Below are 144,179 nucleotides of genomic sequence, written 5' to 3' on the forward strand. Positions count from 1 at the left end.
CAAGACTTATTTGTCCCCTTTGAAAACTAAAAGTATTGTATCTCAAAATGAATTAATGTTTAAGTTATTTATATACTGTGCAATAATTATATATTTCTGTAAATGTGCAAGAATGGGCGAGTCAAAAGGATGTAACCACAGAAGCATTCAGGAACTTAGAGGTTATGTCTAAAGACCAAGTTCTTTATGGAAATGTCCCTACATTTTGGACATCTTACAATAGACCATATGAGGCCGCTTGTTAATCTGCTTGTATGGTAGCAACTTCTCTGACTGCAAAGTAGACAATAGTAGCGATCCTAGATGCCCCTTGAGTTCACTGTGAAAAATTCAATGCTATGAATGGTCTTTAAAAGACAGGGCTATCGAACATATAATGCCGTTAGCCAACTAGCCCATGAAAGGTAAACATTAAGGTATAGCTCGTTGACTTGATACTTGATGATTTCCTATGATCTTCAGGCTATCAAACCACAAACTGCCCATTGGTCTCCATTTGTGCAGTTTAGACTTTATGAACTCCCCTCCATTTAAGAAAATGAAAACACGTTACAATGATTTATTTACACGTTTTGGTAAAATAACAATAAACGGTAACACCTTTACGCATGGTCTTTCCATCTTTTTTATCTATTTTTTCTGTGAAATTTTCTCAGATGTAGGACATTTGACATAGACAAAGAAACATTTCAGATGGTTTTAGCAGACCGTTTAATAAAATGAGACAGTGATTATGAATGTATCATTTTCAGGAATTACAATTTTGTAGGTACGGCCTTGACAAATATATCTTGCAATCTGAGATGGCAAATCTTTTTAACTTCTGCTATGCCTGTCTGAAGTTCCTCATCCTTTTCATTTTGGAACCGAGAGCTTAATTCCTCCATTATTTTATTTCTGTCTGACATTTTTGCACATATGACAAAGGGGAAGCCAAACTTTTCCTTGTACTGGTAGTTCAGAAGAGTCAGTCTTTCTCTGTCTGCTTGGCTCAGGGACGTGAGACCAGCTTGCCTCTGCTCATGTTGTGATTCCGAAGTCAGTGTTCCACTCATCAGCTCCCTTCCAGCTAAATCGGGGTGACATCTCAGAATACCCTCCTTCCCTGTGGGAAAGAAAGCATGAAAAAGGTGTTACTTTTCATTTTCTAGATTAGTTCTTCTCTGGGGGCAACTACAGAAAGATTTGGGGCACTAAAGTCCACCTTGATTCTCAATGATATTTGTAGTCATCATAAAGTCAAATAAATGTAAAAGTAATGACCATCAAAATGTACGGTTAATAAATGGTCTTCTGCTCCCACCCATATTTGTTGTCATACCACTAAGGATCACCTTCAATGGTGGGCCACTGGTTCTCTGCAGTTTACACAATGTTTGGTAATGTATATCCCAAACAGTATTTTACAATGAATTATTTACTAACATTTTAATCCAAATCCCTTGAATTTATTATGGAGTGCAGCCTACTGAGACGCTTCATTTATAAAAGACCTTAGAACTTCATTTATAAAAACATCTTTTGTTCTGGGGATGTGATTGTATGGTAATAAAAATGTTTGGTGATTACGCTGGTTAACCAGGAGAATAATGCAATAACATTGTGGAATTTATGGCTCCCCCCAAGCAGAGACAAGATAAGAACCTAAGGATATCTCCAACCTTTTCAAGCTGAGCTGTTCACAGCCTTTGATGTTTCTCACCCTATAGAGTCAATACATTCTCATTCTGTAGGGTTTGGGGAAAATGAAACTATTGTTAGCTTATATTTCCTAAAGTAACTGCTTCATTGTTACACTCTCATATCCCAAAAGGTCGTTTATGGTGTTATAGTGTTTAACCTTGCCAGATCTACCTAAAAAAAAAAAAATCACATGGAAACCAGATTAGGTCGTTTCTTGGCCCGGTTTTATCTCCATTGTGTAAATATTACGGAATGTTGAGAAAAGCTGCTACATACAATTCATATTTATAACCATTTCTGATAACATTTGTATCGCTGGGAGGTGGAGAGGTGCTACTCTTAGTATTTAATGTCAATCGACCTGTTGGCAATAAGAGCCATAACCTAGTGCTGGAGTGCAAGCAATAGTAAATTGAACTGTTGAATGCAGCTTAGTAATAAATATAGTAATAAATATTGATACTTTATTTTTAGACTTGTTATAAGTGTAAAGGAATATTCATAAGTAGCCGTATAGTGAGTAAGCTTTGCATGTGAGTAGCTAAATACTAACAAAAGAAATATAAATCTACATTTTTGGCTCTGATAGGATAACTGCCACTTTTTAAAGGACAACTTGGGTAGCCTATTACTTTACGTGTCTTTATTTGCAAAATGCAGTGTATAAAACAGTAATTATTGGGCTTCAAGGCCAAATGTTTTTGGGACCTAGTAGTATATGTATGTTGATGAAGAAGCAGGGGACTATAGTGAGGATAGAAATTTAATAAACTGCGAACTATGAAACAAAAGGAGCAACAATGGGAAATGAAATAAGGAGGGGGTTGGATAAAATAAGAGAAGGTAGTGGGGGAGTCAGGAGACACCTATGTTAGTAGCGTTGCACCAGTATATATTCACAAAAAAGCTCATTTAATGTTATCAGTAAAATACAAACATGTCAGATCATTGTGATTACAGGATTAATACAACGGAAAAGGTTTCATTAAGGGATGAACAAGAACGAGTAAAAACAGGGCATCCAAATGCTCTCTGATCTTCATGAACAATTTATAAACAATTTTGGTGTGACTGTTTGGGACTTTCATGATTGCTGCAGTATGTTGAACATGTGTAGGTGGATTATAGGACTTATCATAGGGCCACGTGTCAATTTAACATCCATACATAGATGACACGCTCGCTGTTATAGTTCTGACACTATCATCGGGAGGTGTACCTGCAGTGTCAGACATCTATCCATCCATTGTTAGTTTATCACCAACTACAGAGATCACTAAATTAATAATGTAATAAAACTGATGGGCGTTTTAGACAATTCCGGATGTCCACATCTGGCTGCCGGCCACCAGTTGGACAAGAAACTTCTACATCAGTAGGCACCAACGTGCATGTCCTAGTCTGCGCTGACTGCAGGGCAATCGTGATAAGCAGGATGTCGGGCTCTGAAATGTGCCACAAGCCAAGTCATGCTCCTCTCAGCTTCCCTTTGATATGCACAGATCCTACAGATCACACGCTGAGAAAGCACACATACACTTTCACATTTACAAACAGGTATTTCCCGAACTTAAGTTAGTAAATTTTGGATTATAGGAGTTTCTGTGTCAGTGTCACATAAGAGACACATATATCTGGGGGATCGCACAGCACTGTGTAACAGGAAACTAATCTCCTGCTAATATATAAAGATTTTTTTTTACAGAAAATATACAGACTAAGGCGAATCAATACATTAGGTAAGGCGGGCTCTCCCTGCAAGCTGATGAACAATAATAATACCTATCAGCAATATAAAAACTGTTTTAAAAAAAAATAATACAAAAACATTCACAAAATATCATGTATTAATTTAAAAAATTACCAATTATTTTGTGATTCAGGTCCCGGATTCAAAATTAAAGTGGCTTCTGAATATAACACAAGCCCCCCAACAGTATTAGGGTGGAAAATAAACCCCCTACTTGTGTCAGCAGAACAAAATGCAGCAATGCTTTGCATCTTGAATATTCTCTTGGCAGGAGGGGAATGGTCAGTAGAATTCAGTAAAATCAGTGTAAAATTTAGGAGTGTGCATTGTCATTGTTAAACATGTCAGCTGCCGGGACAGTGGGTTAATTCAGGAGAAGACCTCTCCTACAGGAAGCTGTCTTGAGTCTACTTTCTTTCATCCTTCTCAGTTTCCCTCCTCTTTTGTGTTTAAAAGATACTTTCTCTTTATTCTCCTTCTTCCTCTGTGCTCCTCCTCTTCCTAATCTGTTACTAATTCTTTGGAAAGGAGACCTATTCGGTTGTGCATGCCTAATGTTGGTCTTTGAACCAGTCGCTAACAGTGTGAATCTACGCCTTCCTGTAACTCCATGAATGTGAATAGAAACTTGTGGATTATCATGAGTAATATTGTAGCAGAAGCTAATATCACTCGAGAATTTGAGTGATAATATTTAAATAATTAAAAGGGTTTATCTGCAAATAAGAATACATTTTGCCTGTTTGTTCAACAATTTTGGCACTGTTCTTTTTTGGCGTGATATACTAGACATACAGACAGTTTGTCATCTCTATAAAACCATATATAGGACATTTATAGCTGGCCTTGGTATCGTCAATCAAATTCGCTAATAGAGGGCTATATTTATTAAAGCAAAATTGGCCCGATTTTGGCAAACGCTGCAAATTCAGAGCAATTCACTGGAACATACTCGGCATTTGGTTTCCATGGTGACTGATTCTAATGCAGAACCTTACTCCTAAACTGATCCAATTTTTCGTTGATGAAAATGGTTTACAGAGTGAAAAAGCTCAAGTCAGGTCCTGCACATAAATCAACAAGGAATTGTAGCGTCTCTTGTCTATACCGCAAACGCTAATGAAGTCATCAAACTCTTCCTAAGAAAATATATCCTGGCTACCAATTTCAAGCCACCCACAGGTCAAGGGTCAAGGAGTGCTTCAGGGAGAGTCGCAGCAGAAACATTGGTTTTAGGTACATAACTGATCATCGAGTAGAATCCTAGCTCTTCGCCAGGTGGTCTCTGATGGTCAGCACAAGATCTCATGGTACTGAAATACAATAATAAAATAACAAATAAAATGTGCACTAATTGAGCTTGAAACAAAGTTGTGTCGAAACCGGTAATATGTAGCTCAGAGCACAATACTGTTCCAACGAATTCCTAAAGCACTACTAAAATATAATGTAATAGTCCATGGTAGGTGCCCTCATCTTTTGGAAAATATCAGTGCCCTTACTATTAAGGTCACAGGAAGTGCAGTTAAAAATATGCCTTGTGGTCAAAGGTTTGAAGTAGTTTTGCACTTCATGTTAACTTTGAATAGCGAAGATACATCTTTCTTTGCATAGAGCATATGATTAAAGACATGGCAGTCTAATGTGAACAGCCTAGGACCTTGATGGGAATTGCCTATCACACTGGGTGCAGCTTAAAGTACCATCTAGACCACAGTTTTCTCCACATTTTCCTCCCCTGGAGCGTACACACTGCTGCTCTCCCCAGCCACACACACATCGTGTCCACAGAACAACAAGGAGTCAATGGCAGCCCTCATAATCAAAAAGGTGGAGGTACATATTTCTAATGATCAATTAGCCATTTCAGCTTAAACTTGGGTTAGTTAAAACAATGTGCCATTGGAACATGGACGTGATGATTGCTGGTTGGCCTCTGTACATCTATAAAGATATTCCATTAAAAATCAGCCATTTCCATGACAATAACCGTTTGTCTCCACTGTATATCTGTCAAAAAAAGGATAACCAGGGACAATGTGGCTCCCCTGTGCACCACAGCTCAACCGGCTGGTTAGAGTTCAGAGATCTGTCGCATTCTGACGTTCTGCCCGATGAAGAAAAAGTTAATGTCCTTTACTTCTAATATACCAAACAGACAAATTATGGTAGGGACAGTCCCAAGATTTGTTCTGAATATTTGTGACAACCGGCATCATTTAATGAACATTACACGATTTCTGAAAAATAATTGTGTGTGTTTGGCTGATACTGGCGAGTAGCATTAGTTGAGATCTCATAGGTGCTTTTTTACTATAAAAAAATATTTTGACATGGAGTGCTAACTATTCTAACAAGAAAATTAACTCATACGAGGCTCAAGTATCACCAATCAACGTGACCTTGGGGAAACGCGCGTTTCTGGGTTTCTAGGTATGGACAAGATCCTTGTAAGCATTGTACCAGCAGTCATATGCAGGGACCTGAAGCGTTAAACAAAGCAGAAGATAGCCATTCTTCCTTCCTTTCTTCTCTTTCTTCAGTTTTTTCCCCTCCTGACAAACATTTCAAAGGAACAATGTAATTCAAAATTAAGATGACTTTGCATAGCCACCATTCTGCGGGCTGAAACAGAATCCGTTCCATGCCTGTTTCTTTTAATTAGAAAAACAACAAAAACACAATTACTTATGTTAATAGTAAGTATGTGGCTCATAGGGCCGTGTCAAAATGTTTTTTCTTCAGTATCTATTCATGGCTTAAAGTTCTTCCAGTATAGATCTTTTTCATGCCGTGCATACTAATCCATAAAATTTGAGTGACAGGGTCCTCGTTAAATTACAAAACAGGCATATGAAAAATTAGCAATTTACTTGAGAGCCCCATCATAAACCCACTAAATGGAATGGGAATTTCCAATATGTTGCAACTGGGAAAGTTTGAGATAAAATCAATAATCAGTCATGTTAAGGCATGCTAAATCAACCTTTATTCTATATATATATATATATATATATATATATATATATATATATATACACTGTACATCCATACATTAACATACCCTACTGTTCAAGAGCTCGGGGTCACTTTTTTTGACAGATATACAGTGGAGACAAACGGTTATTGTCATGGAAATGGCTGACTTTTAATGGAATATCTTTATAGATGTACAGAGGCCAACCAGCAATCATCACGTCCATGTTCCAATGGCACATTGTTTTAACTAACCCAAGTTTAAGCTGAAATGGCTAATTGATCATTAGAAATATGTACCTCCACCTTTTTGATTATGAGGGCTGCCATTGACTCCTTGTTGTTCTGTGGACACGATGTGTGTGTGGCTGGGGAGAGCAGCAGTGTGTACGCTCCAGGGGAGGAAAATGTGGAGAAAACTGTGGTCTAGATGGTACTTTAAGCTGCACCCAGTGTGATAGGCAATTCCCATCAAGGTCAGGTTATTTTTAACCTCTGTCAGGTTTTAGACTTCTACATACAGTGGCGAGCCATGGGTTTGTGCCGACTGGGTGTTGTATGTCTTTGGTGACCCCTCTAGCTAAAACACATGAACATGCAAACTAGCCCTTACACCCATTAACACCATACAGGTACACACACAGTACATACACATACTTTTTCCCTCCCTCATTTCAATTGCGCTGCTAACCCAAGACTCACCTCTGAGACTCTAGCATCAGATGCTGACACACACAAGCATGCTTATACCATACACACATGCTGACACCTTTCCCTGAAGTCCAGACACATGCACACACTACCATCATACAGTAACACACACTCAAGCTAATACCATACACTCACACACACGTTAACAACATACACTAATATACACTCACTCTACCACCATTCACTTACACAACACATGCACACTCTCCAACACCATACACTAAATCACACACAATTACAAACTCTAACATACACATACATACATACACACAATCTCTCTCTCTCTCTCATTGGGTTTTGCACATTATAATGCACAACAAAGGGGACGAGTTGAAACTGCATATTTTCTGTATTTTGTGCCAGTAGCAAATGTAATTATATGATATGCAAGTATATAACAATGATTTTTCAACCCCCAAAAAACATTATACAGTTTTTAGAAGTCGGTAGTTAAGCATTCTTCTATATTTGGAACACTTACTTGCAGGTATTTTAGAAATATGGAGCATTATGTTTTTGCCTCATAGGGCATCTGGACCAAAAAGTATGTGGACACCGGATCTTCACACCTATATGAGCTTGTTGGACATCCCTTTTCAAAACCATGGACATTAATGTAGAGTTGTTCCCCACCTCAGCTTTGGAGCTATAATAGCATCCATTCTTCTATGGAGGCTTTGCACAAAATGTTGCATTGTGTCTGTGGGAATTCATGCTTAGTTAACCAGAAGAACATTTATGAGCCACTGTACCAAAGTAGCCAAGCCAAAGCCAGTCTGTCTTCTGCGTGGTCACATTGGGCTTCTTGCAGCACTAGGGAGCCTGTCCATGACATGCACAATGAGGTAGGGAAGACTTAGTGTCAATAATTAAATACAAGTTCTCACTGTTATTTGATGTTCCTGCTCCTGTTTACTGGCAAATCCAACACTCATTATGGAAGCTCCTGCAGTGCTGCAAGAAGCCAGACTTGGCCGCACAGGAGACAACCATGATGCTTCTGAGAGCGTGTCTCCTGTATGTGACACACTGTTGTTAGATGAGAAGACCTGCTCACTCTTGGTGTTACAATTCATCCCAAAGGCGTTCAGTGGAGTTTAGGTCAGGGCTCTGTGCAGAACATATGAGTTCCTCCACACCAAACATTACCCTTCACTAGAACTGTGTGGCTTAGCCCAAACCCTGGAACAGCCCCAGACCATTACCCTTCCTCCACCAAACTTTACCGTAGGCACCATGCATTCTGGTAAGTAGCGCTCTTCTGGCATCCGACAATCTCAGATTTTTTCAGATAGTGAAGCATGATTCCTCCTTCCAGAGAACACATTTACACTGCTCCAAAGTTCAGTTCTTTATACCACTTTGACCGACACTTGCACACAGTGATCTTCGGTTTATGTGGAGCTGTTCAGCCATGGAAACCTTTTTCATGAAGCTCCCAACACGCAGTGCTTGTTCTAATGTTTCTTCCAGAGAAAGTCTGGAACTCTGTAACAGGTGATGCTTCAGAGGGCAGGTGTTTTTTTATGTGCTATATGCTTAAGCACTCAGCAGCCCCACTCTGTGACACTTCTTGTTACTGCTAGACTCTTTTACTTCACAATAACAACGCTTCCAGGGGACCAGAGCAGCTATAGCAAGGAAGAATTATCACATACTGACTTCTGGCAAAGGTGGCATCCATTAACAATGCTGTGTAAAAAGTTACTGAACTTTCTGACCCAAGTCAGTGTTAAGATGAATGCAGTTTCCTGAAGAGGTGATGCTAAGACTATGCTGAGATGTGTATTCCAAGTGACATAGCATAGCTTATTGTAAAAAGTGCAAGTTACTATTACGCTTATTTTGATTTATTGCACAATGGATAAACAGGACAAAAGAACTTCTGCATCACAGATCCATTTTGGACTTCCAGAAACAAAAGGTGAGAATGGGCCTTCAAACAAGCTTACAATCTTGAAGACATCACCTCCATTTGCACTACAGGATTAAACACAAGGAAACAACCCTGTGAAACATAATTCTGGTATAATATTAAGCCACAACATGTCACCTCTCTTGCGCTTTTTAACTTCATGTCTAGAAAAATCTAAACTTGTTACATACACAAAAGTGTTCCTAAATCTTGAACAAATTGCAACAAGTTTCAACAAGCTTGGCATTATCTGAGTATTTGTTCCAAAGTCTAGTGGAGGTATTATCAGAATGTATATTTGTAAAAGACATTTTGAAGACCGGCATTCCCTACCAAGTTGTGCTGTAAAGTTAAGTGAAGCTGCGGGTATAGTAGTGTGCCGAGAGCCCAAATCCAAAACGGAGACAGAATAGTCAGTGACATCAGCAGCCCTCATAGCGTAACCAGAGTCATACATAACATTGAGACGTGTTGATGACACAAAAAAACCGACTGCTCTACTTAGTCTGTCCTTTTTGAATTAATCTTTCCTTTTCTAGAATTAATTCAATGGGTTTGTCTGTAATATTTCCTCTGGGAGTACATTCCAGATATCTACAACCCTTGTAGTGTAATCCTTAAGGTCTAAGCCATTGGAAAATGAGGATGTTGGCCCGTTTTAGAAAACCGTCAATAAAACGGAAACTCTGGGCGATAAGGGTTTAATACCCTTATCTGAGAATATTATAGAATCGGTCACCTTCTACACTACTCCTGGAGCCTCAGCTCGGTAGTGTAAGCGTCCAGTCAATATTTTATTGGTATGCCAGTTAAAACTAAGCTTCATTTTAATATGAAGTAGTTGCAGGCAACAGTGTTAGCTGTAAAAGTTGCTGGCCTTACCGAGAAGGCCTGCTCTAGACACAGAGCCACGCGTGCCATATCACAGATTTAAAGAGGAAGTAGATCATTCTGTTACGTATCTTAAGTTTGTAAGGTGGAGTATGGTAATTATCAAGGCACAATAACCTGGCTGTGTGTGCGTGTGCGTGTATGTACACAATTCAATTATTGCTGTACTCCATATCTCTTTTGCTGGAGTTTTGATATGGAGAAAAATAACATTAATGACATAGCTCGAAAAACAACATAGATGCAGCTGTTATCATTAAGGATTTGCGTTGTTTGGAGATATGGATCTGATTATATTGTAATGCAGCGTGTGTCTTATCTCTTCTTCAGTGTCATTTTCTTTATGTATAGTACATGAGTTAGTATAGCTAAGTGGGACAAAGTTGTCTGACACCTGGTGGGTGGCATCTGCGTGTGTGATAAACAACCAATAACATATACACACCAAACATGTATACACGGTGATCACCATTTAAAGGGGGACTCCTGTTATCATATACTCTTTAATGCAGCTGACAGCTCAGAAATCCCTTAAAATTTCTGACTGGACCTCTTTTTTTTTTTTTTTTTTTATTTCTTTAGATACCATAATTGGATCATGTCATAAAATGTATTTTCTTAAAAAAAAAATATCGTGAAAAAAAATCACCGCCATGGACGAACACGAAGACGGTGCCAGCGCCCAAGACTACTTTTCACCGCAGGGCAGCACTGGATGTTGCGGAGAACACATGGCTCATATAAATAGGACAAGAGCGACATCTAGTGACCAGGATTGGGAGCTACACCATCATGTTCATTTTTAACCCCTTCGAGACCTTTGCCGGTTCAGGACCGTCATAACAAGAAGGTCACTAAATGACCTTTGACGGTCCTGAACCGTCAAAAAATTAAATAAGCTTAGAAAGTGATCAAGGATCACTTTCTTCGCTTAAACGGCCTTGCTGCAATGCCTCGATGTCGAGGCATTCAGCAAGGCCGAGATCGGCATCGGGGGCCATGTCTGGCCCCTCCCCGGGGCGTCAACAGCCGCCATACATTGTATGGCGGCGGACGCCCGTTTTAAAAGCGTTTAGGAGGCGATCAACGATCGCCTCCTAAACTTAAATGGTGTCGCTGGAATGCCTCGATCAGGAGGCATCCAGCGACACCAAACACTTACCTCTGGGTGGGCTGTGACCGCTCCGGAGAGCGGTCACAGCCGCCGCTGCCGGTGATCTTCGCCATCAAGCAAGATGGCGGCGGCCCGGGAAATAAAACAATAAAGACGAAAAAGTTCGCTAGAGGGTCTCCAGACCCTCTAGAGAACTGGCTCCACTTGCTGGTTGAATACAGGTACTGCATTCAACCATGCAAGTCAATGGAGCCCAGCTTTCTAATCACTATGTGATTAGTAAAATATTCAAAAAAAATAAAATAAATAAAAAATGGAAAAAAAAATTTTTAAAAAAATGTGCTAACATTTAAAAATAATTATGCAGTGATGTCACTAGATGAACCATCCAGTACCAGCAAAATGTGTAAAAAAAAAAAATATAAAAAAAAGTATTAAAAAAATAAAATTAAAAAATAAAGTTTATTATTTTGAGCAAGTGCTAAAATTTCTCAAAAATCTCAACAAAGAGTTAAAATAAAAGCACTTCAAATACCCAAGGGGTGTCTAATATATAAAAAAAATGGCTGATGGGGTAAATTGGAGTGGCCTAGCTCAAAGATAGGGCATAGGTACAGACTGACCAAAATGGAGAAAAAAAAGCGCACTTCCCAAATGTGGCATTTTAAATCTGAAACAACCCGACAAACCCATGCATGTCGGGTATCACTGCACTCAGGAGATGTTCCTGAACACACATTGGCGTGTTGTTTGACAGTGGCATATACCAGGACCTGTATATCTATAACTAAAGTACAATTTGTGTGAAAAAAAAATAAAAAAAAAATTACTATTACAAAGTTTGACAAAGTGTAGTTCTATAATTGGTGCATGGAAAGGGTTAAAATAACAGCATTTGGAATACCCTGGGGTGTCTAGTTTTCAAAAATATATGGTTTGAATGGGTTAAATTGAGTTAACCGGCTTCAAAGATGTTCCAAAGAGGAGATGGAGGCAGACTGACCAGATTTGTTAAAAAAGATTTGGAAATCATAAAACGCTGCTTGTACTTATTGCCCTATAACTTACAAAAAACAGCAAAAAAACATAAAAACATTGGGTATTTCTAAACTCAGGACAAGTAGTAGAATCTATTTAGCTAGTTTTTTTACTTGCTTTTTTAGGTGAGTAAAAGATTTTTCAAATAAAAGTCATAAAATGTGTTTTTTTTTCAATTTTGCACCATGTTTTTTTTATTTTTTTTTATAGTAAATAAGATGATACGATCAAAATAATGGTATCTGAAGAAAGCCCATCTTGTCCTGAAAAAAACAATATATAACTTATGTGGGTACACTAAATGGGTGAGGAGAAAATTACAGCTGAACACAAGCACCACAAAAGTGTCAAAACAGCCTCGGTCCCACAGGGTACAAAACGAAAAATGAGCCCGGTCCTTAAGGGGTTAAAAGGATGATTACCTCGTTTCATATAATGCGAGTAGAATACACATCAAATCACCTTTTATTATGTGATAGGATTAACATTTTAATACTGTTCATAGAAAAGCGTTTGGTTTTTTTCCCTCAGAAATCTTGTAGGGCTGGTTATAACTGAGAACATGCACATATCTACCCTTTTTCCAAACTCAAAATCAGTTTATGGGTATTTGGGAATGAAGAATATTTTGAAATAAAATAAGAAAAAAACGAAAACAAAATAGTACCTGGGGCCAGTTTTGAGGCCATCTAAGTATACGGGTGGCTTTTATTGATTTTTTAATAACATAAAAACAACAGAAAAAACGGTTAAGGAACATTTCCAGCTGCTATGGCAACAGCATATCTGTGTGTGCTCACATGACACTTATGTGTTCCCAGAAAACAATATAAAGAAGGCACAATTTTACTTGATTAAAGATTGGTTTGGACATCTAGCAGGACTAGGAATGGTGTTTCTAATGCTGCATTTAGTTAGAAATGTGTTAAGTTAAGCAGCTTTATGGTGTCTGCAGAAGAAGCACTCAGGGTCGATCCTAGACTTGTGTTTATATTACATTGGATTCAGGTAAATTTACTTTATTTATTGAATATAGCTATAGGAGTTGAAGTCCCTGGTGTTCATGATGTCCTATCACCATAGATCATAAAGACTGATAGAATGATGATGATGTCATGGTAATGAGGTAGAACAATGGCTTACACTCTCCACAGTGTTCTGTGACTCTCAAAAACAAGCTCACCGTGCATCTCAGGCATAACTCTCAGCTGTTAGCAGTTGAAACTTCTTGTTGTTTTTGCCAAATACTACATGGCTTCTCAGGAGAAAAAGACAGGGAAACCGCTCAAGAGGCGCTCCTCGGTCAGCACATCAGACCCGCCCTCGAAGAGGTTTCTGGCTCGGTTTTTGAACCAGCAGCCAGAAGACAACGAACCGACCAGCAGCGGCCAGAACACCGCGCCCGATCCCAACAATTTACCATCACAACGGGACCTGGAGCAGGCTGATACCATCGAGCTGCTGCATTGGTTTGGGAGGTTTATCTGCGGCAGGTGTCCTATGATACCATCTCTCAGTCCCATGGACCCTGTGCGCTGGATTGTTAATGTGGACAGAGCCCTCTACCTCCAAGGATGGCAGGCAGAGCCATTCCTAACACCAGCTACCGTCACCTTTCTTTACTTGGTGTGTAGAGAGGCCGTCTCCTGCTGTCTGGTCAGCAAGCAGGAGTTAAAGGCAGCTCTCATGGCCTGCCTGTACGTGTCCTATTCTTACACGGGTGCGAGGACATCATACCCCTTCGGGGTCTTCATTGCAGGCAGTGTGAAGGAGGCTTTTTGGAGTAAATGCCTGGCTGTCGCCATAACAATGAGTGGAGAAATGCTGCGCATCTACAACGACCCAGCATACTTCGCTGAGACCTTCGCGGATCTGAAGGCTGAAGGCGACTGGGAGAGGAGCTAAAGACAGACCGGACTGATGAGGGAAATGACATCTCCTCTGTTATTTATAATGCTGGATACAGCATCGCTTTACTTATAGATTAAAAAAATTATAAAACCCCCAAAAGGAGTCATTTCTATTAATAGCTGAAAAGGGAAAATGGAATCTTTGGTTGAAGATGTGTTATTTAAGCCTAACTAGATAAAGCTACAGAGAGACATGAGCTTCCAGGACCTCAGAGGTCTCTTCTTCACATTAATCTGTGTGTTTCACTTTCCAGCACATCCCATATTTCATTGTATTGTAAGTTACTTTGCGGATTTATTTGAAACTCGCTCAGTGCGGCCGTTTATATCTTATCACCCACGGTCACTGTATACGCTGTCAGCCATTACTGTCACATAATTACCAATGGAATTTATCAGATATCAGCCCCATCGGTGATTTTCACCTCTCCAAATTCACTGCGTGCTATGAACAGCCAGCCCCCGCGGGCTTCTCTTGCAACAAGAGCTGAGCTGGCCCCTCATAATGCTTTGATAAAGCACAGAGACATCTTGAAGGTCGCCTCGCCAGCCCAAGTCTGGTCATCTGGCACATCGGGCAAATACCCAACATATCAGGATGGCACAGTGGCATATTTGGGGTATACAGCATATTTGGGGGGCAGAGTGGCATATCTTGGATTTAAGGCATAGCAGAGGGCAAATACCTGGAGGTTCAGTAAAACAGAGTCCAGAAACATTTGGCTAAGGATAGCAACAATTCCTAAGAGGCACAATCCGTTTTGGACGATACACATTCACAAAGAAAACAGAAAATCCCTAAAAAGAGCCCAGAAAAGACACAGGGTGTCCAAAGCCAGGTAATTCTAGATGCCTTAGTGGATGGATGTGGAGCTGCATGTAAAACACATAAAAAAGGCTTCAGACATTATATTAAATAACTTGAAAATAAACCTGCATTTATTCTGCATAATAATAATAATATTTTATATCAAATTACAGCCGTGTATGGCGAGGGCAGAATAACAGGGCAGATATTCAAATCAAAGTTTTGTGGAAACATTAATTAACCCACTAGTTGCCAAAATCTAAATTGACTATCCTTGCAGCAGCCTTGCCTAAGCGTATGGTGTTCGAGTAAATGGGTGTTAGAGTTTGCATGTTAGTATGCGTGTGTTTTATTTAAGGGGTTAAAATACTGCATAACTATTAGTTAACCCCCGAATGAAACAACTAGGAGTGATAATGTAATGGGGAGGAATAATCATGCACCTCTTGAGAAGAAAGTTAGACGGCTGTTCCAATGGTGCGCTCACAAGAAGTGTATTATATAAAGTAGATGTTACCTGCTTTAAATTTTAAATAGTTACATATGCCAATTTGATGTCAAGATGTGTAAATGTAACGTTTGTTTTAAGTAATTTGGGCAAGGGGCAAGTCCAGCCAGGAGCCCCCAAATAAAGCAGCCCAATGCATGTTTGCACAAAACATATTATAAAGGTGTTTCCGGTACAAAGTCAGGGGAAAAGACAAACAAAATTGAGGTATTGCCAATAATACTGGAATCTAGCAGCCACGCTGAAAAGTAGAGCTGTCAATCAAAAGGTGGCCTTTATAGATGTGATATATGTTTTATCCATTTTAGGATTTACTCTATACATCATAAAATCATCTATTTGTGGAGCATTACTGAAAGTGGAACCTTTCGCTCTGGCCAATGCCCCCACTAAGGGCCATCCTACCCTTGCCTCCAAGCAGTAGTGCCACACCAGGGATTAAACATCATTTCACTTAACTGCTTGGTGCAGGAACATGGATATATCTACTACTATGTTAGTGAATCTGCTATCTCAAGAGATAATGGGGTGTCATAAAATAACTGAAAACACTGATCTTTGTCGTCTTTGTTTCTATTGTTTATGGTTTGGGGATTATATATATATATATATATATATATATATATATATATATATATATATATATATATATATATATATATATATATATATATAATTTTTTTTATTTTTTTTATTTTTTTTCCCCTCTCTTCTTTGTATTTATTATTTTATGGTATTGTGTGTTTTCTGTCTTTATATGATAAAATTAATAAAGAATATAAAATATATATATATATATATAATAACTGAAAACATGGCTACTACGTGGGGACGTACTAAACAGCATATTGGGGATGATGGGATGATTGGCTGCAATGCTCAGCACTATCAATAGGTGTCAGTATACTTTTTACACTCATGGTAAATCAAAGTATGTTCTTTTTGGTAGTTCTTGATACTAAATTGCAACGAATAAATGGCAAAAAGAAGCTGCAAATGTTTAACTGTTTACTTGCTGAAATATATACAGTTTTATAACGGAATCATGGTAAATTATATAGAAATAATAGAAACATTTTAAGTAATCAACATATTGATATAATATGGTACATGTATGTGCAAACACCATATTTTACCTGTTTTGATTGGCACAATATGGGAATATATATTATTATTATTTTTACATGGGGATTATGGGTGGAATATTATAGTTTCACATGCTAAGGATACATATTTGACCCATTTCGGATAAGAATATGGGTATACTCATTTTTTCACATGGGGATTATGGGTGGAATATTATAGTTACACATGCTAAGGAACACATTTGACCTGTTTTTGATAAGAATATGGCTATAATTATTTTTTTACATGGGGAATATGGGTGGAATATTATAGTTACACATGCTAAGGAACATTTTTGACCCATTTCTGATAAGAATATGGGAATATTATTATTTTTACATGGGGATTATGGGTTGAATATCATGGTTACAGATGCCAAGGAACAAATTTGACCTTTTTCTGAAAGGAATATGGGAGTATTTTTTTTATATGGGGATTATGGGTGGAATATTATAGTTTCACATGCCAAGGAACACATTTGACCCATTTCTGATAAAACTATGGGAATATTATTATTTTTACATGGGGATTATGGGTTGAATATCATGGTTACAGATGCCAAGGAACAAATTTGACCTTTTTCTGAAAGGAATATGGGAGTATTATTTTTTTACATGGGGAATATGGGTGGAATATTATAGTTACACATGCCAAGGAACACATTTGACACATTTCTGATAAGAATATGGGTATACTCATTTTTTTACATGGGGATTATGGGTGGAATATTATAGTTTCACATGCCAAGGAACACATTTGACACATTTCTGATAAGAATATGGGAGTATTATTATTTTTATATGGGGATTATGGGTGGAATATTGTAGTTACACATGCTAAGGAACATATTTGACCCATTTCTGATAAGAATATGGGAGTATTATTATTTTTATATGGGATTATGGGTAGAATATTATAGTTTAACATGCCAAGGAACACATTTGACCCATTTCTGATAAGAATATGGGAATATTATTTTTACATGGGGATTATGGGTTGAATATCATGGTTACAGATGCCAAGGAACAAATTTGACCTGTTTCGGATAAGAATATGGGTATACTCATTTTTTTACATGGGGAATATGGGTGGAATATTATAGTTACACATGCTAAGGAACATATTTGACACATTTCTGATAAGAATATGAGTATAATTATTTTTTTACATGGGGATTATGGGTGGAATATTATAGTTACACATGCTAAGGAACACATTTCACCCATTTCTGATAAGAATATGAGTATAATTATTTTTTTACATGGGGATTATGGGTGGAATATTATAGTTACACATGCCAAGGAACATATTTGACCCATTTCAGATAAGAATATGGGAGTATTATTATTTTTATATGGGGATTATGGGTGGAATATTATAGTTACACATGCTAAGGAACATATTTGACCCATTTCTGATAAGAATATGGCTATAAATATTTTTTACATGGGGAATATGGGTGGAATATTATAGTTACACATGCTAAGGAACATATTTGACCCATTTCTGATAAGAATATGGGTATAATTATTTTTTTACATGGGGATTATGGGTGGAATATTATAGTTACACATGCTAAGGAACACATTTCACCTGTTTCGGATAAGAATATGGGTATAATTATTTTTTACGGGGGGGATTATGGGTGGAATATTATAGTTACACATGCTAAGTAACATATTATATATCTATAACTATATTCCTATCAGAAACAGGTCAAATGTGTCCCTTTGATCATTCTATTCCTCCCATAATCCCTATGTAGAAAAAATATACCAACATTCTTATCAGAAATGGGTCGAATATGTTACTATGGGTGTGTAACCATGACATTTCACCCATAATCCCCATGTAGAAAAACATTTATAACCATTTTCTTAACAGAAATAGATCAAATATGTTACATGGCACATGCAATCATATCATAGTATCCATAATATCTATGAAAAAAATTAATCATACCCATTTTCTTACCAGAAACAAGTGAAATACATCACTAGCCATGTGTAACCATAATATTCCACCCATAATCCCAATGTAGAAAAATGATTTTACCCACATTCTTATCAGAAACAGGTCAATTATGTTCCATGGCATGTGCAACCTTGATATTGCACCCAAAAGCCCCATGTAGAAAATAATTATAGCCATATTCTTAACAGAAACTTGTTAAATAAGGTACTAAACATGTGTAACCATACTATTCCATCCATAATCCCCATATATAAAATTATTTATAGCCATATTCTTATCAGAAACAGGTCAAATGTGTTCCTTAGGATGTGTAACTATAATATTCCACCCACAATCCCCATGTAAAAATAATAAAATTCCCATATTCTTATCAGAAGCAGGTCAAATGTGTTCTTTGGCATTTGTAACCATGATATTCCACCCATAATCCCCATGTAAAAAAATATTTATAGCCATATTCTTATCAGAAATGGGTCAAATATGTTCCTTGGCATGTGAAACTATAATATTCCACCCATAATCCCCATGTAAAAAAATATTTATAGCCATATTCTTATCAGAAACAGGTCAAATGTGTTCCTTAGCATGTGTAACTATAATATTCCACCCATTATCCCCATATAAAAATAATAATACTCCCATATTCCTTTCAGAAAAAGGTCAAATTTGTTCCTTGGCATCTGTAACCATGATATTCAACCCATAATCCCCATGTAAAAATAATAATATTCCCATATTCTTATCAGAAATGGGTCAAATGTGTTCCTTGGCATGATAAACTATAATATTCTACCCATAATCCCCATATAAAAAAATAATACTCCCATATTCTTATCAGAAATGGGTGAAATATGTTCCTTAGCATGTGTAACTATAATATTCCACCCATAATCCCCATGTAAAAATAATAATATATATTCCCATATTGTGCCAATCAAAACAGGTAAAATATGGTGTTTGCACATACATGTACCATATTATATCAATATGTTGATTACTTAATATGTTTCTATTATTTCTATAGAATTTACCATGTTTCCGTTATAAAACTGTATATATTTCAGCAAGTAAACAGTTAAACATTTGCAGCTTCTTTTTGCAATGTATTCATTGCAACTTAGTATCAAGAACTACCAAAAAGAACATACTTTGATTTACCATGAGTGTAAAAAGTATACTGACACCTATTGATAGTGCTGAGCATTGCAGCCAATCATCCCATCATCCCCAATATGCTGTTTAGTACGTCCCTACAACGTGGAAAGGTTGGTAATGCCACTTATTCGTATGATTATGCAGCCAGCTCAGTTTTAGGCCTGCACATGTACTTTTATACATCACCCAAAGTGATTAGCAGAGATCACTTTAGCAAATCTGAACAATTATGTAAACTGATTAAAATCTACAATAATTCATGCTTCATTGGTTATCGAGATGTTTGCTCCATAATACATAGCAAAATGCTGAGTCTTCCAACAATAAGGGATTTGACACAAACGGGCACAACATTAAAATACGTCTAGAATTTTGCTCCAAATGCTTACCAGATGGTGGAAGACAATCAATAAATCCATAAACACAATTCTCTAGCTCAGGAAAGCTTGAAAATGGATGTTTGGACCACACGGCTCCTGTGATCAGGGGGCATTTCTCTATAATATTGCCAAAAATGTCCATAAAATCCCCGTAACTCATGGCGTTCACAGTATTTAAATCCATGCTGCTGAAGCCGTAAGGGAAGAATGAGATACCAAATTTTCCATGAAAGGGAGTCTATCCGGTTCAGTTAATAGGTTTAATTTTAACAATTTACTGAACTCCGGTTCATTGACTTTCACCGAGTTTGCAAGTTAAAGTCCAGTTTTGGGGAATCAGTTCAGTTATTGCAGCAGGACGCAATTCTGGAACTGTTGTAATCTGGACAAAAAGAGTAAAAAAAATGAAACTACCATAAAAAGCCCCATCAGAATTTAAATAATGCCGTTATTAAACAATGCAAAATACAATCATGTGTTAATTTAGCCCCAGCATGAACCATGTGGTGTCATACGGGTTTCAGAGGTAACGGTAACTAAGCTGCTGGCATTTCTCTCTCCACTCTCTGGTCCATTCTTCTGCGGGATGAATTATGCTTTTATCCCCGGAATACTTTTTGTAATATATAAGTTACCACAGATACGTAGCACAATTTTAGGCCTCCACTCAGCATTAAGAAGGTTACTTTCCTCACGGATGTCGTATTTCGTATTTTCGGACGTATGAATTTGCAGGAAAAACACTGATGTTCCATAACTGCAACCAACAAAACCCAGATAATCAACGGACTTTCTACAGCTGAGGGGAAGCTAGAAATAGTGACACCGAATATTTACTTCCGTTGAGCATGTTATGGGCTGTGAAAAGGCCCCTCGCTCATTGCACATAATGCTCCATGGCAACATGCACTAACCTTCGAGGGCCCACTGACAGTCATACTGCCGGTTTGGGGCTAGGGCGACCACATGTTCCGGATCGACTGAGGCACTTTAAGTCCCGGGTCCCAGGCAGCATCAATCTGGGATGAGGGGTCTAAATTGAGGAGTCTACATTAAGGAGGTCTCAGCCAATCAGGGGAGACTTCTCAACTCTCCTGATTGCCTGAGAGGTCAGAAGGCTCTCCTGATAGGCTGAGTTCCTCCTTCACACCAACTCAGAGTAAGCTGCAGCCAGCCCCAGGTATGTTTGACTATGTGTGCAACTGTGTTTGTCAGTGTGTGACTGTGTTTGTTTGTGTGACAGTGTTTGTTTGTGTGACAGTGTTTGTTTGTCACTGTGTTTGTTTGTCACTGTGTTTGTCTGTTTGTGTGACTGTGTGCCCTGTCCCCCCACCTACAGCCCCTGTACTCCCCACTACAGCACCTGCCCCCCACTACAGGATGGGAGGGGGGCCCCACTTTTATATTATTTGCCCAGGGCCCACCAGAGCCTTGAATCGGCCCTGGCCACATGGCTCTCCCAGAATCTGTCCCCCTGGCTGGGATCACTTGGTTTGATCAGGAGATTGCCGGGTGAGCGCTGCTTCTCCTGTTCTCCATGTCAAGACCCGAATTCTCCGGGTCGCGGTAGCGGGGTCCGGACACACTCCACTCCCCGCCCATTTTCCCTTTAAATTGGGGTGTTTCCCTCCGCCGTTGACCTCAGCGGGACCTACAGAGTCTCAACAATGTCAGCTGGGAACTACACAATGCTCCTATGATGCTCAGCCAGCCGAAGGGCTTCCATGAGACTGGTTGGGCAAAAGAGAAATGGTAGTCACGGCTCAAACCCGCTAACCATTCATGTTCAAATAATCATATGTTCTCTCTCACCATCATTCTTTTCCACCTAAAAATTTATATCGCCACCATAAACCCACCAATATGAATATATAATAACACCATGTATGATAACCTCACCCTAGCCCCCTCCCTCCACCTACAGTTTGTATCCCCATAAATATTTTACAATATTATTGCCACAGCCCAAGCCTCCCACCTCCACCTTATACTCCACATAAATATGATATTAGAATATACAACTGTCTCAGTCCCCTCGTCCACATCATACCCTCCACATAAATATAATATTACCGTATATAATTGCTTCACCCCCCACACCTCCACCTAGGGCTGCAACTAACGATTATTTTCATAATCGATTAGTTGGCCGATTATTTTTTTGTTTAATCGATTCATTGGATAAAAAATAAATGTACATTTTTCGTTTATTTAAAATAACTGGATGTTAAAAACAAACAGCAGAATAAAAAACTTTGAGAAAAATGCATTTCTTGTTTTTATTTCTCAACCTGCCCCTCAAGTTATGCACATTTGAGCCCAGGTTTGCCACACTGCCTCCCAGATATGCCTTATACCCCCAGATATGCCACTCCCCCCTCTCCAGACACGCCTTATACCCCCAGATATGCCACTCCCCCCTCTCCAGACACGCCTTATACCCCCAGATATGCCACTCCCCCCTCTCCAGACACGCCTTATACCCCCCTAAATGCCATAGTGCCTTCTGATATGCCTTAAACCCCAGATATGCCACTCTGCCCCCCCAGATTTGCCTTATACCCCCTATATGCCATAGTGCCCTCTGCTATGCCTTAAATCCAAGATATGCCACTCTGCCCCCCAAATATGCTGTATACCCCATATATGCCACTGTGCCATCCTGATATGTTGGGTATTTGCCCGATGTGCCAGATGACCAGACTTGGGGTGGCGAGGCGACTATCAAGATGTCTCTGTGCTTTATCAAAGCATTATGAGGGGCCAGCTCAGCTCATAGCACGGTGTTCATAGCACGCAGTGAATTTGGAGAGGTGAAGCTCACCGATGGGGCTGATATCTGATAAATTCCATTGGTAATTATGTGACAGTAATGGCTGACAGCGTATACAGTGACCGTGGGTGATAAGATATAAACGGCCACACTGAGCGAGTTTCAAATAAATGATGCAAGTTTCAAATAAATCCGCAAAGTAAGTTACAATACGATGAAATATGGGATGTGCTGGAAAGTGAAACACACAGATTAATGTGAAGAAGAGACCTCCGAGGTCCTGGAAGCTCGTGTCTCTCTGTAGCTTTATCTAGTTAGGCTTAATAAAAACACAGCTTCAACCAAAGATTCCATTTTCCCTTTTCAGCTATTAATAGAAATGACTCCTTTTGGGGGTTTTATAATTTTTTTAATCTATAAGTAACTCTATAAGTAAAGCGATGCTGTATCCAGCATTATAAATAACAGAGGAGATGTCATTTCCCTCATCAGTCCGGTCTGTCTTTAGCTCCTCTCCCAGTCGCCTTCAGCCTTCAGATCCGCGAAGGTCTCAGCGAAGTATGCTGGGTCGTTGTAGATGCGCAGCATTTCTCCACTCATTGTTATGGCGACAGCCAGGCATTTACTCCAAAAAGCCTCCTTCACACTGCCTGCAATGAAGACCCCGAAGGGGTATGATGTCCTCGCACCCGTGTAAGAATAGGACACGTACAGGCAGGCCATGAGAGCTGCCTTTAACTCCTGCTTGCTGACCAGACAGCAGGAGACGGCCTCTCTACACACCAAGTAAAGAAAGGTGACGGTAGCTGGTGTTAGGAATGGCTCTGCCTGCCATCCTTGGAGGTAGAGGGCTCTGTCCACATTAACAATCCAGCGCACAGGGTCCATGGGACTGAGAGATGGTATCATAGGACACCTGCCGCAGATAAACCTCCCAAACCAATGCAGCAGCTCGATGGTATCAGCCTGCTCCAGGTCCCGTTGTGATGGTAAATTGTTGGGATCGGGCGCGGTGTTCTGGCCGCTGCTGGTCGGTTCGTTGTCTTCTGGCTGCTGGTTCAAAAACCGAGCCAGAAACCTCTTCGAGGGCGGGTCTGATGTGCTGACCGAGGAGCGCCTCTTGAGCGGTTTCCCTGTCTTTTTCTCCTGAGAAGCCATGTAGTATTTGGCAAAAACAACAAGAAGTTTCAACTGCTAACAGCTGAGAGTTATGCCTGAGATGCACCGGTGAGCTTGTTTTTGAGAGTCACAGAACACTGTGGAGAGTGTAAGCCATTGTTCTACCTCATTACCATGACATCATCATCATTCTATCAGTCTTTATGATCTATGGTGATAGGACATCATGAACACCAGGGACTTCAACTCCTATAGCTATATTTAATAAATAAAGTAAATTTACCTGAGTCCAATGTAATATAAACACAAGTCTAGGATCGACCCTGAGTGCTTCTTCTGCAGACACCATAAAGCTGCTTAACTTAACACATTTCTAACTAAATGCAACATTAGAAACACCATTCATAGTCCTGCTAGATGACCAAACCAATCTTTAATCAAGTAAAGTTGTACCCTGTTTATATATATGTTTATATTGTTTTCTGGGAACACATAAGTGTCATGTGAGCACACACAGATGCTGTTGCCATAGCAGCTGGAAATGTTTCTTAACAGTTTTTGTGTTGTTTTTATGTGGTTACAAAATAAATAAAAGCCACCCGTATACTTAGATGGCCTCAAAACCGGACCCAGGTAGTATTTTCTTTGCATTTTTTTCTTATCATTTTAATTCAAAATATTCCTCATTCCCAAATACCCATAAACTTTGGAAAGATGTGTGCATTTTCTGTTCTCCGTTATAACCATCCCTACAATATTTGTGAGGAAAAAAAACATTAACACTTGTCCGTGAACAGTATTAAAATGTTAATCCTATCGCATAATAAAAGGTAATTTGATGTGTATTCTACTCGCATTATATGAAACGAGGTAATCATCCCTTTAAAAATGCACATGATGGCGTAGCTCCCAATCCTGGTCACTAGATGTCGCTCTTGTCCTATTTATATGAGCCATATGTTCTCCGCAACGTCCAGTGCTGCCCTGCGGTGAAAAGTGGCTTCAAACCTCGTTTAAGGGTTCCTCAAAACTGTATATTTTGTGGGAAAATGTACAATTTAACTAGTATTGCTTATTTTATCGCAATTCAGATATTCCTCTATAGGGTTTATTCACTGAAGAGGTAATATACATGCCAGTTTGCTCGAGAGTTGTGTTTACCTTTAAACAAGTTCATTATAAATTGTGATGGGCTGACACTGGCGAGCTTCTCCTCCAAGACCGGATGAGCTGATGATGATTGCGTTATACATTGTTCAGTTAGCAAGGAAATTATTGGCGCTGGTTCTGCATAATGCGTAGTGAAGCTGGTGAGCTAATATTACAATTTCCTTACAAACTCCCGCTTTAGTGAAGAATCCCATTGATATCACAAACAATTTGCTTCATTGAGGGATGAGATTGCAAAGAAACCAGCCATAAACCAGCCATAACCACAAGCCGTCCAGATGCCCCCTTTGGAGGTCATTTGTTGGTACTGATAGGGTTGCCATGTGGGCATTATTTGTGAGACACATATATATTTCTATATATTTCACATATTGCTGACCAGCAGATGTAAAGTGAAACCCTGCAGTGTGTGGGATGTATAACTGAGTAACTTATTATCCCCAGTGAGTGTATACATCCAACATACTGATACTGATCCATTCTGTTGGTATGGGATCATTTGTACAGTGATGGCTGCTCCATGCGCAGGAGAGCGCCACAAATACTCCAGTTGGATGGTTGAAGAAAACTATGGTACAAACATTTAAAAGAGAGAAGGGGACAGAGTGAGAGAGAAAGAGAGAGAGCGACAGATAATCTACCCTGCCTCACGGGCAGTGGCGACTCTAGAAACAATATATAGGGGGGGCACACAAGATACCACAGTCAAACTGGGGGGGCATTAATAATTTCCACCATTAAATCATACCACTGAAAAAACACACACACACACACATATATATATATATATATATTGCCAAAAGTAATGTGCTATGGAATGATACTTTTGTTATTGGACAATACAATACTTGATCATTCAACATGGGAAGCCTGAAGCCACCATTTAGTACGACTAATCCTTGAAATCCTTTAAACAACACAATACCTTAACTTTTCCACTAAATGATTTCAGGGCCTAATATTAGTCCCTGCTGCCGATATATATAAATATTAGATCCTGCTGCCGATATATAGTGTCATTGTTTTGTGTTAGACACATGTAAATCACAGTTTCAAGGAACACATTCCCTCATACCTTACATTACACCCCAGCTCATAAAGTGCACAATGTCTTTAAAATATATATTATGAGAGTGGCGTGATCATTGTCACAGAGCTGCAGAACACGTGGTGCATTTTTAATTAATTAAACAAATGGTGATTTCTTACCTCATTTTTATGTTCAAAATCCCACTCAATTCCAAAGTCAAATGACTCGTACGTATATCGACATCGCATTATAAAAGGATCTCCACTTCTAAGAAAAATTCTTTCAAAAGCACTTAATAAATATTAATTCCTATACTATTATACATAGCCTTTTCATATTCTGCTTCATTAAAAAAGTATTATTTAAAAAAAAAAAAAAAATTCACATCTTTATTACTTTTACATTTTATTACATTTTCATTTAATCTTTAACTATTTTTAAATAGTTTTAATATTTAGCTATTTTGATGTTTCAGCAAGCAAGGCTTGTTTGCCCTGCATTTCTGATCACTGTGCCTGCGTAGTGGGAGTGAAAGAGTCTGCATTCTGCTTTGTAGGTTTTGCTTAATTTTTGTCCATTACTTGTGGGTCAGGCCTCATTTTGGAGATTCCTGAAATTGTCAAATTTCATTACATTTGCAATTCATACAAATCCGATTCCACAAGTCTGATGTCCGCTCGCCAGCAGGGAGTTACAATGAATGAAATGCTCATAAAGTACGTAACGTAGTTTAATTTGCATTCTTCTTTACTGGGGCTCTCAGGGACAAATAACTGTCCCCTAAAGCAATATATTCTATATGAAATATTTCATAAATCGGAAAGTGTCCCTCCTGAGATGAGATTCTCTCTTTTAAATGTTTGTATCATAGTTTTCTACAACCATCCAACTGGAGTATTTGTGGCGCTCTCCTGCGCATGGAGCAGCCATCACTGTACAAATGATCCCATACCAACAGAATCAGGGCCGGCCGAAGACTTAACGCCGCCTGGGGCGAAGTTTAAAATGCCGCCCCCCCGCCGAGGGGGGGGGGGCGGCATTATCTACCACCCCCCACCGGTACTTACCCTTAAACAGTCCTGCGGCGAGTCTCCCTGTGCTGCCACGGTGCCGGCTTGTAATGCTGAGCGCCGGAAATTCACGTCACTTCCGGCGCTCTGCATTACAAGCCGGCACAGAGACCGAACAGGGAAACTCGCCGCAGAGGAGAGAGAGAGGGGCGCCGAGCGGGTAAGCGAAAACCACTCGGTGCCCCTCTCTCTCTCCTCCGCTTCAAAAAAAACAAAAAAAAAACTGCTTGGGGCGGCAAAGTGCCGCCCCTTCTGAAGTGCCGCCTGGGGCCAGTCGGCTCCATTGTAGGGCCGGCCCTGAACAGAATGGATCAGTATCAGCAAATGTAAAGTGCTACCCTGCAGTATGTGGGATGTATACACTCACCGAGGCCAATCAGTTACTCAGTTATACATCCCATACACTGCAGGGTTTCACTTTACATCTGCTGGTCAGCAATATGTGACATATATAGAAATATATATGTGTCTCACAAATAATGCCTACGTGGCAACCCTATCAGTACCAACAAATGTTTGTAAGGAAATTGTAATATTAGCTCTCCAGCTTCACTACGCATTATGAAGAACCAGCGCCAATAATTTCCTTGCTAACTGAACAATGTATAACGCAATCATCATCAGCTCATCTGCTCTTGAAGGAGAAGCTCGCCAGTGTCAGCCCTTCACAATCAGGGCCGGCCCTACAATAGAGCAGAGTGGGGCAATTGCCTCAGGCGGCACTTTTGAAGAGGGGGCACTTTGCCGCCCCAAGCACTTTTTTTTTTTAGCGGAGGAGAGAGAGCAGTGCCGAGGGGTTTTTGCTTACCAAGTTGTGAGTACCCACTCAGCGCCCCTCTCTCCTCTGCGAGCCCTCTAGCTCGGTCTCGGTGCCGGCTTGTAATGCTGAGCGCCGGAAGTGACGTCAATTTCCGGCGCTAAGCATTACAAGCCGGCACCGTGGCAGAGCAGGCAGACTCGCCGCAGGATTGTTTAAAGGTAAGTACAAAGGGGAGGGGGGACAGGGTAGATAATAGGGAGGGTAGATAATAAGGAGGGAGGGTAGATAATGGCGTTGGCGAAGTTTTAAATGCCGCCCCAGGCGGCATTATGTCTTGGGCCGGCCCTGTTCACAATGTATAATGAACTTGTTTAAAGGTAAACACAACTCTCCAGCAAACTGGCACGTATATTACCTCTTCAGTGAATAAACCCTATAAAGGAATATCTGAATTACGATAAAATAAGCAATACTAGTTAAATTGTACATTTTCCCACAAAATGTACAATTTTGAGGACCCCTCATCCAGTACTGGATGTTGCGGAGAACATATGGCTCATATAAATAGGACAAGAGCGACATCTAGTGACCAGGATTGGGATCTACACCATCATGTTCATTTTTAAAGGGAAGATTAACTCGTTTCATATAATTATTATTATTATTATTATTATTATTATTATTATCCTTTATTTATATAGCGCCAACAGTTTACGCAGCGCTTAATACAATACATAAATTCAAGGGATATGACAAGACAAGAATTGACAGACTAAGACAAACCGATACATTTGGTGGAGAGAGCCCTGCTCGCAAGCTTACAATCTTGAGGGAATGGGGTGACAAACATAAGGAACAGAGAAAGGGTGAGAGGTATTGTGGGGGTTGTATCGATGACAAGGAAGTTCTAGCAGCTAAGATGGTATGCTTCTCTGAAGAAGTGGGTTTTTAGATGTTTCTTGAAAGTTGGGAGGGAGGGAGAATGCTGAAGGTTCCTTGGGAGTAGATTCCAGAGATATGGGGCAGCTCGAGTGAAATCTTGTAGACGGGAAAAGGAAGAGGTGATGAGTGAGGAGGAGAGCCTTAGCCCATGGGAGGAACGTAGGGATCGAGTAGGAGAGTATTTGCTAATGAGGTCAGAAATGTACGGAGGAGCAGTATTATGGATGGCCTTATATGTCAGTACCAGGATCTTAAATTTAATTCTAAAGGTAATTGGGAGCCAGTGGAGGGTTTCACAGAGGGGGGAAGCAGAAGAGGAGCGACGTGCAAGGAAGATGAGCCTAGCAGCGGCATTTAGGATAGACTGTAGAGGAGAGAGTCGAGACAGTGGAGTGCCAACCAGAAGAGTGTTGCAGTAGTCAAGACGGGAAATGATAAGGGAATGAACGAGGGTTTTTGTGGATTCTTGGGTGAGGAATGGGCGGATACGAGAGATGTTTTTTAGGTTCAAGCGGCGAGGGACTGAATGTTCTAATGCTAGTAGAATACACATCAAATTACCTTTTATTATGTGATAGGATTAACATTTTAATACTGTTCACGGACAAGTGTTAATGTTTTTTTTCCTCACAAATATTGTAGGGATGGTTATAACGGAGAACAGAAAATGCACACATCTACTCTTTTTCCAAATTCAAAACCAGATTGTTTGGGAATGATGAATATTTTGAAGTAAAATGATAAGAAAAAACAAAACAAAATAATACCTGGGGCCGGTTTTGAGGCCATCTAAGTATACGGGTGGCTTTTATTGATTAAAAAAACAGTTATGTGTTCCCAGAAAACAATATAAACAAGGCAAAATTGTATTTGATTAAAGATTGGTTTAGTCATCTAGCAGGGTTAGGAATGGTGTTTCTAATGCTGCGTTTAGTTAGAAATGTGTTAAGTTAAGCAGCTTTATGGTGTCTGCAGAAGAAGCACTCAGGGTCGATCCTAGACTTGTGTTTATATTACATTGGATTCAGGTAAATTTACTTTATTTATTGAATATAGCTATAGGAGTTGAAGTCCCTGGTGTTCATGATGTCCTATCACCATAGATCATAAAGACTGATAGAATGATGATGATGTCATGGTAATGAGGTAGAACAATGGCTTACACTCTCCACAGTGTTCTGTTACTCTCAAAAACAAGCTCACCGGTGCATCTCAGGCATAACTCTCAGCTGTTAGCAGTCGAAACTTCTTGTTGTTTTTCCCAAATATTACATGGCTTCTCAGGAGAAAAAGACAGGGAAACCGCTCAAGAGGCGCTCCTCGGTCAGCACATCAGACCCGCCCTCGAAGAGGTTTCTGGCTCGGTTTTTGAACCAGCAGCCAGAAGACAACGAACCGACCAGCAGCGGCCAGAACACCGCGCCCGATCCCAACAATTTACCATCACAACGGGACCTGGAGCAGGCTGATACCATCGAGCTGCTGCATTGGTTTGGGAGATTTATCTGCGGCAGGTGTCCTATGATACCATCTCTCAGTCCCATGGACCCTGTGCGCTGGATTGTTAATGTGGACAGAGCCCTCTACCTCCAAGGATGGCAGGCAGAGCCATTCCTAACACCAGCTACCGTCACCTTTCTTTACTTGGTGTGTAGAGAGGCCGTCTCCTGCTGTCTGGTCAGCAAGCAGGAGTTAAAGGCAGCTCTCATGGCCTGCCTGTACGTGTCCTATTCTTACACGGGTGCGAGGACATCATACCCCTTCGGGGTCTTCATTGCAGGCAGTGTGAAGGAGGCTTTTTGGAGTAAATGCCTGGCTGTCGCCATAACAATGAGTGGAGAAATGCTGCGCATCTACAACGACCCAGCATACTTCGCTGAGACCTTCGCGGATCTGAAGGCTGAAGGCGACTGGGAGAGGAGCTAAAGACAGACCGGACTGATGAGGGAAATGACATCTCCTCTGTTATTTATAATGCTGGATACAGCATCGCTTTACTTATAGAGTTACTTATAGATTAAAAAAATTATAAAACCCCCAAAAGGAGTCATTTCTATTAATAGCTGAAAAGGGAAAATAGAATCTTTGGTTGAAGCTGTGTTTTTATTAAGCCTAACTAGATAAAGCTACAGAGAGACATGAGCTTCCAGGACCTCGGAGGTCTCTTCTTCAGAAGGAAGTTTCCATAGGTGATTGAACACATTAACCAACAGAAATTGGGGCGCATGTACATATGGGAAAAGAATAAACAATAATAGTGTGATATTGTAAATAAATACGGAGTGTTGTGTATTATGAAAATCACTCACAAACACCCGTAGTAAGTCAGGCCCATCAAAGAATTTTGCTAAAAATCCCTTTAATTGCTTCTTTGAAATCTATAAAACAAATGGAATCCGAATGGTGCCGTATCCTGATATAGATGATAGTATATAATTAGAAAGCACTTACAGAAAACTGTAGCGTAACGCGAATGTTCTGGAGGTACGCCCGATGGTGAAAAGAGTCCGGAGATGGTACGGATAAAAGTCCAAAGGATGCAGTTTCTCGACGCGTTTCTCCAGTGCTGTTCTGGCTTCTTCAGTCGAATCGGTCAATAGTCCGTGTAGTAGACATAAAATAAAAGCTGCTCTCTGTGTTCTCTTATGGCATCCGATCGATTTTTAAATCTTTACTAATGGGGAACTTCCTGATATTGCGTCCTGACGTACGGCTTGCAGGAGATGGGTTCATTATTTGGGCTTCCCGACATTGCTGCGCGACGTAGATAATACGGAGGGCAGCGTCATGCCGTACAACAGCGTCCATATAGCGGGCGGAGAGCGAACCACGAAGTTAAAGCCCCCCAACCACAGAAGCGCTCTGGGAGCCCCTCCTCTCCGTAATCAGCTGGATTAGCCGTACAAATGAGCTCAAAAACACGTGGAGCGAGTCTTCGTCTCGATCGCCTCATCGGCAGTACGGATTCCCCGTATATCGGACATATGTATGAATGGAAAGGGGGTCACCCGGGAAAAACACAAACAGTCACTAAATAAAATCACAAAAATATAAAATTTACGAAATATGTAAATGAGGTATATACATGGTATCATTTGATACGGGGAAATGGTAGGATTATCTGCAGGGGCGTACCTAGAGTATTTGGCACCCGGGGCGGATCCTGTAAGTGGCAACCCCCCCCCCCCAAATGTAAAGACATCTACAAAATTATGTTGGCAAGAATATTTATTGCACCAATTTGTAAACTGTATGTCAACTGTAACCAACAAGAAATCTGAAAAAATAAATTAATAACTTATAAGTAAAATAAATACGTTTAAATAACATTTACTGAACATATAATAGTGCTTTCTTTAATAACTCCAAAAAAACAGCGTCCACATTGCCCACATAGAACCTGACCAGCACCCAAATTACACACACATAGGACGTGCCATCTTTGCCCCCAAACAGCCCAGCATGAGTCAGCATTGTTCCCAAACAGCCGAGTGTACGCCATCTTTGTCCCATGAACACGCTACCTGTGCCATCTTTGTCCCATAAACACCCTGCCTGTGCCATTTTTGTCCCATAAACACCCTGCTTATACCATCTTTGCCTTTTTGACAAATCAACTATACACCTATGATTAACACAAACACTTTTACAGTCACTCATTAATTCACTTTCATTCACACAATAATTTATTCTTTCACACAAATTATTTACACATATTCATTGATGCATTCTCACAAATTCATTAATTCTCTCACTCATTCAAACAATTCATCCACACATTAATCCATTCATTTTCGCTCTCTCATTCTGACTCTTTATTTCAATATTCTTGCTACCCTCCTTTCTCCCTATCTACCCATTCTCACCCCCTTCTGCCCTATCTACCCTTTTTCACTCCCACCTCCCTATCTACCCCCTATCCCCCCGTCTCACTCCCTTCTCCCTATCTACCCCCTCCTAACTATCTACCCTCTCCCCCCTTTGAAGTTCACTTACCTTTCAGGAGTCCTGCGGTGGGGGTGCAAGGCCTCTGTCTCCCAGCTCTGCCACTGTATGGAACAGCATAGAGTGATGGGAGTTATGATGTACTTTAGAGCATAATTATAAAATGAAAAAGACATTGGAAATGGTACAGCATAACACCCATCACTCTCACACATTTACCAATCCACACTTACCAATCCACACTTACCAATCCACATTTACCATTCCCCAGATTCCACATACCAATCCACACATACCAATCCACAGATTCCACACATACCAATCCACAGATTCCACACTTACCAATCCACATTTACCAATCCACAGATTCCACACATACCAATCTACACTAACCAATCCACATTTACCAATCCACAGATTCCACACATACCAATCCACTCTGTCACTCTCACTGAATGATTTCCTACCCTTCCTCTTTTCTTCCTCTTCGCTCCTCTTCTTCTGTCTTCTTCCGGTTCAGAGGGAACGGACGACGGTGGGCGCGGCTTCAGTGTTGTGCGCCGGGATCTGACAACAAACCCCGGCGCACAGCAGCAGTTGCCGCGCGGATGGCGAGGGAGCGATATCGGAGGTCTTTAACAGACCTCCGGCTCCCTTGAGTGATTTTAAAGACCTCCAATACCGCTCGTTTACGAGGCTTCTCCTCCAGCGGCGGACATTACTGTCCGTCTCTGGAGGGGTGCCGGATGCCAGCAAGTTGACACCACACTGATGAGCGGCACCCGGTGCGGACCGCCGCCCACTAGGTATGCTACTGATTATATGTATACTAATAAAAATTGTACCATACAAATACATAAAATGATAAAGTTGCTTAGTGTCTATTTTTTATATTTGAAGAGGAAACACCTTCTGTACTATGAGAGAGTGATATATATCTTATATATGTATATTGTATATTTCTAATTGTTAAGGAAGGTAGATAACAGAGTAGGGACAGTGTATATGGTGCGTGGAAATAACGCTTCCTCCCAGGGCCGGCCCAAGGCAAAATGCCGCCTGGGGAGAATTTGAAAATGCCGCCCCCCCCCATATCTACCCTTCCTCTCCCTCCGTCCCTGCCTCCCCCCCCCATTATCTACCCTTCCTCTCCCTCCGTCCCTGCCCCCCCCTTGTACTTACCTTTCAGCAGTCCTGCGGCGAGTCTCCCTGTTCGGTCTCGGTGCCGGCTTGTAATGCTGAGCGCCGGAAATCTTCTGGCACTCAGCATTACAAGCCGGCACCAAGACCGAACAGGAAGACTCGCCGCAGAGGAGGGAGAGAGGGGCGCCGAGTGGGTACTGACAGCTTGGTAAGCGAAAACCACTCGGCGCCCCTTTCTCTCTCTTTCGCTTTAAAAAAAAAAAAAAGGGGCTTCAAAAGTGCCGCCCCTTCAAAAGTGCCACCTGGAGCGGTTGCCCCACTCGGCTCCATTGTCGGGCCGGCCCTGCTTCCTCCAGAGAAGTGGAAATAAAAATAAAATTGAAACATATGGACCTGGTTTGAGTTTATTTAAATAAATATCCAAATGTGTACTATGTCATTATTCAGCTTATAAATGCCAAGATACCGAGTTCTGTATTTAGAGCTCCTTTTTTATATGTTTGGAATCTGTAGATCCATTCCGTCTCCCTCTTAGAGAGTTCTTGTTTGATATCTCCACCTCACCAATGTGCTAGTACTAGATCCATTCCCATTATCTGAAAATGAAAAGAGGTTACAGGTGCGACGTATATATATTGAGTTCCACATTTACATTCAAATAGATAAATTAAATTTTTTGACTTACAGTGAATGACATGTCTAATGGTATATTCTTTTCCTGTCATTACATTTAAAGGATGTCATTTTCTTTTTGTTACATGTTGTACATATTTTACATTTCCCGCATCTATGAAAACCTGGAGTTTTTTTTAGATAAAAAGTGGTCATTTGTTATTTTTTCCATGTTAGGTAAGGCGCTTGGGATTTTGTAGATAAGATTATAGATTAGGTGTCTCGGGAAGGTGATATATCCATACATTATCTTGTTGTAGAATAGGCCAGCATTTATTATGTCGAACGCTTTATCGTTAGATTTGGTTAAAAATGAAAACTCAAGTTCTTTGTTTATTTCTGCTCCCTGTTACATAAGAAATCTCCCCTCTTCTTTTTCTCAATTGACCTAAAGCTGTTTACCCAAAGTTCTTTGGGGTAGTTCCTGTCCTCCAACTTTTTTAATAGTCGTTTACACTGGACAGTGTAGTCTCTGTCGTCCGTACAATTTCTGAGGATACGTGCTACTTGTCTCTTTGGTATATTTTATTTTAAATAAAGTGAGATATAGAAAATTAATTTGATTGTTGTTGATACATGATGTGAATTTTAAATTGTGTTGATTGTGATTACCGTAAGTGATGAATTGATGCAAACCCTCTACAGGTCCTTGCCAAATGACCAAGATGTCATCAATGTAGAAAACCAGATTCTCACCAAAAGGGTTGTTGGACCAGATGTAATCGGCTTCCCAATCTGCCACATATAAATTTGCATAACTTGGTGCAAATCTGGTTCCCATAGCGGTGCCACATAACTGCAAATAAAAATGGTGATCAAACCAAAAATAATTGTGTGTGAGAATGAAGTTGATACATTCTATTATAAATTGATTCTGTAATGAATCCATGTGGATATCTTTTTGAAGAACCTTCCTAATGGCTTCTACACCCTGGAATGACCGTATACAGGGATGCAACGTCTATCGTGGCCCAAATGTAATCGGTAGACCATTTGATGTCTTTTAGAATATCGAGAATGTGTTTTGTATCCTGGATATATGATTTTTGCAGAAATCAATGTGTTGAGACTTATTACTAGACTTGTGCATTCGTCTTCGGGCGAACATGAAAACGAACACGAAGAGTGCGTTTTTGTGTTCGTTCCGAGGACACCCCGAAGAGAAGACAGCGTCTACCACTCTCCCCGGTCCCTTCCCCTTCTAACTTACCTTGGCATCGCGGCAGTTCACGGAAGTGGAAATCCGCAGGTTCACCGTCACGGGTTACAGGGCAGTGCGAATGAGCCTATTGGTCGCTTACAGGGACCTCCTCTGGCATCAACCAATTGGTTGATGCCAGAGGAAGACCCTGCAGGTGACCAATAGGCTCACTTTGTAACCCCTGACAGCGAACCTATGGATTTCCATAGGTTAAAGGGCCGTGCAAGCGACCAATAGGCTCACTCGCACAGCCCCTTAACCCCTTAAGGTGCAACAAGTGCACCAGGAGCCTAAAAGTCTTTACGAGCGACCAACAGAGTCGCTCGTACAGACTTTAAAAAGTTAACCCCTAATGAAGCAACTTGTCTGGCAGATCCCACTGGTCTCCCTGTTCTATCATTTATTAACTGATAGAACAGGGAGACCAGTGGGATCTGCAGGGTAAGTTGCAGCAGTAGCGTACCTAGCGGGGGGCGGGGGGGGGCGGTCCGCCCCAGGTGCCGCTGATCAGGGGGGTGCCAACTTGCCGGCACCTGGCACCCCTCCAGAGACGGACAGTAATGTCCGCCGCTGGAGGAGAAGGCTCGCAAGGGAGCGGTATCGGAGGTCTTTAACAGACCTCCGGCTCCCTTGAGTGATTTTAAGCCGGAGGTGTTAAAGACCTCCGATACCGCTCCCTTGCGATCAACGCGGCAACTGCTGCTGTGCGCCGGGGTTTGTTGTCAGATCCCGGCGCACAACACTGAAGCCGCGCCCACCGCCGTCCGTGCCCTCTGACCCGGAAGAAGACAGAAGAAGAGGAGCGAAGAAGACAGAAGAAGAGGAGCGAAGAGGAAGATAAGGAGCTGACTGCTGTAAGAAGAAAAGAGGAAAGGTAGTAAATCATTCAGTGAGAGTGGATTGGAATCTGTGGATTGGTATATGTGGATTGGTAAGTGTGGATTGGTATGTGTGGAATCTGTGGATTGGTAAATGTGGATTGGTAAATGTGGATTGGTATGTGTGGAATGTGTGGATTGGTATGTGTGGAATGTGTGGATTGGTATGTGTGGAATCTGTGGATTGTTATGTGTGGAATCTGTGGATTGGTATGTGTGGAATGTGTGGATTGGTAAATGTGTGAGAGTGATGGGTGTTATGCTGTACCATTTCCAATGTCTTTTTCATTATATAATTATGCTCTAAAGTACATCATAACTCCCATCACTCTATACTGTTCCATACAGTGGCAGAGCTGGGAGACAGAGGCCTTGCACCCCCACCGCAGGACTCCTGAAAGGTAAGTGAACTTCAAAGGGGGGAGAGGGTAGATAGTTAGGGGGGGTAGATAGGGAGAAGGGAGTGAAACGGGGGGATAGGGCAGAAGGGGGTGAGAATGGGTAGATAGGGAGAAAGGAGGGTAGCAAGAATATTGAAATAAAGAGTCAGAATAAGAGAGCAAAAATGAATGGATTAATGTGTGGATGAATTGAGTGAGAGAATTAATGAATTTGTGAGAATGCATCAATGAATATGTGTAAATAATTTGTGTGAAAGAATAAATGATTGTGTGAATGAATTGTGTGAATGAAAGTGAATTAGTGAGTGACTGTAAAAGTGTTTGTGTTAATCATAGGTGTATAGTTGATTTGTCAAAAAGGCAAAGATGATATAAGCAGGGTGTTTATGGGACAAAGATGGCACAGGTAGCGTGTTCATGGGACAAAGATGGCACAGGTAGCGTGTTCATGGGACAAAGATGGCGTACACTCTGTTGTTTGGGAACAATGCTGACTCATGCTGGGCTGTTTGGGGGCAAAGATGGCACGTCCAATGTGTGTAATTTGGGTGCTGGTCAGGTTCTATGTGGGCAATGTGGACACTGTTTTTTTGGAGTTATTAAAGAAAGCACTATTATATGTTCAGTAAATGTTATTTAAACGTATTTATTTTACTTATAAGTTATTAATTTATTTTTTCAGATTTCTTGTTGTTTACAGTTGAAATACAGTTTACAAATTGGTTCAATAAATATTCTTAACATAATTTTGTAGATGTCTTTACATTTGGGGGGGGGGGGTTTGCCACTTACAGGATCCGCCCCGGGTGCCAAATACTCTAGGTACGCCCCTGAGTTGCAGCATTGGGGTTTTAAAAGTCTGTACAAGCGACTCTGTTGGTCGCTCGTACAGACTTTTAAAACCGCAACGCTGCAACTTACCCGGCACATCCCACTGGTCTCCCTGTTCTATCAGTTAAATGTCCGTACGAACGACCAATAAAGTCGCTTGTACGGACATTTAACTGATAGAACAGGGAGACCAGTGGGATGTGCCAGGTAAGTTACAGCACCAGGAGCCTAAAAGTCTGTACGAGCGACCAACAAAGTCGCTCGTACAGACTTTTAAAACCCCAATGCTGCAACTTACCCTGCAGATCCCACTGGTCTCCCTGTTCTATCAGTTAATAAATGATAGAACAGGGAGACCAATGGTGTCTGCTGGACAAGTTACGGCACCAGGAGTTTAACAGTCTGTACGTCACCCCCTGCTGACGACCAATAGAGTTGCTCATAGGGACATTTAAACTCCTGGCGCCAGAGCTGCTGCGGTACACGTTAACCCCGTATTAACCCCTTAACCGGCAAAAACGAAGAAAAACCGAAACACGAAGAATGTCCACGAAAATTCGCCCGAAGAGAAGACAGGAACAGGCGAATATTCACAGAATACGAAGATTTATTTTTTTCCCAAAGACGAGCACGAAGACGAACAGGAAGAGCCCCCTGGTGCCCAAGTCTACTTATTACTGGTAAAGGAAATAAATCCACTTATGATGGGTCGACCTGGGGGAGCGGTCCCAGGAGATAATAAATCTGAAGGAGCATGTCAGTAAAAACTTCTAAATGTTCACTTTTGTCATAGATAAAATCTAGAGCTGGGTTTTAGAGTAACATAGTAACATAGTAACATAGTTCATAAGGTTGAAAAAAGACCAAAGTCCATCAAGTTCAACCTATATACATATTGTGTCCCTACTGTGTTGATCCAGAGGAAGGCAAAAAACCCTTATGAAGCAGATGCCAATTGCCCCATACCAGGGGGAAAATTCCTTCCCGACTCCAAATATCAGAATAAATCCCTGGATCAACGTTCTGTCCCTATTAATCTAATATCCATAACTTGTAATATTATTGCTTTCAAGAAACACGTCCAGGCTCCTTTTGAACTCTTTTATTGAGTTTACCATCACCACTTCCTCTGGCAGAGAGTTCCATAATCTCACCGCTCTTACTGTAAAGAACCCCCGTCTGTGCTGGTGTAGAAACCTTCTTTCCTCCAGCCGTAGAGGATGTCCCCTTGTTATAGATACAGTCCTGGGTATAAATAGGTCCTGGGAGTGATCTCTGTACTGTCCCCTTATATATTTATACATAGTTATTAAGTCCCCCCTAAGCCGTCTTTTTTCCAAACTAAATAACCCCAATTCTGATAATCTTTCTGGGTACTGTAGTCCTCCCATTCCCCTTATTACTCTGGTTGCCCGTCTTTGAACCCTCTCCAGCTCCACTATATCTTTCTTGTACACTGGTGCCCAGTACTGTACACAGTATTCCATGTGTGGTCTGACTAGTGACTTGTACAGGGGTAGAATTATTTCCTTGTCGTGGGCATCTATGCCCCTTTTGATGCACCCCATGATTTTATTTGCCTTAGCAGCAGCTGCCTGACACTGGTCGCTACAGGTAAATTTACTGTTAACTAAAACTCCTAAGTCCTTTTCCATGTCAGTCGTCCCCAGTGTTTTCCCATTTAATACATATTCCCAGCCTGGATTTTTCTTCCCCATGTGCATAACCTTACATTTATCTGTGTTGAACCTCATCTGCCACATCCCAGCCCAAGCCTGCAACCTATGCAGATCCATTTGTAATCGTGCGCTGTCCTCTATTGTGTTAACCACGTTACAGAGCTTAGTATCGTCTGCAAAGATTGATACTTTACTATGCAATCCCTCTACAAGGTCATTAATAAATATATTAAAAAGAATAGGACCCAAAACTGACCCCTGTGGTACCCCACTAGCAACAGTCACCCACTCAGAGTATGTACCATTAATAACCACCCTCTGTTTCCTATCACTGAGCCAGTTACTTACCCACAAACACACATTCTCCCCCAGCCCAAGCATTCTCATTTTATGTACCAGCCTTTTATGTGGCACCGTATCAAATGCTTTGGAAAAATCAAGATATACGACATCCAGCGATTCACCCCGATCCAGTCTTGAGCTCACCTCCTCATAAAAGCTGATCAGGTTAGTTTGACAGGACCGATCCCTTGTAAACCCATGCTGATATGGAGTCATACACTTATTTTCATTGAGATACTCCAAAATAGCATCTCTTGGGAAAAGGCTTCTATTTCTATGTCATCTATTAACATCGTTTGCTTGTTCTTTCTTTAGAAAAAAAACGTTTCACTGTTAGCTTCCTGATAAATTTGTGTCCATAAAAAGGTTAAAGCCATTAGGGCCTCTATTGGGAGAAAATTGTAGACCGTTTTGTAGTGATGACCACTTTTTATCAAACGATGTTGATGTTATGGCTCGTGTCAAGGCATTCAGCAGCACCGAGATCGGCTTCAGGGGCCATATCTGGCCCCTTCCACGGGGCGTCAACATCCGTCAACTCCCGTTTTAAAAGAGTTTAGGAGGCGCGACACCGAACACTCAACCCAGGACGTGATGTGACCGCTCCGGAGAGTGATTTTGCCACTCGCAAATTGGAAAAGTTCGCCAGAGGGTCTCCAGACCCTCTAGAGAATTCTGGCTCCACTTGCAGGTTGAATACAGGTACTGCATTCAACCATGCAAGTCAATGGAGCTCAGCTTTCTAATCACATTTTAAAATGTAAAATATTAAGGAAATAGCAAAAAAATAAAAAATATGGAGAAACCAAAGCTTAAAAAAAAATTGGTAACATTTAAAAATAATTATACATCAGGGGAACCACCCAGTTCAAGCAAAGTGTAAAAAAATGTCCAAAAAGAATAAAATAAATAAAGTTTATTATTATGAGCAAGTGCTAAAATTAGAGCTGTATCTTCCCAAAAATCTTCACATGGAAAGAGTTAAAGTAAATGCATTTCAAATACTGAAGGTAGAAAAAAAATGAATGGTTTGATGGGGTAAATTGGAGTGGCCGGGCTCAAAGATAAGGCGTAGGCACAAACTGACCAAAATGGGGAGGTAAAAAGTGCACTTCCCAAATGTGGCCTTTTAATCCCAAACTCCAGACAAACCCATGCATGGGTGGTATCACTGTACTCGGGTGATGCTGCTGAAGAGGGCCGGACTGTCCCACCGGGATAATTTCAGGAACGCCGGCCTTCACCCGCTGCCCCCCACCAGACACCAGGGAGTCAGAAGCAGTGGTAAGTCGGGGGGGGGGTGTTATATGGGGGCATAAGGCTTTTCTGCAGGCAGAGTGCCCCATGGTATGCCTTTTAACCCCCTTTATGCCACTCTGCCTCCAGAAATCCTTTATACCAGCCTATATGCCACTCTGTCCCATGATAAGCCAGAGTGGCATATAGGGGTATAAGGCATTTCTGTAGGCAGAGTGGCATATAGGGAGTTACGATGCATATCGTGGGGCAGAGTGGCATTTAGGAGGGTATAAGGCATATCAGGAAGGCACAGTGGCATATAGGGGGTAGAAGGCATTTCTGTCAATAGCTTTTATTAAATATGAAAAAGTAGTTTACATGAATTAATAAAGAAATAAAAGTTTCTTACAAGAATATCGTGAAGAATAATTTTTGCAGTAATGTTTTGATTCCATTATTAATTTATTAGGGCCTTTTAACACTTTTGCTTTCTGGTATTTTAATACAAATAATGTGATAAAAAGAATGTTTTATAGTTATTTGTATGGCAAATAGTGTGACTCGGGTATGTATAAGGGGTGCGTGGGGGTACAAGAGCTCGACCGCGAGATAAACTATATGGGGCTGCTCTCCAAATGTTTCCAGGGCTGCTTTTCATTCCCAGTCTGGCTCTGTTGCTGAACACACATTGGGGTGTTGTTTGATGTTGTGACGTTTACCTGGAGCTATAAATTTAGACCTGAAGTGCAATTTTAGTGAAAAAAAAAAACCACCAAAATAAATTACTACCACAAAGTTTCACGAAGGGTGGTAGTAGAATTAGTGCATGGAAAGGGTTTAATATCAGCATTTGAAATACCTTGAGGTGTCTAGTTTTCAAAAATATATGGTTTGATGGGGTAAACTGCATTGGCCGGCTTCAAAGATACATTGGGTATTTCTAAACTCAGGACAAATAGAATCTATTTAGCAAGTTTTTTCATTAGCTTTTTTGAATAAAAAAGTAAAAGATTTTCTGGGTAAAAGTCAGAAAATGTGTTTTTCTTTTTCAATTTTAGATCATATTTATAGGAAATTAGATAATATGATCGAAAAATGGTATCTGAAGAAAGCCCATCTTGTACTAAAAAAAACAATATATAATTTGTGTGGGTACACTGTATGAGTGAGGAGAAAATTACATCTAAACACGAGCACCGCAAAGTTAAAACAGCCTCAGTCCCAAAGTGTACAAAAGGTAAAATACAGCCTGATCCTTAAGGGGTTAAATGAAGTGGTCTGAAGCATTTAGGAGGGATTCGCAACAAAAGTCCCAAACACAGTGTCCCGAAACACTGTAACAACTGTAACCTCTTTTCATTTCCAGATTTTCAGATAATGGGAATGGATCTAGTACTAGCACATTGGCGAGCTGGATCTCTCTAAGAGGGAAACAGAATGGATCTACAGATTCCAAAAAGGAGCTCTAAATACAGAACTCGGTATCTTGGCATTTATAAGCTGAATAATGACATAGTACACATTTGGATATTTATTTAAATAAACTCAAACCAGGTCCATATGTTTCAATTTTATTTCCACTTCTCTGGAGGAAGCGTTATTTTTGCGCACCATACACACTGTCCCTACTCTGTTGTCTGCCATCTCCGGACTCTTTTCACCATCGAGCGTACTTCCATAACGTTCACGTTACGCTACAGTTTTCTGTAAGTGCTTTCTAATTATATACTATCATCTATATCAGGATACGGCAACAAGTCTGGTCATCTGGCACACCGGCCAAATACCCAACCTGGAGGCTCAGAAACAACCAATAACATACACACCAAAGATGGATACACGGTGATCACCATTTAAAGGGGGACTCCTCTTATCATATACTCTTTAATGCAGCTGATAGCATTACTGTTTTTGAGATATCTTTAGATACCATTATTTGGGATGCGATTGTGACGTAGAACGTTGCACGCGTCGCGTCGCGCTATGCGTGCTGGGTAATACGCCTGCGGCTGGTGCCGACCGCTGGAGACGCATGAGGACGCTCGGTTTTCCCGGGTAATGGCGTAGTTGCCGAGATGAAAACCTAGCGGTTTCGAGCCTCAGGAGAGCGGATTGTTCCAGTACAGTGGATCTAATCTGGGGGATCAACTTGGTATTTGGCATCCACTTACCTATACAATTATGCATACTTCTTGCATATCGTTATATGCTTGGACGAAAGAAGCAGGACATATGGCGTTTTACTGCTGAACAGGAAACTTTGATGCAGAGATATATGGATATACTCCTCGACCACGATTATAACTACGACTCTGGTCTGCTCTACACCGTTCGGCTCTCAATGCAAGATAAGTGACGTTTCTAATATAAATATATCATTATTATTTGAGATCCAAAGAAATTTTTGGAAGTATTAACATACTGCTGCACTACGCCATTATCTGGAGACAGATACACCTATAAACATCCGGAGGCTTAAATTTATGAGGTCCCTGGAAATTTCATTGTTCTGTTTTCACTGAACTGCTGCAGTTAAGTAGAGATGCCCTAAACTTTTTATTATTTTGAAATATTTTGAATTTTTTGGACTTAATATGAAATAACGAATTAAAGTGAAACAAATTAAATAAAGGACGAGAGGTACAAATCTTAGGAGATTAAGGAATATACGAGGAGGGCATTAAGAAGTTAAGGAAAGAAAGGAGACAAAAAGGGGAAAAAAAGGAAAAAAAGGGAGAAAGGAAAAAAAGAAAAAAAAACAAAAAGGAAGAAGAAAAGAGAGAGAAAAAAAAATAATAATAATAAGGGGAGAAACACCATATAAGAAATCAACGGCTACAAACGGCTTTAGAGCACTTATATTTAAAACATTAAGATGCCACCAAAAAAAGACAAAGACAGAGAAAGGGATAGAGAAAAGGACAGAAGATTGAGTCATGAAAAATCTAAAGTCCTAACTACATATTACTCTCCCAAAACGATTCTCACTACACCTATATCCAAACATCCCTTAAAAGACTCCTCGGACATATCAGTGGATTCCTCTCTTGACACTTATTCCGAATTGCCACAAACTGAATTAATTAATCCAATCAAGATCAATAATATAAGTGATTTATATGCTAAACTCACTATCGAGATGAAAACTAATACAATCTCTCTGAAACAAGACATTGCATCAATTTCAGAAAAACTTATCTCACAATCAAATTTAATCCAGGCACTGCAGGACGAACTAGAGAACCTTAGAATGGAGAACAGTGATCTCAGATCTAATTATCAAGCTATAGAAATGAAATTAACACTCTTGGAAGACAGATCTAGACGGAAAAACTTGCGGATAAGGGGGATACCTGAAGAAACCAGTAACTTGGAGAAATATTTACAGGATCTTCTATCAACTTTTATTAAAGAAGACAGCTTAGGCCATTTCTTGCTGGAAAACTTTCATAGACTTCCTAAACCAAAAGATCTGATCACCAGCATCCCAAGGGATGTAATAGTCCGTTTTAACAATCTATATATCAAGAATCTTTTTATTACACAGTTTAACAAAAATTCTGCACAAAGCGAGCAATATAAAGTTCTGAAACTTCTTCCTGATTTCTCAATTGCAACACGAAAGTTTAGAAGACAATTTTATGAGGGCACTAAGAAACTCCGCGACCTGAACATTAAATATAAATGGGGATCACCCCTTAAGCTGATTATATATAACGAGGGAGAAACGTTAGTAATTAATAAACCTCCAGAACGTGAAGATTTTATATCAACACTTTCTCATAAGAAAAGTGCTTTGGAGGGACGATGATGGCAAGGCAGCTATTCCATTATGAATTGAACTTTTTATCAATAATTATTTATCTAACTTATTTATTTATTATTCATTTTTATTTTTTTTTATTTTTTTATGGAATTTAGGACGCTTGTCACTTTAAACTAAGAGAACTTCCACATTATCTGCTGATTTGCACATTTTCCTTTATAATTGCACGTATTAGAAACACATTTGGAAAAACCTGAGGTTTTTTATGTTATATTGATTTTTGAGTAGTTAACACATTATGAACTGAACTGTATGTAGATATATTTATTTAAACTATTTATAATATCTATTTTTATAATACTTTTCATTTATTTGGATAGTCTTGCACTTTAACTTTGTGAATATTCACTAACATTTGCAGATTCGAATACACCACATTACAAATATTAACTTTGGTAAAAGGAATATTAATATACATTATAAACATATACATAAATATATAAAAAGAAAAAAAGAAGAAAAAGCGTATTTTTCGTATTTATGACGCTTGCCATTTTAAATTAAATTAAGAGAATTTGCACATTATTTGTAGATTTGCACATTTTTCATTAATGTGAAATTAATTAATTAATTGCACGTATTAGAAATACACCGGGAAAACTTGAAGTTCCTCAAGTTATATTGATTTGGAGTACTCAATACACTATGAACTGAATTTTTTATGTAGATACATCTACTCAACCATTTATAATATTTATTATTTTAATTTTTACAACATTTTTCATTTATTTGGATAGCTACTGCTTCTGCACTTTAAATAATACATTATATTATTTATTTACTTAATTTGTACTCAAATCTGTAATAATTTATTTATTATGACTGATTAATTAATTTTATTAATAATGAATTTATCATATAATAATGAAGTAGCAGAATACTAAATTTATTTTTTTTAGCACTTTATACCTGCTTACTTGCACTTAATTACTATTTATAATAATATTAGCACCTTACACCTGCTTACTTGCATTTAATTACTATTTATAATAATGTATTTATTTGATGAAATAACTCACTGAATAATATTATTAATAATGAAAGTACTATATAATAATTAAATTGCGGCACATTATACGTTTTGAACATTTTATTTTTGCTTATTATACTTAACTATCACTTACAATAATTAATGATCAATTTTATTAATATTGAAAGTATCATATAATAATGAAATGGCGGCACATTAAATGCTTTGAGCACTTTATTTTGTTCATTTGCACTTTATTATCACTTAGAATAATCAAAAAACTAAGCTTGAGGAAATAGTAATGAATTTATCATTTAGCAATGAAGTGGCAGCATACTAAATCTTTTTAGCACTTTATATTTGCCTATTTGCACCAAATTACTACTTATAATAATGTTATTTATCTATTTGATTTATATTTAATTTTGTAATAATTTACTTATTAATAATAATTTACTTATCATTTATCATTTCATTTAATATTATTAATAATGACTTTATTAAATAACAATGTAATAGGTGCACATTTAATTTCTTTAGCACTTTACACCTGCTCATTTGCACTTAATTATTAGTTATAATAATGTATTTATTTGATGAAATAATTTACTTATTGTTACTATTATTGATAAATTAATTTTATGAAAGCATTATATAATAATAAAACTGTGGCACATTAAATACTTTGAGCACTTTATTTTTGCTCATTTGCACCTAATTATCATTTATAATAATTAATGATCAATTTTATCAATAATGAAAGTATTATATAATAATGAAATGGCGGTACATTAAATGCCTTGAGCACTTTATTCTTGCTCATTTGCATTTAATTATCATTTACAACAATTAAAAAATAACCTTGAGGAAATAATAATAAATTTATCATTTAGCAATGAAGTGGCAGCATACTAAATCTTTTTAGCACTTTATATTTGCCTATTTGCACCAAATTACTACTTATAATAATGTTATTTATCTATTTGATTTATATTTAATTTTGTAATAATTTACTTATTAATAATAATTTACTTATCATTTATCATTTCATTTAATATTATTAATAATGACTTTATTAAATAACAATGTAATAGGTGCACATTTAATTTCTTTAGCACTTTACACCTGCTCATTTGCACTTAATTATTAGTTATAATAATGTATTTATTTGATGAAATAATTTACTTATTGTTACTATTATTGATAAATTAATTTTATGAAAGCATTATATAATAATAAAACTGTGGCACATTAAATACTTTGAGCACTTTATTTTTGCTCATTTGCACCTAATTATCATTTATAATAATTAATGATCAATTTTATCAATAATGAAAGTATTATATAATAATGAAATGGCGGTACATTAAATGCCTTGAGCACTTTATTCTTGCTCATTTGCATTTAATTATCATTTACAACAATTAAAAAATAACCTTGAGGAAATAATAATAAATTTATCATTTAGCAACGAAGTGGCAGCATACTAAATTTCTTTAGCACTTTATACTTGTCCATTTTTACATAATTGTTATTTACAATAATGCATTTTTTGGATGAAAAAATGTATTTATTAATATTATTATTGACTAATTAATTTTATTAATAATGAGAGTGCCATTTAATAATGACACTCTAGCATCATTTAGTACCTTGCTTTTGGTTACTCGCACCTAATATTATTTATAATAATGTATTTATTTATTTAACTTATATTTTTATTTTTATTAATTTACTTACTATTATTATTTTTTTATTAAAACCGAATTTATTATATTTTAATGAAAATAGAAGTGCATTAACTAATTAATATACTAAGATATAATTACATTATATTAGTTTATTGCACATAAATATTGCTTAATAAATATTATTTACGAATTTATTTGGTTAAATTTACTCAAGATTTTTACTTATCTTTTATTACCCTATTCATTAATTAATATGGCCAAAAGATTTACTAAATTTAAAGAAGCAGTAGTATATTAATTTATTAATATGATAAACTTAAATTACATTAAGCAAGTCTAATGGTGCTTGGATATTATCTCAAATATACAATTTTTTTGTTTGTTTGTTTGTTTTTTTTTGTTTATTTATCTTAAAGCTCTCCTTAACGTCGGCACCTACGCATGATTTCGCCCAATCTAATTATGGGGCAAAGGACGCATGAAAGATTTTCATGTGTAAACTGTATAAATGTTTTGTTTTTTGTTGTTTGTGTATGTTTTGACGGTAAATCAAAGTTGAGGAGGGAGGAAGAGGGTCTAATATTATTTAATATCTATGACACTTAAACTTGTTTCTATTAATTGCCAAGGTTTAAATTCCCCATACAAAAGAGGTTTCTTATACGATACGTTAATTAGAGAACAAATAGATATATGTTTTGTGCAAGAAACACATTGGAAAAAAGGAGTTTCCCACCATTGGACTTATAAGAAATACCCTGTCATTACCCATGCTAGTTTAAGTGGGGGAAAAAAAAGAGGAGTTGCAATTTTGATAAACAAAAATATTAACTTGGAACAGATATATATGGAATCTGACCATGAAGCTAGATACACAATTCTCCTTTGTAAGTTGAATGATGTGACCTACACCTTAGTTAATATATATGCACCAAATATCTCTACAATTAGATTTTTGGATAAAACTTTTGAAAAAATTCATGCTATTTCAAAAGGCTTCTTAGTAATCGGAGGAGATATGAATTGTATATTAGACGTTAAACTGGATAAGAGTTTTATGCATGGTACATATCCAAATTTAAAGTTGAAATCCTTAGCTAACTCATTTTCTTTGTGTCTTGCTCGTAATAACCTGTTCGATATCTGGAGAACGTATAACCCATCTGTGAAGGAGTTTACGTTTTATTCTGTTAGGCATCACTCGTACTCTAGAATTGATATGTTTCTTTCAGACAATAAATCCTTAGAAATTTACGAGTCACCTATTATAGGAAATTTGACTTGGTCCGATCACGCACCTATCTTTATAAAAATTAAAAACAATGAAGAATTTAAAATAAAATCTAATTGGAGGCTTAATGAATCCCTTTTGCTTTCAAGTGACTTCAAGGAACAACTCAGGAATTTGGCCAAAAATTTTATTGAGACCAATGATAATGGCACAGTCTCGCTTGCTACTCTATGGTGCGCTTTTAAATGCACCATGCGGGGCTATCTTATAAAACAGGGAGCATATATAAAGAAAATGAAAGGCGCAACTTTAACAGATTTATATATTAAGTTGGCACAATTAGAAGCTAGTAATAAAATAAGGCCTTCAAACCTCCTATATACTGATATAAAAGAAATTCAATGTAAGATTAAAGAGAGATTAAAGAGAGATTAATGGAGAACATCAATAAAAATCTTTTATTCCTTAAACAGGATTGGTATCCTAAAAAACGTAAAAATAAACTAGCTAAAAGTAGAATTAATAAGATCGTATATAATGGTAAAACCTACTTATCCCCAAAACTAATAGGAGAAGCTTTCAGAGAATACTATAGCACATTATATAATTTACCTATAGTTAATAAGGATAAAATACAGATAAGTTCATTTCTTAATGATTTAAATTTACCCAAACTATCTAAAGAAAAGTTGGAAAATCTAAATTTACCTATTCAACTCTCTGAGATAAATACCATAATTAGGAACTTACCTAAATCTAAGGCTCCCGGTCCAGATGGATTTTCAGCTCCTTTTTATCAACTATTGGATCCTATAATATCTCCATTATTATTGAAAGTATTTAGAGAAATTCCTTTAGGGAAAGAGTTTCCATCAGAAATGTTACAGACTACAATAACCTTACTCAAATCAAAAGATTTGAGTAAGGTTTCAAACTATCGCCCTATTTCTCTTATAAATCTTGACATTAAAATATTTTCAAAAATTTTAGCTAACAGATTAGCTGCAGTTATGCAAGACTTGATCCACTCAGACCAAACGGGCTTTATACTGGGTAGGAGTGGTGAAGATAATACCCGCAGGATATTAAATCTTATACACGAAATACACTTTAATAATACGCCGGCAGTCTTCTTAGCCTTAGATGCGGAGAAGGCTTTTGACCGGGTAAGTTGGCCCTTTTTGGAAGAAACTTTAAAAATGTTTGGCCTGAATGGACAATTTTTGGATAATATTATGGCATTGTACAAAAATCTGCAAGCTAAGATCTCAGGTTCAAACTTAAATTCGACCATTTTTCCTATCAATAATGGGACAAGACAAGGATGCCCTCTAGCTCCATTATTGTATGCCCTCCTTATCGAACCCCTTGCGACGATAATACGTCGGTCAGAAAAAATTTCTGGAATAACAACAGGTCCATACGAACACAAAATCTCTTTATACGCAGATGATATTCTCCTCACTTTATCTTTACCTGAAATATCACTCTCAGAGACATTGGAAAGTATTAAGGAATATGCAGTATATTCTAATTATAAATTGAATTTAGACAAATCTCAGATCATTGACTTTAATATGAATTGTCATAGATTTGAAGAAATTAAAAGTAATTTTGCCTTTTTATGGGGACAAAACTACATTGATTACCTAGGTATCAAGATATATCAGAACCTTAGAGATACTGTAATTAATAACTATACTATTCTTTTGGAAATCCTTAGAAATCAACTCACACAATGGAAAGGCTTAGAAATATCATGGTTAGGTAGATTAAACACATTAAAGTCGTATGTCCTTCCAAAATTAATTTATTTATTTAGAGTTATTCCTTTATCAGTTCCACGAAGAATTTTAAATCAATTTGAAAAATTATTTTACTCATTCGTATGGCTGGGTAAAAAACCGAGGATTTCACGAATAATACTTACCAAAAGTCTCTCACAGATCGGTCTTAATTTCCCTAATTTACGTACTCTTCATCAAATTTGCCTCTTTGGTCATTTTTTGGCATGGGATACAAAACGAGAACTGAATCTCCCATGGTATAGATACGAGAGGTGGAAATGTCATAATCTAGATCCATATTATCTCTATTGGTTTAATATAAAGGGAATAAATGATTTAGAGATTGTTAATCCTATTGTTTCGAACATTTTGACCAACATGATTAGTTTTAAGAAAAAATTTGGTATAACTGAGTCTTCTTCGTTATTTACTCCTCTAATAGTCTTGCAAAATCTGATAAAAGATATCGAATTAAGATTTTGGTTTTCCCAAGGAGTGGCTACATTAGAGGACATCTGGTCTTCTACGGACCTAGCTCCCTTTAAAGAACTACAAATTAAATATTCTTTCTTAAGTAAAGAATTTTTCCCATATTTAAGGATTAGAAATTTTATTAAACATAATCCGGTCAGACCTTTGACTAATCTAGATAGGTTTTTGAACAGACATCATAAAAGAAATACAACTATGCGAATAACTAAATTGCTTGAACAAGAATCTATTCTAGATAAACCTAATACTATTTTAAAATGGGAAACGGATTTGGGAATTTCTTATCCACCTGATATCTGGGCCGCAGCCTGGATTAATACAAGAAAGGCGATACACTGCATAAATTTGCACGAACAATTTTTTAAACTCCTTCACAGATGGTATTACGTTCCGACATCTATACATAAAATGTATGGTTCCGCCTCTAACAAATGTTGGAGATGTAAATTAGAACTAGGAACCATGCTACATATCTGGTGGGAATGTGATAAACTTTCCAATATGAAACTTAAAGTTGTTGAATTATTTAGGAACTTATTTGGGTTCGATTTAATACTGTACCCTCAAACTTTTTTATTTCATATTGATATATCCTTGCAAAATAAATCAAATAGATATCTGGCCATTAATATTCTGGCCGCGATTAAAATTTGTATTGCAAGAAATTGGAAAACGGAACAAATACCGTCATGGTCTCAAGTAATTACCCAGGTAAATTATCAATATAAAATGGAAAAACAATTTTATAGGATATATAGTAACATCCATAACTATGAGGTAATCTGGCTTCCTTGGCAAAATATGATCTTGGAGACTGATTTAACATAACTGAGACTCCTCCCTTTTTCTCTTTTCCTTTTTTTTTTTTTTTCTTTACCTTGGCAAATTATTATTATTATTATTTTCATTATTAGTAAATTAAAGATACTCTCTCTTCCTCCCTCCCGCAGCTCTGGTTATAACATTAGATTATGATAACTTCAATTTACTGTCATCTGTATGTAAGTTAGATATTTTATTCTGTAAAATTTTACTCTTGAGTCATAGAAATGGAAGATTTTGTCTTGTTATATGTTTGTAATGGTCAAATTTTATATGTAATAAACCCTTTAATAAAAAAAAAAAAAAAAAAAAAAAAGATACCATTATTTGGATCACATCATATAATGTATTTCATAAAAATATGGTGAAGAATTGGAAAAAACAATTACTTAAAAAAACAATTATTTAAAAATATTCAAATATTTGTCCTGCATTTAGAAATAACTAATGTTTTTATGGGTTTTTTGGCTTGTTTTGCCAGTTATACGGCAGTAAGTATTGCTATTTTACAAGGGTGTAAAATGCCCCATACACTTTTTTTATTATTACTTTTGTACTTTGGGTCCAGAATTTTTTTTTTATGTAGATTTGTATGAGGAAGGGCATGAGGTGTTTGGGCATTTATTTTTACATTTTCTATTAATAAATGTATGTACTTGCATCCATCAAGCTCAACTGTTTTCATATTCCTTGCTTACCGCTGTAAAGATCAGATTTCTTCTTGGACCACAAGCACTGAATAAATATTAATTTCAATACTTTATATTCTGCTTCATTAAAAAAGTATTATTTTTATTTTTTAAAATGTTTTCACATTCTTTATTACTTTTACATTTTTTTACATTTTAATTTATTCTTTAACTATTTTGTACATTTTTAATATTTAGCTATTTTTATGTTTCAGTAAGCAAGGCTCCTTTGCTCTTCATTTCTGATCACTGTGCCTGCGTAGTGGGAGTGTAAGAGTCTGCATTCTGATTTGTAGCTTTTTGCTTAATTTTCGTCCGTTATTTGGGGGGTCAGGCATGGTTTTTGGAGATTCCTACGAAAATGTCATTACATTTGCAAATCATACGAATACGAATCCACAAGTCTAATGTCCACTCGCCATCAGGGAGATGCAATGCTCAAAAAGTACATAAAGTAGTTTAATCTGCATTCTTCTTTACTGGGGCTCTCAGGGACAAATAACTGTCCCTTAAAGCAATATATTCTATATAAAATATTTCATTGTTTAACTAATCACTGCCCCAAAGATATATTTGCTAAGATTCTGCTATGGTGATAAATCTAGATGCACAGCTTATTCTGAACATGATGTCACATGGTGCACAAGGCTTTATTAAAAATACGACCATTCGTCCTAAAAATGGGGAAAAGACGTCACCAGATGCTCCGCCGTTTTGACGTAAATTCATGCTGCTTATAATGTGCCTTTATAATTTTAATATTTAGGGACTGACACTTATATTGAGGACTGTTTGCGGGTATGTAATATAATTATTGTGGTAATACAGATATCACAAGGAAAAATATTTTTGATTTTATTGATTAGTTGTTGCAGCCCTAGAATAAACCCTATAGTGGAATATTTGAATTACGATAAAATAAGCAGCACTAATTAGATTGTACATTTCCTCCCAAAATATACAGTTTTGAGGACCCCTTAAACAAGGTTTGAAGCCACTTTTCACCGCAGGGCAACACTGGATGTTGCGGAGAACATATGGCTCATATAAATAGGACAAGAGCGACATCTAGTGACCAGAATTGGGATCTACACCATCATGTTCATTTTTAAAAGGATGATTACCTCGTTTCATATAATGCGAGTAGAATACACATCAAATTACCTTTTATTATGTGATAGGATTAACATTTTAATACTGTTCACGCAAAATTGTTAATGGTTTTTTTCCTCACAAATGTTGTAGGGATGGTTATAACGGAGAACAGAAAATGCACACATCTACTCTTTTTCCAAATTCAAAACCAGATTGTTTGGGAATGATGAATATTTTGTAAAATGATAAGAAAAAACAAAACAAAATAATACCTGGGGCCGGTTTTGAGGCCATCTAAGTATACGGGTGGCTTTTATTGATTAAAAAAACAGTTATGTGTTCCCAGAAAACAATATAAACAAGGCAAAATTGTATTTGATTAAAGATTGGTTTAGTCATCTAGCAGGGTTAGGAATGGTGTTTCTAATGCTGCATTTAGTTAGAAATGTGTTAAGTTAAGCAGCTTTATGGTGTCTGCAGAAGAAGCACTAAGGGTCGATCCTAGACTTGTGTTTATATTACATTGGATTCAGGTAAATTTACTTTATTTATTGAATATAGCTATAGGAGTTGAAGTCCCTGGTGTTCATGATGTCCTATCACCATAGATCATAAAGACTGATAGAATGATGATGATGTCATGGTAATGAGGTAGAACAATGGCTTACACTCTCCAGTGTTCTGTGACTCTCAAAAACAAGCTCACCGGTGCATCTCAGGCATAACTCTCAGCTGTTAGCAGTTGAAACTTCTTGTTGTTTTTGCCAAATACTACATGGCTTCTCAGGAGAAAAAGACAGGGAAACCGCTCAAGAGGCGCTCCTCGGTCAGCACATCAGACCCGCCCTCGAAGAGGTTTCTGGCTCGGTTTTTGAACCAGCAGCCAGAAGACAACGAACCGACCAGCAGCGGCCAGAACACCGCGCCCGATCCCAACAATTTACCATCACAACGGGACCTGGAGCAGGCTGATACCATCGAGCTGCTGCATTGGTTTGGGAGGTTTATCTGCGGCAGGTGTCCTATGATACCATCTCTCAGTCCCATGGACCCTGTGCGCTGGATTGTTAATGTGGACAGAGCCCTCTACCTCCAAGGATGGCAGGCAGAGCCATTCCTAACACCAGCTACCGTCACCTTTCTTTACTTGGTGTGTAGAGAGGCCGTCTCCTGCTGTCTGGTCAGCAAGCAGGAGTTAAAGGCAGCTCTCATGGCCTGCCTGTACGTGTCCTATTCTTACACGGGTGCGAGGACATCATACCCCTTCGGGGTCTTCATTGCAGGCAGTGTGAAGGAGGCTTTTTGGAGTAAATGCCTGGCTGTCGCCATAACAATGAGTGGAGAAATGCTGCGCATCTACAACGACCCAGCATACTTCGCTGAGACCTTCGCGGATCTGAAGGCTGAAGGCGACTGGGAGAGGAGCTAAAGACAGACCGGACTGATGAGGGAAATGACATCTCCTCTGTTATTTATAATGCTGGATACAGCATCGCTTTACTTATAGAGTTACTTATAGATTAAAAAAATTATAAAAACCCCAAAAGGAGTGATTTCTATTAATAGCTGAAAAGGGAAAATTTAATCTTTGGTTGAAGATGTGTTTTTATTAAGCCTAACTAGATAAAGCTACAGAGAGACATGAGCTTCCAGGACCTCGGAGGTCTCTTCTTTAGATGTGATTGAACACATTAACCTGTGTATTTCACTTTCCAACACATCCCATATTTCATTGTATTGTAAGTTACTTTGCGGAATTATTTGAAACTCGCTCAGTGTGGCCGTTTATATCTTATCACCCACAGTCACTGTATACGCTGTCAGCCATTACTGTCACATAATTACCAATGGAATTTATCAGATATCAGCCCCATCGGTGAGCTTCACCTCTCCAAATTCACAGTCTGGTCATCTGGCACATCGGGCAAATACCCAACCTGGAGGTTCAGTAATAAAGAAACATTTGGCTAATGACAGCAACAATTCCTAAGAGGCACAATCCGGTTTTGGACGATACACATTCACAAAGAAAACAGAAAATCCCTAAAAAGAGCCCAGAAAAGACACAGCGTGTCTCAAGCCAGGTAATTCTAGATGCCTTAGTGGCTGGATGTGGAGCTGCATGTAAAACACATAAAAAAAGGCTTCAGACATTATATTACATAACCGCATTATAGTAATCAGGGCTTGTAATCTGGACAAAAAGAGTAAAAAAATGAAACTACCATAAAAAGCCCCATCAGAATTTAAATAATGCCGTTATTAAACAATGCAAAATACAATCATGTGTTAATTTAGCCCCAGCATGAACCATGTAGAGTCATATGGGTTTCAGAGGTAACGGTAACTAAGCTGCTGGCATTTCTCTCTCCACTCTCTGGTCCATTCTTCTGCGGGATGAATTATGCTTTTATCCCCGGAATACTTTTTGTAATATATAATTTACCACAGATAAGTCGCACAATTTTAGGCCTCCACTCAGCATTAAGAAGGTTACTTTCCTCACTTGCTCACGGATGTCGTATTTCGTATTTTCGCACGCATGAATTTGCAGGAAAAACACTGAGGTTCCATAACTGCAACCAACAAAACCCAGATAATCAACCTGTCCCCAACCTGCTGAAAACCAACGGACTTTCTACAGCTGAGGGGAAGCTAGAAATAGTGACAGTTGAGCATGTTATGGGCTGTGAAAAGGACCAGGTGGATTTGCATCCTCAGCTCCACTTTAATCTTACGGGACCAAAGTACCCGATATTCCATGGCCATTTTACTTGTCATATGGGTTATTTGGAGGATTGATAGTAACCATGCTTCCTTTGTTTTAGTATTAAAGTTTGTGGGTTGCGTGCATGGCTATGTATATATATATATATATATATATATATAATTATATGTGGTTTGTATCAAATGTCCATACTTTGCCATGCAACACATTGGGGTCTATTCATATCCTCGAAGGGAGAGCTGGGTAAAGTCCATTTAAATTACATTTAAAGCCGCATTCAGTAAAATGAAGAAATTAAGACTGGATATAAATCATATACAACATACATCAGTTCTTAACATTCTAATGTTTATTTACTGATAAATAAAGGAATAAGTACAAAAATACTACCCTTTTTATCACATAAATTGCAGACATATATGCACAAAAATGATCAAGCACTGCAAAAATAGTATAGAATAACATGAATAATTGCATAACACAGTTTGCTAATCATTGTAAATCTATAAGAGCCATTAAATAGAAACAACGGTATATAGTAAAATTCTGTATTTGCTCGATTATAAGACAAGTTTTTTTTCAGAGCAAATGCCCTCAAAAATACCCCTCGTCTTATAATCGGGGTCGTTTTATAATCAGACCTCAAATAGAGGTCTGACTATGAGACTAAGATCCGGTGCTTCTGAATCCCTAGTGTGTAGTTGGGGCAGCGGGTAGACATCTACACGATTCGCGTAGGCAACTTCCGCTGCAGCCGACAAGGAGGTGTGGTTAGCAGCGGGGGTTTTCTGCGTCCATCGTGCAGACCTTCCCCGGCTGTCAGAGAGGAGAGTTCCCCGCACTGGTGTGGGGAATTCTCTCTGACAGCTGGAGGGTGTATATAGCATCTATCACAATGCCTCTACAAAGTCTTTGTTCTACATCTTGGAGACCTGTTCTATTGCGACCAAGAAGTCTCTTCAAGCCCCCCCCCGTATTATACCCTCACCCCTTCATGAGCCTATTTGTCTTTACAAGGGTAAAGTCAATCCCCCACGCCCATCATAGGTCGATCCTCTTTGCAATTTGGAAATCCATGTATTCTAACATATTAGTGACCGCTCATGTCTCTCCTTTTAAATGTACTTTTTCTACCTTGGCCGATAACATGCAAGTTGTAGAAAACTCAACACAAAATATCAAACACAAGAAAGGTTCTAAAAGACAAAGAACATTCAAAACATTTGAAAAGTAATACATCAGACTTTAATGTTGAACCAAAGTTTTTTGGTTAGTTTTGCTCCGTGGGGGGGGTCAGGCGTTGTTTTTGTAGCTTCTTACAAGTCAGTGAGTTTGCCAAAATTCGGTACATTTGTGATTCGTGATGCACAAGATGAATACTTATGTATTTTTCTGCTATATCTTATTCTTATCTACAAATGAATTAAGTTTGATTAACTCCATGAGTGCTGGGCAGGCAAAAAGGCATGGCTATTAGGTGTCTACCCATATTTCATGACAGCTATACATGGCCCACTAAATGGCGACGAAGGGTAACACCCGCTTTTTTTTTTTTTTTACAAGTATCAGATTAAAAATATGTTTTCAAAAATAATGTGCTGTTTTCTTTTTTAAGAAAAAACTTCTCATTTTTGCATAATGTTTTCAGTCGGCTGTATATTAGCCATTTGTAAGTGTTCTAGCTGGTTTATCATAGCCCAGTCTACTATACACACAGACTGACCTGAAAATGATGATGTTATCATACTGACAATGGCTCACTGCAAATCACGGGGCCATTCTGACTAATGACAGGTTATGGAGGAATGGGCTTCGTGGCTTTGTGGTAAAGAATCAGCTCAATGTGGTGATTGTGCAGGGAAAGCCACGTAAAACATCACATGACTGACAACAATGGCAGCTGTCAGGTTGCAGATTGCTTTGTTCTTCAAATACTTTTATATGTTGTTTAGAGTGCATGGTCTATAGTACTTCACAATTCATTTATTAAGACTATTAGAAGTTATACATTTGTACTTCTTATAATGGGCCAGGATTTACACACACATACACATACATACACGTACACACACACATGTACACACACACACGTACACATACACACTGGAAACAATCAGTGTTGCCTGGATGTGCAAAGTGACCGCTTCCCCTGCAGTAAGCTGAATATTATTCAGATAAAGGAAATTTATTAGACCAAAATAAGATGGAGCCAGGTTGTTGCGAGCGCTGACCAACATTACCGTATACAGCATTTTTATGCTGAAGTTTAAAAAGACTTTTTCCATAAGGAAAGGAGGGGGACCTTAACTGTTTGCAAACAATTATGTTTCACCCCAAATTATAGCCAACATTGTACATCACTGGAGAAAAGTACATTTCATTCATGTCATGTGATGCAAAAACTGGGGTTTGACCCCCCGTACTTCTCGCTCTCTAATGAAGAGTGGCATTTTTCTCAGAAAGAGTGGATTGAGTTTCGACTGAGTTTTTGCTCTGCTCGGACATTTCTTTGCAGTTCTCTAGATTCTGATTAATCTGTTTATGGAAAATTAGAAAATAAATTAAATTAACACACATGATATACAGAAGGTAATTGTGGCTGCCTTAAAATCATGCATAATAGATCATTCTGTTTCATGAAAGTAACCAAATACCATATTACATTTTGTGTAGTATACCTGACATATACACAGCTAGGCCTTCTAGTGCCCCTATGTACAGCTATTCTAGTCTTCACGTAATTATAAAGGATATCATGAGTATAGAGGTCCTTTATCACTCCCATCACTCCTGTGTTCCAACGGCACGCTGTATTCACTAATCCATGTTTATGTTTTAAAGGCTAATTGATCGTTAGAAAACCGTTTTGAACAACTAGACATTTCCTTGTATTCCATGAAAACAGCTAAGTGACCCCAAACTTTTAAACGGTAGTGTGTGTATATATATATATATATATATATATATATATATATATATATATATATAGCCACATAACCACCTTTTTCTTTTAAAAGACGAAAAGAAACATATTTTATAGGGATGATCAATAATATCTACTGGACATCTGAGTGGTCTATCAGTTAACTATGAGGTTTCTTTCTCTTGAAAGGAATATATAACTTTTTTAATTTTGCATTTTACATTAGGAGCTGTAAAACAATTAGAATTAAACATTGGAAAATGGGATAACGTTTCTCTAATTACACTTTTGTTGTTCATTTTTATGAAATCCCACACTTTACGGCTCACGGACATCTCTGCTTAAATAGCTATTTGTGGTTTTACAATGCCAATGTAATGATGACCCTGTTGTAGCTGCCACATTTTCTTAAAAAGTCTTTACATTTCTACATACCAAAGCTTCCGTATTTGAAATCTGATATCCCAAAAAGGAAACGAGCTGTGGGAAAGATGGTCTTTGAGTTAAATCAAAAGCCCAGCATGATTTCATCAGGAAATATCTGTGGGGAAAACAGATCTTAAAATAACGACTATAAGAAGAAACCCCGTTTAGCAGCAAAAGGACTGCATCTGACAGTAAGCATTATCAAGGTTCATTTAGTGCTATTTGCCCCAACTCGTTTATGCCAGCCCGTCAGTAGCAAAGGATCCTTTACGTATCTGTCTCAAATAATATGCTGGCGCATGTTGTACACATTAAATAACACTCGGCAGGTATAGTACTGCACAGGGCTCTTAGGCATAGGATAAGGTTGCCTTCTTTATTTAGATTTTATTTTTTCTTTATTTAGATCTGTTTATTTAAAAATAATCTTTATAGCTCATATAGATTCTAATTAGGTGCCACATAATTCATTAACCCATTTAGAAAGAACATTTATTATTTAATTCCCTTACACACGCTATTTATTATTTACTAGGTAAAAGAGAGGTAGTTCATAAAATAAAATCACATACTGGGGAACGTTATTGGCTAAATCAATTAAAAAGGGTTCCTGGTTGAACAATACTATAGCGCACATCACATCCTATGTCTTGTTTTTCTTCAAAGTTTACCCTTTAGTGTCCCATAATAGAGCCTGATATTTCTCAGTATGGGTCTGCAGCATTACGTTGGCTTGTTCAAAGTATATCCATCAAAATAATACATTATACCCGATATAGATTAATTGATGTATTTCGACTTTATTGAGCAAATATGAAAACACAATCTATGTCATATTACACTCACATTTCATCTGAGGCGTAGTACGGCTGGTCCATTTTAAATCCACTCTGCAGGAGTTTATAAAAGTTGGCATTCACTGGCATCCCGGGGTACGGATTGACTCCTGACCAAAAAAACAACAGATGACATGAATAGCTGTTAATACATCATTTACACATTATGATTGTATTTATAAGGTATGCTTACCGAGGGAAAAGATCTCCCAAAGTAATATTCCATAGGACCACACATCACTTTTAATAGTATAAATTCCTTCAAAGATACTCTCTGGCGCCATCCATTTTACAGGTAACCGTGCCTAAAAAAGCCAGGAAAACCCATAGAAATATATATGCTGTTTGAACTCTTTATTGTAATCACATGTCCAGTCATTGTTAGAATAGAAAAAGCATAAACTATACTTACATTGCCTTTGACCACATAATTGGGGTCATTCACAACATCACGAGCGAGTCCAAAATCACATATTTTGGCTACTTTTCCATGAGTCACAAGAATATTTCTGGCAGCAAGGTCTCTGTGTATGCACTGGATGAAGAGAAGGTCATTTATAATAGTATTAAAGACATGGTTACAATATCTTTGCCCAACCTTTCCCAATATTGTCTCTAGTGGCACCATTAAAAAATTGTCCCACTGCTCCACTACAGTAGACGAAGCACAACACTTTGTGCCAGTAAAGGTGGGTCCTAGAAAGCTCTTTGTGCTTTTACTTATTCTTAGTTTGGTACAAAGAAATAAAGATGTCTTGGGTCCAGTTGTCTTGGTAAAATGGTCATCTGGCAAAAACCAGAGAACTAATATTGTAGAGAACTTGTTATGTCTTACAGGAATTCTCTGAAGCATTGCTTTTGAATCAGAAGGCTAGATTCCCAACAAGAGATTTTATGGAGTTCTATCTCACGGCACCTGTAATGAATCGTGCCACACGTACCATCCGTCCAACCTCACAATAAATCCCCATTTTAAGCCGTTACCGATATTTCTAACACGCCGCAGGGCAACCGAGTTTGACATTTTAAGAGGTGCCAAGCGATCTCGAAGGGAAGAAGACCAATGTGTTTATCTAGCCTTCAATAGAAATAAATGTCTCCCTCCCTAGTAAATATTTAATTTTATGTATGAAATGATAATTAAGGCATATCACTAAGGGACAAAGTAATGTTGTGAGATGACAATAGACTTACCATTCCAAAGAAAAGTTCCTGTAAAGTTCATTTGTTTTAGTAACAAACCCTTAATTGCAATACAACAAGCGATGTCAACTATTTTTAGCTGACTATAAAAAGCATGATGACTAATTTTTACAGGATGGGCTGTTCTCAGAATTATTTACTAGTTCACAAAAGTTCATATTTTTTTACGTTGTTATGAAACTTACCAGTTTGGATTCAAGAAATTCCATTCCTTTCGCAACTTGATATGAAAAACAGAGCAGATCTTCAAATGTGAGAACGTTCAAGGCATCTTCATCGCACCGTATGTTTTTGTAATTCAGTTCTTTATGAGAAAAAAAATGTTTTCAAATTTAGAGCCAGTAAATGGCATATTTATCAAATATAGAGAATTTGCAGAATTCCCATTTTATATAAACTCTTATATCTTGTAACACAATAATGCAAAAGGTAACAAAATTGATCACATCATCTGAAAGGGATAGTATATTCAGGAACTTAGGTCTAGGGTCGCAGGTTTTTCGGGTGGTAGTTGACCCTGCTAGGCACTAGAACACTGGTGTCACCTTTTCTGTGTCTAGACAATAGTCAGGGTGGATTCATATGTGGCCCTCATGTGACCATGCTTACTTATTACTAGACTTGGGCACCAGGGGGCTCTTCGTGTTCGTCTTCGTGCTCGTCTTCGGGGGGGAAAAAACCTTCGTATTCCGCGAATATTCGCCCGTTCCTGTCTTCTCTTCGGGCGAATATTCGCGGACATTCTTCGTGCTCGTTTAATCTTCGTTTCCTTCCCGGTTGCCTTGCAGGGGTTAATACGGGGTTAACAACACATCGGAGCAGCAGCAGCTGCCGTGAAGGAACGTGTGTGCAACTCTATTGGTCGTTTCGGCAGGGGGCTGGTCTGGCATCAACTAGTGAATTGCAGAACGCACTTCATTCGTTGATGGCAGGCCAGCCCCCTGCCGAAACGACCAATAGAGTTGCACACACGTACTGAGGTGTACTGTACACAAAATGACCTAGAGACAAATGCTCCAAGGAACTTGGCCTCCGTTTATCATACACAATCACACATCCATAGATGTTTAATAAAAGAATAGGGATTATTTTACATTTTTAAATTGATTTTGGACCACTTGTAATACATGCCTAACATTTGCTACCTATTTACAATGGCATACTTTGCAACAACCCAACTTTTACTGGACAGGACTGGAAAAAAGCAGGACTGTCCACCAAAATCTTGGGTGTGTTGGCAGGTATGCGGATGGAAAAATGTTGGACAAGAACTAAAAAATAGCTTAGGGTTAATGTACGGTTATGTTTAAGATTAGTAGCAGTGCACTGCTTTGGTTAAAGATGTATTATGTCTAAATAATAATTTAATTTTAATGGGTTTTAAAAAAAAATTAGGGGTTTATTTAAATGTATTTTAAAGTTAGATTTATTATTTAGTACTTTATTATATTTATTTAATGTTTATACTAGTGGTACCTACCGAGCTATAACTACCAACGTGTATTTGCATACCTAGTTTAGCTAAATTAGATGGGACAGGACTGGAAAAAAGCAGGACTGTCCCTGAAAAAGTTGGGTCTGTTGGCAGGTATGTGGATGGAAAAATGTTATAGTATGAAGTGTGAGTTATAGCGTTAATGCTAGTGAGTGTAGAAATGAAGGCCAGGACAAATAACAAGAGGAAAGGTCCTTGTGATTTTTGCATTGTACGTGTATGTGTTATGTGTGTTATGTGTGTTATGTCACTGTGTTATTTGTGTTATTGTGTGTGTTATGTTTGGTTGGTTGTGTATCAGAAGGAAAATAATGAAATGGAAATGGAAAAGGAAATGGGAAAGGCGAATGAGTGGGCAATTGGCGACCCACTCACCTGTTTCACCCCAGAGCAAAGCATCCAAACACTGTCAGTCCTAGACGTTTGGCAGCGGACTTCCAGAGCTCAGACACAAGGCCCTAGCGTAAGCTGGCCACTCCGGCGGAGGTAGCAGGCGTTGCCACACCGCAAACAGACGCAGCCAGGGGGGAGAAACTGCCCTTACCATTAGGGACATTTGAGGCATGACACTAGCCAGGAAGCGAACTGGCATCGAAGAGACGCTGGCATCACCACCAGCAGCAGCAGCAGAATTGGGAAAGGCGAATGAGTGGGCAATTGGCGACCCACTCACCTGTTTCACCCCAGGGCAAAGCACCCAAACACTGTCAGTCCTAGACGTTTGGCAGCGGACTTCCAGAGCTCAGACACAAGGCCCTAGCGTAAGCTGGCCACTCCGGCGGAGGTAGCAGGCGTTGCCACACCGCAGACAGAGGCAGCCAGGGGGGAGAAACTGCCCTTACCATTAGGGACATTTGAGGCATGACACTAGCCAGGAAGCGAACTGGCATCGAAGAGACGCTGGCACCACCACCAGCAGCAGCAGCAGAATTGGGAAAGGCGAATGAGTGGGCAATTGGCGACCCACTCACCTGTTTCACCCCAGGGCAAAGCACCCAAACACTGTCAGTCCTAGACGTTTGGCAGCAGACTTCCAGAGCTCAGACACTAGGCCCTAGCGTAAGCTGGCCACTCCGGCGGAGGTAGCAGGCGTTGCCACACCGCAAACAGACGCAGCCAGGGGGGAGAAACTGCCCTTACCATTAGGGACATTTAAGGCATGACACTAGCCAGGAAGCGAACTGGCAGAGAAGAGACGCTGGCACCACCACCAGCAGCAGCAGCAGCAGCAGAATTGGGTAAGGCGAATGAGTGGGCAATTGGCGACCCGCTCACCTGTTCCACCCCAGAGCAAAGCATCCAAACACTGTCAGTCCTAGACGTTTGGCAGCAGACTTCCAGAGCTCAGACACTAGGCCCTAGCGTAAGCTGGCTACATTGGCGGAGGTAGCAGGCGTTGCCACACCGCAGCAAGTGCAACCAGGGGGGGAGAAACTACCCTCTCCATTAGGGACATTTAAGGCATGACACTAGCCAGGAAGCGAACTGGCAGAGAAGAGACGCTGGCACCACCACCAGCAGCAGCAGCAGCAGCAGCATTGGAAAAGGCGAATGAGTGGGCAATTGACGACCCGCTCACCTGTTTCACCCCAGGGCAAAGCATCCAAAAACTGTCAGTCCTTGGCGTTTGGGAGCAGACTTCCAGAACTCAGACACAACGCCCTAGCGTAAGCTGGCTACATTGGCGGAGGTAGCAGGCGTTGCCACACCGCAGCAAGTGCAACCAGGGGGGAGAAACTACCCTTTCCATTAGGGACATTTAAGGCATGACACTAGCCAGAAAGCGAACTGGCAGAGAAGAGACGCTGGCACCACCAGCAGCAGCAGCAGCAGCATTGGAAAAGGCGAATGAGTGGGCAATTGACGACCCGCTCACCTGTTTCACCCCAGGGCAAAGCATCCAAAGACTGTCAGTCCTTGGCGTTTGGGAGCAGACTTCCAGAACTCAGACACTAGGCCCTAGCGTAAATTGGCTACACCGGCGGAGGTAGCAGGCATTGCCACACCGCAGCAAGTGCAACCAGGGGGAGAAACTACCCTCTCCATTAGGGACATTTGAGGCATGATTTCAGCCAGGAAGCGAACTGGCAAAAGATGCTGGCACCACCACCAGCAGCACCGTTGGAAAAGGAAAAAGGTGAATGAGTGGGCAATTGACGACCCGCTCACCTGTTTCACCCCAGGGCAAAGCATGAAAGTCTGTCAGTCCATGGCGTATGGGAGCGGACTTCCAGAACTCAGACACTAGGCCCTAGCGTAAATTGGCTACACCGGCGGAGGTAGCAGACGTTGCCACACCGCAAACACGTGCAACCAGGGGGAGAAACTACCTTAAACATTACAGATAAAAAAAATTAACTTTCCAAGCTAAGAGCTGGGTAACCCAACTTGGGCAGATTGAATTTAAGGAAGGCAATCTGCTCCATCAGATGAGGTGCCATGCGTGAGCGCTGTGGACTCAGTATGTTTCCAGTCATAGAAAACACGCGCTCACTTTGAACAGTGGTTGGCGGACATGATAGTAGCTGCTGCGCAACCCATGAGAGTGCAGGCCACACACTCTTCTTTTCATCCCAGTAGCTAAGAGGATCAACATTAGGCGCAGAAGGAACTTCACAGAGGTAAAGTTTGACCATTTCAGCAGCACTACTCTCCTTTCTGCTGCTAGCTCTGTCAGATGGTCCAACTATACTCCCAAGTGCCTCTTCTCAAAACGCAGCTGCTCCACTCAGCTGTGTTGTGCTGCTTGTGGCACTGCTGCTGATGCTGCTGCTAGGAGTAGCAGACCACATCATCTCTTCCTCCTCCTGCACCTCTCCCTCCTCGGACAGCATTCCCATTTTACGCTGCCAGTCACGCACCTTGTTGACCAATTGCTCCCGGTAGCTACTGAGAACATTAAATTTCAAAGCTAGCTTTCCCTTAATTCTTGGATCGCAAAGGCACGCTAGCATCATTTCGGGACTCTCTTCCATTCGTTTGCGAAGGTGTACTTTTAGCAGATCCTTCAGCTTCCTGACTATGGCTGCTATGTCAGGATGTAGAGTGCCACCTTGAACAGCCTCACGGTTTCCAAGGAACACATCCATCTTGCTGCCTAGATGGGAGAACACTGGGATTACCTGGGCCAGACTGGCAGTGTTTGAGCTTAAATTTTCTGTGGCATCCCTGAATGGTTTAAGGACTGCCACTAGCTGGGCGATCACTGTCCAATCCTCCCTATTCAATGGAGAGGTAATCCCAATATTGTGCTCTGAGGCAAGATTATGGATTGCCCTCTGCTGCTCCAAAATCCTCTCGAGCATGTCTAACGTGGAGTTCCACCGTGTACTGACATCCTGACGTAGGCAGTGTACGGGAAGACCTGACCTCTCTTGCTCTTCCCTCAAAAGTTGGCTAGCCTTAACACTATGGTGAAAGTGCCCAGCGATCTTTCTGCAGCGGGACAGAACTACTGCTGCCACATTAGTTCCTTCTGACATTGCTGCCTTCACTACAAGATGGATGATGTGGGCTGCACAGCGCACACCAACAATATGACCATCTCGCAGCGCTTTCACCATATTGGCACCTCCGTCAGTTACCACAAAACCAACTTCAACATTGGTGCCCGCCTCTGCTCCCACCCAAAGGCTAAACATTTTCCTCATCGCATGCAGAATGTTTTGGGAAGTGTGCTTTTCATCCATCACTTCTGCATGGAGAAGGAAAGATCGGTAGCCTGCTGCAGCAGCTTCCTTAGACACACCGGGCTGCCACCAGCGTGCTGTCAAAGAAAGAAAGGCATGCTGGCCGCTAGGTGCACTCCACAAATCTGTAGTGTAATGAACAGACTGACCAGCAGCCTTGGAAAGCTCCTCTTTCACTGCTGCAACACAGGACCGATACAATGAGGGGACAATGTTCCTGCTGAAAGTGGAACGTGACGGAACTGTATATTGTGGAGCCACAGCCGCCATCAATTGTTTGAAAGGCTCCCCTTCGATCATAGAGAAGGATGCCCCTCCAACAGCAATGAACTGACCAATCAGTCGCGTTACTTTATTGGCCTGCTGTTTGGGCATTGACCTTTTGGATTGGAATGCCACAAATTGTTCCAGGGTGGGCTGGACATGCAGTGCTCCAACCTGCCTTGGTCTCTGGCTGCCAGCACTAGTTGCTGCTGCTGCTGCTGCTGCTATTGGCTCAGAAGAAGAAGATGTTGGGGTTTTTCCACGGCCACCAGCTATGCTGCCTGCACTAAGTTTTCCCTCTGCATCTTTCCCCAATAGCACAGCGTTGTGTTGAGTGCTGAGGTGATGCTTCATGCTAGCACTGGTAAAATGGCCAGACACTTTCCCTCTGCTTATTAGCTTCCCACAATGTTTGCACTTTCCATAGCGCCCTTCTTCAACATTTTCAAAGTGCTCCCAAATTGGGGCGCGCATAGCCTTGGAGTGTGCCTTGGGTGCTGCTCCTACTGCTCGGGGTGGATGAACAGAGGCAGAACTAGTGGTGGTGGGACTGGTGGTAACAGTACTGGCCATAGTGGGACTGCTAATTGCTTTAGATTTGCTAGGTTTTGCTGCTGCTGCTGGTGGTGGTGGTGGTGGTGATGATCGTAGCGGAGAAGGTGGAGGCTCAGGGGAAAATTGTGCACTAGTCATTTGGACACTGCTCCCTGAGGAATCTGATTCCTGACCACTCATCTCCTCTACTTCCTCTGGCTCATAGTCTAGCTCTTCATTAGCCAGATCGAATGGAATTCCTGCTAGGCTGGAGCTAAGACTGATATCGTCGTGAGACTCGTGACTAGTAGTAGTGCGAGCAGGAAGAATAGACTCTGCACTTGGCCTCTCAGTCTCAGGCTCCTCTGCTACCTCGCTAGGTGGAGTTCCACTATGTGTAGCCCTCTCTCTAACTGTCTTTACAAAAATTTTGTAAGGACTTGGTGGCTTGCTAGAGGTACTAGGAGGACATGGCGTGGCGGTACCAGTGGGAACAGTAGGCGCAGCACTAGTGGTGGTAGAGGCGGTAGAGGTGGGGGTGGTGGTGGTGGTGGTTTTCCCTACAAAGGAATGAGATCGCTTTGGTTTGGGACCCCTCTGAGTCTTGCTGCTAATTTGGCTCTGCTTGGTACCTTGCATGCTGCTGGTGGATGGGGAAGATGCTGCTTGGGGCAAAAGGCACTTCTTTTTAGTCACTGGGCTGGTACTACTTGTGCTACCCTTTAACTTTGAACGTGCTTCTGGTGCTTTAGGCTTTCCGTAAAAAACCATAGAGCTTGTGGGCCTAGCCGCACTACTACTGCCTGCTTTTGGTGCCTTTCCTTTACTTGATGATCCTTCAAGCAATGCTTCCCCAAATGATAAGCGAGAGCTTGGCCTACTTGGCCGACTAGACTGACGCAAAGGCTGCATCTTAGAACTGGTGGTGGTGGTGCTGCTGGTGGTGCTGGTGGTGGCGGTGGTAGATGGAGCTTGTCCCTCCTTAGTCCCAAAAGGAGGATCCATTTCAAATTTTGTGTTGTGTGTGTAGTGTAGTGTAGTGTTTAAAAAACTATAAAAAAAATAAAAAATAATTAAAATAAAAAAAAAGGAAAAACGAATTAAAGACAAAAAATTAGAGGAAGTTCTCTTCAGTGCTACTGCTTAAAAAGTAAAACTATGCACTACTGCACTGTGCTGTGTGCAATCTGCCAAAGTGCTGAAGTTATTTAAATTATTAACTCAAGATTAACTATTTAATAACTAGCAGTATTTTATTTTTAATTTGAATTTACACGGGCCTAAGAGCTTAGCCTACTACTATGCTAGCCTAAAGCTATATTTCCTTACTATAAGTCTACCTCTAGGCAGACGCTCTCAAACCCACTAAGCTAAAGTGAGGTTAAATCAGATTCAGTATATGATTTATTAATTAATATTAAGTTATATAATATTAATAGATTATAAATAATTTACTTATATATTATGTATTATAGATAGAAGAATATTGATTATGAATTAGAATTTAGAATTAGAATTACTTATATTATAGATTATGAATTAGAATTTATATTGTTATATATTATTTATAATATATTATAGATTAAGATTAAAGAAGATTGGAATTATTTTAGTACTACAGCTAGTAGCTTGAAGCTTTGCTTAGTACAGCTCGTCACAGTCAATTTTTCTTGAAAAGAATTAGAAATAAAATAAAATGTCACAGCAAAACAGTTAGCTTCACTGCTGGCTGCACTCACTAGCCCAACAAGTTCACTTCACTGATGGACTGAGGTGAGCAAAACACTAAGGGTACTTTTAATAAAATTGAAATAAAATGTAAAATAAATGAGAAAATCTTTGCAAAACAGTTAACGTCACTGCTTGCTGATCAAAAAAAAACACAGCACTTATGCGGCTGCACTCACTAGCCCAACAAGTTCACTTCACTGATGGACTGAGGTGAGCAAAACAAATGAAATAAAATGAAAGATTAATTAAGAAAAATTGACTTGGTCTCTTGCTGTTGCTAAAACAAAGCACAAACTATAGAGCTGCAGCACCAGTACTAATAAGATTAGCTGAACTATACGCTAGTAGTAATTATTTAATATTATTACTTTTATTTATAGCTAATTTAATTAACTATTAAGACAAGAAAGAATTATAGAATTATTGATATTACTGATTTTAGATTAGACACTAGTAGATGTCTTGAATGTCTACAGTACACTCTACACTAGTATACTATTACTAACTATAACTGACAAATATATATATAATTTTATAATGAATTCAATTATTAATTATATTAATTATTATTTCTGATTTTAAATTAGACACTAGTAGATGAATGTCTACAGTACACTCTACACTAGTATACTATAGAATATATATATATATATATATGACTGACAAATATATATATATATAATAATGAACTATTAAATTATAGATTCTATTAAATTATTATTTATAAATTCTATTTAATTTATTTAAGCAGGACAGGCAATAGGCACTAGTGCCAGCCCAGGGCAAGGGCACCCCAGTGCCACTGAGGCACTGGGTGCACTGTCAACTCAACAGCACTTACACTACAGTTGATGACAAATTAAATAAAAAAATTAAATTAATCAAATTATTATTATTAATTATATTAAGTAGCACTGAAGTGAGGATGAAGTACACTGTGAGAAATGGCAGGCTAAGGCTTACCAGTCTCACACAGAACAGAACAATCTCTCTCTGTAACGCTCGGATGCAGCACAGCAGTGTTGCCAAAGCAGTCACAGCGAAAAATGAATGGATCTCTCAGGCAAGCTCTGGTCTTATAAAGGCGCCTTCAGAATTCAAAAAACAGCAGCACAGGCATTGGACGAGACCCTTAGCGTGACGTCACAAGAGTGAGCTGATTGGACAGACGAGATCAGCTCACTCCTGTTTGAAATTTTGGCGGCTGCGCGGCAAAAACGAAGACGGTTGTGAGTCTTCGTCTTCTCCTACGTTTTGCCGGCACTGTATTCTCTTCGGCGTGTCTTCGGAACGAACAAAAAAACGGCCTCTTCGTGCTCGTTTTCATGTTCGCCCGAAGACGAATGCGCAAGTCTACTTATTACTGACTTTTTGGTGGTCTTAATTCTCTACCTTACAACTTGTGTAACATTTATCTTAATATGTCATTTGTCTGGCCAAGATGGCTTATTGTATAGGTAACCTCCACAAAAGCCACCTCATTAGTGTTAGAAGCCCCAGCCCACCAAAAACCATCCATCAGGGAAGGACGTTGATTGTATAAAATGTTTTAGGTAGTTGGTGGCTCTTTGATGGTGGAATTACTGTTCCGTAAGTAATGATGTTTCAATAAATTGATGCCATTCGCCAGCCTCCTGTTTTAATTATTAATTATTGTTTTATGGCAATACTATCACTTATCTTTGTATTTGTCCTTGTTTACATCGTTGTAGATAATCTAGGTAAGTAAGTAAGTTTATAAAGAATTACAAGAAGGCTAAACCTTCAATATTTCAGGTATTTATGTCTTACCATTTTCATTGTGGTGTTCAAGGTCATCAGGTTCATAACATAATGCAATTTCCGATGATTCTTGATAGTTGATAGACCTGGATACTTTGTCTTTTAATGTGTAGGAATTGTTTCTTATTAAGTTTTCTTTTATTTTGCTATAGGCACAGAGAAACAGATATTTATCAACAATTTCAAGATGAAAACTGAACCCCAAATGGTAACATAACTCATAATTGCCTCTGTCCACTGAGGAAGAGAGGAATTGGAATGTGGGTTTTATTAGATCAATTTCCCAACCGCATGTTGTCTGTGTTTTCCGCACAACCTTAAAAAGGCTGCCTGATTAAATCAACAATTAGCAACTTGTATTATTATTCATTATTCCTCCCTATGCTAACTATTACCAGGACAGTAACAATGTATAAAGTATATTACCTGCATGTATCATCCTGTTTGAAATTATGGTACAGAGTAAAGTTATTGTCCTTGATGACATCTGACCATGTTTTGTGAAATGTTTCTCTGTTGCTCTTTAGATAGTTGAGAAGATCTCCATGGCAGCAGAATTCAAAAATCAGGTAAATAGGTCCTGTAGAATCAGAATAGAAAAAGGTAAGGAACCATTGAGTATACGGTTTGTAAAATAGTAAGTAAAATAAGCCATGTCAAAGCAAGTGTCTTAGAATGCATGGTAGTCACAATCAGGTCAGGACTGGGGATGACCAAGCAGCCCTGGAACTTTAAGGCCAGTGGCCACCAATTTGCATGTGCTGGATACGAGCAGCAACAGGATGGAGAGGTGGATATGGTAAGTATGGGGTGCCATTGGAATCTGACTGTTGTGCCAGATGGCTTGTTCAGGACAGGAACAAGGAAATAAATACCTAGAATTTTATGATTACCTGAAGCTGTACATGCCCCTAACAGATTCACTATGTTTTGATGGTGTCCGATCTGGGTCATCATCTTCAGTTCAGACATCAGGGCTTCTTTTTCAGACACATCAGGGTTTTCTGTAAAAATAATTGTATTATTTATCTATAACCTCTTTTTAGGTAAAAACGTATTAATATGTATACAACCACCTACCTTTCAGCATTTTAACAGCGACGTGCAAGGAGACTCCCGGCTTGGTGATCCCATATGCTGTAGCAGTGACCACCTTTCCAAAGGCACCAGATCCAAGAACCTCACCTAAAAGTCACAAAGCATGAAATGAAGTTCTAGGCAGGACACTTTCAAAATTCAATTGGTTTTATGGTCAGCAGGGCCTCACCAAACTCCAGATTTTCTCTGGGAAACTCCCATTTTAAATCATACTCCAAGGTACTAAAATCGATGTATATGTATTCGTTATCTGAGGGTCCTGTGTACTGTATCATCAGTAGTTGGCTCTCATACTTGTATTGCTTTTAGAAAGAAAAAAAGTATGGAAGCGTTAAAGATAAGATTAAGGGTTGACTTAGTTATTTATGTTAATTTATAAATATATGTTACCTTTTTGTACTTGCTGAAAACCAGGCAAATTAAAGCTACAATGCAAATACTGCAAAACCCAATTACAACAGGAAAAAGAAACTTATTCTGGACATCAAGCAAATGCTTCACCTCTGAAAAAAAGTATAAAACATTTTTAGTCTTTATTTAGTATACATCACATCTGTTAAAACATTATGAATGTAATCCAACCACATTAACTATGGTCAAAGTTGCCCATCTTCCAAGAGGAAGTCTAGAGGGTTGGCCTTTATTTTTATGGTTAATGACAGGAAATGGAATGGGGTTGAAAGCTGTCCCCTGCACTTTAAGGCCAGCAGTCTATAAATGAGGTACCTACACAACCCGCTGGATACACACAATTGCATGCTACACTAAAAGGACCGGACGCACAAACAGCAACAAAAGCATGTGGGGGTGCTTTTAGGCACTGGCCCACTAGGCACTTATTCGGTGTGCCCAATGGCCAATCTTGGTCTGATTATTGGGTTAAAATATTAGATTTTTCACTGAATGAACTCAAACTGCAAACTACTCATACAAGATATGTTAGTATAAAAGAGGCAGTCACTTCTGTTTTGTACCAGTCATGGCAACTTTTGGCAGACAGCACCACCACGTAACAATGAGGCTTATTCCTGGTAGGCAGCCCCATTGAGTCTAATACTCATATGCGTTCTCCCCCACAGGAGGGCTCAGGATGGTGCCCTCTCAGGATACTTCTGTGCCAGTGGTTTCTGTACCATCAGGTGAAAAGTGGAGGGATCAAGCCTGTCTGCAGAGTGTTTCACTTCAATAATTAATATGAATACAAATAGTATAGAGGATCATACCAAGATGATTAAAAAATGTCGCTTCACACGATGATCCAGCAGAGTTCACAGCACAGCAGCAGACAATTAATGTCCTGGTCATGTTTTGGATATCCAAGGTACTGCTGGATGTCCATACGTCAGACGTGTGTACCGGGTCTTCATATGTGACGCCATACAAGATTTCTTCAGTGCAGCTTCCAACAAACGACACAGTTAATATGTGAAATGCCTAGTACGCTCAAAATGTGTTAGTCCCAAGTTCAACATAAGGACTCATAAATAACCAAAAGAGGCCTTTCACTTGGCCCTAAAGGGAAAGTCCTATAATTTACATTTTCTTTTCCCCATCACCGCCATCTTTTTCATATAATGGTGTGGAAGGTGATCATGAAGGAGAGGAAAATATGTAAATATATCTATGACATGAGATTTTACTCTTGGTTTTACATGGGGTTTTTTTAAAGCCTAAAGAAAAATTCTAGTTCTAGCGAGAAATCCTATGATGGGAATGTTTCAATGTTTCACCTATCCATACGCAGAGCGAGACAAGACACGATGACTACTAAAGTTTGCCATACTGTAATGTTTGAGGACATCTGAGAACGTTGGGCAGGTGGTTCCAAAAATCACGCCTTCAATGGCTAATTAAAAGGATTAATGGTGACATATACCCAAAACACAGTTTGCCACAATATGCACTGATATATACAAGTGTACAAAGAGTCAATAACTAGGGATTAAAACTGGCGATGGAGACAGAAATCATTTACCTGTGGACATAGACTTACTTGAGCGAATTATTAAAATCCCTCTTCCATGTCCAAACTGGTGCAGGGTTACCATATGCAACACAAGAAATAAGGTCTTTTGTCATTGTTCGATGCACATCAGGCTTTTCTAAAATAAATGAACAACAATATATAAGCATTTGATGTACGGACATTGACATGTTGCATTTGTGTAAGTAAAGTATAAACAAACCTGAAAATGCTATAAATATAATGCGAAGAATATAATCAATTGGCCAGCTTTGGACTGACCCTGGGACCACCATGGCCTGGCATCCCTACGCATCCCGATAAATAAACTCCCATACCCCTGTTCGCTAACCATAATAAGCTATGCAGATGTAGTAAAGCCCCCACCTAATGTGTATGCTATGGGGGAAATGTATCTTATAATTGCATTAGTTGTTTAGTAGTTGATGGTTGTTGATTAGTTTATACAAGCTTTGTAAATGTTGGTTGGAAGAAGTTAGAGAACCTCAAGTTTCCATGAATTAACATTTAGAATATTTTAAATATCTTTTAAACAATTACAGTGAAACACAAGCTATGGGTAGTTTTTTATTGATGAATTTGGTTATGCTAAATGCTATGATTAACCCTTAGATAGTACAAACCACTTTGATATAATTGTAGATTCAACAGCTCCAAATAAAACGGAAAAATACACAAACTGACATTTGTTGACTCACGTAATATATTTAAGGTGAAGGTTTTGTTGAGATTCAAAGCATCATTTTCTATAAAGAATATATACTCTCCAGGCGTGTATTTATGATCACAGAATTTAGCGGTGCTGTTAAAAAATGTCAAAATATTGTTAGAATGTGTTTTAAAACAGCAGGGTATAACTTTCTAAAGTTCTGAGTGTTACCATTATTTCTATATTATATCTCTTACATTTAAACATTAACACATATCCAAAAGAACAGGAAAAAGTAACACAACAAAAAAGCTGAGATTTACACATTTATTTAATGAATAATTCATTTGTTGATTTTCAATTCTTTTTCTAGAACTAAGTGTGTACCATAACCCCAAACGGAACCTCATAACTTAAAACCGAGGTCTAGTTTGTTTGCAAATATTTCATAAAAGTGATGTCAGCTATTAATATACAAGAGCTAGAAGCACATTGCTGCTGCTAATTACTTGAAGCGGCTTAGAATGAAATGAACCCTGGTGGAATTGCAGGTAATAGTTAATACATTTGTATTACTGTATAATCGTATTACTTCCACTGGCAGTCTAATCCGGTTATCTATCACCCATCCTCTAAAGTAGAAAACTGTTTTTTTGAGTCACTGTTCACTTCATTTAATAGTTTATACAGTATGTCCCCTTCGGCATGGAAACGGGATAAAAAAAAGCATATTCCAAAAATGTATAATTCTTGTTGGAATTGTTTGTGTCCTTGAATTGAATTGTGTCCTAAGGTTATGTAAGAAATCATTTTTATACTTTTATTTTGTTCTGCACATTTTAGGCCTGAATGCAACTTGAGTGCTAGGAACATATGGTATCAATTAAGTGACGTAGTTTAGAGGGTCTTCTGTGGAATGTCGGTGTATCATATGACTGTTCCAATAGGATTCCTTTACGTATACCCTAACCAAATGTAAAGGGGTATAAATTGGCATGACTACAAAGACAAAGTCTCTTTCCTCGCTCTTTCCACACTCTCACCTTCATCTCACCAAGATATTTAGCCTACAGTACCTTTTATCAACATTTGTTCCAGCATCGGTATTGTATGAATTGATAATTTGTTATCGAATAAACCTGATTAATAAGACATAGAAGCTGTGGTCTTGATTGCTGTTTGATCACTGGAGAAGCTTAGATATTCAAGACAAAGAATATTCTAACAAATTGACGAGCCAGCCAGTCTTTAGTCAGTTTTCTACGGCGAGCCTTTACTGCACGTTTGTTTTTTACTTTTCCTCTTCCGACAAAGGGGGGATAGTGTGCAGTTGTCTGAAGAGATCAAAGAGATCCTCTGACTAAAAACAAAAAACCTAGAAGTGTGATCAGAAGAAAGTGTAATGCGACACTACCAGACCATTACCAGACCACGTGGTGAGAAGCAAGAGCATTCCAGAACCGTGTATTGTACTGAGAGCAGATTGAGCAAGCAACTGATCTACGGTAAGTATGGATTTTATTAATACTTTGTCTTCCGCAAGTAAACTTGAATTTACGTTTGTTCCTTATACGGCTAGTGATTCAGCTTTATGGCATGATTTATGGCGTCAATGTGAAGATGCAAATAAGAAGATAGACAAAAAGATATTTTCTGTGAATAAAGAGAAACAAAAGTTGAGGAATGTAATGAAAATGATTAAGATTTTTAATACATTACTTGATGGTGGTGTTAATCTGACTAATAATGATGTTAGTCAAAGTAATTCACAGAGTAGTGACATGGTTAAAAATGAGATGCACAATGTGTGTGCAATAGAAAAGGAATGTCCTAAATGTGATTTATTAACTGAAGAGATTTCTGATTTGTCGGATTGCTTAGAAATTAAGAATTTGTTAATTACAAAACTGCACAAAGACTTGAAACAAGTTTGTGTAATTACAAGGGGAGATAGACAAAGACACAGCTTAATTCCAGAAAATGTAGAGGATGAACCAGAGGTCAGTTCAGAACAGGAACTGCAAAGGAAGAAGCTTAGAAATAAAGCAGCAAAATTAAAATTACAAATACAAAGTGAGTTAATGAAATTACTTAAAGAAATACCACCGTATAGTTCTAATTTGGATGCATTTGGTAATGCAGATGTATTTGAATCCAATACAAACAAACATAACTTGTCTAATAAAGAAAAAAATATTTTGTTTAAGATTTGGTTACCTACATACATGAGTAGAAGATTAGTAGCTCCAATAAGTTCTCCTATAGTGGAGAATGATGAAATAATTCATGGAACAATTAAGTTTACAACTGGAAATACCAATCCAACAATTGATATACTAGAAAATCTGAAACCTACAATTTCAGAGGATCCATTTTCTTTCTTGTTAAGATTTGAGCAGGCTTACAGATTAGTTTTTAACATTTGCTTCCGATATGCAAACACTTGAGGATGCTGCTGCATTTATTGATAAAATCAGGAGAGAATGGAGACATGAAGGGGTTAAAATGAATGTGTCTGTAGTTAACATGGTTAATAGTAGACTTGCGCATTCGTCTTCGGGCGAACATGAAAACGAGCACGAAGAGGCCGTTTTTTTTGTTCGTTCCGAAGACACGCCGAAGAGAATACAGTGCCGGCAAAACGTAGGAGAAGACGAAGACTCCCAACCACGAAGAATCGAAGATTCTTCGTGATCGTCTTCGTTTTTGCCGCGCAGCCGCCAAAATTTCAAAGAGGAGTGAGCTGATCTCGTCTGTCCAATCAGCTCACTCTTGTGACGTCACGCTAAGGGTCTCGTCCAATGCCTGTGCTGCTGTTTTTTGAATTCTGAAGGCGCCTTTATAAGACCAGAGCTTGCCTGAGAGATCAATTCATTTTTCGCTGTGACTGCTTTGGCAACACTCCTGTGCTGCATCCGAGCGTTACAGAGAGATTGTTCTGTTCTGTGTGAGACTGGTAAGCCTTAGCCTGCCATTTCTCACAGTGTACTTCATCCTCACTTCAGTGCTACTTAATATAATTAATAATAATAATTTGATTAATTTAATTTTTTTTTATTTAATTTGTCATCAACTGTAGTGTAAGTGCTGTTGAGTTGACAGTGCACCCAGTGTCTCAGTGGCACTGGGGTGCCCTTGCCCTGGGCTGGCACTAGTGCCTACTGCCTGTCCTGCTTAAATAAATTAAATAGAATTTATAAATAATAATTTAATAGAGTCTATAATTTAATAGTTCATTATAATATTATATATATATATATTTGTCAGTCATATATATATATATACTATAGTATACTAGTGTAGAGTGTACTGTAGACATTCATCTACTAGTGTCTAATTTAAAATCAGTAATATTAATTAATATAATTAATAATTTAATTCATTATAAAATTATATATATATTTGTCAGTTATAGTTAGTAATAGTATACTAGTGTAGAGTGTACTGTAGACATTCAAGACATCTACTAGTGTCTAATCTAAAATCAGTAATATCAATAATTCTATAATTCTTTCTTATCTTAATAGTTAATTAAATTAGCTATAAATAAAAGTAATAATATTAATTAATTACTACTATTGTATAGTTCAGCTAATCTTATTAGTACTGGTGCTGCAGCTCTATAGTTTGTGCTTTGTTTTAGCAACAGCAAGAGACCAAGTCAATTTTTCTTAATTAATAATCTTTCATTTTATTTCATTTGTTTTGCTCACCTCAGTCCATCAGTGAAGTGAACTTGTTGGGCTAGTGAGTGCAGCCGCATAAGTGCTGTGGTTTTTTTTGATCAGCAAGCAGTGACGTTAACTGTTTTGCAAAGATTTTCTCATTTATTTTACATTTTATTTAAATTTTATTAAAAGTACCCTTAGTGTTTTGCTCACCTCAGTCCATCAGTGAAGTGAACTTGTTGGGCTAGTGAGTGCAGCCGCATAAGTGCTGTGTGTTTTTGTTCAGCAAGCAGTGAAGCTAACTGTTTTGCTGTGACATTTTATTTTATTTCTAATTCTTTTCAAGAAAAATTGACTGTGACGAGCTGTACTAAGCAAAGCTTCAAGCTACTAGCTGTAGTACTAAAATAATTCTAATCTTCTTTAATCTTAATCTATAATATATTATAAATAATATATAACAATATAAATTCTAATTCATAATCTATAATATAAGTAATTCTAATTCTAAATTCTAATTCATAATCTATATTCTTCTATCTATAATACATAATATATAAGTAAATTATTTCTAATCTATTAATATTATATAATTTAATATTAATTAATAAATCATACCGAATCTGATTTAACCTCACTTTAGCTTAGTGGGTTTGAGAGCGTCTGCCTAGAGGTAGACTTATAGTAAGGAAATATAGCTTTAGGCTAGCATAGTAGTAGGCTAAGCTCTTAGGCCCGTGTACATTCAAATTAAAAATAAAATACTGCTAGTTATTAAATAGTTAATAATTTAAATAACTTTAGCACTTTGCCAGATTGCACACAACAGCACAGTGCAGTAGTGCATAGTTTTACTTTTTAAGCAGTAGCACTGAAGAGAACTTCCTCTAATTTTTTTGTCTTTAATTCATTTTTCCTTTTTTTTTTTATTTTTTATTTTTTTATAGTTTTTTAAACACTACACTACACTACACACACAACACAAAATTTGAAATGGATCCTCCTTTTGGGACTAAGGAGGGACAAGCTCCATCTACCACCGCCACCACCAGCACCACCAGCAGCACCACCACCACCAGTTCTAAGATGCAGCCTTTGCGTCAGTCTAGTCGGCCAAGTAGGCCAAGCTCTCGCTTATCATTTGGGGAAGCATTGCTTGAAGGATCATCAAGTAAAGGAAAGGCACCAAAAGCAGGCAGTAGTAGTGCGGCTAGGCCCACAAGCTCTATGGTTTTTTACGGAAAGCCTAAAGCACCAGAAGCACGTTCAAAGTTAAAGGGTAGCACAAGTAGTACCAGCCTAGTGACTAAAAAGAAGTGCCTTTTGCCCCAAGCAGCATCTTCCCCATCCACCAGCAGCATGCAAGGTACCAAGCAGAGCCAAATTAGCAGCAAGACTCAGAGGGGTCCCAAACCAAAGCGATCTCATTCCTTTGTAGGGAAAACCACCACCACCACCCCCACCGCCTCTACCACCACTAGTGCTGCACCTACTGTTCCCACTGGTACCGCCACGCCATGTCCTCCTAGTACCTCTAGCAAGCCACCAAGTCCTTACAACATTTTTGTAAAGACAGTTAGAGAGAGGGCTACACATAGTGGGACTCCACCTAGCGAGGTAGCAAAGGAGCCTGAGACTGAGAGGCCAAGTGCAGAGTCTATTCTTCCTGCTCGCACTACTACTAGTCACGAGTCTCACGACGATATCAGTCTTAGCTCCAGCCTAGCAGGAATTCCATTCGATCTGGCTAATGAAGAGCTAGACTATGAGCCAGAGGAAGTAGAGGAGATGAGTGGTCAGGAATCAGATTCCTCAGGGAGCAGTGTCCAAATGACTAGTGCACAATTTTCCCGTGAGCCTCCACCTTCTCCGCTACGATCATCACCATCACCACCACCACCAGCAGCAGCAGCAGCAGCAAAACCTAGCAAATCTAAAGCATTTAGCAGTCCCACTATGGCCAGTACTGTTACCACCAGTCCCACCACCACTAGTTCTGCCTCTGTTCATCCACCCCGAGCAGTAGGAGCAGCACCCAAGGCACACTCCAAGGCTATGCGCGCCCCAATTTGGGAGCACTTTGAAAATGTTGAAGAAGGGCGCTATGGAAAGTGCAAACATTGTGGGAAGCTAATAAGCAGAGGGAAAGTGTCTGGCCATTTTACCAGTGCTAGCATGAAGCATCACCTCAGCACTCAACACAACGCTGTGCTATTGGGGAAAGATGCAGAAGTAAAACTTAGTGCAGGCAGCATAGCTGGTGGCCGTGGAAAAACCCCAACAGCTTCTTCTTCTGAGCCAATAGCAGCAGCAGCAGCAGCAGCAGCAGCAGCTAGTGCTGGCAGCCAGAGACCAAGGCAGGTTGGAGCACTGCATGTCCAGCCCACCCTGGAACAATTTGTGGCATTCCAATCCAAAAGGTCAATGCCCAAACAGCAGGCCAATAAAGTAACGCGACTGATTGGTCAGTTCATTGCTGTTGGAGGGGCATCCTTCTCTATGATCGAAGGGGAGCCTTTCAAACAATTGATGGCGGCTGTGGCTCCACAATATACAGTTCCGTCACGTTCCACTTTCAGCAGGAACATTGTCCCCTCATTGTATCGGTCCTGTGTTGCAGCAGTGAAAGAGGAGCTTTCCAAGGCTGCTGGTCAGTGTGTTCATTTCACTACAGATTTGTGGAGTGCACCTAGCGGCCAGCATGCCTTTCTTTCTTTGACAGCACACTGGTGGCAGCCCGGTGTGTCTAAGGAAGCTGCTGCAGCAGGCTACCGATCTTTCCTTCTCCATGCAGAAGTGATGGATGAAAAGCACACTTCCCAAAATATTCTGCATGCAATGAGGAAAATGTTTAGCCTTTGGGTGGGAGCAGAGGCGGGCACCAATGTTGAAGTTGGTTTTGTGGTAACTGACGGAGGTGCCAATATGGTGAAAGCGCTGCGAGATGGTCATATTGTTGGTGTGCGCTGTGCAGCCCACATCATCCATCTTGTAGTGAAGGCAGCAATGTCAGAAGGAACTAATGTGGCAGCAGTAGTTCTGTCCCGCTGCAGAAAGATCGCTGGGCACTTTCACCATAGTGTTAAGGCTAGCCAACTTTTGAGGGAAGAGCAAGAGAGGTCAGGTCTTCCCGTACACTGCCTACGCCAGGATGTCAGTACACGGTGGAACTCCACGTTAGACATGCTGGAGAGGATTTTGGAGCAGCAGAGGGCAATCCATAATCTTGCCTCAGAGCACAATATTGGGATTACCTCTCCATTGAATAGGGAGGATTGGACAGTGATCGCCCAGCTAGTGGCAGTCCTTAAACCATTCAGGGATGCCACAGAAAATTTAAGCTCAAACACTGCCAGTCTGGCCCAGGTAATCCCAGTGTTCTCCCATCTAGGCAGCAAGATGGATGTGTTCCTTGGAAACCGTGAGGCTGTTCAAGGTGGCACTCTACATCCTGACGTAGCAGCCATAGCCAGGAAGCTGAAGGATCTGCTGAAAGTACACCTTCGCAAACGAATGGAAGAGAGTCCCGAAATGATGCTAGCGTGCCTTTGCGATCCAAGAATTAAGGGAAAGCTAGCTTTGAAATTTAATGTTCTCAGTAGCTACCGGGAGCAATTGGTCAACAAGGTGCGTGACTGGCAGCGTAAAATGGGAATGCTGTCCGAGGAGGGAGAGGTGCAGGAGGAAGAAGAGATGATGTGGTCTGCTACTCCTAGCAGCAGCATCAGCAGCAGTGCCACAAGCAGCACAACACAGCTGAGTGGAGCAGCTGCGTTTTGGGAAGAGGCACTTGGGAGTATAGTTGGACCATCTGACAGAGCTAGCAGCAGAAAGGAGAGTAGTGCTGCTGAAATGGTCAAACTTTACCTCTGTGAAGTTCCTTCTGCGCCTAATGTTGATCCTCTTAGCTACTGGGATGAAAAGAAGAGTGTGTGGCCTGCACTCTCATGGGTTGCGCAGCAGCTACTATCATGTCCGCCAACCACTGTTCAAAGTGAGCGCGTGTTTTCTATGACTGGAAACATACTGAGTCCACAGCGCTCACGCATGGCACCTCATCTGATGGAGCAGATTGCCTTTCTTAAATTCAATCTGCCCAAGCTTGGAAAGTTAATTTTTTTTCTCTGTAATGTTTAAGGTAGTTTCTCCCCCTGGTTGCACGTGTTTGTGGTGTGGCAACGCCTGCTACCTCCGCCGGTGTAGCCAATTTACGCTAGGGCCTAGTGTCTGAGTTCTGGAAGTCCGCTCCCAAACGCCAAGGACTGACAGTCTTCGGATGCTTTGCCCTGGGGTGAAACAGGTGAGCGGGTCGTCAATTGCCCACTCATTCACCTTTTTCCGTTTCCAACGCTGCTGCTGGTGGTGGTGCCAGTATCTTTTGCCAGTTCGCTTCCTGGCTGAAATCATGCCTCAAATGTCCCTAATGGAGAGGGTAGTTTCTCCCCCTGGTTGCACTTGCTGCGGTGTGGCAATGCCTGCTACCTCCGCCGGTGTAGCCAATTTACGCTAGGGCCTAGTGTCTGAGTTCTGGAAGTCTGCTCCCAAACGCCAAGGACTGACAGTCTTTGGATGCTTTGCCCTGGGGTGAAACAGGTGAGCGGGTCGTCAATTGCCCACTCATTCGCCTTTTCCAATGCTGCTGCTGCTGCTGGTGGTGGTGGTGCCAGCGTCTCTTCTCTGCCAGTTCGCTTCCTGGCTAGTGTCATGCCTTAAATGTCCCTAATGGAGAGGGTAGTTTCTCCCCCCTGGCTGCGTCTGTTTGCGGTGTGGCAACGCCTGCTACCTCCGCCGGAGTGGCCAGCTTACGCTAGGGCCTAGTGTCTGAGCTCTGGAAGTCTGCTGCCAAACGTCTAAGACTGACAGTGTTTGGGTGCTTTGCCCTGGGGTGAAACAGGTGAGTGGGTCGCCAATTGCCCACTCATTCGCCTTTCCCATTTTTCAATGCTGCTGCTGGTGGTGGTGGTGGTTGTGGTGGTGCCAGCATCTCTTCTGTGCCAGTTCGCTTCCTGGCTAGAGTCATGCCCAAAATGTCCCTAATGGTAAGGGCAGTTTCTCCCCCCTGGCTGCGTCTGTTTGCGGTGTGGCAACGCCTGCTACCTCCGCCGGAGTGGCCAGCTTACGCTAGGGCCTTGTGTCTGAGCTCTGGAAGTCCGCTGCCAAACGTCTAGGACTGACAGTGTTTGGATGCTTTGCTCTGGGGTGAAACAGGTGAGTGGGTCGCCAATTGCCCACTCATTCGCCTTTTCCATTTCCATTTCATTATTTTCCTTCTGATACACAACCAACCAACCAAACATAACACACACAATAACACAAATAACACAGTGACATAATACATAACACATATAACACACAGTGACAACACACATAACACACATAACACATACACGTACAATGCACAAATCACAAGGACCTTTCCTCTTGTTATTTGTCCTGGCCTTCACTTCTACACTCACTAGCATTAACGCTATAACTCACACTTCATACTATAACATTTTTCCATCCACATACCTGCCAACAGACCCAACTTTTTCAGGGACAGTCCTGCTTTTTTCCAGTCCTGTCCCATCTAATTTAGCTATCTAGGTATGCAAATACACGTTGGTAGTTATAGCTCGGTAGGTAGCACTAGTATAAACATTAAATAAATATAATAAAGTACTAAATAATAAATCTAACTTTAAAATACATTTAAATAAACCCCTTAATTTTTTAAAACCCATTAAAATTAAAATTAAATTATTATTTAGACATAATACATCTTTAACCAAACCAGTGCACTGCTACTAATCTTAAACATAACCGTACATTAACCCTAAGCTATTTTTTAGTTCTTGTCCAACATTTTTCCATCCGCATACCTGCCAACACACCTAAGATTTCGGTGGACAGTCCTGCTTTTTTCCAGTCCTGTCCAGTAAAAGTTGGGTTGTTGCAAAGTATGCCATTGTGAATAGGTAGCAAATGTTAGGCATGTATTACAAGTGGTCCAAAATCAATTTATTCTTTTATTAAACATCTATGGATGTGTGACTGTGTATGATAAACGGAGGCCAAGTTCCTTGGAGCATTTGTCTCTAGGTCATTTTGTGTACAGTACACCTCAGTACGTGTGTGCAACTCTATTGGTCGTTTCGGCAGGGGGCTGGCCTGCCATCAACGAATGAAGTGCGTTCTGCAATTCACTTGTTGATGCCAGACCAGCCCCCTGCCGAAACGACCAATAGAGTTGCACACACGTTCCTTCACGGCAGCTGCTGCTGCTCCGATGTGTTGTTAACCCCGTATTAACCCCTGCTAGGCAACCGGGAAGGAAACGAAGATCAAACGAGCACGAAGAATGTCCGCGAATATTCGCCCGAAGAGAAGACAGGCACGGGCGAATATTCGCGGAATACGAAGGTTTTTTTCCCCCCGAAGACGAGCACGAAGACGAACACGAAGAGCCCCCTGGTGCCCAAGTCTAGTTAATAGCAAGGATATAGGTAGAAAGGAGAGATCACATTTAATTCACCCCCTTTCTCCCCCTCAGGAATTTAAACATACCCAGATGCAGAATCTCAGGGGACACAGGTTTTGGAATAAAGAGTCTTTTCACTGTTTCTATTGCAAGAAACTGGGACATTTTAAAAGACAATGTCGCAAATTTCTCTACAATAAAAAATTAAAAGAGCAAAGAAAATTAAATGGATTTGTTTACAGTTCAGATCCAAATGTATATACTAACAGGGCTGTAACACCTCAAAGAGATTTACTTTACACTCCAATGATTAGGCAAATCAGGGAGATTGAAGTTAATAAAGAAGATTTACCTAATACAGGAACTACACAGGAGTATGTTTGTTGTAAGTGTAGTGAGAGCTATAATACGTAGATCTATGTTGATTCAGTATATAGGGAGCTAGTATAACAATTAACTCTAATTCGTACTGTATCCCTGCACTCTGTCTTCTATGAAGATGTTTTGAATAAGTTAATTTATTTATAAGAAAAACTATATGAACAACATCAGATGTGTTATATGTTAAAGTTTTGTGTTTTGTTTTATTCTGTAAGTTAAGATCCTGTAATGTTATATGTTGTATATGTTAAACTGCAACTACATAGTGTCCATCATTTGCAGAAGTACAAGTTAGGGATATTTCCTTTCTTGCTTCTCAGGTTGATTCAAAACCTTAATTTAGTTCATGAGAACAGGGTTTTGCATCATGACTAAAAAGGATTACTGTGTATTGTATTGTATTGATCAAATATGTTTTTTCCGTAATCAATTGAAGTATTAATTATTTACTATTGTCCATATTCTTAAATTCATCTCATGATCCAAATTCATGTGCTATAATTTGCTATTTGGTTATTTGATAAAATGATGCGGTCTTTAATGTTAATCATTTTAAACAATTTCTTAAGAATCATATTAGAACATTACATCATGTTTTATAGTGAGGTGCTACAATAATAAAGGTTTTGTATCAGCTAAGATTTTGATGCTGCATATCTGTTGAAGAGAGAAATTGATGATTTTAATGGGCATGTGTGTTTTGGTGTAATGAAAGGGTACTTATCAGTATGTAACATTAGAATTAACTTTACTAGACAAAGTAATGTAAGGTTAAATGTTACGATAGGGCCTAAACATTTATTTAGTTGGACTAAAGGGACCTACACACAAGATGATGATAAATTTGGGTCTTGGGATCATATTATAAATAAAGTAGCGTACTTGAGTGTAGTTATACATGGTGATGTGATAGTAAATTGGTCTGGAGATCTAGCACCAATACTCCAGGCTTGACAGTAACTAAAGATGGAGAAACTAAAACAAAGGTATTATACACAGAACAAGTATGGTATAAATTTCTGCAACCAGGAACAATACTACAAAATAACATATTAAATACACCTATAGTATGGAAAATACAAGCATTTAGGGATTCAAAGTTTGTAAATGTGGAAATGGCAATAACTGTAACAGATTTGATTATTCCTAATATAGAAGTATTTCCTAATTCTATAGAGATCCTAGAAGGAAGGGATCAATTAGTGTTAACATGTAGTACTGAGTCGGTGTTATCTCCCGAGTCTTTAATGACATGGACTAAGGGTGATGAGTTCCTGGGAAGTTTTTCCAGTGCAAATCAGAGTATGATACATAGAGGTCTAGTAGGTAGAGTAGAATGGTCTGAGAAGAGATTTACATATCATCTAGACCGGCCTACTCTCAATGACAATGGGAATTATCAGTGTTGTTTAAGATTGAAAAATTCTGAAAGGAAATGTGTAGATGTAAATGTTACTGTCATCTCACCAACAATATCTGTGTGTGAAAACAAAATTTTTAAAGAATCAAGTCCATTTCAGGTAAACTATCTCCATTCCAAACCTCTCCTTTTAGATGGTAAATTTATAACAATAATTTGGAATTTTAATATATCAGAGTGGAAAATTTCATCTAGATTTCCACAATGCAAAAAATATTTATTAAATATGGAAAGAGGTGTTGATGACTGGTTTGGTAGAAATAATACAAATTTGAATAGGAAAAAGAGAGATGTAATACAAGGAATTTTAACAGGTGTAAATACAGTAGAAAGTATACTTAATACTATGGATATTAAGACACTAAAGTCTGATTTGGAAACTGCAGGGTTAATAGGAAGTAAAGAAACACATATTCAACAAGGTTTAAACAAAATCTTGGAGAATATGATAATAAAAACAGCTTTTGTGATAGGACCTGCAGTGCAACATCTCCAGGAAGCAACCATGGCTTTAATGACTAATGCTGATTTATCAGAAGTAGCCAGAGCTTGCTTGGAAATCCAAATTGAATATTCTACTGATTTCAAAATAATGGCACAAGCATTCCAAGGCAAGCATTCCTCTAGGAATTCTACGTAGTTTACCTGAAGAATTTACATTTGCTCGAAATCATACTGATTTATGGGTAAATAAATGGTTAGGATGTAGTAATGATGTGTGTAAAGGTACATCTTTAATACCAATGGCAGGTAAAGAAGAAACATTATTCCCGATGAGAGTACTCAATTATTATTTTATAAATTAGAGTATCCTGATTTTGTTTTTTCCACAGATATGTCAGAACCTGAACAGTTAGACTTGTCTGCATGTTTACATTTTGTGTCCAAAATTATTTGTTTGTCTCATCAAGCTGAAACTATATATCATTCATGTTTTCATAACCAGAGCTCATGTTCAGGTACAATTCAAAGTGTGAAAACATCTAACGATCTTGTAACGCCTATAGAGAAAGGTAGAGTATGTGTACAGGTAATGTCTAATGGGGAATTGATTAAAGCAATGTTTCCTAAATGTACGCATACAGAAATATTATCGAAAGGTCTGTATTGTATTGATGGCGATCCAATAGCAATCTATATATATGGAGCTCAGATTAATGTTTCTCAAATTAATTCTCAAAAATTAAATGTTTTGCCACTACAGTTTAATTTATCACAAGTAAGTGAATTTCCATGGCAAAAGTGGGCAAATGAGATAAGGAAAGATGTAGGATTTTTAAATGTCTTGCAAAAACAATTAAAAGAAGCACAGATTGTATTTCAACATGAGCAAGGTAAACTCAAAAACATAGAACATGAATGGTCAATAGTCTCAGGTACATCTTGGTGGAAAAACTTTGCTAAGTCAACAGAAATTATGGCAAAATCATCTGTTGGCTCCGCTATCACCAATGTTTTGTTACATCCATTTATTATTGTTTTATTTGTGTCTTTTATATGTATTATTTTTCAAATATGCTTATTATGTAGAATAAGAAAATCATATTTAACTATTCGAGAAAAGCAAGGAGCAATGATATTAAGGGAAACTTTAAGACGTAGGATGCATCAGTCTTCCACAGATTCTTTTTTATAATATTATCGTTTACATATCTTCCTGCACTCACTGAATGTGATACGAATGTGATACGAATGTTGTATGAATGGACAGCAAACATTTATTTATGGTACATAACCATAAACAGGGGGAAGTATAAGAAATCATTTTTATACTTTTATTTTGTTCTGCACATTTTAGGCCTGAATGCAACTTGAGTGCTAGGAACATATGGTATCAATTAAGTGACGTAGTTTAGAGGGTCTTCTGTGGAATGTCGGTGTATCATATGACTGTTCCAATAGGATTCCTTTACGTATACCCTAACCAAATGTAAAGGGGTATAAATTGGCATGACTACAAAGACAAAGTCTCTTTCCTCGCTCTTTCCACGCTCTCACCTTCATCTCACCAAGATATTTAGCCTACAGTACCTTTTATCAACATTTGTTCCAGCATCGGTATTGTATGAATTGATAATTTGTTATCGAATAAACCTGATTAATAAGACATAGAAGCTGTGGTCTTGATTGCTGTTTGATCACTGGAGAAGCTTAGATATTCAAGACAAAGAATATTCTAACAGGTTAAATTTCAGTTTGGAGTCTAAAGGTTGAAATACCTTGATTAGAATGTCATCAGGGGCACATCAGACTACAAATGGCTACTGTGTTATGCATATGGCACATAGAAGACTACGGTATACAAATATGTTATGGAATCTTTCGGCTTTGGTGGTTCATGGTACAGACATTTAAAGTGCTAGAACACTATATAGAACACCATCTTACCAGATGTACACGAAGTTCAAACATGTGCAATAAACGTCCTTTAAACTATTAAGAGCTATTGCTTTTTCCCTATTTCCATAATATTGTTGTGTTATTTTTTACCTTTGTCCATTTGCAGTAGTGAAGTCACATGAGAAGATCTCTGAGCCATGATTCCATGCACATCGTGCATCTGGATATGCTTTAAACACCACAACAAAGCAGAACTCGGCTGTCTTGTCAATGCTGTACTCTACCCTAGATGTGTTTAAATCAATAAATCCTTTGTCTATGGGAACAAAATAATAAAATAATATAACAATCAGAAATGTCCACAAAATCCGCCCAATTACAAGCGCATTGGTTGTTTTCAGGGGACCTCATCCTACCTTTACTTTGGAGAAGGATTGAGGTGACGCATGGGATGGGGTCTATGCCTCTCCAAAGGCTTCACGCCACATTAACCGGCACACAGCCAAATTGTCATGGTTTGGGAACGGAGGTTTACCTATTTCCCCCCAGGTATTTTGGGAGCTTTTTAATCAGCTCATGCAATAAATAATACATTTATATATATGTAGGGTTGACCTTTTTATTTTGCAAGTTCCAGGGAAGGACATGGCATGTAAATGTTCATGAAACATGCATGCCCTCAGCATTGGTCATTATTGTCTTTTACGATAATACAGAACAATACAATTTTACCAGTGTCATTGTTTTGTGTTAGACACATGTAAATCACAGTTTCCAATAACGTTACCTAATACAGTAACCACTGTGGACTTGTTAAGATTTGAAGAGACACAAGAGTATTTTCCGCTGCTTCCTTGGTCCGTCCAAGAAAAAGATAGGAAGGATACTCTCACCATTGATGACGTCCCAGAAAGGTATGCACTTTCTTCAAAACAGTTTGTCTGAATGGAATATATACATTATCAGTCAAACATATTTAAAACTAATACCGGTATGTATATATAGGTCCACATATACAGTGTCCCAAAAATTCCCAGGTATGGAGATCAGACAACTCCCCTGTAACTGGCCCATTCAGCAGCGGCCCCCCAAGAGGACGATCTGCAGCTGCTGGCGTATATCAGATATGAACAAATGGTGATTTCTTACCTCATTTTTATGTTCAAAATCCCACTCAATTCCAAAGTCAAATGACTCGTACGTATATCGACATCGCATTATAAAAGGATCTCCAGTTCTAAGAAATATTCCAGGCATAGATCTTTCAAATCCGAGATCTTTAAAGCAAAAATGGCATTCATTAACTGATTATTAATTTATGTTAATTTATTAAAATATGTTTTTGGTTTTTTTTGGTTATGCCATTGTTAATGGCTACTTTGCGCTTGCTCTAATACCTTTTACCCCATGTAAGTACAAACATGCGTTTCATTTAAACGGTATAATGACCCTTAAGTCTGTGCCTGCGCACGAATGCATATCCGCTTTATACTTCTGCTGAAGTCAAGTCAAATAAGTTGAGTCAATCTGCATTTTATTTATATGTTGGACTGGAGTTGTTCTCTTATTTTAATGAATAAAGTATATTCTGCAAATGTTCTGCAGCACAGAAAAGGTTTCACCTGCTATATGGTAGCAGCAAGAACTGTTAGAAAATCTAAATGCACATGAAATATAATTAATTCAATTATTGGTTAGTAATTTATTAAAATAGCCATTCAAATTTGAAATAATAAGTATGATGTATTACCCAAGGTATATAGCTGCGTACATTCCCTGCCAAGGCTATTAGCGGCACAGCACCAGACACGCTCCTCCAGAAGCTTGCGTGCCGGCAGATCATGGGCTGCCCTCGTCACTCCGTAAATGTTTGTGTTGCTGTAATGAACGTCTCCTGTCTTGTTGTCACATCTGTAATAGGAATATTCAGGCAATGAATAGGATGAATCCGTGTTTACTCCACTTATCCCTGCGTTCCGATACAAAGCACAGGTTTTGACTAAGGGCACCTTGTTTTCTCTCCGGATGGCAGGTTTAGCATTGAACTTAACGGAATCTGTTTGTGCCGGCGGCGGCGGCGGCGCGCTACTCTGCTGTAAAGGAGAAAGAAGCAGCAGCCATGCAAAAAAATCAGATGCTGTGCATTTTTTATATAACAGAAAACCCATGTCTACATTAAAACAACCTACACTATATTGGTGTAAGGATAGAGTGGAACGTGATGGCACATATATAGTGGCATCCTAATAATTAAAATACAAATGACCTGAGTTAGCTATTAAAGGAGAAAAAAAGAATTTGGTTTCAACAAGCCATTCCAATGTATATGTTTAATGGGTGTACAGTTTAAATTCATCCGTTTTTTTGTGCCTTGCATCAAATATATTCGGTACATTCATTCTCTGTATTAACATCAATTTCATGGGAATAAAAACTCTCCAGTCTACCATACTGACCTCAATACATCCAATGCACATAACGCTATAATGACATATCACACTATACATTTACTGTTAAAGTACAATTTTCAATAACGTGCTATATCTAATGAACCGTACTGGATTGAGTTTGTATTTGATCCAATACAAACTTTGCCAAGAAATTGATATTTCAAAGAATACAGCTTTATCTTTGACTAAAGTGGGGCTCAAGCAAGGCACAAATGTTCACAACCATGAGCCCCAATTAAGTTACATTTATAAGGGTGAAGATCTCACAGTACCTGCCATGAGGATCATTACAGAATACCCATTGAAGGGAAGGTTTAGGATAGCTTTCCGATACACAGCTCACCATCTTATTAGTCTCCATAAAATATGGCTTTCTTGGTTTACCTGAAACGCAACATAAAACAATATTTCAAATGAATATAATAGATAGCATAAAGTTACAACAAACTTAACTACAAATAATTCCTCTCACTGTTTGGTAACATTTGACCTTTCCATTCTTCCATTCTACTCCCAAACCACCAGAAATGTAGATACGGTTGACACACTCTTATTACCCGGATAAAAATACTTTTAAAGCCACCGGAGTCAGGGAGATTGGATTTCAATGCCCCAGTGAGAATGAGTTCATGAATTATTTATTTTGGAGAATTGGTTACTCAGTCCCCTCTTTTTCATAATGATAGTATCACCCTAAGAAGACACAGAACCATGTCAGTACTATGAAGAGCCAGAAGGGTAGACCTATGCGAAGCTCCTATTGTTACTGGAACCAAGCAGTAGAAAGTCCATCTATTCGAACACGGAGCTGGCCCAATGATTTTCAAACGTATCTCCAGAATTTTATGTAAGTTACATACTTACTTTTTACTCTCACCCCAAAGTGCACGGTGTAGGTGGACATCCCATCATGAATTGAAAGTTGGTATTCACCAGCATGTTTCTCTAATACTCTTATAAGTTCCAGAGAACAAACCCCACTGCAAAAACACAAAACACACATTATTATATTTATTTTACTACGTTCTCAGGGTCGCAATATCACTATACATTTCACGATTGATGCTAATAAAAAAGGAGAATATTCTCTATGGATAAGAAGAGGGTGAACAGCGGAAGCTCATGTCTGACTTGTATAGGGTCCTGCAACCCTTCAAGGATCTACTTAACAAAGAAAGAGTTAACAGCAACGTTTGCAGGACAAGTTGTGGTTTTAACCCCTTGAGTTTTCATTATCTAAGGCCAACCATACTCAGCTTGGATATGCCAGCCCAAACATAATGAAACCTTTATTGTGTGGCACATTTTTGTGAGGTCTCCGACTTTTTTGTGTTTTTTAAATTAATACTCCACCACTACCACCATTATGCCCCCATCAGCACCATTATACCCCGTAACCTCTTGCTAAGATGCTCAGGGTCTTCTTTAAACATAATGGGCCTGGGGAAGCTCCCAAGAAAGGTGGTTCAAAAACAATTGACATGATAACTGTTCACAAGGCAAAAATGACAAGACGTAACTGGCAGATTAAATTATGAGAGCAACTTCAGTCTCAATTAAATATTAGAAATCCCACAAAGCAAGTGATTTTTATTTTCCATTGTTTTTCATATTAATTTCATTGAATGTGACAATTGTATGTAACAATGTGTGGCCCATCACCAGTGCGGGCTTAATCTACAATGTCAAGTTCAGGGATAGTAAGGGAGCCTGCTGCAGGACGGTATATGATCTATTAGGTAATTGATGTGGTGGCAGCCCATGGAACTGTTGTTTCTGAAGAAGGCAAGCTAGGGGAAGAACAGAAAAGTGGCAGCATTAAAGAGTTGGAGGTTGATGATGATTAGTGAAGATCTGAACACACACTAGTTCCATCTCACACAAGAGCCAGGCTCAGCTTGTGGTGGTATTGGTGGTGGAGACACTGATGGGGTGGAAGTAGCATACATTTGGTGTGCATGTATTGTTTGGGCTCTTTCTTTCAAATAAAAACATCCTAGAATTAAAATTTACATTTTCAGTAAACTTTTAATTAGAGAAAATGCTGTACATTAAAAGTGCTTCATTTGGTTTGGCTTGAATGGAACAAGATAGTAGAAGCAAAATGCTAACCTAACCAGAACAAGCAAAACGGTAACCTAACCAGAACAAACAAAATGGTACAGAGAGTTGTGAGTTTATGCTTCAAGTGTAGAAAGGATATTTAGTACAATTTACTTGAGTTTAGAGTAATTTTCTTCCGCTTTATCTTTATATCTACTATGATGGTGGCCACAGGAGGATCCTGGTGCTTGTTCCTGACATCCAGTAGAGCCTCTTAAATACAGCCAAGTATAGAATTCTAATTATTTCTCAGGACTTAAAGGTGATGGGCTTTATAGCTAGAAGCATTAATAGCAGGAAGAAAGGTGGTTCTGCCACTTTACAGATCTCTGGTCAGACCTCACCTAGAGTATTGTGTGCAGTTCTGTTCTAGAGACCCCCAGCTCCAGAAGGACATTGACATTCTGGAGAAAATTAAGAGGCAGGCGACTCAAATACTGAATAGTAATAGTGAACAATAATTGAAGGGTGAAGTTATCAGGAAAGACTAAGGTATCTCAATACGCATATTTTGGAGGAGAGAAGGGAAAGAGCGACACCTAAATATATAACAGGATTTAACAAAGTACAGGAGGGAAGTTTATTTCAAAAGAGGAAGCATGTTAGAACCAGAGATCATAATCTAAAACTAGAGGGTCAGAGATTTAGGTGTAATGTAAGGAAGATTTACTTTACTGTGAGGGTGGTAGATAGTGGAAAAGCCTTCCAGCTGAAGTGCTACAAGCTAATACAGTGAGTTAAACATTTAAACATGCATGGGATAGACATATGTCAAAGTGTAAGATAAGAACTGTGAAGAACCTATGTCTGATCTTCACTGTTATTATTATTATTATATTTATTTGTACCCTGTTTGAATGTGGCTGCAGCTCCAGCCTTCAAAGAGATGATCCTATAATCTGGCTGGGGCTCTTAATCAGCCAGCACAGCCCTGTCTGCCCAGACGGCACCCGCACTACAGGGGGGATAACACAGGTGGGGGAACCCATGGTATCCCTTAATCCCCTCACCTGATACATCCTCTGTATACCGATGGGATTTGTGAGGGGATGTGGCTGATGGGATTTGTCATGGGATGTGGTTGATAGGATTGGGGGTTGGGTTCGGTGCACAGTGAATGTAGATTGTATATAAATTCTGTGTGTTTGTAATAAAGAGAGTTCTGTTTTTAACCTCAAAGCATGAAATCCTGTCTCATGATTGAGGGAAGTGCTGGTCTGTGACTGCTTTCTTCGGACAGCCGTAGCGCGTCCGCTTACTGGGAGAGGGAAGGAGCTGACGGGCGGATGTGTCCAGTCTGGGGCACAGGACGATCCGTCACATTGGTGGCAAGCGGTGGGATCTACTCCTTCCAGACCAGAGCGGACCAAAGCAACTAGCCGCAGAACAAAGTTATACCCTGGCGAGGAAGAGCCAAACGGATCCACAGATGGAGTGGATTGAACAGTCACCGGGATGCGAGGTGACTTGGAGGGGAGTCGAGACCCTCGAATCGGAGACTCCAGTATGGGAGTTTGAGAGACGGACCCGAGCCCGGCTCGTGAGATGGAGAGCGGCCCTAGAAAAGTGGAGCGCCCACCGAGGTACACATCTGCCCACCCTAGAACAACAAATCAGGGACCAGGTGAATGGGAGGCTCTACTTGTTCGGGGGACCTGCGTCTCCAGGTGAGGTTGCAGAGCTAGAGAGGCTGGTCCGACAGGAGATTGGGCTCGAAGAGGAGTACCGAGCCATATACTGGGAAGCCCGAGGCCCGCAGCGAAAATCCAGAAAGGCCCATTCTCCGGAAGGGATGGATGTTGGCGGGCCTGGCCTGTTGTGGGAGGCATTCGAGGAAAGGGGTGTCTTTGGCAATGGCAACATGGACCGATGGTGGGACATTAGTGACAAGCGCCGGAGAGCCCTGCCGCCCACTGCAACAAGTGAACTCAGCCAAGACCTTGAGAGACTAGTAGACAGAGAATGGTGTCTCGAGGCAGAATACTTGGCACTGTTCGAGGGGAGCTACGCCCTGCAGTGTGAGCCGACAGATGTCACAGAGCGAGCTCCGGAGGCCGCTCACTGTAATTGGCAAGCCTCCGGACTTGAAGGTTCAGCCACTCTGCCCCTGGTATTGCAGCCAGAGCCCGAAGAGGTGAAAGTGGGCAATCACTTTTGGGAGGAAGTCTTCAGGGCGATTATGGACCGCATGCAGTCGCCGGAATTTGAGGCAGCGGTCTATGGGTTTCCACTAGAGGCGGCAGAAGCGCCGACAACAGGGCAGAGGGACGCTGTTCTCTGCCCAGCACCATGCGCCCCTCCTACTCCGGCTGAAGCGCCGGCACCGGGGCAGAGTGCCGCTGGCCTCTGCTCGCCCCACAGTGAAAGGTCCCTGCCTGCTAGCAGGGACCCACCAGGGCAGTGCGACGCGATCTTCTGCCCAGCACCGCAAAAGGCCAGACCGGCAGAAGAGCCGGCCACGGGGAAGAGTGCTGCTGGCTTCTGCTCATCCCCCAGCACAGTGTTCCCGCCGGCTAACGAGGACCAACCAGAAGTGCTGGCACCCGGAGAGAGAGTCGCTGACCTCTGTTCTGCACCAGCAATCCTCGCTCTGGCTGAAACGCCGGCAACAGGGCAGAGTGCTGCTGGCCTCTGCCCGCCCCACAGCAAAGGGTCCCCACCTGCTAGCAGGGAACGACCAGCGGAAGAGCTGGCCACAGGGCAGAGTGACTCTGTTCTCTGCCCAGCAACGTTCCCTGCACCAGCAGAGGCACTGGCAACCGGGCAGAGAGTCGCTGACCTCTGCCCTCCACAGCTTACACCCCCATTATCTGGCTCTCCCCAGCACCAGCATCTGGGAGGGGGCGCAGGCGGCGACCCTCCCCAGCGGCTGTCACCAAGTATGGGAGGAAGGGCAACCGGCACTCCTCCCCAGCGGCATGGTCCAGTGGGCAAAACGAGCCCCAGCTCGGAGAGCCAGGTAGGGGTAAGTGAAACTGCTGCTGCTTTGGAGTGGGCTCTTGTTGTTTGGGTGGGGGAATTTGGAGCTGACTCGGGACAAGCCCGTAGTCAGGGTAACCATGGGAGGGTTCCATCAGGTTGGGAGGGAGCCGAGTCTGGGCTGAGGGCCCAGAGGGGAAAGGAAGCCCTGGAGAAAGGTCTCCCATACCTGCAGAGGAGACTAAAGAGGGCTGCCCACTGGAGAGGCTTCTGGGCTAGCCTCTTACCCTTTGACTACGGGCCAGGCCTAGGAGCCTGGGTGACTGACATGGGGCTGCCAGGGTGCCCCAGAAGCCGCACGCCCGCTCTCCCTACCCCGCAGGACTAGAGACAGTAGAGGCCCGGTCATCCCCAAGCCGATCTGTTAGGGATCTGGCTGTGTCTGCCGGATGTTTGCACAAGAGGGGAGTAATGTGAAGAACCTATGTCTGATATTCACTGTTATTATTATTATTATATTTATTTGTACCCTGTTTGAATGTGGCTGCAGCTCCAGCCTTCAAAGAGATGATCCTATAATCTGGCTGGGGCTCTTAATCAGCCAGCCCTGTCTGCCCAGACGGCACCCGCACTACAGGGGGGATAACACAGGTGGGGGAACCCATTGTATCCCTTAATCCCCTCACCTGATACATCCTCTGTATACCGATGGGATTTGTGAGGGGATGTGGCTGATGGGATTTGTCATGGGATGTGGCTGATAGGATTGGGGGTTGGGTTCGGTGCACAGTGAATGTAGATTGTATATAAGTTCTGTGTGTTTGTAATAAAGAGAGTTCTGTTTTTAACCTCAAAGCATGAAGTCCTGTCTCATGATTGAGGGAAGTGCTGGTCTGTGACTGCTTTCTTCGGACAGCCACAGCGTGTCCGCTTACTGGGAGAGGGAAGGAGCTGACGGGCGGATGTGTCCAGTCTGGGGCACAGGACGATCCGTCACAAGAACAAAGTCTGAGTCATTGGCAGAAATGGGCAGACTAGACAGGCCTTATCTGCTGTCAAATCATGTTTCTATGTTTCGTCCAATGTTTACAAGAATTGGTTGTTTTCATGAGACGCAGTCTTTGAGTGCAAACCGATGTCTGACTATTAATTATTTTCTGGCCAACTAAACCATGCTAGGTGGCAAAAAATACATAGAAAGATTATTTCCCCAACCTACTCAGAAGAGGTAGGCATTTCGGCAGATTTGGGCAAAACTGTGCATTTTTCATGTAAGGTTTCTTAATGAGAATTTTTTCCTAATTCAATGATTTATTTATACAATGTGTGGCGTCACGTTTGAACAACAAGTAGATGTATAAAGATGTAGATACTTATATTTCAATTAACCTAATATCCAAATAAAATATGTTCTACATTCTTTATGTCAGCGTCTTATAAACACTTAGGGATTAAGTCATATTCTAATGGCTTTAAACCCTGGGAATTGGAAATTGTCTAATTTAATTTTGTTAGTGGGTATCAAATCAAGTAGACAAGTGTAAATGCAATGTTGTAGTTAATACGTGTCAGCATCCTTTGCTTTCCACTTCCATCAGATCGGTGCGAATTTCACTTCGCTTTCTTAGTGTATAAGACACAAAATGTAATTAAAGACTTTGCGTGGGCTGTCATGCAAAACGTGGTCAATTAAAGTAAATAAGCGGAACATTTTATGTAAAACGGTTGTGTTGCAGCCATAATTCGTCAACTTCCAAAAGGGGGGCTAATAATTTCAATTATTTGATAGTTTTGCGTGACAGCACACATAGCCTCAGACGATTAAGCAATAAGTCAATTAAAATATATACAACAGCTCGGTTGAAGTTCAATAAGCAAAGAACCGTAAATCCCCCAATCCATCATAGAACACCTCAATGGAATAGGAACAGTGGCAATTGTAATTAATTGTGGCAAATGCGTACCATTAAAAACTGGAATCAGGACCCAAAATACTTTAATATGTTACCTGTAGCAAGACTGCTATAAAACTACAGGGTCTATCAGTAAAGGGAGAGTTGAAATGAGAGTCTGGAGGGGAGCTCTATTTCTCTATACACGATAAAGGTCCAATCCACGGGAGATCTCCGAGAAGGTAGAGCTTGATTGACCTGTATAATGTATAGTTTAACCAGTCAGACGTCTTCAAAGTCTCTTTACCCATTAAAATATGTATTATACGGGGTCAGCTCAGCCATTCATGCTGGAGAAACTTGCAAGTGTCGGCCCTTTGCAATAGATAATGAAGGGAAGTTCAACTATCCTTCAAACTCTCCTGTTAACTCTCTTTTTGATGAATGAAACACTGGGAGAGCACAGTTTAAAGGTTAGCACTAGTATACACAACGTGTGCACCAGGCCCGGACTGGGACAAAAAATAGGCCCGGGCATTTAAGACTGAGCAGCCCATTTTTATATATTTATTTATTGTTAAAGCCCACCCTTCATGTACCATCTTTGCATTTCCCCAAATCACTTAAACATTCATGATAGACACAAACACTTACTCACTCATTTACACAAATAATTAACACATATTCATTAATGCAGTCTCACAAATCATTCAAGCAATTCATCCACACATGAATTCATTAATTCTCATACGCATTCACACAATTCATCCACACATTTATTCATTCATTCTTGTACGCATTCACACCACCCCCTCTCCCCATCCCCTTCTTATCTGCCCTTTCTAACTATGTTCCCCCTTATCACTATGTACCCCATTTCTCAATATGTACCCCCTCTCACTATCTATCCCCTCTACCCCTTTCTATCTAACCCCTCTCCCCCCTCTGCCCCTTCTCACTGCACCCCTCTCCCTCACCCTACTTACCTTGTTGCCGGAGTCCGCCACTCTAGTTTGTTTAACTTTATTTAACATGAAGGATGTTAAATAAAGTAAACAACTAAAAAAAGACCCAGATGTTTTAATTTAAGCCCTGTGCGGCCGCGCACCCCTAAGGCCAGCCCTGGTGGGGGCTGCCCGGCCCCCTAGAGTGGTGGACCCGGTTGCAGTTGCTGTGGACTTAAGGGGCAGGTGCCCCTTATGCCCTGCATTAATGCAGCCACATAGGCCCAGTCAGTCCGGTCCTGACTGAGCCTATTTTAAGGTAGGGGCCTGGAGCTGCAGCTCCATCAGCCCCTACGTCAATCTGGCCCTGGGCCGCCCGGCCCACCAGGAAAATGCCCGGTGTGCCCGATGGCCAGTCCGGGCCTGGTGTGCACCCATAAAAAGACTCACAACCACGAAGATTCTGTTTTTTGAATTCTGAAGGCGCCTTTATAAGACCAGAGCTTGCCTAAAAGAGATCCATTCATTTTTCGCTGTGACTGCTTTGGCAACACTGCTGTGCTGCATCCGAGCGTTACAGAGAGATTGTTCTGTTCTGTGTGAGACTGGTAAGCCTCAGCCTGCCATTTCTCACAGTGTACTTCATCCTCACTTCAGTTCTACTGAATTAATATTTAATAATAATAATTTGATTAATTTAATAATTTTTTTATTTAATTTGTCATCAACTGTGTAGTGCTGTTGAGTTGACAGTGCACTCAGTGCCTCACTAGCACTGGGGTGCCCTTGCCCTGGGCTGGCACTAGTGCCTACTGCCTGTCCTTCTTAAATAAATTAAATAATAGAATTTATAAATAATTTAATAGAATATATTATTAATAATTGAATACATATAAAATTATATATATATTTGTCAGTTATGTACGCTATAGTTACGTTAGTAATAGTATACTAGTGTAGAGTGTACTGTAGACATTCAAGACATCTACTAGTGTCTAATCTAAAATCAGTAATATTAATAATTAATAATTGAATACATTATAAAATTATATATATATTTGTCAGTTATATACGCTATAGTTACGTTAGTAATAGTATACTAGTATAGAGTGTACTGTAGACATTCAAGACATCTACTAGTGTCTAATCTAAAATCATTAATATCCATAATTCTATAATTCTTATCTTAATAGTTAATTAAATTAAAAATATAATTAATAATTACTATACTACTAGCTTATAGTTCAGCTAATCTTATTAGTACTGGTGCTGCAGCTCTATAGTTTTTTCTTTTTTTTAGCAACAGCAAGAGACCAAGTCAATTTTTCTTAATTAATAATATTTCATTTTATTTCATTTGTTTTGCTCACCTCAGTCCATCAGTGAAGTGAACTTGTTGGGCTAGTGAGTGCAGCCGCATAAGTGCTGTGTGTTTCAGCAAGCAGTGAAGCTAACTGTTTTGCTGTGACATTTTATTTTATTTCTAATTTCTTTTCAAGAAAAATTGACTGTGTGACGACAACAACTGTACTAAGCAAAGCTTCAAGCTACTAGCTGTAGTACTAAAATAATTCTAATCTTTAATCTTCTTAATCTTATCTATAATATATTATATAATATAATATAAATTCTAATTCATAATCTATAATATATAAAAGTAATTCTTTCTAATTCATAATCTATATTCTATCTATAATCCATAATATAAGTAATTCTAATCTATTAATAATATAATATATATAACTTAACCTCACTTTAGCTTAGTGGGCTTGAGAGCGTCTGCCTAGAGTTAGACTAGAATACTAATATAGCTTTAGATTTAGCATAGTAGTAAGATAGGCTCTTAGGCCCGTGCAAATTCAAAGTCTTTTTAATTTTTTTTATCCCCCTTTTTTTTTTTTTTTTTTTTAACGTTTTTTTAAACACTACACTACACACACAACACAAAATTTGAAATGGATCCTCGTTTTGGGACTAAGGAGGGACAAGCTCCATCTACCACCACCACCACCAGCACCACCACCAGTTCTAAGATGCAGCCTTTGCGTCAGTCTAGCCGGCCAAGTAGGCCAAGCTCTCGCTTATCATTTGGGGAAGCATTGCTTGAAGGATCATCAAGTAAAGGAAAGGCACCAAAAGCAGGCAGTAGTATTGCGGCTAGGCCCACAAACTCTATGTTTTTTTACGGAAAGCCTAAAGCACCAGAAGCACGTTCAAAGTTAAAGGGTAGCACAACTAGTACTTCTTCTAGCCCAGAGAGTAAAAAGAAGTGCCTTTTGCCCCAAGCAGCATCTTCCCCATCCACGAGCAGCATGCAAGGTACCAAGCAGAGCCAAATTAGCAGCAAGACTCAGAGGGGTCCCAAACCAAAGCGATCTCATTCCTTTGTAGGGAAAACCACCACCACCACCCTCACCTCTACCACCATTAGTGCTGCGCCTACTGTTCCCACCGGTACCGTCACGCCATGTCCTCCTAGTACCTCTAGCAAACCACCAAGTCCTTACAATATTTTTGTAAAGACAGTTAGAGAGAGGGCTACACATAGTGGAACTCCACCTAGCGAGGTAGCAGAGGAGCCTGAGACTGAGAGTCTCACGACGATATCAGTCTTAGCTCCAGCCTAGCAGGAATTCCATTCGATCTGGCTAATGAAGAACTAGACTATGAGCCAGAGGAAGTAGAGGAGATAAGTGGTCAGGAATCAGATTCCTCAGGGAGCAGTGTCCAAATGACTAGTGCACAATTTTCCCCTGAGCCTCCACCTTCTCCGCTACAATCATCACCATCACCACCACCAGCAGCAGCAAAACCTAGCAAATCTAAAGTTAAAGCAATTAGCAGTCCCACTATGGCCAGTACTGTTACCACCAGTCCCACCACCACTAGTTCTGCCTCTGTTCATCCACCCCGAGCAGTAGGAGCAGCACCCAAGGCACACTCCAAGGTTATGCGCGCCCCAATTTGGGAGCACTTTGAAAATGTTGAAGAAAGGAAAGTGCAAACATTGTGGGAAGCTAATAAGCAGAGGGAAAGTATCTGGCCATTTTACCAGTGCTAGCATGAAGCATTATCTCAGCACTCAACACAACGCTGTACTATTGGGGAAAGATGCAGAAGTAAAACTTAGTGCAGGCAGCATAGCTGGTGGCCGTGGAAAAACCCCAACAGCTGCTTCTGAGCCAATAGCAGCAGCAGCAGCAGCTAGTGTTGGCAGCCAGAGACCAAGGCAGCTTTCCAAGGCTGCTGGTCAGTCTGTTCATTTCACAACAGATTTGTGGAGTGCACCTAGTGGGCAGCATGCCTTTCTTTCTTTGACAGCACACTGGTGGCAGCCCGGTGTGCCCAAGGAAGCTGCTGCAGCAGGCTACCGATCATTCCTTCTCCATGCAGAAGTGATGGATGAAAAGCACACTTCCCAAAATATTCTGCATGCGATGAGGAAAATGTTTAGCCTTTGGGTGGGAGCAGAGGCAGGCACCAATGTTGAAGTTGGTTTTGTGGTAACTGACGGAGGTGCCAATATGGTGAAAGCGGTGCGAGATGGTCATATTGTTGGTGTGCGCTGTGCAGCCCACATCATCCATCTTGTAGTGAAGGCAGCAATGTCAGAAGGAACTAATGTGGCAGCAGTAGTTCTGTCCCGCTGCAGAAAGAACGCTGGGCACTTTCACCATAGTGTTAAGGCTAGCCAACTTTTGAGGGAAGAGGAAGAGAGGTCAGGTCTTCCCGTACACTGCCTACGTCAGGATGTCAGTACACGGTGGAACTCCACGTTAGACATGCTGGAGAGGATTTTGGAGCAGCAGAGGGCAATCCATAATCTTACCTCAGAGCACAATATTGGGGTTACATCTCCATTGAATAGGGAGGATTGGACAGTGATCGCCCAGCTAGTGGCAGTCCTTAAACCATTCAGGGATGCCACAGAAAATTTAAACTCAAACACTGCCAGTCTGGCCCAGGTAATCCCAGTGTTCTCCCATCTAGGCAGCAAGACGGATGTGTTCCTTGAAAACCGTGAGGCTGTTCAAGGTGGCACTCTACATCCTGACGTAGCAGCCATAGTCAGGAAGCTGAAGGATCTGCTAAAAGTACACCTTCGCAAACGCATGGAAGAGAGTCCCGAAATGATGCTAGCGTGCCTTTGCGATCCATGAATTAAGGGAAAGCTAGCTTTGAAATTCAATGTTCTCAGTAGCTACCGGGAGCAATTGGTCAACAAGGTGTGTGACTGGCAGCGTAAAATGGGAATGCAGGAGGAGGAAGAGATTATGTGGTCTGCTACTCCTAGCAGCAGCATCAGCAGCAGTGCCACAAGCATCACAACAACACAGCTGAGTGGAGCAGCTGCGTTTTGGGAAGAAGCACTTGGGAGTATAGCTGGACCATCTGACAGAGCAAGCAGCAGAAAGGAGAGTAGTGCTGCTGAAATGGTCAAACTTTACCTCTGTGAAGTTCCTTCTGCACCTAATGTTGATCCTCTTAGCTACTGGGATGAAAAGAAGAGTGTGTGGCCTGCACTCTCATGGGTTGCGCAGCAGCTTCTATCATGTCCGCCAACCACTGTTCAAAGTGAGCGCGTGTTTTCTATGACTGGAAACTGGAGTCCACAGCGCTCACGCATGGCACCTCATCTGATGGAGCAGATTGCCTTTCTTAAATTCAATCTGCCCAAGTTGGGTTACCCAGCTCTTAGCTTGGAAAGTTAAATTTTTTTTTCTCTAATGTTTAAGGTAGTTTCTCCCCCTGGTTGCACGTGTTTGTGGTGTGGCAACGTCTGCTACCTCCGCCGGTGTAGCCAATTTACGTTAAGGCCTAGTGTCTGAGTTCTGGAAGTCTGCTCCCAAACGCCATGGACTGACAGACTTTGATGCTTTTCCCTGGGGTGAAACAGGTGAGCGGGTCGTCAATTGCTCACTCATTCAACTTTCCCAATGCTGCTGCTGGTTGTGGTGCCAGTGTCTCTTCTCTGCCAGTTCGCTTCCTGGCTAGTGTCATGCCTCAAATGTCCAAAATGTTTAAGGTAGTTTCTCCCCCTGGCTGCGTCTGTTTGCGGTGTGGCAACGTCTGCTATCTCCGCCGGTGTAGCCAATTTACGCTAGGGCCTAGTGTCTGAGTTCTGGAAGTCCGCTCCCAAACGACATGGACTGACAGACTTTCATGCTTTGCCCTGGGGTGAAACAGGTGAGCGGGTCGTCAATTGCCCACTCATTCAACTTTCCCAATGCTGCTGCTGCTGGTGGTGGTTATGCCAGCGTCTCTTCTCTGCCAGTTCGCTTCCTGGCTAGTGTCATGCCTCAAATGTCCAAAATGTTCAAGGTAGTTTCTCCCCCTGGCTGCGTCTGTTTGCAGTGTGGCAACGCCTGCTACCTCCGCCGGTGTAACCAATTTACGCTAGGGCCTTGTGTCTGAGCTCTGGAAGTCTGCTGCCAAACGTCTAGGACTGACAGTCTTTGGATGCTTTGCCCTGGGGTGGAACAGGTGAGCGGATCGCCAATTGCCCACCCATTCGCCTTTCCCAATGCTGCTGCTGCTGGTGGTGGTGGTGCCAGCGTCTCTTCTCTGCCAGTTCGCTTCCTGGCTAGTGTCATGCCTCAAATGTCCAAAATGTTCAAGGTAGTTTCTCCCCCTGGTTGCACGTGTTTGCGGTGTGGCAACACCTGCTACCTCCGCCGGTGTAGCCAATTTACGCTAGGGCCTTGTGTCTGAGTTCTGGAAGTCCGCTGCCAAACGTCTAAGACTGACAGTGTTTAGATGCTTTGTTCTGGGGTGAAACAGGTGAGCAGGTCGCCAATTGCCCACTCATTCGCCTTTCCCAATGCTGCTGCTGCTGGTGGTGCCAGCGTCTCTTCAATGCCAGTTCCATTCCTGGCTAGTGTCATGCCTCAAATGTCCCTAATGGTAAGGGTAGTTTCTCCCCCCTGGCTGCGTCTGTTTGCGGTGTGGCAACGCCTGCTACCTCTGCCGGAGTAGCCAGTTTACGCTAGGGCCTTGTGTCTGAGCTCTGGAAGTCTGCTCCCAACTGACAGTTGTTTGGATGCTTTGCCCTGGGGTGAAACAGGTGAGTGGGTCGCCAATTGCCCACTCATTCGCCTTTTCCATTTCCTTTTCCATTTCATTTTTTTCCATCTGATACACAACCTACCAAACATAACACACACAATAACACATATAACACAGTGACATAACGCACATAACACATATAACACAGTGACATAACACATAACACACATAACAGACACATGTACAATTCACAAATCACAAGGACCTTTCCTCCTGTTATTTGCCCTGGCCTTCACTTCTACACTCACTAGCATTAACGCTATAACTCACACTTCACCCTATAACATTTTTCCATCCACATAGCTGCCAACAGACCCAACTTTTTCAGGGACAGTCCTGCTTTTTTCCTGTCCCATCAAATTTAGCTAAACTAGGTATGCTAGTGCACATAGGTATAGCTGGGTAGGGTAGCACTACAACATTAAATAAATATAATAAAGTAAATAATAATAAATATAACTTTAAAATAAAATTCAATAAACCCATTAAAATTAAAATTACATTATTATTTAGACATAATACATCTTTAACCAAAACAGCGCACTGCTAATAATCTTAAAAATAACCGTACATTAACCCTAATCTATTTTTTAGTTCTTGTCCAACATTTTTCCATTCGCATACCTGCCAACACACCCAACATTTTTGTGGACAGTCCTGGTTTTTTCCAGTCCTGTCCAGTAAAAGTTGGGTTGTTGCAAAGTATGCCATTATAAATAGGTAGCAAATGTTAGGCATGTATTACAAGTGGTCCAAAATCAATTTAAAATAATCCCTATTCTTTTATGAAACATCTATGGATGTGTGACTGTGTATGATAAAAAGGAGGCCAAGTTCCTTGGAGCATTTGTCTAGGTCATTTTGTGTACAGTACACCTCGGTACGTGTGTGCAACTCTATTGGTCGTTTCGGCAGGGGGCTCGCCTGCCATCAACGAATGAGGTGCATTCTGCAGTTCTGCAATTCATTTGTTGATGCCAGACCAGCCCCCTTCCGGCGACCAATAGAGTCGCACACACGTACCTTCACGGCGCGAACGCATCTGCCGCTGCTGCTGCTCCGATGTGTTCTTAACCCCGTATTAACCCCTGCTACGCAGCCGGGAGAAAACGAAGATGAAACGAGCACGAAGAATGGCCACGAATATTCGCCCGAAAAGAAGACAGGAACGGGCGAATATTCGCAGAATACGAAGTTTTTTTTTTCTCCGAAGACGAGTACGAAGACGAACACGAAGAGCTTCCTGGTGCCCAAGTCTAGTTTTTTCCATGAAACAGATGTACGTTCCATGCCTTGCAACTGACTGATGTTTTCAACCTAATCCATATACTAAATTCTTACAAGGGCAAAGGTATAATACTTATAAATAATATATTAGAGGTTGTAGCCGTATTAGTCCAGTGGTGTCAATATCAAATCACAGATGGAATAAGATACTTATTCCATCTGTTATTTGATATATAATTATATATATATACTATATATTATATATATATATAATTATATATATAATAAATGATAATTATTTGAAATAAAAAATTATCTTCTTTTCTGTAAGATACATTGTTATGTTATACACCACTTTTTATGTCCTGTTTACCCATTGTACAGCTCTATGAAATATGATGGCGCTATATAAGACAATAATAAATAATAATAGTGAAGAACATTATTTCTCACGCGCTCTCTGATGATTGCATGTGATGTTCCGTATTGTTCTTCCTCAACAACCAAACAGATGACACCGCATCACTTATATTCTGCAAGACTTCCAGCGACACAGATTCAAATAAAATGACTTCCACCGCCATTGCTGCTTTGTAAACATACTGGGACATCATATAACAGCCCAGGTCACTGGTCCTGTCTGTAGAACTGGAAACCTAGGAAATTAAAGGTATACATAATTATATACAAGACATAAAAATCATTAGAAACGTACAAATCTCAATTAGTAATTTCTACAATATAAGCGAGTATTAGACCTTAGGCCAAAGAATGAAAAGCATCGTGAATGGGATATATTATACTATTATACAATAATAAGTAGTTACCTGTGCCTGTCTACTGATCTTTACTAAATGGCAGCTGATTGCTGGCGGCGAGTCTTGGGTTGGGACTGCGGATAACACACTACTGATGACTGCAACTGCAAAACAAAAGCAGACACATTTCTGATAATCCCTGTAATCCAATCCTATCAGCATGGATAAATGTCTGATCTTTTCTTTCAATAAAATTTGATTAAACTCATTATTCATCCACATTTGGTATTATGTGCAAATATACATAGAGATAAATAGAAATGGAAAATTGATTTATGTGTGACGGCCATGATAACATTGTGCTTATATTTACATTTTAATAGAGACATACAGATTGGATCCAGTGTAATAAATCTGACAGTTCTAAGGAGCTCTAGAAAAAGATATTTTTATTAGAAGAGCAGTACTGGGGCTTGTTGTGGGTACCCTGGGTGCCTGTAGCATACTTTTTGGCATGATGTCATGTTGGGATTGGTGTTACAGTCTAGTCGCTGGTGGACCAGAGAGTAATTCACAAACAGTCACTGTGGCTCAGCTCCGTATAATTTGACAGAACCTCCCCACAGCCATGTCCCTGATGTTGTCAATCTGTTCAGCGCTTTTCTGGATTCCCCGAAAACTTGTAACCAATCTCCTCTCGTATTAAATCAGACTTACGTGGTCTGAAATTCTAATGCCCGAGTTAAGACATACATTTTAATGATCTGGTATAGATAAACAGGTGTACCCCAGGCACTTTGGCTCCTCTATATCCATACCAATACACTGGGTTTCTCTTACACATCGAGTGTCGCTTGCCGTTACAGAAAAAGCTGTCATGTTCTTTAAGGGCCTGTTTTGTGGAACTGGTTTACGGCAGCACATTATGATCATAAATCATTCGTGACCAGAAATGTTGGTGCACTTCCCTTCCTGAGCTATTTTAGTAGAGGCTCTTTGAACAGCCACTACTCCAACTGGTTCTTCAGCAGGTCATCCTTCCTGTTCAGAAGATGGAGGCTGTTTCCTGTGGGAACCAGTGAGTACGCTTCATGCTACTTACAGGAAGAGAGGGACGGGTAGCGCAGCAAACCAGAGGCTATTCATTTTAACTCTTAATACCGCACATCGTAGCTAACACACATATTTTGTACATTTCTTAGGACATTTCTTAGGAGGCTTTCCATCCTTATTAACTGCCTCCAAAACATAAACATACAGTAAATGTTAAATTTAATAAAAGGATGGGTAGGGTGAGAAAAAGGATAGCAGGCGTCCCAGCGAGACAAAACATACACAAATAAACCAGATCTGTGATCTTCTTTCCGATAAAAGTTTAATCACGTAAAGACAGTGCAGAAACTTTAAAGAAGCTTTGTCTCGGTGCTGGCTTTTATGATATATGACCATTAAGTCTCACCGGCAAACATTATGAACGAGGCAACATTTTACATGATTTCATAATTGTTTCTGGAAAGGATATGTGTTTTCAATGGCGATAACAACAGCGTTTCTTATTCTGCAGCGGAAAAGTTTAAAATCCATTACCACTCTCCTACTCCGTGATCCTAAAAATCTGGTTTTATTTATGTCCTGCTCATATTAGTTTTAGCTGTTTAGATAAATTAATTTTTAAGCTGTATTCTTTTTATTTACTATTTGTTTTCATGCCGTTCCTTGTTTCCCTGGATACTGGCCGTGCCACCTTTAAATTGGGCGTTGTGGTAGCTATCCTGCTGCTTTTGGTTTTCTATAGTGCAAGCATTCAGTCCTCATTGGATTTTGGAGTCTTAAAACACATAGAATTTGATGTCAGAACCATTTGGCCTATCTGATCTACCCATTTATCCTGCTTAAAGACTTAGAGCCTTGGTCTTGTCTTAGATTCAGAATAGCCATATGCTTATCCCATGCATGTTCTCTTACTGGTTGTACTCTCTCTATCCATTGTACAGCGCTACGGAATTTGATGGCGCTATATAAAACAATAAATAATAATAATAATATTCTCTTTAAATTCACTTGAGCTATGGGCCATCTGGGATGAAGACGTGGTCCTACTGGTCTCTACATAGTAATGCTGCTGCACTCATTGACTCTGATCTTCTGATGGTCCTGGTAGTCTTCTTCCTACATGAACATATGTAATATATAGTATATATGACGCCCATCACAGTCACATTTACAGATCTAATAGAATGTATAGCAAGTATTTTTTGTAAAAACATTTAATACAAGCATCATATATACGTGTCTGCTTTTTATGCTTTGAAAGGAAATGGTGGCATTGTAAAGTAAAGTATATTTGTTTGTTCATAACATCAGCTCATGCTAAGAGCTTAGATGCTTAGTACATTTTATCTTAGACAGTTTGATACATAACACTTTGGATTTTTTTCCTTTACATTTACCGCATCACTGCTCTCATGTGTTCTATAGAAAAAGTCTACAATATTCGCTATATGAGGAAATGTTGTCTTAGATGTATTAAAGTTTCGATTGATGTAATGCGTGCGTCTGTGCTGTTTTTTGTATCACCAATAAATGGATCCAGGTACTGCAGTTAGGTGGGGATATCACGCCAGACACTTCCTTCCATAATCTTAAGTCTCTAGTTCTGCTTCCTTTGTTTAAAATATATGTCTTGCTTTTGGTTACCCCCCAACCACATCAATTCTCTTCTTTTTAATAGGTGTACCGAAGTCAACGTTTTTCAACACATAGATTTATAGAAGCAGAGGACCACGCAATTTAAACATCTCATGTTCTGCTCCCGTTATTCCATCTATTTAATATTAATTTATAGCCAACAGGTCTACATTTCAGTGTTTGCGTTTTTAGGTGCATTGGGTGTTTTGTATAAAACTGATTCTGGTGCAAAGTTTAAAACGTTGTTATAGCAACCAATGAGACTTATGTTTTTTTGATTGCTATGGATATTGTAACAGGTGAAAAACTTTAGAATCACTTTTTATATATAAGCCCAACAATATGAGAATGCTCAGATGCGATTACTGGTAACCAAGCACATAAAGCTTAATCTAGGACAAACTAAAGTTTGCTCCCAAAAGAAATTCTACTAATTGCAATGAAAATAATAAACTCCAAGTCTTCACTCTAGGGATTAAATGTTCGGTAGGTATGTCTAGATAATAGACTTGTGCACGGTGAGCAAAGTTGGTTTAAACTAATTTTTCACTTTGTTTTTTGACTTCGCTTGACAACAAATTTTGTTTCCTGACCTTTCAGTTTAGATGAAATTTTGCGAGTTTTTTCATCGATGTTTCATTCACTTACAGCAACAGCAGCATTTCAGGGCTTAGGAAGAAACACTAGATTTTGCATTGCAGAACCACCAGCAACACTACACTAATGAATAGACTGAATTTCCCCCCAAAATTGACCATTGTGATGAATTGGTTCCCTAGAGTAAGGACGCTGATAGAGCAGCAACAGTAGCACCGGCAGACAGACACCGTGTATAACGTATAAAACCAATGTTTTATACTTTCCTCTCTAATGGTCAGAGCTGATTGACTACCTGCTTTCTTGCATGGAGCAGGCAGTAGGAGGTGATCTGCAATATGGGAAGCAATGAAAATGTTTTACTCAAACACTTACAATAAAGGATTGCTTATTTTGTTCCTAGGGGTGAAAAATAAAATGTAATACCTCTTCAAGTGAAGCCTCTAACGTTCAACCCCAATAAGGCAAAAATGTATTGCTTCTTTGGGAAAAAGACTATCACTAAATTAATGGATCCCATGAAAGATCTGGCTTCTTTTTATGGCTTATTTAAGCATACTACACTATATGTTTTTTTTCTTTTATGTTTTTTATGTTGACACTTATGTCAACATTTATGTTGAATATTATGCAAGAGATTTAAGATACATTTATTTACACATAAGTTTTGTTAAGGGCACAATCCGCTTTTGTTTGTTGTATAGGTTGTTGGCTCACTTGTTGCTAAACTGCTAATTCTGTTGGGCTTTAATGTTCCAACTTTGAATCATGGCATTATTTAAGAATCTACTGTAACTGTATTATGATGATGTTTTATACTTATACTACAAGTGTTTCAGATGTTGTAAATGTTCATAATGTCATATCCCTACTGGGAGGTGAACCCATGACCTAGGCTCAACATCTGATATATTCAAACAGATCTGTTTTGATTCTTGGTCTGTCTCTCTTCAGGCCACGGATACCTTGTATGAGTCATCCACTGAAATGACTCTTCAAACTCTCAGACAAGGCCAGAAACCCAATGAAGACTGTGTTCAAATTTCGTCACACAGTGATAGAGATCACATGGAATGAACCTGGTCTCTGGCATCAATTTGCCTAGGCTTACTTGAATCAATTAAGGATGAATTGGCACAAGTAGGAATTCCAGACTCCATGGAAGACTAAAAAGACAGCAGAAGAGGTCCTGGAAGAACCAGGGCAGATAGGACTAGCCCAGGATCCTCTGTCATTCGAGGAAAAAACAAGAAGGCACTGCCTACAACTGTACGTCTGCTGAGATTAACCTGGTTTATAAGCTCTGATAATGTCAGCCTTACTTGTCAAGGTGGCGGAGTCCGGTATCAGGAGCAAGCTGAGTCAAGCTGAGAACCAGTCAGAATCAAGTGTCAGGTGAAACAGTTACCCATAAACATAATGGAAGTCAAGAATCAGGTCAGCCAGGATATCTGTCCAAGTCAAAGGGAAACAATTTGGGGATAATCTAGAAACCAGAACCTAAGGCAGGATAAACCAAGTGCACACAATATCCACTATCCTCCCATGTGCATGTGTGACATACAAGCCATGTAGATCGGGGGACTTGCGGAATCATGCATGCGAGCAGTTCTAGCCCTATGACAAGAGCAACTCCATGTTTCTGCTAAAGGAGTGAGGAAGAGGCCTACGGTATGGAATACAAAGGCCGGTACCTAACACAACAGAGGCTAATGCATTTAAATATGCCCGAGATAGGCATCTCATAGCATCTATCTTGAATCTAAGACAAGACCAAGGACTGATTAAGGTCTGAGTCTCTACATCAAGAAAAACAGATTCTATCATTAAATTATATGTTTCTATCAGATAGATAGATAGATTCATTGGTTGTTTCTGGTGTTGTGCTATTGGAATGAAAGTTTGCCTTTTTTTCTTCTCTGGCCCACAATAACTTTTTTATTGTACTTGAAATGAATAGGATAATCTCTTAAACTATTTTTTTTCATTAATATAGACTGATGTATGCGTTGCTGTGGTGAGACCATCTTTTTATGGTACACACAGATCTGACAAAACCATAAAGTAAAATATAAGCTTAAACTTGAAGAACACATTTTAAAAAATACCTAAAATGTGACAGGTGTTTTGTTTTTTGGAAAGGAGAAGGAACGCATAAGCCAAGAAGAAATGAAAATAAACTAACTTCCTTACTTGATGGCAAAGATTATATTTAGTTCTAGACTGGAATAAGACAGGAAGGAAACAAGGAGGTCTGTTTAGTGGAATGAATCATTTCCAGTTACCTACCACTTTTCATTCTCCTAGAACCATGCCAATGTCTTTAGCATTTGACATTTTACCTAAGCAAATTCAATTTTTATAAATAACAAAGTCATTTTAAGGTATTATTGCAGAGGCAGTCATTGCACATAGAAACATAGAATTGATTAAGGATCGGTTTATGCATATCTCGTCTAGGACATCTTCGACACACAACCATACCAACCAAACATTTTAGGTCTCTAAATATGGGACAACCTAGTTGGGTGATGGGGCTAGAGGCAGAAGGGGGTTAATAGATGGAAAGCCTGGGACAGGGGTGGAAAATTGGTACACATGGGTGGTATGCACAACATTTCTTCATAACACTTTTTCATCTGGTTAGTAGTTGAGGTCAACTACACTTCAGAAAAAAAAGTATAATTAAATGTGTTGCTTTGTTACAAATGTAGCCGGCACGTTGTATGGGTAAAATTTCCTGTTCTTTTAAAAAAAAAGTGAAAACAAATATAAATTTATAAAACACTTTAAAAAAAATTGTATAATTTGTAAATAGGTCTTCAGTGGTAATTTTCCAAATAAAAGCTTACTAGGTCGATTGTACTGGTTTGTCACCCAGCATTGTTAAGGTCTTCTTCCTTATTATGGAGAGGGGTATGTGTGATGTCACTGATTCTAATGCCTGCTGAGGTCGGTCACCATGTTAATATTTCCGCAATCAACTACTTTTTAAAAATAACGTGATGTTTGGGTACTTTTTTAATGTTTTAATACTTTTGCATATTCGCTCTTTACTATCGAACATTACAACTTAATGTAATGCATGAACACTCCACAAGATGGCAGTGTCCTTTCAAAAGCAGAAATGACAAGCAATGAATTTATTCAATACATTTAATTCTGACCAATTCTAACTGGATCCCCTTCTACTTGTTTCTCTTTTTGTTTGTGATTAACGTAAGCGTATTTTATATAGGTAACTTAATAACAGTTTGTTATCTATAAAAAGTGGTTCTGGGGCAAAGTTTGAAACTTTGCCAACCATTTAAATCATGTATTATGGAACTTAATTGTAGTTCCGCAATACCTGAGCATTTTTCTGGAAGGGTCCTTTATTAAGTGAAATGTAAAATAAAAAGCTATCGGGAATGGACAAACCTTTTACTCTCCAGTTTCTGCAAACCACAACTCCCATGATACCTAGCCACCGCTTTATGGGTGCTTGTGTGACTCTTCAAATACTAACCCCTTAATAATCCATCACAAAGATTTTATTTTAGCAACTCTATAATGGTGGTATCCAAATGGACCTAACAACCATCTCAGGTTGATTTCCTGCGCTGTTACTGTAATCAAGTAGGTATTTCAACTGTTATATATATATGAGTTTCAGACTCTTTCACCCTGGGAGTGAACATGTTCTCTCTGATAGTTCTGTATATTCATAGGAGTTCTTGTCTGGAATGTTAAAAGCTTGTCCATATCTGCTTTATGGTAAGCTTCAAGGTTTTGATAAGCAAGTGAAAGCTGGTACCTTCTGGCCCAGGAGGGTAAGTAAAGCCCAAGCCCCTTGCCCTCCCCCAGTAACAAACATATGCACTAGCACACATATTTAATCTAACACGTACACTCACAAAACCACTGACACGCACTTACACATACACACTCGCTCCCTGGGAGAGCCCACCCCTGTTCCTAAATTCAGCTCATACACACTCAATATGCACTATGGTAGGTGTTTCAAACGTCAGTCCTTAAAGGTTGCACAAAGGAGTATCTCTAGGCAAAGCAACAGACCCCCAACATAATGCCTGACCCTGCTGGTTTGTCCCTTGCAAATAATCTCCTGCCACACAGTACCTGCAATCCCCAACTAGGACTGCCTGCTTCAGTTCTGAACTGCACAGATAGCGAGGCTACCACAAGAATAACCATACAGGACAGAGAGATCAGTGGACTTAAAGACATCCGTAGACTGGTCAATTTTTAAAACATACGTGTTAATTACACATAGAAGGCTAACCATAAAAATACAATGAACCCTCTTAAGACCCATATAGAAGGATATGCAATGTCGTACAGTTCTTTTTGGCAATCATGGGCTTAAAGCTATTTTCCAGACCCTGATGACAGCTCATGGAGGACTAAATTCTAAGTAAGAAGACGTTTGGACCAGTGTCACTCCAAGCAACATTCCTCTGGATTTGTCCAGCTGGACCAGGTAGTATACTTCCACAAATGTCCCGTTTTGGGACCCTAATCTGGATGGGGCAGATGTTCTCTCTCCTCCCCAGATGGAATGTTTGCTGATTATAAGTATATCACTGTGCTCTACAACTTGAAAACAGAAAATCTGTTTATAAAGTAAATACATTTTATTCTAAATATCTTATGAAATTACTTTAATAGCTATGGGTATGTAACAAAAAGTTTTAGTAAAAGCCTGCCCTATACATCTCTAACCACATCCCCTAAAAACTCTCAATTGACCATTTGAAATATTGAGAAGTATGGACTATATTGGCCATTTCTGTCCATGGACACATAAACATATTACATGCTGCTGGCCAATGCATGTAAAATGCTATTCTTCAGTATGTTGGGTGCATAACTGATTTCCTTCTATGATAGCATCGACATGTAAAAATTATACGTGTCCTTGAAAACATGACATGTGCGGTCACCATGTTCTACAAGATTATACATCACATATATTGCAGGACAGCACTTTACATGAGCTCTATGAAGTCCTAGTCTTAACGGCTTATGTGGTCATCATAAGACCTGGCCGTGTGTTCACAGAAGTAAAACCTATTTTGTGAAGTGCAGCTTCCTCTTTAAAACCCCGTAAACATAATGCTTCCAAAGTATGGGATTATTGTTCTGAGAAACCAGAAGGTAGAAATAAGGAAGTTATGTTATGGAAGACATTATTGCCTGTCACCATAACTCGCTTTGATGCTTTGTCAAATAATATTGCTTAGACAGGTCAAAACTAGTCTTTTTTATTACTTTTTTCCCTTCTTCAAGAAGCTAGTTCTTATTGATAGTTGTTTAACAACTGTTATGAGGCGTCATTTGTATTCCAAAAAAAAACTTTGTAAATTGTAGACTCATCACATGCTATGATCACAAAACTCTTACAGATTAGAGCTGGGATTCTTACACTGGTCTTCAGGGACAACCAACAGCCCTGAATGTAGGACTGCTCATATTTTATCCAAAGATCTATTGTCCTAGAGGGCAACAATGACTAATGAATATGAAGCAGAACTTAATGCAGCTCATATAAACAAAATCCCCGTGTCTCATTAATGTAATTGTCATCCGTGGACACCTCATGGGTTGACTCATATAATATGAACACCATGTCTCCTAAAGATGGGCTATATGAGATACTTGAGGCCTGAGAGAGAGGCAAGGGGCAAATATATTTCCTACCTTGCAGCCAAACCCAACTGTTGGGAGATTTCTTCTGTCCTTGCATGTCGTCAGAACCTCGTTATCCAGATAATGTTTTCAGGAGCTTTGAAGAAGTGCGGTATTATTACCCCTAACAAGTACTAATGCTATGTGTGCAGTCACAGCTGCTTACCTTAAGTCCTCCTTCCAAAACCACAAACAAACTTCTCTATTTCTAAGCCTCTGGGGTCTGCCTGTATGAGATATATATATATATATATTTATATATATATTTTTTTCTACACCAAAATACATCAATGTATTTATACATAAGAGTGAGTTGTGAGTTAACTGGAATGAGACGAAAAGCCTCATCTCACTGCATAAGGTATACATTATGAAGGGCATGGAAAATGAAAAGTTAAGAGGAAGATATGTTGCCATGATCTGTTTTTATTTGATATAGATAATTAGACCATTCATAATTTGCTAACTGACCCATAAGAAAAATAAAGACCCAGAATAATGCTAATTGATTGTTGTTCCCCTCCATTAATTTCCCTGAGTATTATATTTATATTTGATTCTAATGGTTACCAAATCATCTTCACTGGAAAGAGGATCACATAAGAAAAAGAGCAGAGTAGTTTATCTGCGCATGAGTAAGAAGTGCTACCATATCCACAGATAAAGTTTAGGGCCTCTATCTATGGAGCACCCATGAAATATTAGAGCAGAAACCCATGGAAATTTGATACATGTTTACTGTAGTGTTGTCTATATATTTTATTGCAAACAATTAAGCAAAAGTGCAATATTCTTGAATTAAATAGTGTTAGGAATATCCACCTAGATATTTCGGATTATTATCTAGGGAAGCAGGGTATTTATGCTCCCCCCCAGAAAAACACCTATCGCTGCCTATAATTTCACACTTGTGAAATTAGAAAAAAAATGAAATTATGTGAAATATTATCCCTAAATAAATGAATTATTCGGATGAGAAGGCTAGTTTGTGGCCATGCAAGCATATGATCTCAATTACAGCCTATAAAATTTTCTGAAACAATGATTTTGCTTATGTCTGTCTGCTAACAATATGCAGCAGGAAGCATTTAATCTGCTGACAATTTTGGAAAATGTCTAATTATCTCAGTGGGCATCTACACATTGCTAAATAAGAAAAAGCGATACCTGTAACAGCTGCATTATTAAAACTGAACCCGAATCCCTGGGATGTAGTCCATAGCTCTCACTGCCAAATCCAAGCATTCAACAATTACAGTTACAGTATTGGAACAGTTTCCAGGACAGTCTCAACACCTACCTCTGTGCCCACCATCCTCACTGCTCAGCACAGCATTATGAAATCATATCCTGCTCCACTGCTTCGGGACATATGGCATCATTTGGATAAGTTGTTTTAGTTTTCGGAATACTTAATATTTGATATACACTCACTGCCCACATTATTAGGTACACCTGTTCAACTGTTAACACAGATAGCTAATCAGCAAATCACATGGCAGCAACTCAATGCTTTTAGGCAGGTAGACATGGTCAAGACAACTTGCTGACATTCAAATCGAGCTTCAGAATGGGGAAGAAAGGGTATTTTAGTGACTTTGAATGTGGCATGGTTGTTGGTGCCAGATGGGCTGGTCTGAGTATTTCTGAAAATGCTGATCTACTGGGATTTTCACGCACGACCATCTCTAGGGCTTACAGAGAATGGTCTAAAAAAAGAGAAAATATCCAGTGAGCGGCAGGCGTGTGGACGATAAATCCCTTCTTGATGTCAGAGGTCTGAGGAGAATGGGCAGACTGGTTCAAGATGACAGTAACTCAAATAATCACTAATTACAACCAAGGTATGCAGAATACCATCTCCGAACGCATCGAACCTTGAAGCAGGTGGGCTACAGCAGCAGAAGACCCCACCGGGTGCCACTCCTGTCAGCTAAGAACAGCAAACTGAGGCTACAATTCGCACAGGATCACCAAAATGGCACAAGTTGCTTGGGAATGAAGTTGGCACTGGCAAGCTGTTTGTGGACAATGTGGCACTGAAATACTGTTTGGATGCAAAGCTGGCACTTTGGGATATGTTGCTTGGTGCAGTCGGTGGAGGGCCTGGGGCAATATTTGCACCAAAACCCTGCATTTTTTAGTTGCTCCCATGGACAAACAAACTGACTTCTTGTGGTAAATAGCAGTATGGCTCATTATTAATCATCCAGCCAGACATTCTGACTAATGAAAGTCTATGCCATAAAAAATCAGGTAAGTGTTGGAAAAAAAAGTCACCCAAAATATGACATGACTGACAACAACGGCAGCCTCCAGGTTTGTAGATAAAGGAAGTTTATTGGAATTAAATTAGATAAAACAGGGTTTTGTCAATGCTAACCTACATTACTGTGAACAGCACTGGATTTATCCCTCAGGAATGGGATATTTTAAACTGTTTAAAAAAAAAACAGATTTCTGTATTGATGTATTTGAAACTAATTCTAAAACAATTGATTTTGGGTGGAATTAGCGAAAACCTCAAGAAACCAACTCACAAGCTCTTTGTGCCACATGACTTTTTTTTTAAAGTAATAGGAAAAACGTTTGTAATGCTCTATGTATTTATGAAAGTGTTAGCACAGCGTGTGACTTCATCTGGCAGGTTATATAGACTAACGGCTATTGAAATTTAACTTGGTTGAAGACGGAACTCACACCCACATTGTAGAAACTAGAAATAAGTACTTTTTATACAATTTCTTTAGAAATTGGTTTAGATTAGAATTAAATGTTTCAAATTGTCAGATGAATGAATGTGAGATTTATGACATGTAAAACTTTTATGTCATGGATATCCAATGGCTACCAATATAACTGATGGTCTTGGATTGGGATAAATAAACTGTGTGGTTTATGTGGCTCGAGTATGAGGCAAAACATTTTACCACACAATTACATTTTTGTGCTAGGTGTCACCTTTACACCAGTTGGCCACTTGGGTAGACCTCCAGCTTTGCCAACAGGCTTTATGTCAACATGGTCATCCATCGACCGGTGTCCCTCACAGCCCCCTCCCTGTTGCTGCTGCTCCAGGTCTCTTCAGCTACAGCGACCAGTTGCAGCCTTGCACGCAACAGCGACACACTCAAGATGGCCACAGGTGTACGACCATTATGGAATGATGTCACTCCTTTAAGAATTTTGACACCAACTCTGACTTTGCCGTCTTTCTTCTCATCTAGCCCTATATAAGGGCCCAGAGTCTGTTACACCTTACCCTCTGATGGTCGTACCTATTCTTGTCATAGTGCTTCTTGCTATCACATTTCTAACTAGCTGAACTCCAGCTTTCAGACATCGGCTCTAATATTTTATTTTATTGACATTGTCACGGAGCTGGCTAGTCCGACCGACTATCTCCGCTGTCTTGTGCTCCCTTAGTCTGGGACAACACTTTCCCCGGTTCCCCAGTCACTCGCCGAGACTCAGTGTAGGGTAAAACCAAATGAAGACTGATTTATACAACATTAAACATCAAAGAATGGTGGTCACTCCCTGGTGGCAGATCCTGGCTGTCTGCTGGAGATAATCCCCTCAGCCAGTGATGAGATGATACTGCTGGGGGTAGCCACAGAAGTCTTTACAAACCCAGGGCCCATAGTCAATAGGGAGGAGGCTGGCAGTCAGGCTTCTCCAGTGGCCCCAGTGATGGAGGCTTCCGTCACAATTCTCCCCCCTTCGAATTGGACTGACATAGGATGAGACCCCAAACGGGTTGACTCCGTAGTCAGTCAGTTTATTTGGCCCATTAATTCCCTCCCAAAATTGATGCTCCTGCTGCTGCTGGGGAGATGGGCCGGCTGCGCCATCTCCCGGGTACCGCTGGGGAGGGATGCCTCCTGCATCCCCTCCCTGGTGCTCCTGTTGCCGTTGAGGAGGGAGTTCCGGTTGATCCGGTCCTGGAGTTAGGTTCTGCTGCTGGGGGGGCGGGTCGGCCGCTGTATCTCCCTGAACTCCTGCAGCTTTGGTAGGTGCTGGGCAGAGGCCAGCGATGCTCTGCCTGGTTGCCAGCACTTCAGCTGGGGTTAGGGAATCTTGTGGGTCGGCCTGCCGCTGGGGAGGGAGGGCCGGTTCCTCTGCTCCCGGACATGTGAGCTGCCGCTGGGAAGATGGACCTGCTGTCACATCTCTCGGTTCCTCCCACTGCCGCTGGGGAGGAAAAACAAGTTCCTCCGCTCCCGGACATGTGAGCTGCCGCTGGGGAGAAGGGCCGGCTGCCACATCTCCCTGGATCCCTGTAGTCATTGCAGATGTGGGGCAGAAGCCAGCAGCGCTCTGCCCTGTTGCCAGCTCTTCAGCTGGGACTAAGAGATCTGGGCAGACTGCCCAGCATTCTGAGGCCCCCGGTGTGGAGACCGCAGTGTTATCCACCCCTCTTGGGTTAACATCCTCAGATGTAAAATCAGTTAGATCCACAATCTCTGGATCTGGTTGTGGAGCACAGTCGCACAGCTCCAGTATCGGATCTGGATTAGCTGCCCAGTATCCCTGTGACTCAGGGGTGGAGACCGCAGTCCCATCCACCCCGCCTGGGTCAACATCCTCAGGTGACCACTCAATAACATCCACAAAATCCACACAATCCCTGGACACTGGGGCATTCTGTTGAACGCGTTCGAACAGTTTTTTATACGCCTTCTCCAGTTCCCACTCCTGCGTAATTAAAAAGTCTAAATCACCTTTAAGTCCTAGCGCATCTGGGAGGTCCCACTCCCTGAAATCCCGGATGTCCTCAATCCGCCACTCCGCTGTGCTGCCGAAGTCCGGATCCTCCTGAAGACTATCCCATAATAATCCAGGGCCACCAAAGTCATAGCCCTCTGGAGAACAATCTTTCGCAGTTCCCCAATATGCTTGCTCTGTATACCACTGCAGAGCCCTATAGTGATCTTCCAGCTCTACCTCCTGTTGGACCAGCTTGTCCAATTCGGATACCCATTGCTCCTGGGGTTGCTGTCCCAGGAATGACATCCGTAGTTCCCGCTGGTCTCTAATCTTTTGTTCGGAGCTTGGAAGACACCGACCCCGGCGTATAACAGCCCTCTGCCATACTGACCGTCGAACCACTTGCCTCAGGTTCTGGTATTGTTCTGTAGGCAAAGCAGTGGTGTAGCAGGAGAGGATGACCCGCAGCAGTCCCTGGAATTCGGATACCACATCCATGTCCTTGTCAAGGCGACCGAAGTCTGCCGTCCTGTCGGTCAATCCCGGTAGAAAGTAAGTGTCCCTCAGACTAAGAAGAAATCCCACCGCTTGCCACCAATGTCACGGAGCTGGCTAGTCCGACCGACTATCTCCGCTGTCTTGTGCTCCCTTAGTCTGGGACAACACTTTCCCCGGTTCCCCAGTCACTCGCCGAGACTCAGTGTAGGGTAAAACCAAATGAAGACTGATTTATACAACATTAAACATCAAAGAATGGTGGTCACTCCCTGGTGGCAGATCCTGGCTGTCTGCTGGAGATAATCCCCTCAGCCAGTGATGAGATGATACTGCTGGGGGTAGCCACAGAAGTCTTTACAAACCCAGGGCCCATAGTCAATAGGGAGGAGGCTGGCAGTCAGGCTTCTCCAGTGGCCCCAGTGATGGAGGCTTCCGTCACAGACATATTATGACTCAGCACGCAAGTGCGAAACGCATCAAGCAATCGTTCTTGTTCTGCTGTGGTGTGTTTTGCTCCATGTGGATGTGATGAAACGCTTATTAATATTTATTGTTTTATATATCATATTCCGTAGCGCTGTACAATGGCTTACAAGCATTTGACTGACACTTTCAGTTCGGTGCAGGAAATTGGAAGACCCAGTGTTGGTTGCTCCCACATAAGTACATGCATAGACTGCCAGGATCCCTCCAACTCTGGTTTCTTTGAGCACATCTGATGTATGATTACCCTGAACCCCAACTCCCTGACTACGCTTGTCTTTAGTATCCTGCGTGTGCACCCTTAGAGTTTGTCCTCAGTCTTGGAAGATCATCACAAAGTCCCACCACTGCTTAAACCCAAAAGGCTCAACCCGAGAGTGAAGTCTTCTGAGACCGACAGGCATTCCCTTGAGGGGACACAGTGTTCTACCCTACATCAGTGTCTCCTCTGATATGCCGAGCATACTACTAGGTTGCCAAATGTGAAAGTGAAAGGTCTGCTTCGAGCAGGCACCAGTCATATTTATATGTTTAAGACAGAATGTTAATATATTAATAACTATAATGGCAGTTGTCAATGCAGTTGTTGGCAAACTTGTACCAGAACGGTTTTCTTAACTTGTTTAACAAGCCATATTTATTAATATTAAATCTTCTTTCAGTTTCCATGCAACTTTTGTTATTTACATCATGAAAAAAGTGCATGTCATTAAAATACAATACATGACTGTTCTTATTATCTACAAGAGTCATATCAGGACATATCAAAAATTGGATTGTGATCCTACTACTGCTTTCCAGTCACAATTTAGAAGTTTATTAGCTACTGGTTTCCATATTGAAATATTAGATGTAAAAGACGGGCATATATTTTTAGATCAAACCTAAAATACCTGTTTTTCATTTTCGGCCTAAAGTTCATAAGTCTCTGGTTAATCCCCTGTGCCTCAGTGTGCCAGTAATAGGTAGTTTAGATGAAGGTCTTTCTACGTTTCCATTTGCAACCAATCGTTCTTTAGCTTCAGGTTCATGTCAAAGATACAAAAGATATATCTTTCCTCTATTGTTTGGAAACCATTTCACACAATAAGGGCATACAGCCTATAGAATGTTTTTGACAGCTCAGTCAATATTCTCCAGCATTGGTTGATTTAGTGCTGCAGTCTTTTTCATTTATTTTTGTTTTTCTCTAAAAACAAGGGACTGCCATGGGGGCTAAGTTTGGCCCATCATATGCTAGCTTGTATATGGGTCTACGCAAAAGGTCTTTTGTCTTTGGAGATTTTAGTCGATTTGGAGATTTCAATAATTTGTGAAAACATTATTTGGTATGGTAGCTTTATTTATGATTTATTGATGGATTTGGGGTGATGATTACCATTTGTAACTGAAAAAAAATACTCGGTTTCTTTAACTCTACCACCTATAATTTAACATTAACAATTCAGTCTCATGACAAATGGTTTTTGAATTTATGTTTGATTGGCAGCAAGTTTCCCCAATGCTGTAACCACATTTATTTATCACAGACTTCGAGAAATACCTTACTACGTGCAGGGAGTTGGCATGCAAAACATCTCACCGAGGTTATGTCAGTTCAATAAATCTACTGCTCGTCAAAGTCTATGTTGCCACAGTTCGTTGATTTACTCTGTTGACATGTGGCCAACCAATTTGTGTGCTGAATGAGAGATGTAATAAGTACAGTTTATCAAGTGAACAGCTGTCTAGTAAGTGAGCTCTATGATATGGTTTATCATTTGAGATATATTTACAACACTAGTGTACAAAAATCATAATTAAAAAAAATAAATCAGTTTATTTTATTGAAATCACATTTTTTTACAGCCATTTACAACTAAATATAAAACGATAACACATTCAGCAGTTTGCATTATCTTATTATAATCTTACTGCTTGCAAACCTACAAAATTGCAATATTTGGGATTAACTACATTTGCCTCTAAAATTGTATGACAAATTGCACAAACCATCTAAAATGAAATACGCAAATTTTACAAATATATTAATAATACAAACATTCGAAAATGACAAAACACACTGCTTTATCACTGCTAAAGATTTAGTTCCCAATATAAAAGATATACATATATAAATGCATCTGCATAGATATGAGACATGAGCCAATGGGAAAAAATGGGCGAAAAAGGATTCGGATGAATTTTTCGGTTCATTTTGGGCTATTCATTTTCAGGCAACAAATTTGTTCCCCGCCCGGATGAACATGAGGGGGAAATTTTTAATTTGAGAATTAAATTTGCTGCCTGGCATCCGCATTCACTCTCTTCCTCAGGCTCTCTTAATGTTTCTCTGACCACTTCTGCATCCACTCGTTTGGTGACGTCCTCTCCTCTGATTGGGGACAGGGGGATGACGCCAATGGATGCACCACCACTTTGGCAGATTTGCACCAGGTTATGTCTGTGGAGATGCGGACAAAGATAGAAGATGAAAGAGAGAAGATGAAGAGTACTTTTCTGCCAGGATCTCAAAAGATGAGCGAAGGGCTGCATAAATTGTTGGCTCTATATAAATAAAAGATAATAATAAGATGTGGAAGTGGTAGGGAAACATTAAGAGAGCGTGAGAGAGTGAAACAGAATGAGAATGTGAAACAGCAAATGAGAGAGTATGAATGAAAGGGCCCAGAAATGTCAGACTTAAATTGTGAGCGTTTTGCTTAGTTTTCATTCACTTTGTGTGGGGTCTGGCCTTGTTTTAGTGGATTATTTTTATTGATTGTTTTATATAGTGCCATCAAATTCCATAATGCGGTACAATGGGCTCCTACAAATTGATAAATTTGCCTAAATTCGCTGCATTTCCAATTCGCATAAATTTGAATGCACAAGTCTAATATAAGATATAATATCCAAAATAACTAGAAAATAATATTTCAGAGCTGTTGAATATTTTTAACAAACACAAGTTTTGCAGATTTTTCATAACCTAATTGGCTTCCAATTAGGAATAAACCAATCCAAATATTGAATAAAATTGAGCCTGTTGCTGCTGCGGGCCTTCTGTCGGTCCAAAGAGGTCATTAGCATTAGCCCAGAAGAAAAGGAAGCCTTTCTAGATGGTAAGATCATTTGAATAGGGCCCCCCTTTTGAGTCTAATGTGATGCACCACCTGTTATGTCCTGTCTACCCATTGTACAGCACTGTGGAGTATGATGGCGCTATATAAAACAATAAATAATAGTCGAAGTTGATACCTCTTATTGGGACAAAGGAATTAAAGTTACGTAGGCTTTTGGGATCCTGGCAGAAAACTACTCTGATGTAGAGGCCTGCAGGCACGGGCGGTCTTTCGGGTGTTACGGGCGGTCAGACACTGTACCTGCGGGTCCCGCTAATCCCACAAGCCTGTTTTGGCGTTGCTCCCTCACAGCGTCTCTTCTCTTGTTCCGCCCAGAAACCCAATGGAGTCACGTGATGTTACGTCACTTCCCGTGACTCCGCGGGGCGAATTAAGAGAAGAGACGCTGTGAGGGAGCAACGCGAAGGCAGCCTTGTGGGACTGCACGGGAAATCTACAGTTCAGGTAAGGAGGTGGGCGTGATTACATTACATTTATTTATAAAGTGCCAGCAGATTCCGCAGCGGCAGATTGACCACATATGTGGCGGGAGCGGGCAGGATTGGACACATATGTGTCAGTAGCGGGCGGGATTGGACACATATGTGGCGGGATTGACCACATATGTGGCAGAAGTGGACGGGAGCGGAACACACACATTGCGGGAGCGAGCGGTATTGATCACAAAATCAGCGGGAGCAGGGTTTAAAAAAACAGTACCGTGCAGTCCCTACTCTGATGTCCCAAAAGCTTATATAACGTTACATTTTCTTCTTCTATGGCCCAAAGAGTATAAACGTCTACTAAAGACTCCAAATGTAACGTAGAAAACCAAGCAGTCTCAGACCAAAAAGTCCCCTCCTTTAGCCTCGATTACCCATACTATTCCTTTAGATTGTAAGCTCTTGAGTGGGGCCCTCAAAAGCCCACCTTTCCTGACTGGAACTTTTTGTTTAAGTACCATATGGCAGCTCACAGGCAGGGTTCTTTTCTCCTGATGTGTCCATATGTATTAAAGTGTATTTGTTATGTATGTGTTAGCTGCCCCACTTAAAATCCGCTGCAGAATTGGTTGGTGCTTAATAAATAAAAGATTCAAAATAATAAAAATTATATTAAAATAATAATCAAATATTTGCTCACAACCCTGTAAAATACTTTAAAGAATGTCTTTGTTTATGAATGCAAAGCCAGAGGCCTCAACCCCCTTCTGGGGCCTGTTAGCTGATAAGGCGTTTGTGTTTTAATCTTTTAAAGTAAAAGCATGTATTTCTGTTGGAATTGCGAAATTTTGTCAAAATAGGTTTATCTTTCACTCTTCGGTGTAAAAAAAACAAACCCTACTTTTCGGTGGAATAAACCCCAATAGGTAAGGGGCGCTCCGGAGAGCTCGCCGGCTCACATGTGGCGCACATTTGCTGCAATGAGTGTGCAGAGCAGATAAATGGAGGGAGCGGGAGGGCGCTCAGTTCATGGGGTAACCGATTGTAAGGCCCAGCAGCTCCCAGGAATCCCCGCGTCGCGCCTGCGCAGTAAGGGTGTCAGCTCAGGAAGAGGAAAACAGAAGAGAGACGAGCGAAAAAAACAAAAAGGGGAGACGTCGGAGGGGGCGGAACGGCTCCCGTTACACCCATCCCGGGATTACCAGGGACCCGCGCACAGTCAAGCGGACTTTTCAGGCGGAAGGCCCTTTTGGATAAAGCCATAGGGAGTTCGTACAGGCCCAGAGCAGGGGCCCCTCTGCTTTCCATTCACCGGTTTGGCCCCGTTATAGCCCCCCATGGTGGTGCCGTATGCCAAGGGTGGAGCAGTAGCAGCAGAGAGGCCATGAACAGCGGACTGACCCCGTCCCCCTCCACCGGGGTGGTAGCGGCGGCAGGAGCCCCGCTGGGTGCCGTGGGAGTCCCGGGCGTGAAGCTCAAGTTCTGTCGTTACTACGCTAAGGATAAGACGTGCTTTTACGGCGACGAGTGCCAGTTCTTGCACGAAGACCCGCTTGGCATCCATGGCAACAGCGGCCCGCTTGGCCTTCCAGGAGGAGTTGGGGGCGGCCCCACCGGCTACCCGCAACCGGGACTACCAGGACCGCCGGGGGGAGGCCCAGGTGGCAAAAAGGTGGAACTTGCGGGGCACCCCCTGGATGCCCAGCGTTTAGCTAGTGAGTAATACATGGCTGCAATACTAGGGGGGATGGGCTTCTGACCCTACGGGGGGGGGGGGGACTCTGCTGGAGGGGACAGTCCCTATCTGTAGTGCTTTATGTAACATACAGATGTTGACACACTACACGGGGACTGCTGTTATCCTCCATTGGGGGCGGTCCCTCTGTGCACACGGGAAGGCGGCTTTTCCGGGCTTTTCAGTCGGTATAAAGGTGCTGCTTGTTCCCACTCACTTCGTGAGTTTGTAGAGATTCGTATCGCCGTTGCAGATCTGTCTCCTAAAGCTCATCCCTGCAGTGTTCTTATTGTTTCAACCAACCCCCCTCCCCCTTTCGTGGATGTAACTTTATTGTAACTGAAGTAATCAGAAACGGAAGTAACTTATTGTATCAGATGGACCCCGTTTGTAGTTGAATTCTTTGCACCCTCCTGTGTTCTCACCGACTCTGACAATGCAACACTTTTCTGTAAGGAAATGCAGCGTTCAAAACGTTCCTAGTTCTTTGGAACCTTTTCCTGGAATAATTATTTAAGCATGTGCCATTTTATTTTGCTTAATTCTTATCCGGGACTCTGGGCATGTGATGTAACGGCCTCCCACTGTAGGTTGTTCCCATAGAAACTAAAAAGGGTTCTTAGAAGTTAGGTTAATTTTGGGTTAACTTTCTGTTGAACACATAGTTGTAGAACTGAGAGGTAGGTATACAAGTGTAAGTGGAACGGCCCCTTTAATCTGATGAACCTGGCATGCAATCACTTTTGTCCATCTTAATGATGAAGGCTGATGGGCTTTGCCCTCCTTTTGAATGTTGAGTTTTGTAGACAGGTTGAATACTTCCTGACGTGACTTCACTATATAATTCTAATGAGCTGCTGGGGGGAGGGGTTAGTAGCCAATCAAATGAATGCTATGAATGTTCTTGATAGCATACATGTGATTGGCTGCTATCTCGAAGGTAGTGCTAGCATGTGCCAGAAGTGTACACACTGCTGCTTCCTGTCTTTAGTAGTGGCAGCCAGGGAGCACATATGTAAGGATGAGTGTGTGTATGAGTATATATTTGTGTGTGCAATAGCATGAATGTATAAGTGGTGGTGGGGAGATGGCACAGGGAGGCTGTTTGGGGATAAATATGACAAGTCCTAGGAGTCCGATAAAAGTGCTGAGCGGGTCCTTTGGATGCAGTCTATGTGCTGGAGCCAGTCCTATATGTGCGAGGACACGTCTGACTTTTAGGGCTTCCATGTATGATCTACCGTATTTGCTCAATTATAATCGAGTCCGTCAAATAGAGGTCTGACTAAGATCCTGATCCCCCTCAGCACTGCAGGGGACCTGGATCCACTGCTGCCGGCACTTCCACCATGGCTTCTGTCAGAGTGCTCGCGAAAGCGCGGGGAGCAGAGGACGTTGTCTACGCGCATCGCGCAGACCTTTCCTGGCTGGCAGCCGGCGAACATCTGCCCGATGGACTCAGACAATCCCCGCTGCTGCTGGCACTTCTGCCAGGGCGTCTATGATGGGAGTGCTGGCGTCACATGACATATGCTTTTCTGGAGGCAGAGTGCACCATGATATGCCTTTTAACCCCCTTTATGTCACTATACCTCCAGAAATGCCTTATAGCCCCTATATGCCACTCTGACCCATGAAATGTGTTTTAACCCCCTAAATGCCATTGTGGCATTTAGGAGTATAAGGCATTTTTGCAGGCCTAGTGGCATATAGGGGGTTAAAAGGCAAATCATGGGGCACTGTGGCATATAGGGGTTATAAGGCGTTTCTGCAGGCAGGGTGGCATATAGGGGGTTAAAAAGCATATCCTGGGGCACTGTGGTATATAGGGGTTATAAGACATCTCTGGAGGCAGAGTGGCATATAGGGGGGTATAAGGCATATCCTGGGGTAGAGTGGCAAGCCTGGGGGCAGGTGTGCATAACTGGTTGGCAAAAAAAAAGAGAAACACTTTTCTCAATCAGATTTTATTAAATATGAAAAAATAGTTTACATGTTAATATTTATTAGTAAAACTTTTTTTCCAATGGAGTAGTCTTATATTCAGGCTTTTTGTTTTTTTCCTAAATTAATATTCAGATTTTGGGGGGGTCGTCTTATAATCGAGCAAATAGGGTATTTGATCTATACTTTCGATGCTGGGTTTGCACATGATTTTCAGTTAATCTATACTTGCTAGGCTGGGTTTTTAAGTGTTTTGTTTTTTTTTTTAAATACCCGGAAATGCAGGGTTTTTATGTCTTATTTAGTTGATCTATACTTGCAACGGTGTTCATGTATTTAGTTGATCTCTACCTGAACCGCATGAGGGAGGTAAAGAGGTGGTTTACAGCAAATGAAGGGACTCGCACAGAGTGCCTGAACATCTAATGCCAACCCTGATCACGACTCGCATGTCTGTTTTGGGTCACTTGCTGGACCTGCACCATTTGCTATGCGATCGGCATAGAATTGTGCATGCGTGTGGCGCGAGGACTGCTCACGCGGAGTCATGCTAGAGTCAGAAGGAGGGAGGACTGCACTGATTCAGACAAGCCCATTATTATCTGTTGGTTTTTGGTGTTGGGGTGGCGTGATTGCATGCTAGGGAGCGTGGGGTGCCTAGAGTCCAATTAATATTAAAGGGGGCCCTGAATGTAAGCGTGTTTTACATCCTTAAAAGGGTGGTGAATCGCTGCAACACTCTTCCAGGTGTGGTAGAGCTTATTACACTGAGGGCGTTAAAAGCATGCATGAGCTTGGTATAAGGCTATCCTGAATGTAAGAGGAGGCCAATGATAAAATAAGCTCTTATCTGCCATCAAACACTTACACAGAACAAGGATTTAAACTGGATTTTTTCTAGTGTATGCTATACAGGCGGCAGATAATTCTAGTCCAAAGTGATCTTAAACTATGTTTAGTTGTGTTTTCTATAATCTAACCTTAATATGTAGAAGCAAACGTATCAAATAAAATAGGCAGAGTAATAAATTGTGAAAACATTCGGTGTTTTGGTTACTGTCCTTCAGAGTTGTGTGAGGCGAGTTAACCCTGCACATCATGACACAACGCAGTGAAAATGCCCAATAGTGGCCAAAGATTATAAAGCAATGTGGACCTCCGTGTCCTTAGAAACAAAGTAGTGAGTCAAAGTATTATCCAACTGACTTAGGCCATCGCTGATAGCTTTCTATGCTCTTTTAACCCCATGACATGCCAGAAACGTCAATTGTCGTTAAGGGGATGCATTTCCGGGACGTGTCTGGCATGTCAATTGTCAAGGGGTTAATATGTATACTTTGTATGTAAGACCCGTTTCTGGACTTGGCTCCCTGGGACATATATTTGAAAACAAGAGAAATCTCAATGTAAAACACTTCATATATACACTATATATTTTCGCAAACATATAGTACTGTGTGAACATTTTAAGCAGGTGTGTAAGAATGCTTTAAAAAACTTGTTAAGCAATAAAAAAAAAATACTAAACTATTAACAAAATGCAAAGTGAGTGAACCGAAGATGTTGTAGGCATATAGTTAAATGTATGATTATACCAAACAGGTGCCAATGAGCATTAATTTAATATGTACGTTGAACCCCACCCTACAATTTTGTTATATGATAAAAATAAACTAAGAACATGTCCATTTTTTAAAGCATTTTTGCTTAACATAACTGCTCAGTATTCTATGGGTTTTCTAAAGGGTAGTGAAGTCAGATCTGTTTTCCGTTGGCTACGAGCAAGTTTGTGGCTTTTTTGTGTTTTCCCTGTTGCAATGATATTGTCATGTCGTGCAGGACGTAGATACGTGAACGGAATTAGTAGTTGACTTCAATTATTGAAATTCACTGCCGGCTGAGGCTTTTGTTTATTGCGTTGTATGGTATCCCACACACACGGATCGGCCTTATCATTATGACCAATGACAGGTCAATGTGATCTTGTTATGATGGCACCTGTCAGTATGGGATATATTAGACGGCAAGTGAACGTTTCATCCTCAAAGCAGGAAAAATGGGCAAGCGTGAGTATCTGACCATCATCCAACTGGACGAGCGACTGTAGCTCAAATTGCTGAAAAAGTCAGAACACGCACAGCATCGCAGTTTGTCGCGGATGGGGCTGTGTAGCTGCAGACCACTCAGGGTGCCCAGGTTAACCGATCCACTGCTGGAAGCTCCTACCGTGGGCACATGAGCATAAGAACTGGACCACTGAGCAATGGAAGAAGGTGGCCTGGTCTGATGAATCCCGTTTTCCTTTACATCACGTGGATAGTCGGGTGCGCCACTTAGCCAGAGAACACATGGCATCCAACCATGGAGGCCCCACCTCGCCTCACAAGTCCATACTTGTTTGGACAACAGAAGGGGTACCTACACTATATTAGGCAGATGGTCATAATGTTATGGCTGATCGGTGTATATATACACAGAAACATAGAAAGTGACAGCAAACCAGAACCATTTGGCCTATCTAGTCTGCATGTTATGTTTGGTTTTGCACATGCATTAAAGTGACAGACTGACAAACTGATATATTGGGTAACGAGTGTCCCGGTTACAAGCGATTTGAGTCTATATTGTGTGGACTCCAGTGGCATTGTACAGATCTGCTCATATGTTCTAGTTCTGAGAGCTTGTGCCCCCCCCCCCCGAAATCTGTTTGTTCAAATTTAAGCCCATTCCAGCTGAGGGGCCATCCCTCCTATGATCACTGAACATGCACGATGGACTGCCGTTGATTTTGGTGGGAGCTCAGCTCCAGCACAAGTGTAGGGTTATACAGTTTCAGGGTATAATTTTGAGATCTGCTTTAGGACGTTTGAAAATCGCACAATGAAGGAAAGAGAAGATCTGCATTCTTAGCCAACGTAAATAGCAGCTGTGCAATTTAACTATTTAAGGTACAGAACACCGCTGGTTACTTCAAGCAGGTTCTTCTTTTGAGAAGATATTCCACCAGCCTTGTTCTTAATCAGTGTTCTATGAACTGCCGTCTGATTGAAGGGAATATTTTCTTTCCCGGCACCCACTTTATTATTACTTTTCTGTTTGTTTGTTTAAAAGGTCCAACTTGGAGCTTGCATTCTGCTACAGATTTTGATGCGCGTCCTGCAGGTGTGTGTGAACCATTTGTCTTGAAGGGACATCGCTGCATACCATATGCTCTATCATCTAATGGAAACGTTACCTGTTCTTTAGAATTAGAATGTATACTTGCTTTATGGTATAGCCGTGCCCTAGAAAGGTAATGCACACTATAGCCGACCCTCAACTTAATTTATTAGATTTTAAATGAAATCCATGACTAGTTTGTCCCGGTCATTGGCAGAGACAACGTGTTCTAGACTACATACCGCTTCACTTACATGTTCTGCATCTCACAGCCATGCACATGTGTGTTTGTAGAAACATCGTTTTCAAGTATACCTGTCCAGAGCAGAGCATGCTACTTATTGAAATGTGTGCGTGCTTTCAGCACTCGGTACGACATCTCATTTCAGTCCATTCCTTTTCAGTTCCTGGGATAGACGGTGCTTTATCCGATACGAGTATCACAGACTCCTACTTCAGCTCCAGCTTTATTGGAATGAATGGGTTTGGGAGCCCGGCTGAAGCAAGTTATCCAAGGATGCAGGTAAAACGTGGCTTTGTGATAAGTCAACCTGAATTTATTTTTTTATTTTTTTTAATGCTGCATGAGTAGTTTGCAGAACGTTTTGACTATAGCCCAGTAAGGTTTGTGAGTCATTCTTAGTGGAGTCATTTTCAGATTGATATAGTCACAAAGCCGTCAAGATATTGTATGTCCCTTACAAGTGAAGAAGAGACTTCTGTAAGGGACTAATCTTAGTGCTGTGTGCAATGATCCGCTAAAAATTATCACAAACCTCCTTGAACCCCCCCCCCCCACCACCACCACTCTGAGTCCAAATGGGAATATAGTTATCCAGCACAATTTCGGGTATGTATGAAGATTGTGTGTGGGGGGTATTTGTACAAACATCTCTTAGCCCTTGGATGGACCAGTCCTCTAAAGAAACCGTTTTGTAATGGTATTAACGCATACTTTTGGTTGCAGCGAATGACGAACAGCAGCAGTTCCCCAAGCCTTCTCAACGACAGTGCCAAGGCCTACACACACGGTATGTGCGATCCTACAAATACCAGTCTTCATTCATGCGACTTTCTGGTCGGAGGCTCGCCGGTACATGGAAATCTGCATCCCATGTAAATGGGGACCGTCTGTAATCTATTTGTGGCTTAAGCCATATGAATCTTGTATCTTAAAAGAATGCTGTGCTGCTTTAACGGTCAGTGTTGCAGCCTAAAAAGCTTACTTTTATTACCCAAACGGTTTCTTGTGTACCAAATGAATGCATCATATTAAAACAGTGTATGGATGCTAGCAGCAATACAAATCATTCAGTGTTTCCATTCTTTAGATCAAAGACCAAGTTCTAGGTGTGGAAAATTCCTTAATATACTCATTTTGTATGTTAGTGACAGGGCGCTGTTCAGCAGATACATGTTTCATGATGCAGGCCACCCATTCCAACCTATCCCGTAGTGTCGCCATATACACAAACCTGACAATGTATTATTGCAGCATAACTTTACATTGAATATATATTCTTGTCTTGGGCAAGACCAATGGAAATAGCTTGCTCGTTATCTGCGGCCCTACTTGCTTCAAAACTTTACAGCTGCGGATTTCATAGCCTTTTGCATGGAATTACACGATTTTATTGAACCCTTGCTGCTGATATCTATTTTTAGGTCTCTGTATTGTGATCTGAACGTTTTTTGTGCTTTCTTTCTGTACAGATCCTTTAGGTTCTCCGGCTTCCACACTTTTTAATGACTTTTCTGGCCTCAGTATGTCTCAAAGGCGAAAGGTAGGTAGTGCCTTAGTCTGTCATGTCTATATAGGCAAGTAATATGTATAAAATATAAACGGGAAGATTCTGTGGTGACCAAATTCAACACTAAAGACTTATGGATAGAGAAAATCTAGAGTAACACTAAGGCGATGCCTTCACTCCACCAGCAATGACAATGTATTTTGTCTGTTTGAAATTGCCTGCTTTTCTTATTGACGTTCTCTAGTATTAACGTTCAATAATTAATCACACGGGTCCTCTGACACATACGAGTCTGGTGGGGAGGACTTCGTCGGTATTATGATAGAGCCACCACACTGAATGGAATCTATTTGGAATGTAACTAAAATGGCATGGATGCCGACCTCCAGATCTGCTAACTAAACGGTTAACTGGAACAATAAGACAGAATAGTTCTTTTCAGTGCTAGACATTATATTAACACTGAATTTAAAAGCACTAGGCACCTATCGTATCCATTAAAGCGCATATAGCATCTGGAGCGTCATTTTAAAGCGGAAGTGTCTTGGGGAGTAAAAATATAAAAAAGATTTCAAACGTGAAACTATCCGTCCCAATTTATATTTGATCAACAGAAGTAATATGATCTTAGTGTTATGCATGTGTTTAGTTGTTCAAGACCTCTGCAGAGCCCTCAGCAGCCACCTCAATGGCCGGCGTCTACGCTGTATTAAAAAGCCACTTCGTGCCATTTTAATAACTCATTATATCCTGGCCATCCGTATTTTAAAGGAGCCAGCACAGCCTCCTTGGTGTAATTGGGCCGATGAGATCAAAGACTCGCAGTTTGGCTGCAGGGGTTTCGCTGCCCTAACCCAGGATGTGTTAATGATTTCTATAAAACGGGTGTCTGCACTAGACTGTAAAGGTATCTTCATAAAGAGTAGGATATGGCGTGCATAAAGCTCCCTGAAAGAGGAAAAAAAAAAGGTTACCAACGTGACCAATGTATTGGTTTGAAAACTGAGAAATGTACCGTAGTTTGAAAGGAGACATGCAGAAGATATGTGAAAATAATTTCTGGGTAAATGGGACATGGAATACACATTTTTGGAGCTCACTGAATTTACTACAGATTACTCAGTCTATTTAGTGGATTTCTGAATAATCTGTCAGAAAGGCATTTACATTTGCCATATAGTTCAGGTGCTATATATGCATCTGTACCTATTATCCCTCAGAAACCCCGCATGTGTTTCATGCCCTAAATACACCTTTAACATATTTGAATTTTGGCCAAAACTCAGATCTAGTAACAATTAGTCAGTGACATCCAGTCCTAGCCACTTTACCGTTCAATTTCACAGTAAACTCCCTCTGTGTAGACTGTCAGTATAGAAATGAACAGCGTGTGTCTCCGTGACACATCCATCTGAGGTCCTTCGCTGTTCTCGTCTTTACAGCAGACTCATTTTGCAATGGCAGCTAAATTCACTTGGCAGCGGATTTAGAGCTGGGGCTGTAATCCTAATACACAAACACTGACTATTCTGCCCTGTCTCTTCTGGCTGCATCTTCCCTTTTTAGACTCCTAATCCGACTGCTAGCGAGTTTATTCCAAAGGGAGGATCAACTTCTCGGCTGAGTAATATGTCACAGTCCAGCATGCCTGCCTTCTCTCAAGCTTTGTTCTCCCATCCTTCCATGGGTGCTCCCACAGCAGCCGGTCTTGCTCCAGGTAAGCATGTATGTACTGTAAATTGTCATGTATGTTGTGTTTTAGGATGCCTAAACAAGGAAATATATTCTGCATGTATGGATGCACATGCATTTGGAACCCTAGATTTGTACAATAATAAATAACTGACGGTTTCTGATAAGATACAGTACTGCTCTAGAGCATCTTTCAATCGGTCTGAATATTGCATTTTTACAAAGCCTTCTGAATCGTGGATTGCATTGAATACTTGCTCTTCATGCATTCTTAACTCTCCTGCCTTTCCTTATCCATAGGGATGTCTTTATCAGCTGGATCTTCACCACTTCACTCTCCTAAAATTACACCCCACACATCTCCTGCTCCTCGGAGGCGGAGCCACACACCAAACCCAGCAAACTACATGGTTCCCACTAGTGCCTCAACACCAGTCACAAACTCTGTTTCGCAGCCCCCATCTGCAGGACAAGTTATACAGAAAGAGACCGTAGGTGGAACAACCTATTTCTACACAGACTCCACTCCAGCACCCCTCACGGGAATGGTAAGAGCCATGTGTTATTTACACGTCTGCCCAATCTCCGACAGTCTAACAAACTGCACCCTGCTTCAATACTTTTCTTTTTTACTTCACTGAAGGTTTTTCCGAACTATCACATCTACCCTCCAACAGCTCCTCATGTTGCCTACATGCAGCCAAAAGCAAATGCTCCTTCGTTCTTCATGACTGATGAGCTGAGGCAGGTATGTAATTAATTAAAACACAGCTAAAGAATTTATTTTCCAGCTTTGGCTCTTAGTCAGGCTCAAGGTATTTACCGTATTTGCTCGATTATAAGACGACCCCCCAAAATCTAAATATACATTTGGGGAAAAAAGAGAGCCTGAATATGAGATGACCCTATAGGAAAAAAGCTTTACCAGTAAATGCTAATTCATGTAAACTATTTTCAATAAAAGCTATGATTGAGAAAAATATTTTGTTCCTTTTATTTTCCAACCTGCCCCCCCCCCCAGTTATGCACATCTGCCCCCAGGCTTGTCACTCTGCCCCATAAATGCCTTTTAACCCCCTAAATGCCAGAGTGGCATATAGAGGGTTAAAAGGCATTTCTGGAGGCAGTGGCATTAAGGGGGTTAAAAGGCAGATCATAGAGCACTCTGCCTACAGAAATGCCTTATGCCCCCCATTTAACACTATGTGCACTGTGTATAAGGTTAGCTTGGCACACAGATTGTACCCTTTCGTAATTTAAAAGTACGAAGGCCTTGACCGTTTGTCTCCTTTAGATGTGATGTTGAGCAATCGCCTTTAAAATAACCATGTAATCGGCTGCTTAAACACCGCACGTGCCTCTCTCTCTCTCTCTCTCTCTCTCTCTCTCTCTCTCTCTCTCTCTCTCTCTATATATATGCAGTAAACTTATGTTTACTATTCTGCCTTTTTATTTCCCTAGGAGTTGATAAACAGGCATTTAATAACAATGGCGCAGATTGATCAAGCTGATATGCCAGGTAAGCGTGAATAACAATTTTAGTTGATTTGTGTGCAGGAAGTTCACATTTGAATCTATTACACTTAAACTAAAACTACATATATGTAGTTTAGTATGAATACAAATAGGTTCTTACTGGCTTAGCAGATGTGTTTTTCAATATGCGTGTTTTCCTCCTCCCTAATGGGTAACTCATGCTTGCTGTATGTTGCATAGCAGTACCTGCAGAGGTTGATAGCTACCACAGCCTCTTTCCTCTGGAGCCGCTGCCACCTCCAAACAGAATCCACAAGTCAAGCAACTTTGGGTACATCACATCATGCTACAAAGCTGTAAATGGCAAGGATGATCTGCCGTACTGCCTGCGCAGGGTGCATGGTGAGTAGAATATCGGTTCACGGTAAGGACCTACATGTTACTCAATATCTCCAATGGGCAAGACCATTTCCTCTGTACTTATAGCTAGACTGTTGTGTGTGGAAGTACATTTCTTCAGGCTTACTAAAGTGCTTATGTGGAGTGCACTAAAACATTTGGAGGGGGGTAGAGTCTGTAAGGTTTTAGCAGATGACCGCTCTCAGAAGAATTCACGTTTGATGCTGTCTCTTTACAGGTATCTAAACACCTGTGAATAGTGATGTAATAGCAAAGGTTATGACATCAAACTCTCTGTAGGTTAAAATGTCTTCATTATTGTTTAAAAAAAAAAATGAAAGACTTAAAATATACTTTGCTGTAGAAGTTGCAATGTGTCTTAACAGATAACTTTATCACTTTACAGCAATAAGACTTATGTTAAACGTTCCTGGGTTTTGTGTTTTTTGTTTCCTTGCAGGTTTTCGTCTTGTAAACACAAAGTGTATGTCTCTGGTTGACACGTGGAAAAAAGTTCAGCATTCAAATGTTGTATCCTTGCGAGAAGTGTTTACAACCAAAGCTTTTGGAGAACATTGTAAGTTCTCAGCCGGCGTGGGCTTTTTAAAGCAAAACTCCTATAAAGTTATACTTGGCTACTTTCCAAAGCTGATAAATGTATTTCCCCAAACTGGCATCACTTAACTCCGGACGGGCCAACGGTTTTAAAGGCCAGCCTGCCGTCTCAGTAAATGTTATCCCTGGTAAACCTTCCTGGTGTATGTTGGATGTAAAAGGCCACTGGCTTTATCCTTTCACTCCATTATAGACATGTTAGACTTTTTATTTGTTAACATGTAGCGCTGGGATTTTCAAAGTACAAAATGCACCGGCAGAAGTTAGTGGTCCCCATGTTAACTTTTGGGAGTATAGTTTTAATCGCTATTGACGCTTCTGTTTACTTTTTCTATTCCCCTACTAAAGCCCTTGTGTTCGCATATGACTTTCATGCTGGCGGGGAGACCATGATGAGCAGACATTTTAATGACCCAAGCGCTGATGCATATTTCACTAAAAGAAAGTGGGGTAAGTTGTGCTCTCTATCTGTATAATTTATTGTTAGTATGCCTAATTAACCTATATTGCCATAAAGATTTTGAATTGGCAGCCTATGGAATTGTAGAATCCCAACCTTAGATGGCTCTCATACCACACAAAATAAATCCACTGTACTCTTGTTTGTGATATTGCTGATGATGATTACACCAGCCCTCTCATAATTAGTATTTTTTTTTTTTTTATATTCTATTGTGTGCGCTTTTTTTTATTTTATTTTTTTTTGTTTGTTTGTTTATATATCTCATTGGAGAGTTCGTGGGTGTAGGTAAGAATTAGCCAGGGTATTCTGTTTTGGACACTGTGGTTACTGTTTGCTTGTATTACTGCCAATACATGGGCTGTAAAATTTTTGTATATATTTTTTGTAGGCCAACATGATGGTCCTCTGCCTCGCCAGCATGCAGGGCTGCTTCCTGAATCCCTAATCTGGGCTTATATCGTCCAGTTAAGCTCCGCTCTGCGAACCATTCACACAGCTGGCTTAGCATGTCGTGTCATGGATCCTTCGAAAATTCTCATTACTGGAAAAACCAGGTAGCATCTCCAATGTGACCCAGATCTAACGCAAATGTGAAAAGCTTTGATGTTGGGTGTTTGTAAAGCAGGACTTTGTCTGTTTTGCCCTATAATATGTGCTTGGTTAACAGCATGTCCTTTGAACACACATGCATACAAATTACCTACAGCAGTTATCTCTCAATTCGTCTACAATATACTGATTTATATATGTAGTTCTTAAATTTTTGCTTCCCTGGCAAGTTCATTACAGCCTGCTATTTTATTTCCGTCTGTGGATGGGCCGGTACCTAGCCTAGTCTATCCGCTAATGGTGGTTTTTGATGAACAAAAAATGGCTTTCACTACGTCTGTTTAGCAAACGCCCCCATAGGAGAAAAAAACATTATTTTGAAACATAGGATTTTAATAAATCTGCTTTTTTTTAGATAGACCGCATGGCTCAAGTTTGATGTGCCATACATTATCAATGCTCCTGAGATTGAGGATTTTTATTTTCAATCAGTCTGATGTGATTCCTGGTCAGCTAACATTCTTGAGTGGTTTTCCTATTTCTATTGCCTATATGAAGACCCTATAACATGTACATCTAAATACCAGTGTCTTAAAGGTGTAAATACTGTACGTTGTTATATTTTGTGATATTGTACAGGTATACCCGTAAATGACCATTTTTCAAATGTAACACATCAACCTTAAACATACTCTGGTGATCTGGTTTTTAAAAGTACCGTTTTTATTATAGACTGCGTGTGAATTGCGTTGGGATTTTTGATGTTTTAACATATGATGGAAGTCAGAATCCTGTGGCTCTTATACCCCAGTACCAGGTAAGTTGTGTTTTATTTTTATTATATGGCTTCTGCTTTTAGAAAGATTCTGATGGGCCGTTTGCACATTTTTTTTTTCTTTCTTTTTCAAGTGGCGGTTTAATGTCTCGTGTAGCCACTCCAACAAAGGCGATATATTAAAGTACATATACATACATACATACATACATACATACATACATACATACATTCATTAAAGCAGTATTTTAATACATTCTTTAAACATGTCAAAAAAAAAAAAGAGAACTGCGGTGCATCACTTGCTTCGAGGTGCTGTTTTCATGCCACAAATAGTATGTTTTTGTATTCTTTTCAGCAAGCAGACCTGATCTCTTTAGGAAAAGTTGTCTTGGCATTGGCTTGCAATTCTCTGGCAGGAATTCAGCGTGAGAATCTTCAAAAAGCAATGGAGCTCGTGACCATAAACTACTCTTCAGACTTAAAAAATCTCATTTTGTAAGGACTTATTATATATATGTGTGTGTGTATAGATAAAATATATTCATGCACGTGTGTGTATAGGATCTGAACTTGTGGCGGCTTTCATTCTGTAGAATTCTGTGTTGTAGTTGAATGTTATGGCTTAGCTTAAGATACTACAAATAATTCCAAAATGTAACATCTACAGGTACTTGCTGACTGACCAAAACCGGCTGCGTAGTGTGAATGACATCATGCCAATGATTGGTGCCAGGTTTTACACTCAGTTAGACTCTGCGCAAATGCGTAATGATGTCATAGAGGAGGACCTTGCAAAGGTAATCTCGTCCGTTTTTGAATGTAAATCTCTTGGTTTAAAAACCTAGTATTTCACATAGAAACGCTGCTACAATGCTCAGTGTGGTGGTTGATCAGGGATAGTCATGTTAAATACCAAGTCACTCTACAGGCCTGCAAAACTTAAATAAAACCAGCCAGTGCTAAACTATTACTGTACACAGTACTGTACTTAATAAAAAAAAAAAAAAAGGCACCTTTCGTTTAGCTTTCCATATGACTTCTACATAATTACTTAGGCAGACTAATGAATGCAAATGTTCGACTAATCTACAAAGGCAGAGATTGAAAGAGATCGGATACTTCTACATGCTGTAGTAGTCGATGAACGTAGTTGTATATTTGGAAGCTTGTCAGTGGCCTACCTGCTTGTCGAAATATGTCCTTTAAGACGACGACTACTAGAAGTCCTGTTTTTATTCTGGAACCCTCTCTTGTATTGGTAGTGATTATGGTGAGCAGGGTTCAAGATACAACCATGAATAATATGATTATATATCTTGTAGTGGTAAAGCAAATTGCGTATCACCTTAGGTACGTATTAGCTTTCCATTACAGATAAAACCCGCGCTCCCTGAATCTAATTGCTGTAGCTCAAGTTTCATGTACTTATTGCAGGGAAAATTCTTCCAAGCAAATTGGTGTTTTCCTCTTATTTTATCTCTATTTTTCCCTGCAGGAGGTGCAGAATGGAAGGTTGTTCAGGCTGTTGGCAAAATTGGGAACTATTAACGAAAGGCCAGAGTAAGAAACTTCACACTTAGCTCATAAAAATTACCCATGAGAGGGTCGCGTAACATGTTGGTACACCTCTGATCAGTGTCCTGGTAAAACTAGCTCCTTCGAACCGAAGTGAGAAATTTCAGGCATCGGGTTGATTTTGACATTTTTTTAATAATAAGCTAATTTCAGACTTACCTTAAGGGTCTCTGGAGTGTAACCCCAGCTTGAAGTGCTGCAAACACACCACAATCTCTATGGATAATAACCGCTTTAGATGCAGGTAAGACGGTTAGTTCAAATCCATTAGTGAGCCATCTGTACTCGAGCAGTGATTTCCAGAAACCCTGGCGTGTCTGTGGTGGGTTTGAATATGTCTAAAGTAGATTTGTGGACTATTAACCCCTTGAGTGCCAGCAACCTAGGAGATGCGTTGCAGGCAAAGTTGGGCTCACACAACCAGCTACTAAATGCCTTGGATTTACTTCGAAACACGAGGCTTCTCTCTGGGGAGAAGTAATGCCTGCTGACTGGCAAATGGCATATAACATGGGTTTTTGGCCACCATGGTACCATTGATGCCAGCTGATCTATTGTACTGACGGGGATTGTGACAGGTGCCTAAAAATATTTCTATAAAACTTGTAGAAAAATGGGCTTATTGCTGAGTGGTATTAGTTGTAGCGCACAAAAGTGTGCCCTGTATACTATTTTTCTTTAGCAATTATTTAACACCTTCCTATGTATTCCTACCTTGTGATTTGTAAACTGTGACCTTCATGGGGGTTGCGTGCAGTGTATGTATGTATGTGCATGTTTTACTGCTATATCATGTTTTGCATGGTCTGTAAGGAAATTTAAACAGGCATGGCATATAGGTATAGGGACTAAGCCTATATTGACGTTACACAGCAAGGAGGGAACGAAGCACGCATATATCAGATGTGTGACCACGCTGCAGGCGTGGGTCCCGAGCCCAACCATTAACGGCTCATACGAAACGACAAATAAGAAAGCCCGTACATAGCAGGGATTACCTGGTAGAAAGTCGCGTTGCACAGGGGCATGGTATAAAATAGAACTTTTATTCCAAAGGTTTAAAAGTCCCATAGCAAGCTGCCCAAATATGCACAAATAAGTCCTGCCAGGCATGGCGTAGACATATGGCTATCCAGACTAAGGGTAATGTTATAAGTATTTACAGCAGGCTAAAAACAATGGACTGACTTGATGAGCCAAATGGGGCAGATCTGCTATCCAATTTTATTTCTAGGTCGGTGCCAACTGTGAATAGCATAGCTTGCTTTTTTGATTTTTCAGGAAAAGTTTTTAAGGTTGTAGCCTATATGCAACTGTTTCAAAAGCATGAAAATGGGTCAGGCCTACCTCAGGGAAAAATGTCCCCATGATGGTTAAATACAAGGGAAACTGTCGGCATGCAGTCGGCGATATTGGTTCCATGAAATAGAATGCTGCCTTTTTTTTTTTTTTTTTTTTTTAACGATTTGTCCTTTTCCCTAAACTAGGTTTCAGAAAGACCCTGCCTGGTCAGAGACTGGGGACAGATACTTGCTTAAACTTTTTAGGGATCATCTCTTCCATCAGGTGACAGAAGCAGGAACTCCATGGATCGACCTTGGCCACATTGTCTCTTGTCTTAACAAGGTAATATATACGATAAAGGTTCTCTTTGTGTGTGGCTTTCCCATCTAACCGTAAAACCTGGTATATTTCAAAGCTTATTTAATAATTTTTTTTATTTTTATTTTAGTTAGATGCTGGCATGCCTGAAAAAATAAGCCTCATTTCCAGGGATGAGAAGAGTGTACTTGTGGTAACATACAGTGATCTTAAACGCTGCTTTGAAAATACGTTTCAGGAACTTGTGGCAGCCTCAAATGGCCAGTTGTAGTATTTGCTGAAAGGACATTGACGAAGAACTAAACCGACGGCAAATTGCACTACAGCTGAAATAGTCATTGTCATCTCATTTCACGTGGAATCAAACCGGAGATGAGCGAAGCTGCTTGCACTCAGTCAGGTACACTGATACTTGGAAGAGAAGAATGTTTTCATTGATCTCTGAGCTATGGCTGCCAACGGAGGATTTATCTGTGAAGAAATTTTATTTTAAATATTAGGACACCATCAAGTGAATGGTG

At 40.3% G+C, this 144,179-nt stretch overlaps 6 protein-coding genes across 6 annotated transcripts; 3 read left to right on the forward strand and 3 right to left on the reverse strand.

The window, feature by feature from the left end:
• Positions 1–755: 755 nt before the first annotated feature.
• URAD (ureidoimidazoline (2-oxo-4-hydroxy-4-carboxy-5-) decarboxylase) lies at positions 756–20,122 on the reverse strand. Its single transcript, XM_089491146.1, has 2 exons — positions 19,948–20,122; positions 756–1,105 (listed from the first exon to the last, which is right to left on the reverse strand). Exons 1-2 carry the CDS (start codon positions 20,120–20,122, stop codon positions 756–758), a joined length of 525 nt encoding a protein of 174 aa, XP_089347272.1.
• A 3,093-nt stretch (positions 20,123–23,215) lies between these two features.
• Positions 23,216–23,869, reverse strand: LOC149288980 (cyclin-dependent kinase 5 activator 1-like). The gene has a single exon (XM_089491213.1). The coding sequence runs from the start codon at positions 23,867–23,869 to the stop codon at positions 23,216–23,218; it is 654 nt and encodes a 217-aa protein (XP_089347339.1).
• A 6,205-nt stretch (positions 23,870–30,074) lies between these two features.
• LOC149288981 (cyclin-dependent kinase 5 activator 1-like) lies at positions 30,075–30,728 on the forward strand. The gene has a single exon (XM_089491214.1). The coding sequence runs from the start codon at positions 30,075–30,077 to the stop codon at positions 30,726–30,728; it is 654 nt and encodes a 217-aa protein (XP_089347340.1).
• A 23,783-nt stretch (positions 30,729–54,511) lies between these two features.
• On the forward strand, positions 54,512–55,165 carry LOC149288982 (cyclin-dependent kinase 5 activator 1-like). The gene has a single exon (XM_089491215.1). It carries the CDS (start codon positions 54,512–54,514, stop codon positions 55,163–55,165), a length of 654 nt encoding a protein of 217 aa, XP_089347341.1.
• A 3,732-nt stretch (positions 55,166–58,897) lies between these two features.
• Positions 58,898–108,630, reverse strand: LOC149288983 (receptor-type tyrosine-protein kinase FLT3-like). Its single transcript, XM_089491216.1, has 21 exons — positions 108,547–108,630; positions 107,402–107,604; positions 92,675–92,777; positions 91,098–91,440; positions 90,497–90,624; positions 90,135–90,288; positions 89,498–89,663; positions 75,128–75,231; positions 72,836–72,948; positions 72,615–72,747; positions 72,428–72,532; positions 72,241–72,351; positions 71,791–71,927; positions 71,586–71,611; positions 71,357–71,493; positions 62,038–62,156; positions 61,062–61,184; positions 60,843–60,954; positions 60,660–60,759; positions 59,811–59,928; positions 58,898–58,999 (listed from the first exon to the last, which is right to left on the reverse strand). Exons 1-21 carry the CDS (start codon positions 108,628–108,630, stop codon positions 58,898–58,900), a joined length of 2,721 nt encoding a protein of 906 aa, XP_089347342.1.
• An 18,674-nt stretch (positions 108,631–127,304) lies between these two features.
• Positions 127,305–143,929, forward strand: LOC149288984 (PAN2-PAN3 deadenylation complex subunit pan3). Its single transcript, XM_089491135.1, has 18 exons — positions 127,305–127,635; positions 133,163–133,281; positions 133,726–133,789; positions 134,472–134,542; positions 136,076–136,226; positions 136,502–136,749; positions 136,845–136,949; positions 137,663–137,720; positions 137,918–138,079; positions 138,537–138,653; positions 139,040–139,141; positions 139,543–139,708; positions 140,436–140,520; positions 140,837–140,976; positions 141,149–141,278; positions 141,977–142,041; positions 143,544–143,682; positions 143,789–143,929. Exons 1-18 carry the CDS (start codon positions 127,305–127,307, stop codon positions 143,927–143,929), a joined length of 2,394 nt encoding a protein of 797 aa, XP_089347261.1.
• Positions 143,930–144,179: the final 250 nt, after the last annotated feature.

The sequence above is a fragment of the Sceloporus occidentalis genome, unplaced genomic scaffold (genome assembly GCF_023333645.1).
Source record: "Sceloporus occidentalis isolate IW3139 unplaced genomic scaffold, rSceOcc1.0.p SCAF_49, whole genome shotgun sequence".
NCBI classification, from domain to species: Eukaryota; Metazoa; Chordata; class Lepidosauria; order Squamata; family Phrynosomatidae; genus Sceloporus; species Sceloporus occidentalis.

What these genes read in the sequence shown, in the direction of transcription:
- URAD (XM_089491146.1), bottom strand. Translation starts at nt 20,122, where the DNA reads ATGGATTTAAATACTGTGAACGCCATGAGTTACGGGGATTTTATGGAC. An exon ending in TGATTGTCTTCCACCATCTG is followed by an intron (nt 1,106 to 19,947) that starts GTAAGCATTTGG and finishes TCTTTCCCACAG; the next exon opens with GGAAGGAGGGTATTCTGAGA.
- LOC149288980 (XM_089491213.1), bottom strand. Translation starts at nt 23,869, where the DNA reads ATGGCTTCTCAGGAGAAAAAGACAGGGAAACCGCTCAAGAGGCGCTCC.
- LOC149288981 (XM_089491214.1), top strand. Translation starts at nt 30,075, where the DNA reads ATGGCTTCTCAGGAGAAAAAGACAGGGAAACCGCTCAAGAGGCGCTCC.
- LOC149288982 (XM_089491215.1), top strand. Translation starts at nt 54,512, where the DNA reads ATGGCTTCTCAGGAGAAAAAGACAGGGAAACCGCTCAAGAGGCGCTCC.
- LOC149288983 (XM_089491216.1), bottom strand. Translation starts at nt 108,630, where the DNA reads ATGTGCTGCCGTAAACCAGTTCCACAAAACAGGCCCTTAAAGAACATG. An exon ending in ATGCAATCATCAGAGAGCGC is followed by an intron (nt 92,778 to 107,401) that starts GTGAGAAATAAT and finishes GTGTTTTTGCAG; the next exon opens with TGGGGTTTGTTCTCTGGAAC. An exon ending in CAGAGAAAATCTGGAGTTTG is followed by an intron (nt 72,533 to 72,614) that starts GTGAGGCCCTGC and finishes TGTGACTTTTAG; the next exon opens with GTGAGGTTCTTGGATCTGGT.
- LOC149288984 (XM_089491135.1), top strand. Translation starts at nt 127,305, where the DNA reads ATGAACAGCGGACTGACCCCGTCCCCCTCCACCGGGGTGGTAGCGGCG. An exon ending in AGCAGCCGGTCTTGCTCCAG is followed by an intron (nt 136,227 to 136,501) that starts GTAAGCATGTAT and finishes CCTTATCCATAG; the next exon opens with GGATGTCTTTATCAGCTGGA. An exon ending in GACTTAAAAAATCTCATTTT is followed by an intron (nt 140,977 to 141,148) that starts GTAAGGACTTAT and finishes TAACATCTACAG; the next exon opens with GTACTTGCTGACTGACCAAA.